Here is a 124,407-nt window from a genome sequence, read left to right on the forward strand (position 1 = left end):
AGGGTAGTAACTATTGGTAAATGAAATATGAAGTATAATGACAAATAGATTAGTAGCAGGCTAGTAGTCACTTTGGGAACAAATAGCCTACTAGTATCTGATGAATTTACAAATATCTATAGATACTAGAGGAATTGAAAAATACAGTTAACAATTATCACCAGCTATTACAATTTTTCCAGCAATTAAAACAATACTAGCAACATAAACATATACTAGTAAGAACAGCTTAACATTGGCAATGTCCAAATAATAATTTAATTAAGTAAAAATTATGTTTTAAATTGAATCTAAATTATAAGTGATATTCAGAGGTAATCTTTTACAGCGATCAGTGAGAAGTGATAAACCCCCTTGCTGCACTATGACGCACTCTGTATTCTTACCTGGTGCAATTCATTGAAACCCTTGGTTTGTTTCCCAAACGACAGACGTTTGTTCTTCTATAGTTTGAACAAGTACAGGTTTTTCCTACGTGCTTTTAAACTTCATTTAAAAACGTGACGACCTCCATAACTAAAAACCCGCTGACGAACAGTCGCTTACTGCGGCACCGGCACGCCCCCTTCGCGATCCAGCTGTACTGCAAAAGTCAAGCGAGCGTTCAGCTGATACATCAAGCCTCTGAGCGCATTGGTTCACGGTAACCCATCCTGAGAGCCAATAGGAGAGCACGAGAGCGAAGTGCCCCAGCAATCAGCGCTCAAGAAAAAATCAGCCATGGCGCGCGTGCAAGGCACTGGCAGATCAGCCCAGCGGTGAGAGCTGTTATAGAGGCGGGAGAAGAGCGTCACCCAAATTTAGATCCGATGACGCGCGGTTTGTGGATCAGAGTAATTTCCTTTGCTTTATTATTTTGCATAGATGAGTGTCACTGTATGATTATAAATATTATAAATATATTTTGAAGTGCTGCGGTCTTCACACATTTAGATATAAGGTGGTTGTTAGTTTGTCACATTTTTGCAAGTCTAATAGGCTTGCTTAGCCAACTTGTGACACAACAAGGAAACTGCTGTTTGAGTTGTGGCACAGTCGGTAATTCATATGCTCGTAACATAATGGCTCATGGAGATGCAGGCTTGAATCTGGCCTGTCATTTCCCTTCCCCTTAGCTTGTCAAGTTTACACTTTTATAATCTACATGCAAATAGGTAAAAAAATATCAGGGAAATGGGGGGAAAATTCTGAATTTTCCAATTGTGCTAGAAATTTCTCTTTGTGAGTGTAATCACTTTGAAATATTTTTTAGAAACATTACCCCATAATCATGAATGTCTGTAAAACATGGAAAATCATTGGTCAAAATGAGTGGGAACCCTGTTCATAAAAGTGAGATCAAGGTATTGGTGTTAAAGATTATTCACAGAGCATTCATACCAATCTGTCATTTGTGGGTGTTAAACATTTATGAAGCTGTCATGCTTTATTGCTGTCACAGTGGATGGTCAATATACTGTAGGCCTATGTTGCAATGACAGCAGTCTATTGAGTAATGTGGCCTACATTAGCCAGATCCATATCGCAACAGTTTACGAAGTGTATAATGCATTATTATCACAAGATGACTATTATTTATGATAAGAATGAACAAAATACAGAGTACAGTATTTCATGATGTTGATAAGGTTAACTCACTAGTGTAGCCAGAAAACCGTCTCTGGATGTGCAGAAGAATAACTGGGTGTGCCACATTTAGTCAGATTAATGTGCAAAAAAAACCCCGGCCCGGCATATCACTAACTTTACAGAATAGACTGGGCTGATGTGTAAAACTATACTCAGGCTCGCCACATAACCATAATACTAGGCCCATATAAAATATAACTCAGGGATCAACATTAAGCCTTTTCATGTGCTTGTCCTTCAAACTAGTAAATTGGTCATTCACTTGTCCAAGTAAAAAAATTGCTTGTCCAGAAAAAAATAGGATTTGTTTTTTGTGTGTTGTACAAATAATTTATTCTGAAGCAATATTCTCATCAGTGTTCAGTCAGCTTTTACATATTTAAATCTGCATATTTATGATATTTTAACCTTTATAAAGAGCATTTTTCCCTAATCCTTTCATTTTAAATTCTTAAATTTGATCAATAAATTCAATTGACTCTATATGGCTGTTACCAATCAAATTAATTAATTTACACTGAAAAATTACAACTGCATTAAATAATGTTATGAGATTGTTTTAAATATTTTTTTAATATACAAATATTAAATATTGGAAAGAATGATAGCCTACTTTTAAACACGAAACTAAACCACCAGTAGGCCTAGAGGGCGGCAGGTGACCGTCTTAATGAGTGAGTTATTGAGTAATTTATTCAAATGATTTGTTCAAACAGCTGAATCGTTCAGGAATGAGGCAGTTGGTTAATGGGTCATTGAATCTTTGACTCAACCGATTCGTTCAAAGCGCTGATAATTCTCTATTCAGTAATGTGTTCCGGTGAGATGTGCTGTGGTTCTGCTGTGATCTTTGTTTGAAACTATTTTCGCTGCACAAATAGAACAAAAACAGTCAATATTGTGTCTAAAATGTATGTGACTTGATATTTATTACTTGTTTATTGAACTGTCATATGAAGTGTCACATTTTCAATCGTGATGGTATTCAGCACTCATGGTCGTGTGATGTTAACCGTATTATATCATTATGTTATAAATATAAAAACTCCACATGAATTTTTAGACCGCTGTATGTTCATTAAGTTTCTTGTGAACTGCGTTTCCATTTCTCCTCTGCGCGAGCCTCAACAGCACAACGTCAGCGGCTGTTTGCGGATTGGTTGGCAGTCCGAATGTTGGCAGATATTTTTTTTTACGCTATTAATTTAAAAATTAAATTACAGTTTCAATTTACAAATATTGTAAGTAAACAACAATAGTCCGAGTTTATATATATACATACATATATATATATATATATATATATATATATATATATATATTTTTTTTTTTTTAAGACTTAATTCTACATCTATTTTTAGGTGTGCCAGCTGCCACTGTGGGTGGCACCGGTACACCCTGGCAGGCTGGCAAACCCGTGGCTACACCTATGACTTGGGCTATAAACACTTATACAACTTATAATATTAAACAAGTAAAATAAAAGCTCTCTCTCTCTCTCTCTCTCTCTCTCTCTCTCTCTCTCTCTCTCTCTCTCTCTCTCTCACACACACTCTCTCTCTCACACACACACACACACACACACACACACACACACACACACACACATTGGGTTTCCATGTTTTATGGGGACATTCCATATACATAATGATGTTTATACTATAAAAACTGTATATTTTATCTGCTAACCTTAACCTAGCCATCACAGAAAACTTTTTATATTTTTATATTGTCATTTTTATATTTTCAAAAAACATCACTCAGTATGATGATTTATAAGGTATTTTCCAAAAAAATGTCCCCAAAAAGATAAGGATTTCGGATATTGCCATCTTCCGGGAAAACAGACACACAAATATGCGCACGCACAAACAAACACACACACGCGAATGAGCAAGCCTTTTTTTGTCAATTATGTTATTGTTTTGTATGATTTTTGAAGGCAATTAATATAAGAATTATTGCTTGGTCAATATTTTATTATAGTTAATGCTTTGGATAAGTGCAGGGGCCAGAAAAAGACAACTCATAATTAAAGTTTTTCAAAATCCATTGAAATGAGAGACACATAATCAACAAATATATTAATAATAATAATAATAATAAACGTTTTTGAGTCCACTGCAAGTATAATCATTCAAAAAACTGATGTCTGGACAAAACATAATATATTTTTTACCTTTTAAGAAGGTCCTCTACTCCTTTTGATACGTCTGAGACAGTTTTGCCAATACTTTAGTCTCTATCTCAAGAGTGGAAACTTCAAGCAACGATTGGTCCATTAAGCACACTTGCAAAACAGGAAGCGCACAGACAGCCTTCACAATCAATTTAGCTACAGCTGGCCATCAGCATAATGCTGAAATACACTAATCAAATCACATTCTCTTTACACTGTTAATGATGATGGTCAGTAAGAATTAATTTACCTCACATAAACAGGTCTATAACTATGTTTGGGGCTTTATTTAACATTTTGAGTATTGGGTTGACTTTCAGGCTTATTGTTTTCACAACGATTGGTGTTGGTTATAGATGATTTCCTGAGGTAGGTTGAACAATGCAGGGAGTGTGCTTGATATCAGCAGTCATGCAAACATGTATTCAGCCAAAGAGAGTCCAAAACAAGACAGAGCTTGCAAGGATTTAGTCATTTAGTCATTTCAGTCAGTCATTTATTTTTATTTTTTTACGTAGTCACTTCCTCAGTGACCTGAGGTAGACCAGCTGAAGTGTGGGTAGTTTTGCATAGTGTGGCAATATTTACAGAGCTATTGCAAGAATAGTAGTATTTAGAGAAGCAACCAGTGTAATCTAATCAGAATGTGTAAGAGTCCATTAGACTCCTATGAGCCCAAAATATTACACATAAATTCTAAATGGTATTTTAAGTGTTTATAAATGTTGTTTTCAAATGATATTTTTAATTCAGTTACAACAATAGCTCTTGAATTGACAGAAGATACTTTTGTATCTTTGAAAAATTGCAACTTCAAAAGTAAACAAAAAGAGGTATTTAAAATTATCCATTTTGTCTCATTATCATCTGCCTGTCTTGCTTTGAGGTTTACTTATAACTAACAAGTTCTCTAAAGCCTGTTACTACCATCTGCTGCTCGATGGCTGTATTAGCAGTCACTGAACTATAGAGGCTATATGAAGACCAGAGAGAAGAGCACACACACACACACACACACACACACACACACACACACACACACACACACACACACACACACACACACACACACACACACACACACTTCTTCTTCTTTCTTCTTCTTCGGTTGTCCATCGAAATCCGATGATGACGTCCACGCCTTTAACGGTGAGATCTTTGATGGCTGAACAGTCCTATCCTGGACCCACAAGCTCTATTGCAGGTGGGGCATATGTATGTGATGGTGGTGGTGGTCACAGTGGCAGCTATGGCTGCATTTCTCCTGGCTCGCTTCTGCTGTCTTCTGGTTGTCCTCTCCATCTCTAGTGTACGAACCCCATCTCCACATAGCTGTCGCCAGATGGTGCGGTCAGCAGCAACATCCTCCAGATCCTCAGGTCTGATCTTACACTTTCTCAAGGCGTTCTTCATCTGATCTTTATAGCGCTTCTTCGGACCCCCAGCTGAGCGTTGACCATGATGTAACTGACCATATAGCACTCTGCGGGGAAGCCGACATGGGGGCATCCTTATCACATGCCCCAACCACTGCAGTTGGCGCTGGGTAATAATGGCCTCAATACTTCTGCAGTTCGTCTTTTTAAGTATTTCAGTGTGAGGCACATGATCGCGCCAGGTAATTCCCAGAATGCGCTGAAGGCAGCTTATGTGCAAGTGCTCTAAAGACTTGATGTGACGAGAGTAGGTTACCCATGCTTCACAGCTATAGAGGAGGGTGGTGACACAGACCGCTTGGTACACGGCGACCTTTGTGGAGGGATGAAGGTTCTTATTATGAAAGACTCTACATCGAAGTCTCCCAAAGGCAGCTGATGCCTGTTTAATGCGGCTCTTGATTTCATTATCGATGCTGCTATCCTCAGAGAGAAAACTCCCCAGATATTTGAAAGATGGCACTACTGACAGCTGTTCATCTCCAACAGTGAAGGCAGTAGATGTGGGTGGGACATTGGAAGTCCATTGGCAGACCACTTCTGTCTTGGTGGTGTTGACAGTCAGCCCCATCCTGCTGTACGCCCTCACCACCACATCAAGCACAGTTTGAAGATCCTCCGGAGTATGGGCTACAAAAGCACAGTCGTCTGCATACTGTAGCTCCAGGACCTGCTCTCTACTGATTTTTGTTGTTGCATTTAGCCTCCTAATGTTAAAGAGGTTGCCATCTAATCTGAAGTCCACTGCCACACCACTGCTGTTTTCAATCTCATTGTGGAGAAGCTTGGTGACACACAGGAGGAAGATGTTAAAGAGCACTGGCGCTAACACACACCCCTGCCTCACCCCTGTGCGTACAGGGAAGGGCTCGGACTCTTGTCCGCCTATGGTCACCCGAGCAGTCATCCCATCATGGAATTGGCGGAGGATGTTAACAAATTTTTCTGGACATCCAAACCTGAGGAGGACAGCCCATAGGAGCTCCCTTTGCACAGTGTCAAATGCTTTCGAGAGATCGATAAAGGCCATAAACATGTCCTGATGTTGCTCCCGGCACTTTTCCTGAAGCTGCCGGGCTGTGAAGATCATATCGATCGTGCTCCTGTTCTTTCTAAACCCGCACTGTGATTCTGGCAGCATTGACTCAGTGATGTTGTTAATAAGTCTCTGATGCAGCACTTTGGCCATAACCTTACCACCAACAGAAAGGAGTGATATGCCCCTGCTATTGCCGCATACAGCCTTGTCACCCTTGTTCTTATAGATGACTACAATGTTTGCATCTCTCCATTGCTGTGGGATGTTCTCATCAGTCCAGGCCTGGGTGATGTACTGGTAGAGGGTGCGCATACATATGTACCCTCCTTCCTTCAGTAACTCAGCAGGGATGTTATCAGCGCCAGGGGACTTGTTGTTCTTAAGGGAACGGACAGATGATAGAACCTCCTGGAACGTTGGTGGTAGACTGAGATTGTGGATGGGAGGAAGTTCAGGCAGTTCGTCCAGGATGGTGGGGTCTGCATCAGAGTCCTGATTAAGCAGGGTGTCAAAATGGTCAGCCCACCTCAATAGGATACTATTCTGGTCCTTCAGAAGTGTTTGACCATCAGCTGTTTTCAGGGGAGTGACACAGCGATTTGTTGGACCGTAGATGGTTTTGACAGCATTATAAAAATTATGCATGTCATTTTTATCTGCAAAGGATTGGATTTCATGTGCCTTTTCAGTCCACCACTCATTCTGTATGGCCCGTATATCCTTTTGCACTTTCCTCCGAGCTGCCTGCCAATGCTGTCTAGTTTCAATGGATGAAGGGTTGTCTAAAGTTTCCCGGTGTGCTTTCCGCATATCCTTAAGCAGGTTGTGGATGATGTCTGAGTTATCGTCAAACCAGTCCTGGTGGTTCTTGCTCTTATAGCCGATGGATTTGGCTGCTGCATCATAGAGCACAGAGCTAATATAGTTCCACTGTTGTTCCATTGTGTTTTCTGAGCTCAGACAATTTTCTGACTCCCCAAACTTCTCAGCTAGGAGACGTCGAAACTCACTTCTTGCTTCTATGTTTCCAAAGCGGTTACAATTTAGCCTCTTTTTTTTGGACTTTTCCCGCCGCAAAGGGGAACGTACTTCCATATTGAGCTTGGCCACAATCATACGATGGTCAGTCCAGCACTCTGCACCTCTCATGGCACGAGTGATGAAAACATCCTTGATGTCATTACTCCTCACCATGATGAAGTCAATCATGTGCCAATGTTTAGAGCGAGGGTGCATCCACGAGGTCTTATATTTTGCCTTCTGCTGGAAGATGGTGTTGGTTATGGTAAGGTTATGCTCAGAGCAAAGAGTAAGTAACCTCATACCATTTGCATTCTCCCTGCCAATGCCATGCCTACCTAGTACTCCATTCCATACCCTGTAGTTCTGTCCCACCCTAGCATTAAAATCCCCGAGCAAGAGGATCTTATCACTCTTAGGGATCCGGCGAAGAGTTTCATCCAGTGCTTGATAAAAGCATTCCTTGGCTTCATTTTCAGATGGCAAAGTTGGTGCATAGGCACTGAGAAGTGTGGCATAACGCTTTTTTGACAGGGGGATACGGAGGGTCATTAGCCTTTCACTAATGCCTACAGGTGTTTCTGTGATACTTGGTAGAAGCGTGTTTTTGATGGCCAGTCCTACTCCATAAAGATGTTTCCCACCTGGGGGGAAACCTTTCCAGAAGAAGGTATAGCCCATCCCTTCCTCTGTTAGAGATCCTTCATCCAGAAGCCTAGTCTCACTCAGGGCAGCAATGTCGATGTTGTAGCGGCTCAGCTCAGCAGAGATCAGGGCTGTTCTCCTGTGAGGTCTGTCAGAGATGCCATGCGAGTCCAGGAGAGTCCTTACATTCCATGTTGCCAGTTTTAAATGGTATTGTTTCTTATTTTTCTTATTTCGACCGCAGTAGTGGAATAACCCGATAGGCGCGGTAACCTATCCAGGTAAATGGTTGAATGGGCAATTTTTAGGCCACCTTTTCTAGGCCCTTCCCCAATGGGGGTGAGCAGTGCGGTCCCTAAATAGGGCTGCTCAGTCGCACAGGGGTCTGCCGAAACACCTGCCACTCAGTCCCAGTTGATAGCGACCAAATACCCTGTGCCGCTGCCGTGCAGGGCTCTGACTAAGGGCTCCCAGTCTATTCAAACCTGCCCCCGTCGTCAGATTCCCCATCGCCGTCAGACTTTAACCATATGTAAGGTCCAGGTATTGTCACCGTGGTCAGAGGTGGAAACCTGCGCAAGGAAGGTTTTAAAGTGCCAAAGGAGGTGCGCCATCCCCAGTAGCACTATCTTCACCATGATGAGGTTAATCCCGATGGCAAGGGTGATCCCAGGACAACCGGTTCCCCATCTTGGCTGCAGGAGGCTGTCGGGTACTTCATCTGTTAAGGCCCGCCTATTGCGCACCTCCAGCGCATTGCTTTTCTGTCAGGGTATGCTCCCTTAGCCTTATCTCAACAGACTAACCACAAGGCAGTGGGGCTATTTTCCCATAGCTGGGACAGTGGTTGACGGGCGCCAGGGCATGTCCACACAGTGGTGGGCCTGCACACCGCGTCTCTGGGGCCCACTGCTGCTCCGAGATCCCCTGTAGTTTAGCCTGGGATCGTATGATACCCAGTTTCCGTGTGTGGCCCCGAGGCGGCACTACAGGAGTCTTGGTGGTGGAGAGGCTCTGTACTGGCAGAAGGAGGCTTACGCACTCGGCTCCTCTTTTCACCCTCTATCAAGAAGGCTAGCCAGCGGCAACAGCTGTAAGCAGAGTAACAAGCAGAGAGCACAGCATGTACTAACTACCAGCACCACTACACTACTGCACTAGACGCTTCACACACACCCTGTGTGGTCACACACACACACACACACACACACACACACACACACACACACACACACACACAATAATGTAGACAAAGAAAGGACACCCTTTATAATTTTATGGTTTTACGTATCAGAACATAATAAAAATCTTCTGTTCATTAGCAGGTCTTCAAATTAGGTAAATACAACCTCAGATGAACAACAACAAATTACATATTACACCGTGTCATAATTTAACAAAAAATAAAGCCAAAATGGAAAAGCATGGGTGACAAACTAAGTACACCCTATGATTCAATAACTTGTAGAGCCACTTTTAACAGCAATAATTTGAAGGAATTCTTTTCTGTGTGACAGTAACAGGAGGAATTTTGGCCTGCTCTTCTTTACAACTTTGCTTCAGTTCATTGAGTTTTGCTGGCATTTGTTTATGCACAGCTCTTTGAAAGTCCCGCTACAGCATTTTAATTGCGTTGGGGTCTGGACTTTGACTGGGCCAGTGTAACACCCACAGTGTTATTTTCCTTTTCAGCCATTCTGTTGTAGATTTGCTGGTGTGCTTGAGATAATTGTCCTATTGTATGACAATTTCAGACAGATGGCCTCACATTTGACTCTAGAATACTTTGGTATACAGAGGAGTTCATGGTCGACTCATTGGTGCACAGGTCTTGTCGCTGCAAAACAAGCCAAAAATAAATCAACCCTCCATTAGCGTGATAGACAGTTGATATGAGGTGTTTGTGCTGATATGCTGCGTTTAGTTTTAGCCTAACTTGGCGATGTGCATTATGGCCAAACATCTCCACGTTGGTCTTGTCTGTCCAAAGGAACAGGGAACACTTCCTATAACACATGATGTACTCGTTACATTATAAGAAGGATGGCATCTATGCTAATGTTACAGTAGTCTTTCTGTTTATTCCGAGGTTTACTGTTGTCAGCCGGACCTGAGCCGTATCCAGATTAGATGGTGGAACTGCGCTTAGACACGACCAGAGCGCATGATGTAGTCAGCTGGATCCAGGCTGTATCCAGATCAGATGGTGGACCTGCGCCTAGACATGACCACAACGCATGATGTAATCAGCTGGTTCCGGGCCGTATCCAGATCAGATGGAGGACCTGCACCTTAACACGATCACAATGCATCCCTGAAGTGTCAGCAGAGGTTGTGTCAACTAGACTCTCCCCTGTGATGGCCTCATCGACACGACAGCCATTGGCACTGATCCTCAACAAACCCGTCTCCATACCAGCATGATGACTCTGATCTTCTACCAGATAGAACTGGATAAATATTCTGAATGTTCCAATCCAATCTGACTTCTGACCTCTAATGCTGCCTTAATAATAGTCACACTGTTCGTTCGTTGGCCAGAGGCCAACTGTTTTTTTTTTCTTCTCTCCATTCTGTCACCTGATGGAGTCTTATTTCCTTACTACTGTCGCTGTCAATGGCTGTCATGTCGATACGTTGTCGTATGTCGTTGTCGTGTGGTTTGTTAGTTGGGGACACTTAATATTCAACAATATTTTTGATCTGCCTGCACTGACACCATTATATGAGAACTGAACTGAGCTGTACGATCACATCACTGTTTTCTCCAGAGCGGCTTCAGTATATATAAATGAACTAAACGAATAAAGTTTACAACAAAAATGTACCATCAATGAACTTAAGTTGAACCATGACGCTATTTTCTTCTAGATCTGCTGTACAGCAGAAACAAACTTTGTTGCATTATTTTTCTGTTATCACTGTAAAGCTGCTTTAAAAACAATTTGTATTAAAAGCACTTTATAAATAAAGGTGACTTGACATTGTTCCAGAAGTCCTAAGGTTTGTTCAGATGCAACTTTGCTAACCTACGCTGTTAGTCCATGTTCTTTTTAGAGAGTAAAAGCTTTTTCCTGGCAACCCTTCCAAAGAAGCCATACCTGTCTGTAACGTAGGGATCCACTGGAGGCAAGTTTGTAGAACCCAAGAGTAGTTTATTCAAAGATCCAAAACAAAACAAAATACAAACTACAATCTACAAAACAAAGACTTGACTTGGCATGGCACACAAGACTCACCAACAGCAGCTACTCAAACAAACAAAATACAAAACAAAGACACATGGCAAACGTGGGCTTAAATACACAGACTAAAGACAAGACAAGGGACACATGTGAACAATGATACAATAAACCAATGACAACATGACATATCAGACAAGGGAACACATGGTGGGAACACATGACTAACAGGGAATCACACGACAAGGACATGAAACATGACTGACATGAACCAAAACATTACACTGTCCTGTTTTTTTTTTCTAATTGTACTGCCATGAACTGAGGCCTGTAGAGTCTGAAGTGTAGTTTTTGGGTGTTGTGCGATTTCTCTGAGCACTGCAGTTTGACCTTTGGGAAAATTTGCTGGGACATCCACTCCTGAGAAGATTGGCAACTGTCTTGAATGTTTTCCACTTGTGAATAATCTTCCTAACTGTAGAATAATGGACTTCAAATTGTAGGAAAATGGCTGTACAACCCTTCTCAGATTGATGGCAGCCATAATTGCTTCTCTAAGATCATTGCTGATGTCTCTCCTCCTTGGAAATAATATATACTATTTAATAGATATTTTAATAATATAATTAAATATTATTTAATAATGTTTTTTTATGTTGTTCTCTCTGATAAAAAAGTTCAAAAAAGAGATGCAGTCTTTATTTTTATTATAACAATTCACATTCAAAAATGGTACACATTCATAACGGTACTGTATGGCCCTAAAAACATTGACATGCTCTGTGACTTTAATGTGTAATTGAACTACACAGACATCAACAGTCATCAGTTTTATACAAAAACATTGACAATTACATCCAAATTATGACAGGCTGTGACCAAATACGAAATTTTATTTTACACAGGTATAAACACTTTTGCAAATATACAGTATACTATTTTACATCATTCCCATTTACATTTGACTAAACATACACAGTCAGCATCAGATGAAGATAAAACAATAGACTTTCACACTAGACGGGTTTGCCTGGCAAACCATGCCTTTGACACAGTGAGTAAACCTGAGTCAGTGATGTCCTCTCATTCAAGTGGTCCTGTCCTCGTTTGATGTTTATTTGTGCAGCTCACTCGACAGAAATAAGGACAACCATTATTTTTCGACAGAACATTATTTCTTTCAGCTAATAGTTAAACATTTCTTGTCAATGCTACGGTACTTTCATGCAAAATCTTATCAACAGAAATCTTAGTAGCGCACTTTCAACAATTCAGACGGCACTTTTATTTTGCTTTATATTACTTATGTCAAACAGGATGAAACAGAAACTGGCAGACAGTAGACTCAGAAAGAGGCAGAGAGGTCTATGTTTTCAATACACCATATGCGAGTGTTTAAATTTAAGGAAGGGTGGAGGGAGGATCATGATCGGACCCAGCTGACAGGCACCCACTGCGGCTCCCTCTCAAGTCGTTCCAGAATATTCCTCAGCTCTACACAGGCGCTGGCAGAGTCCTCCTTTACTAGGACCCTGTCCACTAGATGGCCATATTGCTGGTCCATCTGCTCGGCTGACTGCCTCATTTCCTGCAGGTCTTCATCCTTTTCACAATGTGAGAGAGAAAGAGGTATATAAAAAAAAATTCCCTTTTAAAAGCTACTCTCAATGCTATGGGAAAACATCTTTGTTTGAATGCTTGTGAACATGTGGCAAACACACCAAGAATTTGGCTTAAATAACCTATGGTGATGACGTCATCAGAATGAGCACGTCAGAGGCTGTAAATAGACGTGTGACAGGTGCACTCATTGTTTTCCTTTGTCTTCAGAACCGCATTGTGTGCTGTGTGTGCTATTCAAAACTGTTCTCAAACTATTCCTTTTGCTAGGAGTTAGTTTTGTCAAGCAGGAAAAAGACTTTTCTCACTCTTTTCCTCTTTCTTTGAAAACAAAAAGAAAAGAGAATCATGTCGCGAGTTGATCTGGCTGAGGAGAGGGTGGCGGATCCTTCCCTTTCTCTCGTTCTCTCACAGGATTGTGACATGCTCTCGTCTGCTGCTGAGGACGTGGATTCTCTTGTCAATAAAGAATCTAGTGGCTCGGATCTCGCGTCTACCAAAGCAACGCACAGATAACCGGTCCACTATATATGTAAATAATATATGTAAATATATGTAAATAAAGGAATTGAGTAGACGGGAGATTCCCATTCTCTCTTGTTCCTATGATCGCATTCAAAGAAATTGTGTGTGTTTGCAAGCTATGATTTCATGATTCTTTGTTGAAACTGCTCTAATATGAAAATAACTATATTCAGCCTTACATCCAGACCGTTTTTACTTGTCTGGTTGATATTTGGCTGCATTTAATTATGAGAAATGATTTAATACTGATTTGAAAAGTTAGATGCTTGTATTAATATCTTTTCTGGCTGTTCGAAATAGCCATCTGGAAATGGACTTTGAGAACGCCACCTCTGAGCGCTACTCCCACAGTGATGAAGCACATGAGCAGTTACCTGAGGTGGTCACTCGTGCAGTGGCCAAATTACAGCTAGACTGGCCACAGGAGAAAGAGCAAGCACTCGAAGTTAGAGCAGATTTCTGTACGGTGGCCAGGGGGAAGGGCCTCAGCAACGCTCTCTCCCCTTCTTCAAGGACCTTCATGACAACTTACCCCAATTTCATGGGGGAAGCCTGATTGTTCACATCTTTGTGCACTCGACGTCGACTTATTCAACTATTGTGGATGCAAGGGCACGTGGTTATACGATGATGCCCCAGTTGGAAGAGACGCTTGTGGGTTATCTCTCCTGAGAGCTCATCGTCACTTAAAAAGTCAGCTCTCCCCACCAAGCCGTGCAGAACAATATTCACGGTGGTAGGGAAGTCATTGGGTCATGCTGGTGCCGCTCTGCACACCATGGCAGGCACACCAAGCTGACCTGCTAGGAAAAAAAAAGCCCTGCGAGATGGGGCACGTAAAAATATACTAAGTAGCTCTTTCCTGACACCCTCATTCCACCGCTGTTCCATCCCTGCCACCTCCTGTGTTTCGTGGGGCAGCAGTTTCCAGAGAAATGTTAAATATTTGGTTGCTTCCTGCCGTTTTCCAGGACACAGGATATTTAACATTCCCCCATCATTGCGTTACCAGACGTTGCATCAAAATTGGTGCTCCTTTCGCAGAAGGTGGCAGCGTGGAAACTACTGCCAAACATATCTGCTTGGGTATTGAGAACCGTAGGAAAACGAATACAGTTTGTGCACCATCCTCCACATTCCACGTCACCAATTCTAGACCTTCGCAGTCTGTTCAACATGTTCAAAATTTTGACAGTCAAAATTATATGCGTCTCAAATTCAACACAAAGATTGGTTTGTCACTATTGACCTCAATTTTCATTTAGAAATTCCACAACACAGGAAGTTCCTGAGGTTTGCTTTTGGGGGCGAAGCTTACCAATATTGGGTTCTTCTATTCGGCCTAGCCTTGTCACCCCGCACATACACAAAATGCATGGATGGAGGCTTTGGATCAGTTGCGACTCCAGGGCATACGTGTTTTAAATTACACAGACGACTGACTGATTTTGGCCCAGTCTCAAGAATTTGCGCTTCGTCATCGGATGTCATCCTCACTCATCTTGTATCTCTGAGGTCGAGACTCAATGCCAAGAAAAGCATTGTCTCTCCTGCCCAGAGGACAACGTATTTAATGGTTGTATGGGACTCGGCCACCATGAGGGCACAGCTCTCCCCCGCATGCGTCAAGTCCATCTTAACCGGAGCGATATTAGGCTAGGTCAGGAAATTACTTTCCAACACTTTCAAAGAGTTCTAGGTCTTATGGCAGCTTTGTCCACTGTGATGCCTTTGGGCCTTCTGCACATGAAACTGTTTCAGCTGTGGCTCAGAACCAGGGGATTTCGTCCAAGGGCTCCCCAGAGGCAAATAAGAGTAATGGCTTCGTGCCATTTCTAAAATCCATTTTTATGGTAAGGGTTACATGCTGCAGGCTTTGTCCCCTCTCTATGTGGCTCAGACCCCGGTTCCTCACCGTGAGTCCCACTCTAGGTGCATGTTGTTGTCGCAGTATGCTAACGACAAACGCTTCCCTGACTGTAAAAGTTCCCTCATGGGATTTAGACGTGGTCCTTGAGGGGCTAACGCTAAAGATGGTGTTCAGGCATCCAATAGCCACATAGAGGCTATGTAGCGGGATGGCTTGTGTCGTCATATCATTAACAAAACAAATGACTGGCGATCTTATCTGATTTTACTTTTATTTCAGCTTGACATATATTAAAACAAAGCAATACGGTCAACAGAAAGTTGGCTTCCGCCCCTTCCAAACACGGCCTCAAATAATCCGCCGAAGGAAATAATAAAGAAAATGGAAGTGATCACCTGTGCCCACGTGACAGTGAATAACCAATAATATATATCAAATAATTAATGCTCCTACAGTTTTCCTCCTGGTTTTCCTTATCGCTATCTTCTCACTAAAGAGCATTGGGGATTTGCAGGCTCTGTCGGTTTTGCCAGCCTGCTTAGATTTTGCCCCTGGATTGGTCGAGGCTATTTTGCACCTTCACCCCGACTATCTTCCAAAAGTTCCATCCTTGAAGCCTTCGGTCCTCTGCTGTTCACTTTGCTGGAGCAGGAGAGACTCCACTCACTGTGTCTAGTTCATGCTCTTCAGAATTACGTCCACCGCACTAGCCAGTGGTGAAAGTCAGAGCCGCTGTTCAGTTGTTATGGGCTCTAAAATACTTGTTGGGGGCTGTAACCGTGGGGGGGGGGGGGGGTATCACATTGGGTAAGGGATGCTATTGCCCTAGCCTATGATGCGCGGTCAAGCTTTGCCTCTAGGTGTTACGGCTCATTCTACCAGGGGGGTTGCATCTTCCAGGGCTTTAGCAAGAGACGCCCCCTTGCAGCAAGTATGTGATGCAGCAGGCTGGTACTCTCCGCACACATTTATTCGATTTTATAGCTTCGATGTTCATGTTACTCCGGGCTTACATGTCCATAAGTCGATATCCCAAGTTCATGTCCGAGGCCCTACACGTGTTTGTGCACACAAACTACACAACCTTGAGGGGTACAGTGCGGCGACATTGGTATTCCGTTATTATAATTATTCTAGTTCCCATAGTGCTTAAATCAAGTGCAGCATTGAGAGTAGCTTTTGAAAGGCAACGTCTCAGGTTACTTGACTGTAATCCTGTTCAATAAAAAAAGCAGGAAAAAGATGCTGCACTTTATTGCCGCACTGGGGGCCTGTCCAGAATGTTCTTCAGACAAATATACCTCTATTTATAGCCTCTGACGTGCGCATTCCGATGACGTCATCATCAGTGGCAAATTCTTGACATGTTTGCCACACGTGTTCACAACCGGTCAAACAAAGATGTTTTCCCATAGCGCTTAAATCAAGCACAGCTTCTCATTCCTACTTTTTCAGGGAACATGGTTATAGTCAAGTAACCCAAAATATTTTTGTCAACTGTGTACAATTTAAGAGTTGAATGACTGAGATTTACAAGCACCATTTGAGTAGTATGGTGATATAAATCAGTCTCACCGTGATCTGTCCATTGTCACCCCTTACTGGTGATGTGGGAGAGCTCCGTTGCAGACGAATCTCAGGGATGCGTGGCTTTACAAAGATCACATATGGCTTAAACTCTGCCGTACGGAGGATTTTCAGAGCCTGAGCATTACAGTAAAAGGAAATAAAAATCATAGCATGGGTTTTCAATCAACACCAGAGTCTCTGCTGATAACAGATTCATATCCAGATTCAAATCCAGATAAGGTTGAGCAGAAACCTTACCACTGTGGAAGAGATCACCATTTACACTTACATTTATTTATTAGCAAACAGTTTTATCCAAAGTGACTTACAAATCTGAATATTATACAATAATCTACCCCTAAACCACATGACTTTTTCCCATGGATCAGGGAGTTATTTTTCAAAATGTCAAATCTATTCTTTTCAATACAATACAAATGCATTATGCAATTTATGTGAGGATTTACGCATTCACGTGGGTCATACTTTTCAGGCACGTAAATCTATATAAATACAGAAAAATCACAACCCTTCTTAAAATCGCTAAAAAGCTAATTTGCATGTTCATGGTTTGGCGTATACTACATGAAGCAAGGGTGTAGAGTTAAATTCAAGCTATTTTAAGCCATGAAGAAATTATTTTCACAGAAAAAAATATGTTTAAATATGTCATTTTGATTAAATAGTCTATTTGATCAAATCTGATTTGATTAAATAGTCTAGACATCATTGTTTGGCACCAGGAAGGTGTCAGGTGCCACTGTCAGCCCAGATGAGTATAACCAATCAAATTTAAGAAACTGTTCGGCTCGTGCAAACCGTGTGTAACTTGGTTATTTTTTAATATAACCTGCAAGGTATAAATTTGTGTGTATTTTTCTGGTCTTAGAGTTGCTGTGTCTGAATTAACTCCCGGCCGCTAATAAACCTTATTACTGCAAAGAGTAACTTGGGAGAGGTGTCTTGATGCTGTACAGCTAAGGAAGGGAAGCACTAAAGAATCTAGTGGACACTTTGGAAGTGGTAAGATGGTGATAACCACCCCAGATGGTTAGAGCCCACCATAGGCAACTTGGTTGCTAAGCACCTTAAAGTGCCCCATTATGGTTTTTCAAATATTCCCTTTCATTCAGTGTGTAATATAGCTGTTTGTGAATGTAAACGTTCTGCAAAGTTGTAAAGTCAAAAGTGCAAGATAAATAAAGTTATTGTCTCCCAAAAGAAAGAATCGACTCTGAACTACCTTTACGAGTTGTTTGTGTTTCGAATCCAACTGCTTTACGGTTCTACGTCACTAGAAGATACATTTGCAAAATGTGTTGTACGTTGTCCATCCGTGTACAACTTGACCAGCCCTCAAATGTCATTTTACTGACGACTGCTTCTTAAAGGATTAGTTCATCTCAAAATGAAAATTTCCTGATAATGTACTCACCCCAATGCCATCCAAGATCATGTCTTTCTTTCTTCAGTGGAAAAGAAATTAATTTTTTTTAGGAAAACATTTCAGGATTTTTCTACACACGTTGAAGTCCAAATCAATGCAGTTTCAAAGGGCTTTGAAGTGCTTCAAAGGGCTCTGCACGATTCCAGTCGAGAAATAAGGGTCTTATCTAGGGAAACGATCGTCATTTTTAAAAATAAAATAAAAATGTATATAGTTTTTAACCACAATTGTTCATCTTGTTTTTATTTATTTATTTTTTATTAATGCTGAGAACGGAAACATACAAAATAGAAAGTATACATCACATAATATAAACCAAAACATCAATAAAGAAGACAACAGCAAATAGGACAAAAAAAAAAAAACATATATATAATATATATATATATATATATATATATATATATATATATATATATATATATATATATATATATATATATAAAAAAAAAGAGGTAAGGCCAGATTACATCACATAGAGATGTCCACATGAAGAGATCAAAGGCAGTGTAAATTCTAACAGTCCTTATAGCTTTCTTATTAGTAGATACTGAAATCACATTTAGATAATTTTCTATTTCTTTTAAGAAGACAGAGAAGACAGGTTTACAGTTAGAAAATTTGCATTTGTGAATTTAGAATTTGCTTAGGAAAATAATTAAATTAATAACAAAACAGATATTTTCGTTTGTGGGGTCTGAGTCAAAATACCCAAATATAATGTTTCTCATATGTATTGAGAAGCCTGGCCAAATCTTACACTTGACAAATACATCAATATCATTCCAAAGCTTCTGAGTGTAGTGACACGACCAAAATAAGTGAACCACTGTTTCATCAGAATTCAAACAAAAAGAGCATGTTAGCTCAATGTCAGACTTAAATCTTTGTATAAATTTCTTAACAGGATAAAACCTGTGTATGAGCTTAAATGAGATTTCTTTCACTTTATTTGTGAGAAAGAATTTCTGCTGTAAAGACCAGATTTTTTTTCCAATTAAGGTTAACAAACAGATTATTCCAAAAGGAAATAACAGGTGGAACAGAAATCAAATTCTTAAGAAATAAAGATCCAAATTTAATGTTTTTAGCTTTCAACTGAGAAAAACAAATTTGACCAACAGGAGTATCACAAGGTTTAGGAAAGGATGTAGTAGATACTGGGGTGGAGTAATTACAGATTTAAAAAGCATACATAAGCCAGAGGGAATAGCACCCATTACTGTAGCAAATTCTTTTGGGGTTATTGGTATTCGGAAAGAAATTCTGAATATCTGAACAAAAGACCTTGCTTATTAAACAACTGCTCCATCAAAAATAAACCATTACTGAACCAATTATCATAAAATAGAGACTAATTCTTGAATAAAATGTACTTATTGTTCCAAATAAAACATCTCTGTGGTGAAAAGTTGTTTATAAATTAGTGCCCATGCTGACGATGAAAGTTGGAGAGTCTGATAGGGAGTTTGGTTACATCATAATTACACATTAAGAGAAAATGAATGCCACCAAGTTGTGAAAAAACAAGTTGAGGAAAAACATTCCAGATAGAAGGTGGTTTGTCTAGGTACTGATTCAGCCAATTAATTTTAAATGTATTGTTGAGGGAATCAAAATCAATAAAATTCAAACCACCACTATTATAAGAGTTTAATATGACTGATTTTCTCATATAATGAGATTTATTTTTCCATAAGAATTTTATTAAAACCTCATTAATTAATTTAGAAGTGGTCTTGTCCACAAAAAAAGAGACTGGGCTGCATAGGCCAGCCGAGACAGACCCTCTGCCTTAGTGAGCAGTGTTCTACCTTTTAAGGACAGATCCCTTTGTAACAAGCAATTGCATTTTTTTTTTTGAGTTTGGGTAATAATAGGTTTGAAGTTTGCTGAACACGTACATTCATCTTTAGTAATTTGTATACCTAAATATGTTACCCTATTTTTAACAGTAAATAGTAAATAAATCTTTAATAGGTAGCAATTCACATTTATTAAAATTTAGATTTAATCCAGAGGCTTTAGAAAAGGACTGAAGAATACCCAAAGCCACTGGAATTTGTCAAGAATCATTCAAGAATAAAGCTGTATCGTCCGCTAACTGACTCATTTTTATTTTAGTGTTGCCAATTGTGATACCCTTTAAAGAACTCTCATTAATAAGTACGCTAAGGAATTGTGTTGCAATTAGGAATAGGTAAGGGGAAACTGGACATCCTTGTCTAACTCCTCGTTTTAAAAAGAATCTAGGTGAAGTACCATTACTTAGCTTAATTGAGCTGTTTCCGTTTATGTATAGCATTTGGACCATTCTGCAAAAAAAGTCGCCAAAGCCGATTTTTCGAAGAGCCTGAAATAAAAATTTGTGTTCCAATGTGTCGAAGGCTTTGTAATAATCTAAAAAAAAAAATGAAGCCATCATTGTCAATTAATTCTGAATAGTCTAACATATCTAACACTAGCCGTATATTATTAGAAATGTGTCTTTTCTGCATAAATCCTGACTGTGTTTTGTCAATTATAGAGTTCAAAACATTTAATCAAAAATATTTTAATCTTTTTGCTAGGACTGCAGCTATTATTTTATAATCATTATTTAATAGTGTAATTGGATGCCAATTGTCAATTAAGAGGGGATCTTTATTTAATTTTGGTATAAGAGTTATTAATCCTTGACTTAATGTGGCTGGAAGTAATACTTTGTCTATACTTTCCTCATATACCTTTAACAAGAATGGTGCTATACTGTGATTAAATAGCTTGTAAAACTCTGAGCTGAGTCCGTCTGTTCCGGGAGATTTGTTGGTTTTTAAACAGTTAATAGCTTCCTCTATCTCCTTCAATGTGCTAGAGGCGTCACAAAAGTGTTTATCTAAATCACTCAACTGGTTTATATTAGGTAAAGAATTAAAGAAATCATTCATATGTTGTTGGGAAAATGTAGAAGTATACAAATCACTATAAAATTCGGCACAGAACTTTGCTATACTTTAAGGGTCATCACTTATATTACTATATATTATTAGTTTTTGAATTTGGTTGTTTTTAGCTTGCTGTCTTTCCAATCTGAAAAAATATGCTGAGTTTTGTTCACCCTCTTCAATCCATTTTCTGCGCGATCTAATAAATGCCCCTTCAGCTTTATGTTTATATATGTTGTCTAATTTTCACTGTAAATCAACCAATTCTGCTTTTTCACAATCAAGTAAATCATCCACATTTTTAGATAAAAGATTGGTGATTTTGCATACAACAGAATTTATCAGTTTTTTTCTTTTTTGCCAAATCAGTACTAAATTTCCTAAGATATTTGCCAATTTCATATTTAGTAAATTCCCAGTTGCTGCTGTAACTATTCTCCTCTCTTGCTTTATTCCAAATTGTGTGAATTATCTTGTTAATTTCATCTTCTACTTCCCTGTAAGAGAGAATGGAGTTGTTAAGTTTCCAGTAAGAAGAGAATCCGTGCACATTGTCAGAGGCAGAAAAATGGATACGAATAAAGATACTCTTGTGGTCAGAAAATGGTGATGGCAAAATGTCAGTAGAGGCATTACATAATTCTTTAGAGATAAGCCACATGTCAGTTCGGGATTGTGAGGAAAGAGAGTTATTACTCCATGTGAACATCTTTTGAGAGGGATGTGACACTCTCCAACTATCGATCAAATCAAGTCAAGATCAATGAGAATCTTTGCATAAACATTTTCAAGTATAAACTAGTACTGTCAGGGAGTTTTGGAGGCCATCTGTCTATGCTGCCATCTAAAGCCACATTAAAATCTCCTCCAAAAATAAGGATGGAATTTGGGAATTTAGTTAATAATTTTAACACGTTTCTCTAAACGACTAATAAAGGCTTCATTTTCTTTCTGCTGGTTATAGCCATAAACACAAACAAGTATACACGTCAAATTTGAGATTTCAGTAACGAGACACATATAACGTCCATCTAAATCACTTACATTATGTAACACCTTACCTTTAAACTGATTTTTTAAGATGCATACACCAGCTGAATGTGTCGTACCATGAGACATCCATATGTCCAGTCCTCATTGTGACCTCCAGAAATTAAGATCCTCTACAGTTGAGTGGCATTCTTGGAGGAAACAAAAATCTGATTTGAATTGCTTGAGATATAAGAAAACAGCCTTTCGCTTAGTATGATTTCTTAGCCCTCTAGCATTTAAAGAAACAACAGATAAATACATGAAGTAAAAGAAAGGAAATTGAAAAGAAAGAAAAAACAAACAAAATTGAATAGACAAGCAAAACAAGTAACTTGTTGTAAAGAACTTTAACCGGTCAAGAGATGAGCATGACGAGAACCGCAACTCAAAAAATATGAATAAGATATTGAAATACAGTATGAAATTCCAATTAAGCAATACTTTCAATGAAATTTGATAACATAAGTATACCAGATTGATTAGGTCATTATGAGACTGTATTGTATTATACAAGCCAGACAACACAAATGTCTGAAACATACTAGAACGTCTCAATATAAAAAATAAAATAAAAACTGTAACACGTTCTAAAATAGAACTATTTAAACCACGTGAAAAGGCAGCATTTTAAATGTCTTACATAACCAAGAGTGTAGTAACGCCAGGTGAGTGTCTTCAGTGTCCTGGGAAGAACTGTAGACTGATGATAGGCAAGAATATCGAAGAGCGCCAACCAGCCAAGAGGATGGAAGCAATATTAACATCAAAAGACGATCAGAATAAACGAGAAACCCATTAGTCAGAAGGGAATACTTCAGATCCCTCTACAAAAGCTCTTCCACCCACAAAGTGAGCTCGCTTGTTCTCTTTTCTCGCCTTTTCCACTACGGGCCATAGCTTGTTTCTTCGTTCTCTATCCGCAGGAGACAGATCCTCGGAAATTTTCAGGTTGTTGTTTTTAAGAAAATTTGAATCTTTAGCAGCGCGCCAGACCGCGTCGCGTTGAAAACGGGTGGTAAACTGGACGATGATTCCTCTGGGCTTGCTGTCGTTCAGTCGTTTGCGACCCAGGCGATGAACGGTGTCCACAGCATCCGGGAGTTCGTCTTTCGCGTCTGGCAGAAGGTGCTGGCAAACGTCAATGATCTTATTTCGGGCATCTTCTTGTTCACTTTCCGGTACCCCATGAACTCTAAGACTCCACCGACGTGAGTAAGCCTCAAGGTGCAGAAGCCGTTTCTCCTGTTCATGCAAGTTAAAGTCGACTCTTTTGGCTAGTGACTCAGTCGCACCGATTTTGACTTTCAAATCTTTTACTTCGGCACTCATAAAGTCAATGACATCTTGTATTTTCACCTGGTATTTTCGTTAATCGCTTCTTTCATACTAGCGATCACACGTGAGTTTTCCCCTACCATCTTTCCCAAAGCATCCAAGCAATTATTAATCAGCCTCGAAAGCTCTCCGAGTTGTGAGAGGATGGCATTTGTGTCAGCACTCTCGGTCTTGCGTTGTTTGATGGCAGGGGGCTTAAATGGAGTTTCTGGAAGACAGGGGAATTCTTCCTCACACAGCATGAATTCTGCGTAGTCAATGTCGTGGTTCAAGTAGTCATGCATGTTGTCCATCTGAAGTTCTTGCCGGACTTGTCAGAGCCCATCTACGGAGTTCCACTGGGGGCGATCGCCCATGAGTGCAAAATGAATGGGAGTCTATGGGGCTAGACGGCTAAATTTGTCTCTTTCACCCGATTGCAGTTGAGAAATCTCAGATTTGATTGTAAGTTTTGCAAGTTCAACATGGGTTATAGGTTGAAAGTTGAATGAACAAGTACTTATGTCCTTTCGATTTCTTACAGGTTGAATTGTTGTTGCCCATAACAGGCTAGCATTCTGCTAATGAACGCTGATTGGTCAGTGAAGGACTGATTACGACCAGAGATACCGCTTGATGGCATCGTGGCATCCGAAGCGGGACCAGAAACAAACAAAACAAAAACTCTTCTAGCACGTGTATTTACCTGTGTTAGCTGTGTTGTCGATGCCTCAAGAGAAAAGAAAGTGCAGAGCGCAAAAGCACCAAAGTGACTGAAGGATTGCCGTAAAGCAGTATCTCACCGCCGTCGGTGTATGAATGAGTGAGTGAATGGGTGAATGTGAGGCAATATTGTAAAGCGCTTTGGTGGCCATTGGGTCTGTGAAAGCGCTATATAAATGCAGTCCATTTACCATTTACCATTTTAAAGCAAATAAGTGACTCTAAAAAATCTAACACCCAGCAATGTGTAATTTCTTTGCATCTCCTTTCGAATACAACATTCAAATTAGACAAAAAATTATATCCTGAGAAAAGTGGATTTTGAGAGGTATAGCACCATAGACCTCCATTCATTCTGCACTCGTCCTGTGAGCGCCCTCATATGGAACCAGAGTGGAACTGCAACCAGTTCAGAAGCCGGAAGTTTACTGAGAGTGAAACTTCTCCCCTTATTAGACACTCTCTGGTCTTGTGCTGGTCTGCGACGCGCCACGTATTACGTCATCACGTTGGAAAGGTTACAAAAAAAAAAGAAGAAAATAATAATAATAAATTAAAACAAAGATGTCGGACGATTTTGAAGTTGGAAAAGAAAATGAGATGGAATTTTTCGAGTACACAGACAAATAGCTTGATAGATGACGTGATGCGTGACCTTTACAACGTGATGGCGCAATGCGTGGCGCATCGCAGACCAGCACAAGACGAACAATTGTGGTTAAAAAGTATATAAATTGTAATTTTTTTTAAAGAAAATGACAGATCGTTTCACTAGATAAGACCCCATTTCCTCAGCTGGGATTGTGCAGAGCAGCACTTCAAAGCCCTTTGAAACTGCATTGATTTGAACTTCAATATTCTGGATGCCATTGAACTCCGTTGTGTGTAGAAAAATCCTGAAATGTTTTCCTCAAAAAACTTAATTTCTATTCCACTGAAGAAAGAAAGACATGGCCATCTTGGATGGCATTGGGGTGAGTAAATTTTCATTTTGAGGTGAACTAATCCTTTAAATCTCAGAGTTCAACGCGGGATTCGAAAAATGCTTGCTCTTGAAAGATGGGTCAGTACCCAGTTTATTTGGATCAGCTTGCTCAGAATATTTATTGATGTATTTTCTACTGGTGTTCAAAATAGATAGTGTGGCGAGCAGGACGAGGCCGAGGGCCGTGGGAGAGCGGCACGAGGCCAGTGGCGTGATTACTGATGAGCCACACCTGCGCGACGCACCGGTCTCGTATCTCTCACGGAGGAGTGGAAGCATAAAGGAGGAGCGACGACAGTGAAGAGCGAGAGAGGAACAGGCCTGAGTTTTATGTTATGTTTTGTTCGTGTTTTGTGTGGCCAGCAGTCGTCCGCGAGGGGCTGCTGGCTTATACTTTCATTTTTGTATTGGTTTATTTATTTATTAAAATATTTGAATGTTCGCCGGTTCCCACCTCCTTCTTCCCGTAACATCTGAACTGCATTACAGATAGTTTTGTATTTTATATTGTGTAGGTCTCCGGCTAACTGGGTAACTCACATTATCAGTCTTACTGATATACTTCTGCTAATCATCTGAGGGCCACTACTACCTAAAACTGTGTCTATTAATGCAGATGGTCTGTCGTTCTTACTACTTTGAGTAAAGATAAAGGATGGAGCAAGATTTGTTTTACAAACGTTTATGATACATTAGTCATTCACGTTAGTGCTCGGCTAATTTAATTTATGCGCTGTGTAATGGAAAAATTTGATTTCCATTGATCTTCAACATATATTGCAACATAATGTGTCACATGTCTATATTGTGGAATGTGAACAGGATATATGTATGCTTGTACACCTGATGTAAGCAAGACACACACAGTAAGACAAATGGTTAAGAACCTTTAACTCTTTAGGTATGGAAGATAATTTAGCCAAGGGGGGTTAGAGGGCTCATTCTATTCTAAATGTGATGTGGATGTGGCCATGCTGGGTGAGTGGAAAACTACAGAGAAAAGACCTTGAAGAAGGAGTATAAGAAGGGAATTTCCTGGGCTGGGAGTCAGGTCTTGCTCACGTCACGGGGTAGCTGCTGTGATTTTGTGACTAAGCCTCTTGCAAGAGAATAAATATCTTTTAAAATACAATTTGATTCTTGGTGTCTCTTTTGCAGTGATGATGATTGTTTAATTATTGTTTTTGCCACAACAGCTGTTATTGACACAGTTCCCGCATGTGCACCGCAATAAATTCACATCGGTTTGTTGATGGAAATACTCTTGTTAATGCTGAGGAATTATCTTATAAAAGTACCTCAAAATGAGTAGTTTCACTAAAAGACATCCTGCTCAAGTCCTCTTTGCAATGGAGGTTAAGGTTGAATAACTAGTTCTTCCAATGTTTCATCTTCGGACTCTCGAGTCTCGCGCTCGGATTGATATGGTAAAATCGACATCATCATTACTGTCTTTAGTTTACAATCGCTGAGCTGTAGTAAGCCTCAGGACAGAGCTGAAGTTATTATGGTAATGGTCGTTTTCCAACAGGCGCTGTATGCGGTAGACCAGTCACAACAGACTGTGCCATATGGCCAATCAGAGCAGAATAGCTCACGGAAAGGAGGGATTTAGAGAGAGTGATTCATCCATCGATTCGTTAGAGAATCATTGAACAATGTGGTGATGTGCAATGTATATTATGAGAAAAATGAAACTGTTTTTTGACCTTTGATGCTGTTGTAGGAAACCTCCAAAACAAAATTACGAGACTTTAAAATAGTATAATTGGCAAAATAGCAACATATCACAAGATCTGAGGATCAGAAATACAGAGAAAAGCAAATAAACTGACAATAGTAAAAATAAGAGAACGCTACATTTACCTCAGGTTGAACATCTACCAGACACACTTTATTTCTCGCCAGGACACTCCGGATTGACTCCAGACTCGTCCCATATTGGTTATTCTTATATTCACCATGTTCAATAAACCTGGACATACACAATATGCATTTGTCATCAATTAAAACGCCAGTAAAATAAAATTTTATAACACTTATCAAAGGGATAGTTCACCGAAAAATGACAATTCTCTCATTGTTTACTCACGCTCGCCGTTCCAAACCTGTATGACTTTCTTTCTCAAAACAAATAAGAAACGTTTCATGCAGTTACGATAGATGGTAGCCAAAGTATTCAAGTTTTTGGGTGAACTATGCCCTTAACAAAATGTCACACAGATGTTTTACAATACTGACCAAAAATGCATCCAACATATTAAAACTATTTCATATAACATACTTATTAGATTGTATGTCAGCCTCAAAGGCCTGCTTGGTGATGAAGTGGTATTCTACGCCCTCCTTCTCATGGCTCTTTCTGGGTCTTGTTGTGTCTGTTAGAAAATTATTATACAAAGTATACAATCATTTCAGTTAATGTCACATATTTGAATTTGCAATATATGACATATAGTTATTGAGATTAGAAGCTCTTCAACTTCAGGCCATCGAACTGAAGCAAGAACAAGTTCTACTTTGATTGAGCTTCTAATGTATAAGCCACAGTCTCTAATGTAGGTAAGATTTTAATTAAGATTTTAAGTAAGATTTCAATTTAATAACTAATCGAAAGAGTAAACTCACGTGGTACAGCGACACCATACCGATGAGGATTCTCAGCAATCACCTTCTGCTTCAGCTCATTGATCCGAGCACCAAGAGATCCTGGAGAGAGAGAGAGAGAGAGAGAGAGAGAGAGAGAGAGAGAGAGAGAGAACCCCCCAAAGGAAATTACATTCTGAAGACAAGCAAAGATTTGGTCATTTAGATTGCTCTGAAATCCCTCGAATCTTACCTATCAGCACCACAAGTCTTGGTTTATCTTGAGGTCTCATCTGATGTAGGGTCACCTCTTCATATATGAGGAACTCATTCTCTGCAGACTCCGGTGAATGAGACTCTTTGGTAGAACCCTGATGATCCTTGCGGCTTAGCCTGAAGCTTCTCCTTAGACCAGCTGTGAGAGCAGAAAGATTTTCCAATAGATCAAAATAGAAAAAGAACATCTAAAACCGAAGATCAGAAATAGACATGACAGAATTGATACATTAAAGATCAGACAAAAAGACAAGGGTGGAAAGAGGTGCATCCTCCAGACTAAAAATATCACGTCTCTCACACTGCAGCTGATTTTATGTCACAGCTGCATCTCAGGGTCAAATAGCAGCACGCTGTTCATCTGCTTTGTACAATTTAATATGCCCTGAATAAGTTAAAGCAGCAATGCATCCATTTACCTTACAAGTATGAAAGAAACGTGGTACCTGAATAAAACTCCCAGGAAAAGGCCTGGCCACAGGACGGTGCCACCGCCTTACACTTTGGAGAAACTACAACTAATGTTAGACCATCACACATCCAGTATAATTCTATAAAGACTATCATGAGCTATCAGCCATGCCAAAGCCTGCGTGAGCCATTAGCCCAAAGCAATAGTTCCCTGGCTATAGCAGTGCACCTGTGCTTTATACTTAAATGAATAGTTCATCCAAAAAGAAATGCTTCAAATTGTTTTTTTTCCCTATGGAAGCCCATTTCCATCACAAAAGAAAAAAATACATGCTTTGGTAAATCATAAATATGACATAAGTTGAAATTATTTTCAAAATGTTTGTCATAATTGTATTTTTATCTCATAACTTCAACTGCCATAATTATGACTTTTTTTCTTATGTGGCGGAAATGGAACAATAAAACAGAGTGCTAAAGAACGTACTGGCTGCTTTTTTCCATAAAAAGAAAAAAGTGGATAGGGACTGGGGCAATCAAAATCCAAAATGACAAAAAAGCACCATTGCGTGCAAATATGGTGCCTTTAGACGCAATGTGTCAGGTTTTATGTCAACGTGACATGACAAATCATTGAAATTTTATAATGTGAAAGTGCAATTGAGACATGAGATCTACAGCAAAGGGGTAGATTATAATAATTGCTGTATATTTATATTATATATATGTGTGTGAATCATGACTTAAATGTGTTCCTCACAGATACGTAACATATGACTTCAGAATCCTTGGGGGAAAAAACAGCAAGCATATTCTTCCACATTACTTCCACAGAAGTAAGAAAGGCATTCAGGCTCAACTGAACAACATGAAGATGACAGAATTTTCATTTTTGGGTAAACTGTCCCTTTAAGTAGTAAGCGCCACAAAGAGTAAGCATAGAAAAATCTTCCTCTTAGCAAAAAGCACACACTAAAAACCATTGAGACTAAAACTCAGAGGGAGTTGTCCAAAGCTAGCAGCGGAGCAGCAGGTTGTCAAGATGTGACCAATGGCTGGGGTCTTAGGATGTGCCAAGCGCTTGATTGCTGTGGTGAAGTGCACCGAAGAGCTCACAATGAACCCAGATGATATTTAAAGTGATTAACACCACACCACACAACAAAGCATCATCCATAGCCAAAGCCATATGGAGTGCATTTCAGTGTGTAGGGTACATCTCTCACCTACGTGCTGTCCACTGACACTGCCCTCACTGTCACAGTCCTCTGGAGGGTGGGTTGGGTCAGGAGAACACAACAGATGAAAGGGTACAGGAAGGAGAGGACAATCAGTGGGGTGACAGGATATATACATTTTACAAGGACATTTTGTAGGTCACAAACTCAAAGGTCAGAGTTATTGGAGAGGCAAAGAGAACCACAACAGCAAAATGAAGCAGCAAGCACTGCGCGCAGTGATTTCAGTATCTGTACTGGGTATTCAGATATTGATTCTTGTAGTTATTTTCATGGACTAGCCATGATTATAAGTTAGTAACTAATACCCGTCATACCATTTTACAGACTTAAGAATGAATTGGGGAAGTCAAAATCACCTACCTTTTTCACAAGATTGTTCACCTCGGGTAAGCAGAATTAGGAAACAAACACAATTGCTGTAACATGAACAAGTATGAAAAGCAAATGAATATGGAATATTGAAACTAGAATTGTCAATTCTGATAGGCCTGGTCAAAAGTATAAATTCTAACCCTTCATTTAACCTATGCCGATATATATTCTTAAAATCCTACAAACGTTTTCAGTGAATTGTACAGCACTTTTTGCAGATGGGGTGAGATGTAAATTGAGTACTGAATGTGATGAGATACTTGTGACTCTTATGAGTCTTATGATTTTTTGTGTGAATCAAAAACATAGAGCTCAACCAGCATAGTCCCATTCCAGAAACGAATGAACTATGCACTGTTTTTTTAAATGTACTGTTCACTAGTTCACACTTACAAATAAGTCAGATAGAATAAGTGCGTATTTGGCGTGCTGTCCGAGGAGAGGGCTCCGGGCTCGGTATTTGGCCCGAACCCAAAGTACTCCCCCCGTATTCCTGGCTGTAAAAGATTGAGCCAAGAGTGAGGAGTCGGGGTGGTGGAGGGATGCTGGAAAACTGTCAAGGAATATTAGGTGAGTTGACAGAGTGGATATATATATACTTCTTGTCATGCTGATTAGGGTAGACATAATTGTTTGATGACGAGTAGATTGGATTGATTATTTGAACGTGCTCCTCCCGAACTTTGTTTATAAAACATCATTTAAAAGGACTGGCCTGTATAAGTTACAGCATTAGCAGATAAAAAATATGTACGCAAAATGTACATTATAAAGCTTAAATGGATAAAATCAAAAATGGAATCGAATTGAGAGCTTGTGAACCTGAATCGATACAAACATTTTAAACATTTGAAAGCGTCTGAACATAAACCATTTTTTTTTCTTGCAAATAACACTATATTTCCTGGGTAATTTAACAGGAAGGGATTAAAAAACTAAAGAATTAATCTGAATATACCAGCGTTCTTCTCCATTTGGCTTTGACAGGTAAGCTTTCACATTTTCTCTGAGGGTTTAGTCAAGTCAAGTCAAGTCAACTTTATTTATATAGCGCTTTTCACAATACAGATTGTATCAAAGCAGCTTCACAGTATTAAATAAAATAGTACATCAGGTGTTTGTTTCTGGTGTAAAACATCCACGTTTGGTAATGCTGATCAATAGCACTGTTGAATCGATTAATCAAAACTCCATCAGGTGACCTAATGGAGAAAAAAAAAAAACCTTGGGAGAACCCAGGCTCAGTCGGGGGCCAGTTCTCCTCTGGCGTTTATGAAGTAGAGACCGGATTTAACTGTAAGATTAAAATATTATATGAATGCCTGGCTGAAGAGATGCGTCTTTAATCTAGTTTTAAACTGGGAGAGCGAGTCTGAGCAACGAACAGTATCAGGAAGACTATTCCAGAGTTTTGGAGCTAAATGTGAAAATGCTCTCCCTCCTTTGGTGGATCTGGATATCCTAGGTATGACCAAAAGCCTCGAATTTATTGATCTTAAAGAGCGCGATGGATTATAGGGCAATAGAAGATCCGTTAAATAAACTGGAGCTAAGCCGTTTAGGGCTTTATAAGTCAGTAGCAATACCTTGTAATTAATACGGAACTTTATAGGTAACAGTGCAATGCAGTGATGATAAAATTGGTGTTATATGGTCAAATTTTCTTGATCTAGTAAGAACTCTAGCGGCGGCATTTTGGACTAACTGTAGCTTGTTTATTGAGGATGCAGGACAACCAGCTAATAAAGCATTACAGTAATCTAGTCTCGAGGTCATGAATGCATGAACTAACTTTTCTGCATCAGAAACTGATAGCATATTACGTAACTTAGCAATATTTCTAAGGTGAAAAAAGGCTGTTTTTTTCACCAAAAGTCAGCACACCTCAAAAAAGAAGCAAGACTTCCACCTGGCTTCTGAATATCTGCCTCATTTTCAGAAATTTTGTTTTAAAGTTTACAAGCAATTCACATCTAGTTAATTAGTAGGTACCCTATTTCTCTAAGCTACCCAGTAGTAGTTTCTGAGAACTTACATGGTGTTGCTCTGGGTGATTTAGGGCTCTGGTGTGTTCCCATTTTCATCCTATACAATAGTCGTCTGCAAATTTAGGAAAGAGACAAGATATAATTACTATAAGAAAGTTTCTCTTAGAAGAATGTGTGTGTCCTCAAATATTTACTCAAAATAAATCAACTGTGGGTCTTAATGAATTTCTCTGAAGCATTTAATTAAAAAAAATTATATATATACACATATGAGGTAATATATATATATATATATATATATATATATATATATATATGTAAGGAATAATTGACGACAGGCCATTGAATTATTAGAAAAATAATGCACACCCGAGGTGGTAATGCGGTCACGACGCGAAGCGGAGTGGCCGTTCACCTCGGGTGTGCATTATTTTTCTAATAATTCAACGGCCTGAAGTCAATTATTCCGCTTATACTACAGTTACCACACCTCGAAACATTGTTCAGATTATGTATTTCAAGACGTTTGTAAAGTTTTTGTCATTAAAACGCTCTTGTATGTAGGACTAATTTCTTACACATCTAATCCAATGCCTCCATTGCTAATTCCAAAACGTCATTTTAGAGTTAGTAACGGAGGTTTGAGCCACTGATAGCAGACTAATGCTGGGGACACACGACTAGCTGACACATTCTCTGACTGTTTTCATCGACTGCAGCAGATTTTAAACACCGACTTTGAACACAGACTGAACACGCTGAACACGCGTTTGGCATGATCACTCATACGTATCAAATTACATTCATAACCGGCCTTAAAGTGTGTCCCCAGGTATTAATGCAGTTATTAGAGAGATGTTGCAATAATGAGACAGAAAAGCATGTGCGTCAATATTATTATAGAAAATTAAACTGAATATAGGTTAAATAAATGGATAATCCTGCAGCACGGATTATTATTGCAGATAATATAACAAATAAATAATTATTGATAGGCCTACTTGTTAAAAGGGCTTTGTGTTTCATTTATTTGGCTAGTCTGTCATCTGTCAATAATAGGCTAGAAAAAAAAAGAATGAATTCGAATTAATTAAAAGGAATTGAATTAATAAATAAATAATAATATTGACGCACATGCTTTTCTGTCTCATTATTGCAACATCTCTCTCTCTAATAACTGCATTAATAACTGGGGACACACTTTAAGGCCGGTTATGAATGTAATTTGATACGTATGACTGATCATGCCCAAACGCGTGTTCAGCGCGTTCAGTCTGTGTTCAAAGTCGGTGTTTAAAATCTGCTGCAGTCGATGAAAACAGTCAGAGAATGTGTCAGCTAGTCGTGTGTGCCCAGCATTAGTCTGCTATCAGTGGCTCAAACCTCCGTTACTAACTCTAAAATGACGTTTTGGAATTAGCAACGGAGGCATTGGTTTAGATGCGTAAGAAATTAGTCCTACATACAAGAGCATTTTAATGACAAAAACTTTACAAACGTCTTAAAATACATAATCTGAACAATGTTTCGAGGTGTGGTAACTGTAGTATAAGCGGAATAATTGACTTCAGGCCGTTGAATTATTAGAAAAATAATGCACACCCGAGGTGAACGGCCACTCCGCTTCGCGTCGTGACCGCATTACCACCTCGGGTGTGCATTATTTTTCTAATAATTCAACGGCCTGTCGTCAATTATTCCTTACATATATATATATACACACACACATGAGGTACCACATTAAACTTTGCAGGAGGAGGCTAATCTGATAATAAAATTGACCAACTGTTGACATGATTTTTGTTGTGTACCTCTCCTGGAACTGTCTTGAAGGAACAAGGCCGGCACGCAGGTTGCTGTCTCCCACTCTTTTGGCCTGCCACCACGTTGGGTCGTCCTGGCTCACCACCTGCAGGATGTCCCCACATGTGAAAGGCAGTCCTGCCTCCTGGCAGGGTGTGGCCTTGTCTTCATATGGCGTGTAATCAAACAGGGCTCTTAAATAAACCTTAAAGAGTCATAACATAACACTGCATACATTACCAGCAGCAACTGCTATTTATTCTGTCCTATGACTTTCAAATCAAGTGATTACATTTACCTTACTCTCACTGAATCTGTCCTCCTCCTTAATGGCAGGGATAATCTTCAAAGTGATCGAGCCCTGAGACTGAGACTGCAGCCCGACAAACAATAATCAAGGACAATAAATCACGCAAGTGCCTTTTCAGATAAAGAATCTTAAGGGAATGACTCAGCTTTTGTAAAACAACAGAGGAATAGTGAACACACCAGAATCTGGCTGATCTCCTCAGGACGTTTGTGTATAATGAGATTTCCATTGACCTCTCTCAACTCATCTCCAACATGCACCAGACCTGAAGGAGAATTCAGTCAAGAGTCATCATGGTGCATTTAAAATACAGTGGGATCCAAAGGTCTGATACTTAACACTTATTTCACGTTCTTTTCTCATTTAAAGTGTAACTTTAATTTAAAGTGTAACCGATTTTCAGCTGCTTTGTATTGTTACAATCTTTGTATTGTTACAATGTCGGTAGTATATGTAAATAAACAATGTTTACTCGTATTCCATGTTACCTGAACCGAAAAATTCTTGTTTATTTTTTTAGCAAAAGACTTTTGACAACTCCAGGGCTTTCGTTAAAACTACAGATTATACTTCTGCATTTTTATATCCCTGCCCACAGACAGTCGGATGGAAAACTTCAAGCAGTTTAAAATGAATTTATTAACAGGTTGGAATTTAATTCAATAGCATTTATCCTGAATTACAAATGAGAGAAATACCTGCATGCAAGGAAATGTTTCTTAAGGTCCAGATAACAAGACACACTATTAGAAGTTGAGAGAAAACTGCAAGAATTTATTAAAAGTTAGAACGTAAAACTCTCTAGCGTTTTGGAACTCTTTACTGCTTTGGAAGCTTTTTCTCAATTGTTGCATTTCAATAGTAAGTGTTGTGTTTTAGTTCTGTGAATAAAACATCTAAATGGTGGTTCATCTAGGAACCAGTAACAAGACACACCCATTAGGGTTTTAGATGTATTTTATATAGATTTATTAGCACATTTAAATATCAATAGCATTTTTTCTGCATCACTTATCAAAGTAAATCCAACTGAAAGTAGTTCTTTGTAGATCTAGTGGTAAGACACACCCTTTGGTTTTGTGATTTAATTGTACACAAATGTAATATTATGTGTTTAACCCAAAATGTAAGTTATTATTAATAACGCTCCAGTTACTCATGTAACATCGGTTCCCTGAGATATGGGAACACCACTGCATCAGAGAATCTTCTCTGATCGCTACGGGGAAACTCTGTCATCTCTGAAAACTGAAGTCTGATTGGTTCACGTCTGTGAATTTCACAGACAACTGGCCTTTCAGCTCACCAGAATGGGCGGGGCCGACTGCCTATATAGGTCGCACTGAATGGCCATAGGGTGGGTCAAGTAATACAAATAACATTCTGATTAATTGCGGATGGGTCGCGGGTGGATATGATATAATTAATAATGTAAATATTAACTACATTCTCTAAAATATGAGCATGTTTAAAATGTAATCCCCACAGCTGCTATGAGCATCCCAGTGCCTTGCTATAAGAATCTTGTGCATTCCTGCAACAAGCGCTGTGAGTGAACGCTCATTTAGTGCAGCAGGCCATGATATAAAGACGAGGTGGAATCGCCTCAATCCTGGCACAGTAGATGCAATTCTGTTTTTGCACAGTGCAAAGAAAAAGTCTAAGTAAGACTAGGCCATTAACAGTTTTTTAGGCTGAGTTGACACACGTTTTTGTTGTATATCGGTAGGCTTTAGAAGCAAAGACTTCGAACAGATAGTGCTGCTAATAAATTAGCCTACTGTATATCAAGCCATTAACTGGGCTGAACAGTGAACATGTTTGTGTGTGTGTGTGAGAGAAACAGTGACATTCCAGTTTAAGTTTCAAGGGAGTAAAGCCTGTGTTTATGCCATTAAGAAAATTAAATTGTCAAATAAATTTTGTTTTAAATAAATGTTCATTTAAATGCAGCATTCCTCAGTGTATTATGTTACAATTAGAGATGCGTGCATCAGCTCTCTAGTGTTGCATAGTCTGCTGTTGAAGGTGAGCATCCATTTATCATCACGCCTAACACATAAGAATAATTGTAATTTGACCATCGGGTGCGGATGTCTAAATCAGAGAAAATTATTGGTGGGAGTGGGTGGCGGGTGGATGAATTGTTTTTGGCTGCGGATTCGGGTGTTGTTGGAGCTGATCCGCGCATCTCTACTGACCGGAGTCTGAGGGTATGGCAAGTCTAGAAAAACCCTTGAGGGTGGAGCCTGGTCTAGGCCAACAGGACTTGTGCCTGAAGGGCCAGTACGTCTAGGCTGAAGAACCTGATAGATGTGGACTGCGATGATCAGCCAGCTGCTGCACAGATGTCAGCTATGGATATTCCACTAGACCATGCCCAAGAGGAGGCCAACCCTCTGGTGGAGTGGGCCCTCACTCCTATGGGGCACTGCAAGATCAGGGACTTGTAGGTTAGCTCTATCGCGTCCACTATCCAATGGGACAGTCTCTGCTTCGTAGCTGGCAGCCCCTTAGAACGGCCTCCGAAGCACACAAAAAGCTGCTCTGATTGCCTGAATTGGCTGGAGTGCTCAATGTACAATGTACCTGAAATGCAGGGCAGCACTGCATAAGCCACATTCATGGCGCTGCATCAGAGTCAGCAAGGAGATGAATCTTCGCGCTTCAGTCGAGAAAATCTGACTAGATAGCCGTTCAGTGCGAGCTGGGAAAGGCCATTTGTCTGTGAAATTCACAGGCATGAACCAATCAGGCTTCTGTATTTGGAAAAAACTGAGTTTTCCCATAAAGATCAGAGAAGATTCTCTGATGCAATGCGAAGTGAACTGTATACGAAAGGGAACACTATTATTTGTACCACTAAGAGTTGTGTGTATTTGTGTGCATGTTTCAAGTGTCTTTGTGCACTATTTGCTAGCTTTTTTCAAGAGTGAAACATTTGGATGGAATAATTGTGTGTTTATGCTCTTCGTTTTATACTTTAAAGATGGTCCCTATCCTGCAACATATCAGTTGCAAGTGCTCAAGGCCTAAAACAAAAAACGAACACGGCATGTTCGTCATTATGCTTAATCGTTAACAATCTATTGAAGATTTCCGAAGCTCAATCTCTGACAAATATCAAACGTCAAGCCAACTTTATCTCGGTTTCTTACCAGTACGCAACAGCATTTTGCTTGGGGGGTTGGGCGGAACTGACAGAACATTATCTCTGCGGCAGATTCTTCACTGGGAACAGAAAGTAACTCACTCGCACTAAACGTTTACTCTTTGAATTCTTGCACCCAGGAACAACACAAGTTCACACCATTATGACAAAAAAATTGCTAAGAGGTATGTCCTACTAAAGCATGGCTGTATTTGACTGTGGTGGTAAACATATCTTATTAGACTGATGGGAGTGGCCATGGTTGGCAACATGCCGGATATTGACCTTTTTCTACCGATTTGGCAAAAGGGAAGACAACAGCCTTTTTTCTCTATTTTCTCTAGTCAGGAAGCACCTTTTTCATTTTTTTCCCTCGCCTTTCTACTGTATTAGCAGCCAAGTTTGCCAGTGGCCAGTGGTGAAGTGCCCCTTTAATACTAAAGTTTACATAATAAATGATCTTCATAACATTATACTACACATTATTATGTACTTTATTATGTATAAACTATATATTATCTTTATAATTCATAATAATTCAAATAAATAGTACAAAATTACAATAGGTAGCCTATATATTTTGAAATTTATTTTATTTCTTTGTTTGAAACTTTTTTTTGGTAAATCCTAAAACTATTTATTTTCAGGATTAAATAAAAATCTCAGATTAGTCTCAGATTTTTGGACCCCACTGTATAGAAAAACATTATCTACAAATATTTCTCAATCTTGTTTTTTTGTTTTCCATTGAATGCTATAACATTGCATGCATTCTAACAGATTTATTCAATAGGACAACTTTGCACACATCATATTTCAGCAGAATTTCCATGGCAACCATGAAATCTGTTCTGTATATTTTCAGTATAATCTGTAATCCCAAAGCAAATCATAATCTCAAGGATTTTAGTCAATATTTTGCTTGTGATCAGAAAAATCCGCTATGAATGCTATTAATATCAAGAAAATAATGATTCTGCTGTGATTACAGTCTCCTTGGTTGCTGACATCTAATTTTCATTTCATTCAATGTGTATTTTTTTAAATCATTTTTTATTTCTAATAGGAGAGATTCTCAGTAAATTCTTTGCATAACAATTGAATAAATGGTTATTCAATTCCCTCACTTTATCTCTCCATTGAAAATTGAGTTGTCTGTCATGGTTTAACAGATTGAACAGTTTTTGACTTAGATGGTCCCTGATTGCGTCATTACAGATTATGTTACATCAAATCTGCTGAGATCGTTTTCTGGCCACAGTGTAAAAATACACAGTTGGCAAGGGTAAAAAAATGTTATTCTGAGAAGGGGAGGGACCAGGCTGTCACTCACCACTGCGGTCTGCAGCCCCGCCCCTCATGATCCTAGCAACCACCACCGCTCCAGTTACCTCGTCCCTGCGGATGGTCGCACCCTAAGAGACACAATCGATTGCAAAAGTTATATAAGACTATATTTCGTATGTCTTGATGATGGTGGACAGAATAGCCATTTTATAAACAAAACAGCTCCACCATTGTAAAATACATTTTATGTAACCTGTTCTGATGCATAAAGTACTACTTTTTTTTTCTTTTCTGTAACTCACAAGAGGCTCCTTGTTCTTCACCAAACGCACAATCTTCACTGATTCTTCCTCCAGTTCATCGTATAGATCATCTGGTAGAGGGGGGAGCACAGGCTCAAAATTCTTCTGTGCAACCGTGTCATGTACTGTTAGCACTGCCTGATGGGTCATGGAGAGAATAATCATAACAAAAGTTGACAGGATGATCCACTAGTGCTGAGGAAAAAAATGTGCATGTGTGTAAAAGGGAGAGATAATTAATATGCAGACAGAGATGGACTGACTTAGAGTAGTAATAAAAAAAGAGAGAATAGAGAAAACCGATGCCTGGGACACATGGAGGAAATGATAGAGTCCAATTAGAACATCGTAAATGCAAATCTGATTCTATTTTGTCATGCTGCACAAAATAAAATTACAATGAATTAAGCTTAATTAGGCCAAGATTATTTTAAATACCGATTTAACAGGACTTATTGTGTCAGCCTCATATATGTAACAGAATCTGCATACCAATGTTGAGGCTTTCAAATGGATTTAAAGGTGCAACTGTTTATATACATCTGACCTTATTTCTAAAAATATCATAAATTGTATTTAGAGATGAGATGATTCACCAAAAAGACACATATACACACAGTTAGGGAAATCTCTACAGAAGGCACAAGTGACTTTCACACCTTCACATGTGGAGTGGTAAGAAGTGTTAATAGCTCTCTCTCATCGTCTTCCAGTGGCCCGTTCTGTAGCTCCTCTGCGACCTGTCAGTGCAAACCACAAGACTAGTGTAATCAAAAATGCCAAAACCTGACAACAATTCAGGGAGGGATCTACCGGGTTGCCACACTAAAAAAAGCATTGCCACCCCATCTGCCATCCCAGATTTATCCCAGTATAAAAATAAAAGCAACCAGTTTTTTCTGTGCCTCATTTTAGCAGCTGCGCTTTAATATAAGATGACATAAAAACATGCAGCCTACCGCGAAAAAAAAAAGGCAAGAAAACACGGCTGCTGCACGGCTGCTCGTGCTGTGTATGCTAGTCGACTTCATAAACAGGTGATACATAGCCCAGTTAAATTGTTTTTCCATTTGTGTTTGTGAATCGGAAAATTTGACTTCTCATTTATTTTTAACTGCATTGTAACTATTTGTGGCGTGCAGATTCTCCGACTGCCATGGATATAGGCACATTGCCTTCCTTTTATTCATTATGTGAATTAAAGCTTAAATTAAATCTGTTCATCATATAAAGCGATCGTGTCTCTTCAGAAATTTTTGACTAAACCGCTCAATTCATTTGGATTAGTTTTACGATCTCTTTGACCTGGTTTCACAGACAGGTCTTAGATTAAACCAGGATTAAGCCTTAGTTAAAACACATAACTGGTGTGCATCATGAGACAAAACAATAGCAGTGACATATTTTAAGATAATTATGTCAGTGCAAGTTGCTTTCAGTTAAAACAGCTGAAACATGCATTTTAGGGTGAGTTCACACTTGTAGTTCGGTTTACCTGGTTCGTTTCTACGGTGACCAGGAGGGGACATGTTCAGTTCACTTAGTTTTGTCGTGGCCACAACATATAAACTAGTGGGAACGTGATAATATGTTGTTGCCATGAGACATTAATTCGTGGGAAGGTCATATTAAGTCTTAGGAACGCGATAACAAATTGTTGAGGTAACAACATCATTATATCGTGGCCACGCGATGTAAAGTCGTGGCCTCGAGATCATATGTTGATCATATATTTTTCTCGTGGTCACGACTTCATATTTTGAGAGAACGACATCCATTTCTCGTGGCCATGAGTTATGTTGAGGGTACCACACCAGTCAAAACTGTAACCATATACAGCTGTCGGAGATGGAGATGACTGATGATAACATTTTACTTTGAATTAGAAATGTCATATAAAGATATAGTGCAGTCTCTGGCATTAAGACATGGGTATGTAAGTGAAAGACACCTGCGCATTCCCCTCCCGGTCACATGTTCGGTTCATTTAATTTTGTTGTGGCCACAACATATAAACTCGTGGGAATGTGATATTAAGTCATGGGCAGGAGATCGTATGTTGAGCGAACTTTTCCGTTTCTCATGGCCACGACTTTATATGTTGAGGGAACGGCATCCGTTTCTTGTGGCCACGGCTTAATATGTTGAGGGAACGACATCCGTTTCTCGTAGCTATCAGTTTTATAACATGATGTGGGAACCGAATCTACTTCTCCTTTTACCCCGGTCATAATTTACTTTATTTGTAAGTTTCTCATAATTTGTTTTTGTTTATTGCCTTAAAGGGGACTTTATTTCTGTCCCGAGTATTTCATTCAAGCCAGCAAATTTCCGACAAAAAAGCCCATTCAACTTAAGAATGCGCATCAGTCTTTTACTTACGTATGTCATATGACATGTAGGCCTACCCATGTCTTAATGCCAGAGACCGCACTAAATCTTTATATGACATTTCTAATTCAAAGTAATGTTATCATCAGTCATCTCCGTCTCAGACTGCTGCGGTTACACTATTGGCCGGTGTGGTACCCTCAACATAACTCGTGGCCACGAGAAATAGACATCGCTCTCTCAAAATATGAAGTCATGGCCACGAGAAAAATATATCGTTCCCTCAACATATGCGTGGCCACGACATAATGATGTGTTACCTCAACAAAATGATCTCGTGACCACGATTTATTATCACGTTCCCACGACTTAATATGACATTCCCACGAATTAATATCTTGTGGCCACGAAAAAACTAAGTGAACCCGAACATGTCCCCTCACGGTCACCATACTGCTGTGCTGCGAGGAGACGAGGTTCTGACACCTGTACTGAACTCTGATGGCAACATCACGATTATGACGAGAAAAGAAGGTAGGCCTATGCGTGAGCATTCCATCCTTTTTAGGGTCTCGTCTTCCTGTTTTTGGTTCGTTTACGTCTTTGATCCGTACCAAAGTTGGTTTGGAAGCAGACCAAGGACGTTTTTACACTGGGCACGTTTGCTGCGGTTGTTTGCAGCAAACTTCCTGCCTTGAGTTTGGTCCTAACAGGCAGCTTTCACATTACCAACTAGATGTACCGCATGGCGGTACAAAATATGACCGCCGCTCAGGCCTGCACTGGCTTTCCACAAAAATAAATGACGTGGAGCAATTTGGCTGTATTTCGTGTTTATGTATATAAGTTGTATATTTTAAAAGACTGTCTGGAGTATTCCTGTGGATCATGGATAATTTAGAGTTTTGTAATTATTTGCCATTACTATTTAAGTTTTATATCAAAAGTCATTAGTTTAGACACTTAACATCCATAATGTGAAAACGTCACATCCATAACAGTGGTTTTCCCTACAAAATGTATTACAAAAAAGAGTTTCAAAAACACACTTATTGTGTTCAAGCAAGTCTTTTTCATGCTACATCGGCAGTTTGTTTAATAATTCACAGAGTTTGTAGGACACTTGTATAGTGTGTGTATTTCATGTTATGTCCATAACGCTGATAAAATGTATTCATAGTGTGTGTCTGTGTGTGTGTGTGTCTGTGCGTGTATGTATGCGTGCGTACATGTGTGTGCATGTACATTTTGTGTGTGTGTGTCTGTGCATGTGGATTTGTATGTGTGTGTATGGGTGTGTGTCTGTGCGTGTGGATGTCAGTGTGTGTGCATGCTTGCGTTTGTTTGTATTCCTGCATGTGTGTGTGTGACAGTATCATCCTAAACCTATATGGGGAGGCAGCAGACCTGGAGCCGGTAGATCTACGCCCCAGGCAGGTTTACGCCCCAGCAGTTTTACGCCCCTGCTGTTCCTGATGCGTCCAGTAGGGGGATATACTGCGAAATAACACCATTAAATCGACGCTCAAAACTTGCACATTAATAACCTTCCCGTTCATAGACTTTGCCCAATTGTGTGTTTTTTGGTAATTTAAATATAAACGTTACAGTGTAGATCTGCACTATGTATTAAAATATCTGTAGATATTCATTTGGGCTTCACTCTCTTCACTCTCTTTAATTAAAAAATTAAAGGTCCCGTTCTGCGTGATCCCATGTTTCAAACTTTAGTTAGTGTGTAATGTTGCTGTTAGAGCATAAATAATATCTGTAAAATTATAAAGCTCAAAGTTCAATGCCAAGCGAGATATTTTATTTAACAGAAGTTGACTACAAAAAACGGCTCGATTGGACTACATCCCTCTACTTCCTTCTTTAGTGACATCACCAGAACCGTTTCTTGACTAACCTCCGCCCACAGGAATGCTCCCTCAACTCTACTGGCTACTTGCGCATTTCTTATAACTTAGGCTACTGTGTTTACTCAGCTCTTACGGTGATTTTCTGAAGTAAAACTGACGCTTCATCTTTTGTGTGATGTACAATAAACTTTATTATACTCATCAGTACATGTTTGATCATCATTCAGACAGCAGACTTGTAGGCTATTAATAAATAATGGATACATAGCCTACAAGCAGATGACAAATACGTTATAATAACCGTAATTAAACTACTAAACCATACCTGTTTCATCTCTATACAGCACTCTGACTCTGTAGGCATTATTGTCCGACTCGAAATGAACGCCGTTACTGAGAGTTTCTGATATTATCATCATTCCGTGAGATGAATTTGTCCTGACAGACTGAGCGCGAGCTCATGAAGCTCCGCCCCCTGTGCCGTCCAGCAGCAGCTCATTTGCATTTAAAGGGCACATACTGAAACAGGTCGTTTTTCTGAGCCCCAAAAAATGTCAATTTAAACATGCTGTAAAAAATGATCTGTCGGGTATTTTGAGCTCAAACTTCACATACACACTCTGGGGACATCAGAGACTTATTTTACATCTTGTGAAAAGGGGCATATAACGGGACCTTTAATAATACACATAGTTGAATCAGATGACAAGTAATGATATATGACCTACTGTAGAATAGTTCATTGAATATTGAATATATAATATATTTTTATAATATAGAATATTTTTATATACAGGAGACAGAGTGAAATATGTTGTTGTGAATTTATATAAAGTTACATTTAGATATTAACCATATTTAGCCTATTAGACATACAGCACCGTGTAATCATATGGATCCTCGATGAAATATCTACTGTACTATTCACTATTGGTCATCATACAGCTACAAAACAGTGTCCTACATAGCATTTTATGAAGACAAACACAATGTATCCCTTTTCTAAAATTCCAAGGGCCATTTTGAAGAAATAGACAATATTGTTGTTCACAAAAACATTATTTATCAACACCATTTATGAATTATGATGACTCGTGTAGATTACTTCCCTATGGCTTGCCACTCTTAACTGTTTTTCTATCCTCCTGTCAAAGTGTTTCTGCTCACTGATTTAAAAAAAATAAATAAACATAAAAAAAAGGACATCCATGGTGAATTTGATTTGGTCAAATTCACACGCAGCAGGACTCACTGTTAAATTTTGTATAAAATTCCTGAATACTTAATTTTTTATCACAGTTGCTTTGGTACATTTCTCCGATCACTACTGAAATTCTCATAACTACTTTTGAACAAATTGCCAATGTTTTGGTAAATTCATGCAACTGATTATGAATTGCCTTGCTGCTTCCTAATTTATCAATTCATTATTTCCTTCATTAGTGAAATTCTAAATCCACTCTGCAATTCATCAATTCAGGACACATTTACAAAATAAAGTCTAATAGAAATGTATTGAAAACATGCTTGACAGTTTATAGTCAACCATTTTGCATTTAATGACTTATGCAAGGAACTAATGCCTAGATGTTTTGAGGAGTATGACAATTCAACAGAGAAATAGTATAATAGGCCTATATTTTGATCAACATGACATAAAGAGTTGATAATGTAGGGAACAGCAGACAGTTGTACATTATCAATTGCATGAATGTACTGAAGCATTTGAGTTTCATATCTGTGGGTATTTCATTTAAAAAATAAAAATAAATAAATAAACATTAAAAAATGTAAAAAGGACATCCATGGTGAATTTGATCTTGTCACAGTGTGTGTGGGTGTGCTGCCCAGAATTTATGTCAGGTGAGTGTGGATTGCATCAATTTGCTCCTGATTTTCAAAGTACAACGGCACAGGCACTTGTTGGTGGAACACTTTTGGAAAAAGTGTCAAGACACTTTGATTTCTTTTGGCCACTGATGATGAACTGTGCAAAGAAAATTGAAAATGACATTAAAAACATGTCCATGTATGTAATGTAAGTCCTCTGTAAGTCATTTATTTACTAGAGAAGCTATTGGTTTGGAATGCAGTTAAAAAAAGAGATGGGTGTTTATTATAGTTTATACAAGTTGAGAGAGAAAGAGAGAGAGAGAGAGAGAGAGAGAGAGAGAGAGAGAGAGAGAGAGAGAGAGAGAGATCAGTAGTCCAGATCAGTAAGCTATTTTAAGAAAAATATATATTTAGATATAAATTAGATAGTTAGATCATCTCATTTATAAGAAACAACTCAAACCAGAAAGGACTAAACATAGAGGAAGAAGAGGCCATCTCACGCAAGATAAAGACAAGCAACAAAAGAAAATGCAAAAGAAAATTAATTTTGAAAGTGACTAGGGCAGCTAAACTTACACGTAGTTTAAGCAAGACAGAACATCAACCTGACCGTCCAGAACTTTTTGCTCTATCAAGCTAATCGTTTATAAATAATAAATGTTGCTTCATGGCTAAACAACAATAACTTTAGCAGATTATTTAATATACCTCAATTCGTGTCGCTGTACAGCCTCCCCCTACTGGACGCATCAGGAACAGCAGGGGCGTAAAACTGCTGGGGCGTAAAACTGCCTGGGGCGTAGATCTACCGGCTCCAGGTCTGCAGCCTCCCCCTACTCTCCTAAACCAGCAACCCTTCGCTCAACACCACCATCTACAGGCCGATGAGTGTACAGTCACTAAATGTGCACATAAATGAATTTATTTTATACCCCCCCATGGATGAAATTCTACAAAACTTAGCATACCCCCAGAGGATGTCAAGTTAATCATACACATGAAATATGGTGCAGTTCTGAACATCTCAACTGAAGATAGGGGCGATTAAAGCAGAATAATATTGCATTTTCATTTTTTATGGGAGGGGCGCAAATCACAAATGAGTGATTATGGGCTAGGTTGATGTGGGCCCTTAAGAGCAACATACCATAAAAATTTCTTCATCCTCGGTGCCACAGTTCAGGTAGTTATTTAGGAAAAACTGCATTTTTTTGGGTTTGGGGGGGCCCAGCGCGGGGGGGGGGGGGGGAGTGGCCCCCGGGGACCAAACGAAATTTTTCCGTAAAAGTCTAGTGGGGCTACATGCCCACCAAATTTCATGTTCCCCGGTGTTTCGGTGTCCCTGGTATCGTTGACGAAAAAATTCAGTAGATGACAAAAAAAAAAAAAAAAAAAAACTTTGACAATCGCTACATAATTATTCATGCGAACTGTGCATGGGCCTAACTAAACTGAACTGTCAGTGTGACAATGCCCAGCTTCAAACCCATCTTTTCAGCGGTCTTTGTCCGCTTGTTTGGTGCGCACCAGTGTTCAGATGGCAGCGTTCGCACTTAACGTTACTAAAAGGAATCACACTAAAGGCAAGCTCACAGTACACAACTATGAGTACTACATGAACTACATGAGTTGCCATGGTGCTCACACTACACAAATTTTCGTGTCAACTTCTTGTCTTAGCAGCTCATACTACACAACACCGATAAAGTGCACACACTACAAGATCTTTAGCAAAGCTGCAACCCTAGACCAAATAAATAAATAAATAAATAAATAAATAATTTCTCATATGAATTCATGCAAGACTTTAGAGAGCCGCTCATGTTTGCTTCTCAAGTCATAGGCCTATATACGCAGAAAAAGATGAGAAAATTGGGCAGAGCTGGGTATACCTGTCAACACTACCGTTTTACCCGGGAATCTCCCCGTATTTCACACCCATCTTGTTGAACGAATACTAACACACACAATTATGCTTAAATGTCCGTTTTGTCGAGTATCCTCTTAAGAGTAGACTGAGCAGTCTTAAATTCTTATTATTATTCTTCTTCTTTTACTATGGCGGTTGGCAACCAGCTTTTTGGTGCATTACTGCCACCATCTGGACTGGAGTGTGGATCAAGAGGTCATCCTACACTCACTTAAGTTATTTTTAATAACCCAGTTATCTTCAAAAAAGAAAACAAAAAATGAAAAAAAAATTCACCAGATCCTCTTTGCAGTATATCATGTAAATTTAATGTCATCTGGTTCTCACCAAGTTGTGAAATCAATCTTTGCTCAATTGTCTCTTGACTATTGCAATATTCACATATTCCATCAAAATGCTTTTTCATTATAAATAAAGTTCTATTTAATCCTGTATGTCCTAGCCTCATTCTGGACAGCAGTCTTAAAGGAATAGTCCCCTATTATGGATTTTTGAAAATGACCTTTCATGTATTGTGTAACATAGCTGTAAGTGAATGAAAACATTCTGCAAAGTTTTAAATCTGAAAGTGCACAGTATATAAAGTTATTGTCTTTCAAAAGTAAGAGTCGACTCTGAGTCAATTAAATGAATTGTTTGCAAATGAGTCATTAGCTGTTTCGTTGTGACGTCAAGACGAAACATTAGAATATTGCCCATGCAGACACCAGGGAAAACTTGAACCTCAAACCGGCAGCTGATTCCTGTGGATGCTGGTGGATAGCATCATGTCGAGAAGACGGCGCTGTGCTCTATAATGTGAAGATAAAGCCAGTTTTTTTTTCACTGCCCAAGGACGAGCATGTGAAGAATCAGTGGTTAAAGTTAATCTTTACCACAATATCACAGCAGTATAATCCTAAACTTTTGCTGTGTTCCCTTTATTTCACTGACGACTGCTTCTCAAATCTCAGAGTTCAATGCAGGATTCGCAAACCAGTGGCTCTTGAAAGATGGTGTTCAAAATACTTAGTTTTGAGTTTTATATTGTGTAGGTCTCCTGCTAACTGGCTAAGTTATCACTGTCTTACTGAAATACTTCTGCTTGTCTGTTTGTGGGCCACTATTACCTAAAACTGTCTATTAATGCAGATTGTCTGTCGTTCTTACTACTTTGAGGAAATATAACGTTTATGTTACATCAGATCATTCATGCTAGAGCTCAGCTTATGTATACATGCACTGTTATTGATACAGTTTTATTAGAAAAATACTCTGTAAATAAATTAGTACAAGTAAAATAATCGGTTTGTTGATGGACATTCACTTGTTATTAACAATAACAAGTGAATGATGGTGAGGAGTTAAGTTGCAACATCTCATAGTGTACCTCAGTAGTGTATCACTGAGTAGCATCCTGCTCGAGTCGTCCTTGCGATGGAGGTTCGGGTTGAATAACTAGTTCTTCCAATGTTTCATTATCGGACTCGCGCTCGCATTAATATGGTAAAATCTACGTCATTGTTCATTACTGTGTTTAGTCAGAGCCCGTCTACGGAGAGCCTTGGCACTTCCTATTAGCCCCATTGTATTGATCTTGGTTGCAGTTCCATTAGAATTCCACTGGAGGTGATCGCGGGCGAGTGCAGACTGAATGGGAGTCTATGGGGCTAGACGGCTAAATTTGTCTCTTTCACCCGATTGACGTTGAGAAATCTCAGATTTTATTGTAGGTTTTGCAAGTTCAACATGGGTTATAGGTCGAAAATTTAATGAACGAGTATTATGTCCTTTCGATTTCTTACAAGTTGAGTTGTTGTTGCCCATAACACGCTAGCATTCTGCTAATGAACGCTGATTGTTCAGTGAAGGACTGATTACGACTAGAGATACCGCTTGATGGCATCGTGGCATCCGAAGCGGGACCAGAAACAAACAAAACAAAAACTCTTCTAGCACTTGTATTTACCTGTGTCAGCTGTGTTGTCGATGCCTCGAGAGAAAAGAAAGTGCAGAGCGCGAAAGCACCAAAGTGACTGAAGGATTGCCGTAAAGCAGTATCTCTGGTCGTACGATGTGTATGACGTCATTGACACTTTAAAATACTTTTTAAAGCAAATAAGTGACTCTAAAAAATCTAACACCCAGCAATGTGTAATTTCTTTGCATCTCCTTTCGAATACAACATTCAAATTAAAGCTGCAAGCAGCCTTTCCGGGGCCAAGCCCTTCTGGTTGTTTGGCTTGTTTGGATACATTATTTTTTACTAGGAATCTTTTGAACATTGCACAATTCACATGGTTTAACATTTGCTACACATTGGAAATGATTTAACAATCTTCAAAGTTAAAGCCTTTTGCTTTACTTAGTATTTGGTTTACACTCATAAACTGTGGTTTGCTTAATAATTTTACAGAGACTTAAGATGTTGAAGGTAGAATCGCTGTAGCACAATGCGGAGCCAGAAGAGCAAAACATCAGAAATGTAATGTACATCAAGCACAGCAAGTACTGTAAGCACATCAATTACAGCAGCACAGCTAGCATTTAAGCACCAACAGCAGTGCAGAGCCGGAAGGAATTTAAATGACTATTTTATACACAATTTCTAAGTCGCCCCACACTGGTCTCGAACCCACGACCACAATGGTTCGGGATTCATGACGCATGGTGGAACCACTTGCGCCACCCAGAGGACATGTTTTACAAAGCTGCAGAGGTGAGGCTTCAGTGTGTGAATGAGCACACAAAATCATGTTAACGAGATTAGCATGCTAAGCTAGCTTAATGCTAATGTAGCTTACGGTTATCCTGATAGCTGAAGAGCCACATTAGAAAGAATGGCATCTGGTTAGCATGCTAACCAATGATTATGCTAAGCTAACAAGCATAAGGCAACAAACACAGGCTAGGTCAAATTTGGAAACGAATATCTTGAGAACGGTAGCGAATATCAAAAATCTGTTCACTCACTTCTGTGCGGCTTACTCCAAAGAACATCTGATCAAAATTTGGGCAAAATTGAGCAAGATTTGAAAGAGGAGTAGCGAAAAAACTGTTTTTCATTTGTTCCAATATGGCGGACAGTCACATTGTTGGAAAATGACAAATGAGATGTCGTCGGAATCGGCATAAGCCAAAGAACGTAGTGACATAAATAAATCAAAATTTGAACAATGTTTTCAAGAGTTATAAGCGTTTTTGCAAAAGACCTTATATCTCTAGAACACTAGGTGGCGCTGTGCTCAATCTTCTCATGGACCTTCAGGACATTGTGTCGATGCTCCATACTAAATTTTGTGAAGATATGTCAAATAGTTTAAAAGTTATTGCAAATTATGACAAAATTCAAAATGGCGGACACGTGGTTCATCCGATCTTGGATAATTCGGTATCCACGGATTCGGCATGATGCAAGGAATCCATAGATACCACATTTATGATTTTCTGACAAACTGTTCAAAAGTTATTGGCCAAAATAGCCATTTTTCATATCTCATGACCCGTAGGCGGCGCTGTTCCCAACTTTGGCAAGGAACCTCAGATCGTGCTTACGATGAAGTGTACCAATTTTCGTTTCGATTGATCAAACTTTGGCCGAGATACAGCCTCTTAGCTGATTTTTGGTGGACCTTGTTAAGTTTGCGACATCATAACTTTTGAACAGAGATTAATAAAAAAAATCTGTTCACTCACTTCTGTGCGGCTCAGTCCAAAGATCATTTGAGCATATGTTTGGACAAAATTAGACCAATTTTGAAGGAGTAGCAGCGAAAAAACTGAATACTGTACTTTTCAAAATGGCTACTACTGTAATGGGTGGAGTCTTAATGTAAGGTATTGGTTGTGATTATTGTGATGAGAGAAATCATATGTACTAAGTTTCATTTTTCTAGATCAAAGGGTTCAAAAGTTATAACCATTTAAATGTTGAAATTTTGAACTGGTGGTGGCGCTATAGAGTTGGTGCTAGAGGCTCAAAAATTGGTCCAATTACTATTCATTAGCATCACTAGAAGTGTACCAAATTTCATCATTTTCCTATGTATGGTTCATAGGGCTGCCATAGACTTCCATTTACGGAATAATAATAATAAATATAGCTGCAAGCAGCAATACAGGGGCCAAGCCGCTGTAGCACAGTAGGGCTGTAGCGCAATGCGGAGCCAGAAGAGCAAAAACAGCAGAAATAGAATGTACATGAAGAACAGATGGATTCAGAGGTACAGATAGGATGAAATCAAAATGAACAAAAGTTCTGATGAGAACAAACACAGAATGTAGAAAAAAAAACACATTTCTAATCCCAGTGTTAGAAACATTAGTACAGCTTTTACCCAGATGATAAAGGAGTTCAAATGACAATTTTATACACAATGTCAAAATCGCCCCACACTGGTCTCGAACCCACGACCGGAATGGTTCGGGATTCATGACGCATGGTTGAACAGATTGCGCCACCCAGAGGACTTGATTTACAAAGCTTCAGAGCAGAGGCTTCAGAGTAAGAATAAGCACACAAAATCATGTTAACGAGATTAGCATGCTAAGCTAGCTTAATGCTAATGTAGCTTATGGTTATCCTGATAGCTGAAGAGCCACATTAGAAAGAATGGCATCTGGTTAGCATGCTAACCAATTATTATGCTAAGTTAACTAGCATAAGGCAAAAAACACAGGCTAGGTCAACTTTGAAGATGAATATCTCGGGAACGGTAGCGAATATCAGAAATCTGTTCAGTCATTTCTGTGCGGCTCAGTCCAAAGATCATCTGATCAAATTTTGGACAAAATTGAGCAAGATTTGAAGGAGGAGTAGCAAAAAAACAGTTTTTCATTTGTTCCAATATGGCGGACAGTCACATTGTTGGAAAATGACAAATGAGATATCAACGGAATCGGCATAAGCCAAGGAACATAATGACGTAAGGAAATCAAAATTTGAACAATGTTTTCAAAAGTTATAAGCGTTTTTGCAAAAGACCTTATATATATGGAACACTAGGTGGCGCTGTGTTCAATCTTCTCATGTACCTTCAGGACATTGTGTCGATGATCAATGCTATTTTTTGTGAAGATATGTCAAATAGTTTAAAAGTTATTGCAAATTATGACAAAATTCAAAATGGCGGACACGTGGTAGATCCCATCCTGGTAAAATTGGTATCCACGGATTTGGCATGATGCAAGGAATCCATAGATACCACATTTATGATTTTCTGACAAACTGTCCAAAAGTTATTGGCCAAAATAGCAATTTTTCATATCTCATGACCCGTAGGTGGCGCTGTTCCCAACTTTGGCATGGAACCTCAGACCAAGCTTATGATGAAGTGTACCAATTTTTGTTTCGATTGATCAAACTTTGGCCGAGATACAGCCTCTTAGCCAATTTTGGGTGGACCTCGTCAAGTTTGTGACACCATAACTTTTGAACAAAGATGAATAAAAAAAAATCTGTTCAGTCATTTCTGTGCGGCTCAGTCCAAAGATCATTTGAGCAATTTTTGGACAAAATTGGAGAAATTTTGAAGGAGGAGTAGCGAAAAAACTGAATACTGTACTTTTCAAAATGGCCACTACTGTAATGGGCGGAGTCTTAATGGACTATATTGGTTTTGATCAGCTTGATGAGAGGAATCAGGTGTACTAAGTTTTATTTTTCTAGATCAAATGGTTCAAAAGTTATAATCATTTCAATGTTGAATTTTTTAACTGGTGGTGGCGCTATAGAGTTGGCCCTAGAGACACCAAATTTGGTCCAATTACTATTCATGGCCATCTCTACAACTGTGCCAAATTTCATCATTTTCCTACGTACGGTTCATAGGGCTGCCATAGACTTCCACTGGGAAGAAGAAGAATAATAATAATTAAAGCTGCAAGCAGCCTTTCCGGGGCCAAGCCCTTCTGGTTGTTTGGCTTGTTTGGATACATTATTTTTTACTAGGAATCTTTTCAACATTGCACAATTCACATGGTTTAACATTTGCTACACATTGGAAATGATTTAACAATCTTCAAAGTTAAAGCCTTTTGCTTTACTTAGTATTTGGTTTACACTCATACACTGTGGTTTGCCTAATAATTTTACAGAGACTTAAGATGTTGAAGGTAGAATCGCTGTAGCACAATGCGGAGCCAGAAGAGCAAAACATCAGAAATGTAATGTACATCAAGCACAGCAATTACAGCAGCACAGCTAGCATTTAAGCACCAACAGCAGTGCAGAGCCGGAAGGAATTTAAATGATTATTTTATACACAATTTCAAAGTCGCCCCACACTGGTCTCGAACCCACGACCACAATGGTTCGGGATTCATGACGCATGGTTGAACCACTTGCGCCACCCAGAGGACATGTTTTACAAAGCTGTAGAGGAGAGACTTCAGTGTATGAATGAGCACACAAAATCATGTTAACGAGATTAGCATGCTAAGCTAGCTTAATGCTAATGTAGCTTATGGTTATCCTGATAGCTGAAGAGCCACATTAGAAAGAATGGCATCTGGTTAGCATGCTAACCAATGATTATGCTAAGCTAACAAGCATAAGGCAACAAACACAGGCTAGGTCAACTTTGGAGACAAATATCTTGAGAACGGTAGCGAATATCAAAAATCTGTTCACTCACTTCTGTGCGGCTTACTCCAAAGAACATCTGATCAAAATATGGGCAAAATTGAGCAAGATTTGAAAGAGGAGTAGCGAAAAAACTGTTTTTCATTTGTTCCAATATGGCGGACAGTCACATTGTTGGAAAATGACAAATGAGATGTCGTCGGAATTGGCATAAGCCAAAGAACGTAGTGACATAAAGAAATCAAAATTTGAACAATGTTTTCAAGAGTTATAAGCGTTTTTGCAAAAGACCTTATATCTCTAGAACACTAGGTGGCGCTGTGCTCAATCTTCTCATGGACCTTCAGGACATTGTGTCGATGCTCCATACTAAATTTTGTGAAGATATGTAAAATAGTTTAAAAGTTATTGCAAATTATGACAAAATTCAAAATGGCGGACACGTGGTTCATCCGATCTTGAATAATTCGGTATCCACGGATTCGGCATGATGCAAGGAATCCATAGATACCACATTTATGATTTTCTGACAAACTGTTCAAAAGTTATTGGACAAAATAGCAATTTTTCATATCTCATGACCCGTAGGTGGCGCTGTTCCCAACTTTGGCAAGGAACCTCAGATCGTGCTTCCGATGAAGTGTACCAATTTTCGTTTGGATTGATCAAACTTTGGCCGAGATACAGCCTCTTAGCCGATTTTGGGTGGACCTTGTTAAGTTTGCGACATCATAACTTTTGAACAGAGATTAATAAAAAAAATCTGTTCACTCATTTCTGTGCGGCTCAGTCCAAAGATCATTTGAGCATATGTTTGGACAAAATTAGACCAATTTTGAAGGAGGAGTAGCGAAAAAACTGAATACTGTACTTTTCAAAATGGCTACTACTGTAATGGGTGGAGTCTTAATGTAAGATATTGGTTCTGATCAGCATGATGAATCAGGTGTACTAAGTTTCATGTCTCTAGATCAAAGGGTTCAAAAGTTATAACCATTTCAATGTTGAATTTTTGAACTGGTGGTGGCGCTATAGAGTTGGTCCTAGAGGCTCAAAAATTGGTCCAATTACTATTCATTAGCATCACTAGAAGTGTACCAAATTTCATCATTTTCCTATGTACGGTTCATAGGGCTGCCATAGACTTCCATTGGCGGAAGAAGAAGAATAATAATAATTAAAGCTGCAAGCAGCCTTTCCGGGGCCAAGCCCTTCTGGTTGTTTGGCTTGTTTGGATACATTATTTTTTTACTAGGAATCTTTTGAACATTGCACAATTCACATGGTTTAACATTTGCTACACATTGGAAATGATTTAACAATCTTCAAAGTTAAAGCCTTTTGCTTTACTTAGTATTTGGTTTACACTCATACACTGTGGTTTGCTTAATAATTTTACAGAGACTTAAGATGTTGAAGGTAGAATCGCTGTAGCACAATGCGGAGCCAGAAGAGCAAAAGATTAGTAGAATGCTTGAATACAAGAATCGACTCGACATAATACACAATTTTATGTAGTCATCCTACGCAGGATTCGAACCCCCAACCAGAATGGTTTGGGACTCATAGCACATGGATTAACAGCTTGCGCCACTTAGAGGACATAGAGTTACAAGCTGCAGAGGAGAGCATTCAGTGTAAGAATGAGCACACAAAATCATGTTAACGAGATTAGCATGCTAAGCTAGCTTAATGCTAACGTAGCTTATGGTTATCCTGATAGCTGAAGAGCCACATTAGAAAGAATGGCATTTGGTTAGCATGCTAACCAATAATTATGCTAAGCTAACTAGCATAAGACAACAAACAGGGTCAACTTCAGAGAGGAATATCATGGGAATGTAGACAACTATCAAAAATCTGTTCAGTCATTTCTGTGCGGTTCGGTCTAAAGAACATCTGATAAAATTTTGGACAAAATTGAGCAAGATTTGAAGGAGTAGTGAAAAAACAGTTTTTCATTTGTTCCAACATGGCGGACAGTCACATTGTTGGAAAATGACAAATGAGACATTGTCGGAATTGGCATAAACCAAGGAACGTAATGACATAAAGCAATCAAAATTTGAACAATGTTTTCAAAAGTTAAGCATTTTTGCAAAAAACATAACTCTGGAACACTAGGTGGCGCTGTGTTCAAACTTCTCAGGTACCTTCAGGACATGGTGTTGATCATCCCTACCAACTTTTGTGATATGTCAAATAGTTTAAAAGATATGTCAATTTATGACAAAATTCAAAATGGCGGACACATGGTTCATTCGGAATGTGTAAGAAAACACATTTCTAATTAAATGGGAAGAAAGATTAATGTAAGTATTATCTGGGTAAAAATAATTCAAGTGACAATTCACAGCTTTATAAATGTTCAGAGAAAGAGCAAAATATATATTTATCTGGGTTATAGGTAATTCAGAATGTATCAGTACTGAAGGGTGATAGTTCAGCCCTTATAGTAGTATTTATTTTCATTGTAACAATTCAAAGTTCATTGCAGTGCTGAAACAATTGAATAAACAAGACAATGTATCTGGAATGTGGAAACCACAGTCTTTTGGTCAACTGCATGTCATTTACAACAGTAACATGTGGTTGGCCAACACATTGCAGTTTCTGAGTTCTTGGTTGGGAACAATTTAAGAAAAAAAAATCTGGTTTAACCATTTTTGTGCAGCTCATTTATAATTTGACTGAAATTACACACTAGACATTTAGACCAATAATGGAAATTTTATAGGGGACTAAAATTAAAGTACAGTTCGTATGAAAAGAGGATTAGTTGGAGTTTAAAAACAAACCAAAATTTAAAGCAATATAAATGGAAGTACAGGTACAAAGATAAAGAGGACAAAAGTTAGTGACGTATTGCATTTATTTAGAAGGAAATCAATTTGGGTGAAAAAAAAAAGTAACCATCAAAAGTAAAACATTGATAAAGAAAGCAAAACATTGATAAAGAAAGCATCCTCTATAGTTGCAAAACTTAAACATTTAATCAAGTAGGAAAAAAGCATCATAATTAAATCATTTTATAGTAATGTATATTTCCATTACAAATTTTAGCAACTAGAAATGGGGGAAAAAACAAACAAACATTTTAACTATTGAAAAGTAAACCCCTATAGATACACATCTACACATTTTTTACAACAAAATACAAGTTATACAGGCTATATAGACTTATCACAAGTTTTGTTTTTTTTACAAAATTGTTTGTTTTTTGTTATAGGTCTTTATGCGGGATGAAAACTGCAGCAGGTTCTTGTGATGATTCAGTTTCTCCAATTTGAAGAAATTGTTCGTCGCTTGAATGTTTGGTTTCTGTTGCAGGTGTTTTTTGCGGGATGAAAACTGCAGCAGGTTCTTGTGATAATTGAGTTTCTTCAATTTGAACAAATTGTTTGTCGCTTGAATGTTTGGTTTCTGTTACAGGTGTTTTTTGCGGGATGAAAACTCTGGCAGGTTCTTGTGATAATTCAGTTTCTTCAATGTGAAGAAGTTCCTCATCAGTATCGTGGTTGGGTGTTGTTTGCATTTGTAGAACCTGCATGTTGTGTGTAAATGTTACGGTTAAACTGTTCATGGCCAGGAACAGCTGTTCGATGTCCTGGGCATCGGTGTGGTTCAGGTCAAGTAGTGGTGCTAAAAATGTCTTCAAAATGGAATTTGACACTGTTAAAGAGAGCTCCGTTTTGTTTTCTTTAAACTCAAAAATGCCACCGAGTTTTGTGACGTAAGCGGTGCCACTCCTTAACATTTTGCACTTTGTGCAGCGGTGGAAAGCAAATTGCGGAGAAAAATCTTGCTGAAGAGTGGCACACTTTGGGCAGTGTTTACTAATGTTTATTTGGACACCTTGCAAAGCAGAGGTGATGGTTTTGTGAGAAGTAATTTCGTCTTCAGACATTTGGTGAAGTGGTCCAGTAGAAATTTGAACTTTTGAAGGTGTAATTGTCGAGTGTCTGGTTGATTGTAAAAAGGTTTTTTGTTGGTACCTTTTTGTCATTAAGTTCGTAAAGTCATACGAATTCCCTTGATGGACGTCATTAATAAAGTTGTCCCACAAGGCAATTTGAATTCCTCCGGTTTCATCATTTATCCAACAGTTCATTACCTCTCCTTCAGTCTTGTTAAAAAATACATTTTTAACAGACTGTATCTTTGTTACTTTGGCTTTTAGTGTGGGTATCTGTACACAAAGAGAGTGCGAGAGAGAAATCAGTCATGCCATTTGTTTTCAATGTACTTCAACTTTTAATTTGTATGGAAAAATGTTGTGCAACTTACATGATGCTGTGCATCTAGGGTTTTCATTTCGGCAATGGTGGAGGGGTATAGTTGCTTTGGGGGTTTATGGGGGAATGGTACTTGAGTCACTTCGAGTGTTGTAGAGCTGGTACTCTGGATATCATATTTTTTGTCATTGCTGTCTGGAAAATGAAAGAAACATTTTTAAAAAAATTAGATGACAAGGAGGCACATGTGCAATCACTTACATTTTACTTAAAATACCATGTCATTTTTTTTAAATACTAATAATAACAACAAACAAAGCATTGTGAGTTTGTAATAAATGTTGACCACGTCACAAAAGTAAACCGAAACCATGTATACAACTATATACGTGCCTCACAGACATGAGAAATATATTAATGGAAAGTTTGAAATGTCTACTTTAAAAAACATGAACTGATTCAAATCTTAAACACTTTCAGATTATGTAATCTGCATGAAACAGTTTCTTGTTTTTTCAAGACACATTAATTATTGTTTGCAGGTGCACCACAGCAAGCTTTATGCGTTTGAGCACTGATTAGTTGATTATGTACATAGGGGATTAAAGGCTTATGATTTATTCATATAAATGTGCTATCCGTTGACTAATTGCTTAAGTGAACAATTGCTAGTTGACTAGAAAAATCTTGGGCAACCAAAGGAAAAAAAAAAAGTAAAGTAACTTATGGGATCACAATTAAAAATGACTACAAATAAAAAGTGGAGTAAAATATACAAGGCATACTTACTTGGAACTTTCTTTGCATTCATGAGTTTGATTGCAGAGCAGTTTCTTGCAGCATTGTTCCATGAGGTTTGTTGATTACACTGAAAGATGACGGTGTGGTGGTATGTGTCCCTGTCGGTTTGTAGTGAAGCGGTGAAGTATTTGCTATTAATTTTAGATAGTTTTATGGGTGATACAGAATGCACGTATCCTGAAATTGAGTCTGGAAGTTGGTTCATTTTTCTCTCAATTTTGTTTTTCAATATTTCTGTTCTTACAGTGGAAAAGTTCTAATGGAATTCTTTGCAGGATACTCTGGTATTTAACATAATTCACAATTGATTGGGAATGTACCATTACTAATTAAAACAGATTGAGTTGGTTCATAGTTAATTAATTGGAGTGTGTCATTCGTTGATGTTGATTTTAAAATAAACTTAAAATCAACATCAACGAATGACACACTCCAGTTAATTAAGGTCTTTAGTGGTAAGTTGTGGATAGATTAATACCTGTAAGTTAATTGGCTTGTTTGTCATTACACTACATTTGATTTTTGCCTGTTATGTATTTGTGGTATAGGCAGGTAAAAATAATACACCGATTTATGTATAGTTTTTTATAGATATTTACAAGTATTGTGCAATAAAGAAAAATGACAATGATATTTTATGGAATTATTTCTTTATTCATTTTAGTAAATATAATTTTTGTGTGGTAAACTTTGAAAAGTTGAGTGACATGTACAGCAATGATACTGGTATGATGAAACTGTCTGTTAAGTCTATGTTACTGCTGTTGTTGATATTATCACTGGTCCAGACAAAGTAATTAATATGAATCAAAGCAGTCAATGTTTTGCATACAATGCATCAAATAGAGATTGTGGTAAGTCTATTCAATATTAAGTATCAGTTATATCCATTGAACAACAAAATTCCCTTAGCGGTTTTAGTTAGTGTGTACATTTGGAGTATTAAAGTATTGATGGGTTATTATGTTTACTTCATTTCTATATAGATGAGTACTGTTTATTTAATTTTAACCCAAAATGAGGTGATATGAGAATTATGCAGCATGTGTCATGTAATGTCTGTTTCATTCATACATGAAGTTAGAGGGCGCCCTTGCCTAGAAAGTGTTCAAAACATTTCAGAAAATCCTTTATATAGCATTTAACGATCGGTGCAGCTGAATAACATGCAGGTAAAGACATTCTGAGGGATGAATGTTCAAGATAATAAACAAACTTTTATGAAGATATATGTTTTGTGTTATTACAGCCACATCCTAAATATGTGTTTTAAATTACTTCACCGTACATTTAAGCTCTTTATAAGTGCGTTTCTTGTGACAATAATTAATTCTGTCTTGGCAACAAATTGCGAAGTGTCTGCTTTCAAATGAGGCTGAAAAGAGGTGGAGTCATTCGTCTGTGTTCCTAGAGCAGGTGAGGTTGATTCTAAGATAGATCTAAGATAGGTCAGAGCAAAAGATTAGAACAATGCTTGAATCAACACAATTTTTATACTAATCCAACACGGGGTTCGAACCCACAACCGGAACGGCTCGGGATTAGTAACACATGGTTCAGCAGACTGCGCTACTCAGAGGACGTACAATCACAAACTGCAGAGGAGAGGCTTCAGTGTAAGAATGAGCACACAAAAGCAAGTTAACCAGATTAGCATGCTAAGCTATCTTAATGTTGATGTAGCTTATGGCTTATGACGTGGTACATCCAATCCTGGCAAAATAGATATCCTCGGATTCGACATGACGCAAGGAATCGATAGACACCAATTTTATGATTTTGTGACAAACGGTTCACAAATTACAGCCTCTGAACCAATTTTGGGTCAACCTTGTTAAATTTGATCTCATCTAATCCCACTGTAAGAAACATTAGTACAGCTCTTACCCAGATAATAAAGGAGCTCAAATTTAAATTTATACACAATTTCAAAGTTGCCCCACACTGGTCTCAAACCCACGACCACAATGGTTCGGGATTCATGACGCATGGTTGAACCGATTGCACCACCCAGAGGACTTGTTTTACAATGCTGCAGAGGAGAGGCTTCAGTGTATGAATGAGCACACAAAATCATGTTAACGAGATTAGCATGCTAAGCTAGCTTAATGCTAATGTAGCTTATGGTTATCCTGATAGCTGAAGAGCCACATTAGAAAGAATGGCATCTGGTTAGCATGCTAACCAATTATTATGCTAAGTTAACTAGCATAAGGCAAAAAATGCAGGCTAGGTCAACTTCGGAGATGAATATCTCGGGAACGGTAGCAAATATAAAAAATCTGTTCAGTCATTTCTGTGCGGCTCAGTCCAAAGAACATCTGATCAAATTTTGGACAAAATTGAACAAGATTTGAAGGAGGAGTAGCGAAAAAACTGTTTTTCATTTGTTCCAATATGGCGGACAGTCACATTGTTGGAAAATGACAAATGAGATATCGACGGAATTGGTATAAGCCAAGGAACATAATGACGTAAAGAAATCAAAATTTGAACAATGTTTTCAAAAGTTATAAGCGTTTTTGCAAAATACCTTATATCTCTGGAACACTAGGTGGCGCTGTGTTCAATCTTCTCATGTACCTTCAAAGCCTTGTGTTGATCATCCATACAAAATTTTGTGAAGATATGTCAAATAGTTTAAAAGTTATTGCAAATTATGACAAAATTCAAAATGGCGGACACGTGGTACATCCTATCCTGGCAAAATTGATATCCACGGATTCGGCATGACCCAAGGAATCCATAGATACCACATTTGTGATTTTCTGACAAACTGTTCAAAAGTTATTGACCAAAATAGCAATTTTTCATATCTCATGACCCGTAGGTGGCGCTGTTCCCAACTTTGGCATGGAACCTCAGATCATGCTTCCGGTGAAGTGTACCAATTTTCGTTTCGATTGATCCAATTTTGGCCGAGATACAGCCTCTTAGCCAATTTTGGGTGGACCTCGTTAAGTTTGCGACACCATAACTTTTGAACAAAGATGAATAAAAAAATCTGTTCAGTCATTTCTGTGCGGCTTAGTCCAAAGATTATTTGAGCAAATGTTGGACAAAATTGGAGAAATTTTGAAGGAGGAGTAGCGAGATACTGTACTTTTCAAAATGGCCACTACTGTAATGGGCGGAGTCTTAATGTAATGTATTGGTTGTGATCAGAATGATGAGAGGAATCAGGTGTACTAAGTTTCATTTCTCTAGATCAAAGGGTTCAAAAGTTATAACCATTTCAATGTTGAATTTTTGAACTGCTGGTGGCGCTATAGAGTTGGACCTAGAGACTCAAAAATTGCTACAATTACTTTTCATTACCATCACTACAAGTGTGCCAAATTTCATCATTTTCCTATGTACGGTTCATAGGGCTGCCATAGACTTCCATTGGCGGAAGAAGAAGAAGAATAATTAAAGCTGCAAGCAGCGATGAAAGGGCCCTCGCACCCGTGCCATCAACACTCGGTGGCTTTAGGAAGACAGAGCATGGTTGGGAAATGTACATTTAAGGAGGTATATATAGTAAGAGTATGTCAAAGTCAGTTACAAAATGTTTTGTATAATGGTGATAATAGCATGCTTCATGACTCAGCTAAGTGTTGCTAGCATGTTTAGTCTGTTTCTAGCATGCTTAGTACACAATAATTATGTGGTTAGTACTGCATTACGGTGTTAACCATGTCAGTTTCTGTTGCCAGTAGGTGGCGTTATGGCTATAACTGAATATGAGCATGGATGTGTGTTCAGGACAGAACTCTTATCAAACGTGTGAAGTTTGGTGCAAATTGGACATTGCCTTCTTGAGTAACAACAAAGTCATGTTTCATTGAATTAACATTCTTTAGCACTTAGCTAAGCATTGTTAGCATGTTTTAACATGTTTCTAGCATGTTTAGAACTCAATGGCATTTTTAACATGTTGCTAGAACGGCATAAAAGTGTTAAACATGTCACTTCCTGTTGCCAGTAGGTGGCGCTATTACTATAACTGAATTTGAGCATAGACATGTGTTCAGGCCATGATTCTTATCAAATGTGTGAAGTTTGGGGCAGATTGGACATTCCATGCCTGAATTACAGCAAATTCCTATTTAATTGCAATAATAGCATGCTTTAGCACTTAGCTAAGAGTTTGCTAGCATGTTTTAGCATGTTTCTAGTATGTTGTTAGCATGTTTAGCACTTGCTGGCACTTTTTTATATGTTATTAGGAGTCCATAACAGTGTTAAACATGTCACTTCCTGCTGCCAGCAGGTGGCGCTATGACTGTAAGCATGATCATGTGTTCAGGACAGAACGCTTATCAAAAGTGTGAAGTTTGGGGCAGATTGGACATTCCTTGCCTGAGTTACAGCAAATTCATATTTAATTGCAGTAATATCATTCTTTAGCACTTAGCTAAGTGTTTGCTAGTATGTTTTAGCAAGTCTCTAGTATGTTGGTAGGATGTTTAGCACCTACTTGCATTTTTTTTATATGTTATTAGGAGTCAAGAACAGTGTTAAACGTCACTTCCTGTTGCCAGCAGGTGGCGCTATGACTATAACTAAATATGAGCATGGACATGTGTTCAAGAGATAACTCTTATCAAACGTGTGAAGTTTGGGGTAGATTGTACATTGCCTTCTTGAGTAACAACAAAGTCCTGTTTCATTGAATTAGCATGGTTTAGCACTTAGCTAAGTACTGCTAGCATGTTTTAACATGTTTCTAGCATGTATAGAACTCAATGGCATTTTTAACATGTTGCTAGAACGGCATCAAAGTGTTAAACATGTCACTTCCTGTTGCCAGTAGGTGGTGCTATTACTATAACTGAATTTGAGCATAGACATGTGTTCAGGCCATGATTCTTATCAAATGTGTGAAGTTTGGGGCAGATTGGACATTACATGCCTGAGTTACAGCAAATTCCTATTTAATTGCAGTAATAGCATGCTTTAGCACTTAGCTAAGTGTTTGCTAGCATGTTTCTAGTATGTTGCTAACCTGTTTAACACTTGTTGGCTCTTTTTTATATGTTATTAGGAGACCACAAGAGTGTTAAACATGTCACTTCCTGTTACCAGTAGGTGGCGCTATTACTATAACTGAATTTTCTCATGTAGATGTGTTCAGGACAGAACGCTTATCAAAAGTGTGAAGTTTGGGGCAGATTGGACATTCCATGCCTGAGTTACAGCAAATTCCTATTTAATTGCAATAATAGCATGCTTTAGCACTTAGCTAAGAGTTTGCTAGCATGTTTTAGCATGCTTCTATTATGTTGTTAGCATGTTTAGCACTTGCTGGCACTTTTTTATATGTTATTAGGAGTCCATATCAGTGTTAAACATGTCACTTCCTGTTGCCAGCAGGTGGCGCTATGACTGTAACTGAATATGAGCATGGTCATGTGTTCAGGACAGAACGCTTATCAAAAGTGTGAAGTTTGGGGCAGATTGGACATTCCATGCCTGAGTTACAGCAACTTCCTGTTTCATGGCGAAACATCGAAATTTGTCAGGCCGCCGAGGACCCGCCCTTTGACGAAAACTCAAGATCTTCGCAATTTAACGTCGCAAAGGCCTTAAGATTACACTCACCAAATTTGAAGATGATCAGATTAAAACTGTAGGAGGAGTTCGTTAAAGTACGAGGCCTGAAAATGTCAAAAACTGCACAAAAATCTGAGAGGAAGTTCAAAATGGCTGACTTCCTGTTGTGTTTAGGGCTATGCTCCAAGAGACTTTTTTGTAGGTATTAGGTCATTACATGTATGTACCGAATTTCGTGCACGTACGTGGAACGTTGCGGGAGGCGCACTCCGTTGAACTTTTATAGGTGGCGCTATCGAGCCATTTTGCCCCGTCCAATTCTGAAACCTATATCAGATGTAAATTTTCGCCAGTTCTGACGCGTGTGCAAAGTTTCGTGAGTTTTCGAGCATGTTTAGGCCCTCAAAAATGCAATTAAATGCGGAGAAGAAGAAGAAGAATAATAATAATAATAATTGACCTTTCGCCGGCCCCTCCCCCAAAACGGCCATTGTCCAATCACACATCATAGCAACCGTTACTATGTGAGCAGGTCCGACAAACATTAGCAAGATGGTGAAGCGTGCGCCCATGGCGTTTGTAAATCGGACACTACAAACCCCGAGAGATTGTCTGGAGGAGTTGTGTTCTTTCACTGCTACTGCTACAATGGATAAAACAGTGTGGACGGCCCAAATCCCAGTTAAATGTGTCGAACATTAAGAGGCATAAATACGCCTGCTGGCTGTGGTATCGATGGCTAAGTTACTTAAAGTTTTTTTTTGTTTTGTTTTTCTGATCTGAAAAACTCCTATCTGTAACTCAAAAAACATAATATTGTCTGAACCACGAGTTTTATGATCCGTTGCACCACTAATAAATATTATGGTCTCAACCGCGATTTTTGTGATCTGTTGTCCCCCTAATAAATATTATGGTAAGTGCATTAAGAAAGACAATCAATGAAAGTTATTTAAATGCAAATTAAGGCTATGTCTGGTTAAACAGTTATTGTGTGATTTCGTTTATTGTGCTTTGTCAACTTGAAGCATGAATTTGAGAAAGAAAATCATTTTTGGAAGAAAATCCACCACATACTTTTGTCAGTGATATAAGTTATAGCTAAAAGATTGTAAAAGCTTTCAGTTCACCCTGCCTAATTGTAGTTGAAAAGTCAAATTAAGCTTGATTAATGATATACTGTGACTGATCAAATAAACTACAGCATCGGGAATATAACTCCCATGTGTTTTGCAGCATTTAAAATTTTAGTCGTGTTATGCGAAAAAACACACATAAGAAATTATTGCTGACAGCACTTTTATTTTCAGAGACAGTTTTTTCTTTCACACAAAAACACAACAGTAAGTGTCTTACAATGCTTTTAAACACTTGTTTCCTTGTTCTTTGTCATAATCACAAATGATGTGTATGAACACCGGTAACGTTAAGCATTAGCCTCGATAGAGACGTAGATAGTAGTCGTGTCTCCTTCATTGCGTATTTTTATATTATAATATATCCCTCCACTGCATACTGTAACACTTTTTGCCTCGATCTGGAGGATATCGCGGAGGTATTGCTCCAAAAAAGGTCACTGACACGCACGGGTATACCTCTTTCCGTCATGGCAATCTGTCGCGCTGGTCGTGTTTGACCATTTGTTTGTCGGACGTAGCAACAGTAACTAAGGGGGGCGGGGCTCGGCGAAAGGTCAATTAAAGCTGCAAGCAGCGATGAAAGGGCCCTCGCACCCGTGCCATCAACACTCGGTGGCTTTAGGAAGACAGAGCATGGTTGGGAAATGTACATTTAAGGAGGTATATATAGTAAGAGTATGTCAAAGTCAGTTACAAAATGTTTTGTATAATGGTGATAATAGCATGCTTCATGACTCAGCTAAGTGTTGCTAGCATGTTTAGTGTGTTTCTAGCATGCTTAGTACACAATAATTATGTGGTTAGTACTGCATTACTGTGTTAACCATGTCAGTTTCTGTTGCCAGTAGGTGGCGTTATGACTATAACTGAATATGAGCTTGGATGTGTGTTCAGGACAGAACTCTTATCAAACGTGTGAAGTTTGGTGCAAATTGGACATTGCCTTCTTGAGTAACAACAAAGTCATGTTTCATTGAATTAGCATGCTTTAGCACTTAGCTAAGCATTGTTAGCATGTTTTAACATGTTTCTAGCATGTTTAGAACTCAATGGCATTTTTAACATGTTGCTAGAACGGCATCAACGTGTTAAACATGTCACTTCCTGTTGCCAGTTGGTGGCGCTATTACTATAATTGAACATTCTCATGTAGATGTGTTCAGGCCATGACTCTTATCAAAAGTGTGAAGTTTGGGGCAGATTGGACATTCCATGCCTGAGTTACAGCAAATTCCTATTTAATTGCAATAATAGCATGCTTTAGCACTTGGCTAAGAGTTTGCTAGCATGTTTTAGCATGTTTCTAGTATGTTGTTAGCATGTTTAACACTTGCTGGCACTTTTTTATATGTTATTAGGAGTCCATAACAGTGTTAAACATGTCACTTCCTGTTGCCAGCAGGTGGCGCTATGACTGTAACTGAATATAAGCATGGTCATGTGTTCAGGACAGAACGCTTATCAAAAGTGTGAAGTTTGGGGCAGATTGGACATTCCATGCCTGAGTTACAGCAAATTCATATTTAATTGCAGTAATATCATTCTTTAGCACTTAGCTAAGTGTTTGCTAGTATGTTTTAGCATGTCTATAGTATGTTGGTAGGATGTTTAGCACCTACTGGCATTTTTTTATATGTTATTAGGAGTCAAGAACAGTGTTAAACGTCACTTCCTGTTGCCAGCAGGTGGCGCTATGACTATAACTAAATATGAGCATGGACATGTGTTCAAGAGATAACTCTTATCAAACGTGTGACGTTTGGGGTAGATTGTACATTGCCTTCTTGAGTAACAACAAAGTCCTGTTTCATTGAATTAGCATGCTTTAGCACTTAGCTAAGTATTGCTAGTATGTTTTAACATGTTTCTAGCATGTTTAGAAGTCAATGGCATTTTTAACATGTTGCTAGAATGGCATCAACGTGTTAAACATGACACTTCCTGTTACCAGTAGGTGGCGCTATTACTATAACTGAATATTCTCATGTAGATATGTTCAGGACAGAACGCTTATCAAAAGTGTGAAGTTTGGGGCAGATTGGACATTCCATGCCTGAGTTACAGCAAATTCCTATTTAATTGCAATAATAGCATGCTTTAGCACTTAGCTAAGAGTTTGCTAGCATGTTTTAGCATGCTTCTAGTATGTTGTTAGCATGTTTAGCACTTGCTGGCACTTTTTTATATGTTATTAGGAGTCCATAACAGTGTTAAACATGTCACTTCCTGTTGCCAGCAGGTGGCGCTATGACTATAACTGAATATGAGCATGGTCATGTGTTCAGGACAGAACGTTTATTAAAAGTGTGAAGTTTGGCGCAGATTGGACATTGCCTTCTTGAGTAACAACAACATCCTGTTTCATTGAATTAGCATGCTTTAGCACTTAGCTAAGTATTGCTAGTATGTTTTAACATGTTTCTAGCATGTTTAGAAGTCAATGGCATTTTTAACATGTTGCTAGAATGGCATCAACGTGTTAAACATGACACTTCCTGTTACCAGTAGGTGGCGCTATTACTATAACTGAATATTCTCATGTAGATATGTTCAGGACAGAACGCTTATCAAAAGTGTGAAGTTTGGGGCAGATTGGACATTCCATGCCTGAGTTACAGCAAATTCCTATTTAATTGCAATAATAGCATGCTTTAGCACTTAGCTAAGAGTTTGCTAGCATGTTTTAGCATGCTTCTAGTATGTTGTTAGCATGTTTAGCACTTGCTGGCACTTTTTTATATGTTATTAGGAGTCCATAACAGTGTTAAACATGTCACTTCCTGTTGCCAGCAGGTGGCGCTATGACTATAACTGAATATGAGCATGGTCATGTGTTCAGGACAGAACTCTTATCAAACGTATGAAGTTTGGGGCAGATTGGACATTCCATGCCTGAGTTACAGCAACTTCCTGTTTCATGGCGAAACATCAAAATTTGTCAGGCCGCCGAGGACCCGCCCTTCGACGAAAACTCAAGATCTTCGCAATTTAACGTCGCAAAGGCCTTAAGATTACACTCACCAAATTTGAAGATGATCAGATTAAAACTGTAGGAGGAGTTCGTTAAAGTATGAGGCCTGAAAATGTCAAAAACTGCACAAAAATCTGGGAGGAAGTTCAAAATGGCTGACTTCCTGTTGGGTTTAGGGCTATGCTCCAAGAGACTTTTTTTGTAGGTATTAGGTCATTACATGTATGTACCGAATTTCGTGCACGTACGTGGAACGTTGCGGGAGGCGCACTCTGTTGAACTTTTATAGGTGGCGCTATCGAGCCGTTTTGCCCCGTCCAATTCTGAAACCTATATCAGATGTAAATTTTCGCCAGTTCTGACGCGTGTGCAAAGTTTCGTGAGTTTTCGCGCATGTTTAGGCCCTCAAAAATGCAATTCAATGCGGAGAAGAAGAATAATAATAATAATTAAAGCTGCAAGCAGCGATGAAAGGGCCCTCGCACCCGTGCCGCCGCCACCCGGTGGCTTTAGGAAGACAGAGCATGGTTGGACAATGTGCATTTAAGGAGGTATATATAGTAGTTGCTAGCATGTTTAGTATGTTTTTAGCATGCTTAGTACACAATAGTTATGTGGTTAGTACTGCATTACTGTGTTAACCATGTCAGTTTCTGTTGCCAGTAGGTGGGGCTATGTCTATATCTGAATATCGCTATGTAGATGTGTTCAGTGCAGGACTTTTATCAAACATGTGGAGTTTGGGGCAGATTGGGCATTGTATGCTTGAGTTACAACAACTTCCTTTAGCATTTCTAGCATGTTTTATGATGTTTCTAGCATATTACATATTAATTTTGGGGTAGATTGGACATTGAATGCCTGAGTTACAGCAAATTCATATTTAATTGCAGTAATAGGATGCTTTAACACTTAGCTAAGTATTTGATTGCATGTTTCTAGTATGTTGCTAACATGTTTAGCAGTTGGTGACACTTTTTTATATGTTATTAGGAGTCCAGAATAGTGTTAAACGTCACTTCCTGTTGCCAGCAGGCGGCGCTATGACTATATCTGAATATGAGCATGGACTTGTGTTCAGGAGATAACTATTATCAAACGTGTGAAGTTTGGGGTAGATTGGACATTGTATGCCTAAGTTACAACAACTTCCTTTAGCATTTCTAGCATGCTTTAGAACTTAGCTATGTGTTGCTAGCATGTTTCTTGCATGTTACATATTAAGTTTGGGGCAGATTGGACATTCCATGCCTGTGTTACAGCAAATTCATATTTAATTGCAGCAATAGCATGCTTTAGCACTTAGCTAAGTGTTTGCTAATATGTTTCTAGTATGTTGTTAGCATGTTTAGCACTTGCTGGCACTTTTTTATATGTTATCAGGAGTCCACAACAGTGTTTAACATGTCACTTCCTGTTGCCAGCAGGCGGTGCTATGACTGTAACTGAATGAGCATGGTCATGTGTTCAGGACAGAACGCTTATCAAAAGTGTGAAGTTTGGCGCAGATTGGACATTGCCTTCTTGAGTAACAACAACATCCTGTTTCATTGAATTAGCTAAGTATTGCTAGCATGTTTTAACATGTTTCTAGCATTTTTAGAAGTCAATGGCATTTTTAAAGGTCCCGTTGCATGCGATTCCATGTTTCAAACTTTAGTTAGTGTGTAATGTTGCTGTTAGAGCATAAATAATATCTGTAAAATTATAAAGCTCAAAGTTCAATGCCAAGCGAGATATTTTATTTAACAGAAGTTGACTACAAAAAACGGCTCGATTGGACTACACCCCTCTACATCCTGCATTAGTGACATCACCAGAACCGTTTCTTGACTAACCTCTGCCCACAGGAATGCTCCCTCAACTCTACTGGTTACTTGCGCACTTCTTATAACTTAGCCTACTGTGTTTACTCAGCTCTTACGGTGATTTTCTGAAGTAAAACTGACGCTTCATCTTTTGTGTGATGTACAATAAACTTTATTAAACTCATCAGTACATGTTTGATCATCATTCAGACAGCAGACTTGTAGGTTATTAATAAATAATGGATACATAGCCTACAAGCAGATGACAAATACGTTATAATAACCGTAATTAAACTACTAAACCATACCTGTTTCATCTCTATACAGCAATCTGACTCTGTAGGCATTATTGTCCGACTCGAAATGAACGCCGTTACTGAGAGTTTCTGATATTATCATCATTCCGTGAGATGAATTTTTCCTGACAGACTGAGCACGAGCTCATGAAGCTCCGCCCCCTGTGCCGTCCAGCAGCAGCTCATTTGCATTTAAAGGGGACACACTGAAACAGGTCGTTTTTCTGAGCCCCAAAAAATGTCAATTTAAACATGCTGTAAAAAATGATCTGTTGGGTATTTTGAGCTCAAACTTCACATACACACTCTGGGGACATCAGAGACTTATTTTACATCTTGTGAAAAGGGGCATAGAACGGGACCTTTAACATGTTGCTAGAACGGCATCAACGTGTTAAACATTACACTTCCTGTTACCAGTAGGTGGCGCTATTACTATAACTGAATATTCTCATGTAGATGTGTTCAGGCCATGACTCTTATCAAACGTGTGAAGTCTGGGGCAGATTGGACATTCTGTGCCTGAGTTACAACAAATTTCTATTTAATTGCAGTAATAGCATGCTTTAGCACTTAGCTAAGTGTTTGCTAGCATGTTTTAGCATGTTTCTAGTATGTTGTTAGCATGTTTAGCACTTGCTGGCACTTTTTTATATGTTATCAGGAGTCCACAAGAGTGTTAAACATGTCACTTCCTGTTGCCAGCAGGTGGCGCTATGACTATAACTGAATATGAGCATGGTCATGTGTTCAGGACAGAACGCTTATCAAAAGTGTGAAGTTTGGGGCAGATTGGACATTCCATGCCTTAGTTACAGCAACTTCCTATTTATTTGCAGCAATAGCATGCTTTAGCACTTAGCTAAGTGTTTGCTAACATGTTTCTAGTATGTTGTTAGCATGTTTAGCACTTGCTGGCACTTTTTTATATGTTATCAGGAGTCCACAACAGTGTTTAACATGTCACTTCCTGTTGCCAGCAGGTGGCGCTATGACTGTAACTGAATATGAGCATGGTCATGTGTTCAGGACAGAACGCTTATCAAAAGTGTGAAGTTTGGCGCAGATTGGACATTGCCTTCTTGAGTGACAACAACATCCTGTTTCATTGAATTAGCATGCTTTAGCACTTAGCTAAGTATTGCTAGCATGTTTTAACATGTTTCTAGCATTTTTAGAAGTCAATGGCATTTTTAACATGTTGCTAGAACGGCATCAACGTGTTAAACATGACACTTCCTGTTACCAGTAGGTGGCGCTATTACTATAACTGAATATTCTCATGTAGATGTGTTCAGGCCATGACTCTTATCAAACGTGTGAAGTTTGGGGCAGATTGGACATTCCGTGCCTGAGTTACAGCAAATTCCTATTTAATTGCAGTAATAGCATGCTTTAGCACTTAGCTAAGTGTTTGCTAGCATGTTTTAGCATGTTTCTAGTAAGTTGTTAGCATGTTTAGCACTTGCTGGCACTTTTTTATATGTTATCAGGAGTCCACAAGAGTGTTAAACATGTCACTTCCTGTTGCCAGCAGATGGCGCTATGACTGTAACTGAATATGAGCATGGTCATGTGTTCAGGACAGAACGCTTATCAAAAGTGTGAAGTTTGGGGCAGATTGGACATTCCATGCCTGAGTTACAGCAACTTCCTGTTTCATGGCGAAACATCAAAATTTGTCAGGCCGCCGAGGGCCCGCCCTTCGACGAAAACTCAAGATCTTCGCAATTTAACGTCGCAAAGGCCTTAAGATTACACTCACCAAATTTGAAGATGATCAGATTAAAACTGTAGGAGGAGTTCGTTAAAGTACGAGGCCTGAAAATGGCAAAAAGTGCACAAAAATCAGAGAGGAAGTTGAAAATGGCTGACTTCCTGTTGTGTTTAGAGCTACGCTCCAAGAGACTTTTTTGTAGGTATTAGGTCCTTACACATATGTACCGAATTTCGTACACGTACGTGGAACACAGCGGGAGGCGCACTCCGTTGAACTTTTATAGGTGGCGCTATCGAGCCATTTTGCCCCGCCCAATTCTGAAACCTATATCAGATGTAAATTTTCGCCAGTTCTGACGCGTGTGCAAAGTTTCGTGAGTTTTCGAGCATGTTTAGGCCCTCAAAAATGCAATTAAATGCGGAGAAGAATAATAATAATAATAATTAAAGCTGCAAGCAGCGATGAAAGGGCCCTCGCACCCATGCCAACAACACTCGGTGGCTTTAGGAAGACAGAGCATGGTTGGGAAATGTACATTTAAGGAGGTATATATAGTAAGAGTATGTCAAAGTCAGTTACAAAATGTTTTGTATAATGGTGATAATAGCATGCTTCATGACTCAGCTAAGTGTTGCTAGCATGTTTAGTCTGTTTCTATCATGCTTAGTACACAATTATTATGTGGTTAGTACTGCATTACTGTGTTAACCATGTCAGTTTCTGTTGCCAGTAGGTTGCGTTATGACTATAACTGAATATGAGCATGGATGTGTGTTCAGGACAGAACTCTTATCAAACGTGTGAAGTTTGGTGCAAATTGGACATTGCCTTCTTGAGTAACAACAAAGTCATGTTTCATTGAATTAGCATTCTTTAGCACGTACCTAAGCATTGTTAGCATGTTTTAACATGTTTCTAGCATGTTTAGAACTCAATGGCATTTTTAACATGTTGCTAGAACGGCATCAACGTGTTAAACATGTCACTTCCTGTTGCCAGTAGGTGGCGCTATTACTATAACTGAACATTCTCATGTAGATGTGTTCAGGCCATGACTCTTATCAAAAGTGTGAAGTTTGGGGCAGATTGGACATTCCATGCCTGAGTTACAGCAAATTCCTATTTAATTGCAATAATAGCATGCGTTAGCACTTAGCTAAGAGTTTGCTAGCATGTTTTAGCATGTTTCTAGTATGTTGTTAGCATGTTTAACACTTGCTGGCACTTTTTTATATGTTATTAGGAGTCCATAACAGTGTTAAACATGTCACTTCCTGTTGCCAGCAGGTGGCGCTATGACTGTAACTGAATATAAGCATGGTCATGTGTTCAGGACAGAACGCTTATCAAAAGTGTGAAGTTTGGGGCAGATTGGACATTCCATGCCTGAGTTACAGCAAATTCATATTTAATTGCAGTAATATCATTCTTTAGCACTTAGCTAAGTGTTTGCTAGTATGTTTCAGCATGTCTCTAGTATGTTGGTAGGATGTTTAGCACCTACTGGCATTTTTTTATATGTTATTAGGAGTCAAGAACAGTGTTAAACGTCACTTCCTGTTGCCAGCAGGTGGCGCTATGACTATAACTAAATATGAGCATGGACATGTGTTCAAGAGATAACTCTTATCAAACGTGTGAAGTTTGGGGTAGATTGTACATTGCCTTCTTGAGTAACAACAAAGTCCTGTTTCATTGAATTAGCATGCTTTAGCATTTAGCTAAGTATTGCTAGCATGTTTTAACATGTTTCTAGCATGTTTAGAACTCAATGGCATTTTTAACATGTTGCTAGAACGGCATCAACGTGTTAAACATGTCACTTCCTGGTGCCAGTAGGTGGCGCTATTACTATAACTAAATTTGAGCATAGACATGTGTTCAGGCCATGATTCTTATCAAACGTGTGAAGTTTGGTGCAGATTGGACATTGCCTTCTTGAGTAACAACAACATCCTGTTTCATTGAATTAGCATGCTTTAGCACTTAGCTAAGTATTGCTAGCATGTTTTAACATGTTTCTAGCATGTTTAGAAGTCAATGGCATTTTTAACATGTTGCTAGAATGGCATCAACGTGTTAAACATGACACTTCCTGTTACCAGTAGGTGGCGCTATTACTATAACTGAATATTCTCATGTAGATGTGTTCAGGACAGAACGCTTATCAAAAGTGTGAAGTTTGGGGCAGATTGGACATTCCATGCCTGAGTTACAGCAAATTCCTATTTAATTGCAATAATAGCATGCTTTAGCACTTAGCTAAGAGTTTGCTAGCATGTTTTAGCATGCTTCTAGTATGTTGTTAGCATGTTTAGCACTTGCTGGCACTTTTTTATATGTTATTAGGAGTCCATAACAGTGTTAAACATGTCACTTCCTGTTGCCAGCAGGTGGCGCTATGACTATAACTGAATATGAGCATGGTCATGTGTTCAGGACAGAACTCTTATCAAAAGTGTGAAGTTTGGGGCAGATTGGACATTCCATGCCTGAGTTACAGCAACTTCCTGTTTCATGGCGAAACATCGAAATTTGTCAGGCCGCCGAGGACCCGCACTTCGACGAAAACTCAAGATCTTCGCAATTTAACGTCGCAAAGGCCTGAAGTTTACACTCACCAAATTTGAAGATGATCAGATTAAAACTGTAGGAGGAGTTCGTTAAAGTATGAGGCCTGAAAATGGCAAAAACTGCACAAAAATCTGAGAGGAAGTTCAAAATGGCTGACTTCCTGTTGTGTTTAGGGCTACGCTCCAAGAGACTTTTTTGTAGGTATTAGGTAATTACATATATGTACCGAATTTCGTGCACGTACGTGGAACGATGCGGGAGGCGCACTCCGTTGAACTTTTATAGGTGGCGCTATCGAGCCATTTTGCCCCGTCCAATTCTGAAACCTATATCAGATGTAAATTTTCGCCAGTTCTGACGCGTGTGCAAAGTTTCGTGAGTTTTCGAGCATGTTTAGGCCCTCAAAAATGCAATTCAATGCGGAGAAGAAGAATAATAATAATAATAATAATAATAATAATAAACAGAGCAATTCCAAGAGGGTCCTCACACCATCGGTGCTCGGGCCCTAATAAACAGAGCAATTCCAAGAGGGTCCTCACACCATCGGTGCTCGGGCCCTAAATATAGCTGCGAGCAGCGATTACGGGCCCAAGCCGGTGGCACCGCAACCCCGGTGCCTTGGCGGTGCCGCCGGCTTTGGCCCTCCATCGATGAAGAGTTCAGATGCAAAAGCCTCTAAGTGCCATCTGAAATTTTTTTCTTGAATTATCATTTTTATCAAGCTCGTATATTTAAGTTCAGTAATTTCACTTAAATGGTAATGCAAATTACCTATTAATTGTCATTTAAGTGAAATTACTGAACTTAAATATACGAGCTTGATAAAAATGATCATTCAAGAAGAAAATTTCAGATGGCACTTAGAGGCTTTTGCATCTGAATTCTTCATATATATACATATAAGTAAATATAAATATATATATAGAAAAGACAGAAAATATTACTTGTCTTACCTTATTCTGATTTTATGATACACTCAAAATATTTCACAACATATCCTTTAAATTTAATGTAAAAATAAAAACGAAAGTAAGCCGTGTTGGTCTCACGTAACCCTCTCATTAGAATCAAAAATGTTTCAACATTTGCGATGTATTTGGATGCTAAACTATTCTTTATTATATGCTTTGTACTTCACTCGTGTTCCAATATCGATGGAGAAAATTATCCTCTTCACACGCGCAAAAATGTGCTTGGAAACATCACAGTGGAGCAGTGCTTACTGTGAATGGTACAAATTGTACTACTGACTATTTAAACAGAGCAGTGTAATTTGTATATGTCAGGTTGACTATATGTCAGGTTGACTATTTTATTATTATATTTTATTAGGGCTATAATGAACAGGCTGCGATGTCAAGATTGCAATTCTGGAATGTGTGTGTGTGTGTGTGTGTGTGTGACGCGGTTGCGATTGAACAGTGGACACATAAAAACATAAATAAAATGTTTTAGTTCATTCGTACTTCCATAGGAATACATTGAAAATGCTCGTTCTACTCCGCACCATTATCAATGTCTGTGCGGACGTCTGTATTTTACTTTCGCTTTTAAGTTAGCGATTTAAAAGCCTTCAGTGGTGTCACACATCGATTAACCGGTGGGAAAATTTTGTCACAGTCAGATCCCTAATATATTTATATATAAATACAATAGGCCTACCTGAAAGAGAATTTTACTTGCCCGACCAGAGTATAGCCTGGTTAGAACGTCAATAACAAAAAAATAACTTGGGAATCACTAAAAAGAGAGATTATTCTAATTGCATTACATTCATTTTAAGTTGCAATCAACAGTTAATAATAAATGTACTGATCAATGTTAACAAGGTTGCACTGCTGAGGCTCGTGCAGCTTCTCCAGGAGAATTGTAAACAAATGAGCGCAGCACACAAAAAAGGAACCCAGTTAACAACATAATGACTATAAAAATTACAAATATGGAGTTTTTATATATTTTATAACATATGATAGAGTTAAGCAACCTCACTTGACGAGTAGGCTACTATTTCCTGAATGCAATCACGATTGAAACTGTGACATTGATTTCATACAACAGGTTAATAAACAGTTACAATTAAGTCGCTTACATTTTAGATGCAATATTGACTGTTTTTGTTCTGTTTCAGCAGCAAAAATAGTTAAACAAAGATCACAGCAGAACCATCGCGCATCTCACAGCAACTTGTTTTCTCATTACTGAATGATTCAGCATTTTGAAACGAATCGGTTGACTCAAAGATTCAATGGTCAATCCATAAACATCTGTCTCAATCATGAATGACTCAGTCATTGGAACGAATCGTTTGAACGAATGAATCAATGACTTGCTCATTAAGATGGTCGCCTGGCGACACCTAATGGCGGTTTAGTGTTATGTTTAGAAGTATCATTCTTTCCAATGTGCAACATTATCAATGTCCGTGCGGACGTCCGTTTTTTACTTTCACTTTTATATTCACTTTTATACTTTTGCTAGTTGCTTTCAAGATGTGATTCCTACTAAATTTTTTAAGCACGTTGTATGTACTATTGGTTCTGACTTGTTGTCTATTATCAACAAATGTCTCTACACCGGGGTTGTTCCTAACAGCCTGAAACATGCCTCGGTCTTGCCGAAACTTAAAAGAGCTAGCTTGGATTCATCAATTCTAAGCAACTACCGCCCCATTTCAAATTTACCTTTTATTTCTAAAATTTTAGAAAAAGCGGTTCTATGCCAACTCCAGTCTTTTTTAACTGATAGTCAGATCTACGAGAAATTTCAGTCTGGTTTTAAATTACGTCATAGTACAGAATCTGCACTTCTACGAGTCATGAATGATGTTCTGCTCAGTACTGACACAGGGCAATCTGTAGCTCCCGTCCTTTTAGACCTTAGCTCTGCTTTTGACCTTGTCGACCATGATATTTTAATCTCTCGTCTTGAGGCATGTACAGGTTTTAAGGGCATGGTGTTGAAATGGTTCCGCTCATATTTGTCTAACAGAAGCTATTCTGTTCGTATCGGGAAACAGTGCTCATCTAGAATGAAACTTGGGTGTGGTGTTCCGCAGGGTTCTATTCTTGGGCCAGAACTGTTTAATCTGTATATGTTACCTTTAGGTTCTATTTTAACTAAACATGGGATTTCTTTTCACCTGTATGCCGACGATACCCAAATTTACCTGCCTCTAAAGCGTGACGACAGGTCTGCTTTACAGCCACTACTGGACTGTATAGATGACCTGAAATCATGGCTTACAGGTAACTTTTTGAGTCTGAATGAAAACAAGACGGAAATTATCGTGTTTGGCCCCAGTGATCGTAGTACACATGTTTGTGACCTCCAAACGTTGTCACCTTACAGTACCACCTGTATTCGGAATCTGGGGGTCTGGATTGATAACAACATTACCCTTGAAAAGCATATAAGTGCGGTGGTAAAGTCTTGCTTCTTTCACCTCCGTCTCTTAGCAAAGGTTAAACCATTTTTGTCTAGTAAGCACTTTGAGATAGCTATGCATGCTTTTGTAACATCCAGATTGGACTATTGTAATTCTTTATATATTGGGATCTCTCAGAAACACATCACCCGTCTACAAATAGTCCAAAATGCAGCTGCACGCCTTCTCAAAGGAAAACGAAAATTTGAACATATTACACCGGTTCTGATTTCGCTTCATTGGCTACCGATTAAATTTCGAATAGATTTTAAAGTTTTGCTTTTTGTTTTTAAATCTATACAGAACTTAGCTCCCCAGTACTTATCTGAAATGCTTTATCCAGAAATTAAGTCAAGATCACTAAGATCGGGGGACTCGAACCTACTTTCTGTCCCTAGGACCAGACTAAAAAATAGGGGTGATCGTGCTTTCGCAGCTTATGGGCCTAAGCTATGGAATAGTCTACCCCACAATATCAGATCTGCCCAAACTCTGACACTTTTTAAAATCTCTCTGAAAACGCATCTCTTTTCACTAGCTTTTAATATACCCTGACTTGAGCGACTTCTTCTCTTTGATGTGTATCTTTGCTGGTTTTTGTGCTTACTGTCTACCCTTATTGGCCTTGTTAAGCACTTTGGTCAACATCAGTTTTTTTTAAATGTGCTATATAAATAAAATTGTTGTTGTTGTTGTTAGCGAATTAAAAGCACCCGCTCGTGTCACACGTCGATTAACCAATGGAAAAATACCCTCACAGTCATATACCTAATAAATTTATATTTAAATACAATAGGCTTACCTAGTAAAACGTTTTATATACTATTTTGATATCCTTTTGGACACAAGAGGGCAGTATAGCCCTATGTTTGCTTTTTGTTGAACCAAATAGCACTAAATAGCCTGTTTTTAACTTTTTCATACTTCTTGAATTGCAAAAACGGAATAAAATAGGTTTAGTTCTAATATTTGTATAATTTTGTATAAAAATAAATGGTGTATAATAAAATTTTTAGAAGTTATGAGATGTTTCCTGCTTCCTTTTTGACATTAATTTAATCCCTCGCCATAGCAAAACCGTTTGAGATATTCAATATCAGTTTACAATTTAGCATCATTAATATATTTTTATCATGTTGAAAAAGTTTGGTGGGAATAAAATAAATAGTTTAAGAGGAGTGGCTAAAAATTCAGAGGCTGATTTAGCAAAAAATCCATATTCAGACCAAAATATCTGACTTCCTGATGGCCGGAGCTGATGAATGTAAATTAGAAAGTTGTCCGGTTTGATGAGAACAATATACAAACTATTTTTTTTTCACTGTATTTAAAACTAACCCCCCCACTTTTGTCAAAAGCATGTTGAAAGTGACACACTTCCTGCTGCCAGTTGGTGGCGCTATAACTTTGACTCATAATAGTTACATCCATCTGATCGGCCTCTTCCCACGAACACACTGCTGAAGTTTCATCAAGATCAGTTAATTTATGCAGAAGTTATTCCACTTCTTGATTCTCTTTTCTCGCCATAAATTCGATTCCTCGCCACGTCCTTACCGTTCGAGATATCAAAAATCCGTCCGCAATTTAGCATCCTCAATGTCTTGACTACATGCACACCGAGTTTGGAGGGGACACAGTGAATTTTCTAGGAGTAGTACTTCACATTCCACAGCAAGCGTTTTCCAAACAACCCATAATAGCCGACTTCCTGTTGGGCTGGCGTGAAACTTGACAGAGGGAAAGTTGTTCGGCCCGATGAGATCTATATGTGTACCGAGTTTCATATTATTTCATGCAAGCGTGTTTGATATATGGACCAAGTTTTCAAACTCCGTTCAAGGGGGTGCTGTTGATCCCCCCTGCCACGCCCCTTTCTGAAACTTTTCACATGTCTACTGGCTAATAAGTGTTATTTGTCTGTCGAGTTTCATCCAATTTCAAGCATGCTAAGAGTCTCAAAAGCATCAAAAAAGAATATTAAAGTTTGAAGCATTGCCACGGCAACAGTATCTAAGATATCAATCATCCTTTCGCAGGTCTACATCTGCAGTGTGTCTACATTATACACATAAAGTTTGAAGCAAATCAGGTAAAAAGAAGAGGGTGATTTCAAAGCATTTTGAAAGTGACACACTTCCTGCTGCCAGTTGGTGGCGCTATAACTTAGACTCACAATAGTCACATCAGTGTGATCGGCCTCTTACAACGAACACACTGCTGAAGTTTCATCAAGATCAGTTAATGTATGCAGAAGTTATAACACACTTCCTGTGTCCCATTATTCGCCATAAATTCGTTTCCTCGCCACGGCCAAACCGTTCGAGATATCAAAAATCCTTTCGCAATTTAGCATCCTCAATGTCTTGACTTCATGCACACAGAGTTTCGAGGGGATTGGATGAATTCTCTAGGAGGAGTATTTCAAATTCCAGAGCGTACGTTTTTCAAACAACCCATAATAGCTAACTTCCTGTTGGGCGGAGCTAATAACATAGAGTGCGGAAGTTGTTCGGCCTGATGAGATCTATATGTGTACCGAGTTTCATACTAATACGTTCTTGTATGTGTCCAAGATTTCAGATTGCATTCTAGGTGGCGCTGTTGAGCACCCCTGCCACGCCCGGGTACCAGCTTCACCTCGGCCCTAATGGCCGCGGGTTCTGACCAGTGTGCAAAGTTTCATGAGTTTTTGAGCATGTTAAAGGCCCCAAAAGCCCCCGAACCCTTGAAGAACAATAATAATAATAATAATAATAATCCTAACGAAAACAATAGGGCCTTCGCCCTTTCAGGGCTTGGGCCCTAATTAAAGCTGCAAGCAGCGATGAAAGGGCCCTCGCACCCGTGCCATCAACACTCGGTGGCTTTAGGAAGGCAGAGCATGGTTGGGAAATGTACATTTAAGGAGGTATATATAGTAAGAGTATGTCAAAGTCAGTTACAAAATGTTTTGTATAATGGTGATAATAGCATGCTTCATGACTCAGCTAAGTGTTGCTAGCATGTTCAGTCTGTTTCTAGCATGCTTAGTACACAATAATTATGTGGTTAGTACTGCACGGTGTTAACCATGTCAGTTTCTGTTGCCAGTAGGTGGCGTTATGACTATAACTGAATATGAGCATGGATGTGTGTTCAGGACAGAACTCTTATCAAACATGTGAAGTTTGGTGCAAATTGGACATTGCCTTCTTGAGTAACAACAAAGTCATGTTTCATTGAATTAGCATTCTTTAGAACTTAGCTAAGCATTGTTAGCATGTTTTAACATGTTGCTAGAACGGCATCAACGTGTTAAACATGTCACTTCCTGTTGCCAGTTGGTGGCGCTATTACTATAACTGAACATTCTCATGTAGATGTGTTCAGGCCATGACTCTTATCAAAAGTGTGAAATTTGGGGCAGATTGGACATTCCATGCCTGAGTTACAGCAAATTCCTATTTAATTGCAATAATAGCATGCTTTAGCACTTGGCTAAGAGTTTGCTAGCATGTTTTAGCATGTTTCTAGTATGTTGTTAGCATGTTTAACACTTGCTGGCACTTTTTTATATGTTATTAGGAGTCCACAACAGTGTTAAACATGTCACTTCCTGTTGCCAGCAGGTGGCGCTATGACTATAACTGAATATAAGCATGGTCATGTGTTCAGGACAGAACGCTTATCAAAAGTGTGAAGTTTGGGGCAGATTGGACATTCCATGCCTGAGTTACAGCAAATTCATATTTAATTGCAGTAATATCATTCTTTAGCACTTAGCTAAGTGTTTGCTATTATGTTTTAGCATGTCTCTAGTATGTTGGTAGGATGTTTAGCACCTACTGGCATTTTTTTATATGTTATTAGGAGTCAAGAACAGTGTTAAACGTCACTTCCTGTTGCCAGCAGGTGGCGCTATGACTATAACTAAATATGAGCATGGACATGTGTTCAAGAGATAACTCTTATCAAACGTGTGACGTTTGGGGTAGATTGTACATTGCCTTCTTGAGTAACAACAAAGTCCTGTTTCATTGAATTAGCATGCTTTAGCACTTAGCTAAGTATTGCTAGCATGTTTTAATATGTTTCTAGCATGTTTAGAACTCAATGGCATTTTTAACATGTTGCTAGAACGGCATCAACGTGTTAAACATGTCACTTCCTGTTGCCAGTAGGTGGCGCTATTACTATAACTGAATTTGAGCATAGGCATGCGTTCAGGCCATGATTCTTATCAAACATGTGAAGTTTGGGGCAGATTGGACGTTCCATGCCTGAGTTACAGCAAATTCCTATTTAATTGCAGTAATAGCATGCTTTATCACTTAGCTAAGTGTTTGCTAGCATGTTTCTAGTATGTTGCTAACCTGTTTAGCACTTGCTGGCTCTTTTATATATGTTATTAGGAGACCACAACAGTGTTAAACATGTCACTTCCTGTTGACAGCAGGTGGCGCTATTACTATAACTGAATATTCTCATGTAGATGTGTTCAGGCCATGACTCTTATCAAACGTGTGAAGTTTGGGGCAGATTGGACATTCCATGCCTGTGTTACAGCAAATTCCTATTTAATTGCAGCAATAGCATGCTTTAGCACTTAGCTAAGTGTTTGCTAGCATGTTTTAGCATGTTTCTACTATGTTGTTAGCATGTTTAGCACTTGCTGGCACTTTTTTATATGTTTTTATATGTCCACAACAGTGTTTAACATGTCACTTCCTGTTGCCAGCAGGTGGCACTATGACTGTAACTGAATATGAGCATGGTCATGTGTTCAGGACAGAACGTTTATTAAAAGTGTGAAGTTTGGCGCATATTGGACATTGCCTTCTTGCGTAACAACAACATCCTGTTTCATTGAATTAGCATGCTTTACCACTTAGCTAAGTATTGCTAGCATGTTTTAACATTAGCTAGCATGTTTTAACATGTTTCTAGCATGTTTAGACCTCAATGGCATTTTTAACATGTTGCTAGAATGGCATCAACGTGTTAAACATGACACTTCCTGTTGCCAGTAGGTGGCGCTATTACTATAACTGAATATTCTCATGTAGATGTGTTCAGGACAGAACGCTTATCAAAAGTGTGAAGTTTGGGGCAGATTGGACATTCCATGCCTGAGTTACAGCAAATTCCTATTTAATTGCAATAATAGCATGCTTTAGCACTTAGCTAAGAGTTTGCTAGCATGTTTTAGCATGCTTCTAGTATGTTGTTAGCATGTTTAGCACTTGCTGGCACTTTTTTATATGTTATTAGGAGTCCATAACAGTGTTAAACATGTCACTTCCTGTTGCCAGCAGGTGGCGCTATGACTATAACTGAATAAGAGCATGGCCATGTGTTCAGGACAGAACTCTTATCAAACGTGTGAAGTTTGGGGCAGATTGGACATTCCATGCCTGAGTTACAGCAACTTCCTGTTTCATGGCGAAACATCGAAATTTGTAAGGCCGCCGAGGACCCGCCCTTCGACGAAAACTCAAGATCTTCGCAATTTAACGTCGCAAAGGCCTTAAGATTACACTCACCAAATTTGAAGATGATCAGATTAAAACTGTAGGAGGAGTTCGTTAAAGTTTGAGGCCTGAAAATGGCAAAAACTGCACAAAAATCTGAGAGGAAGTTCAAAATGGCTGACTTCCTGTTGTGTTTAGGGCTATGCTCCAAGAGACTTTTTTGTAGGTATTAGGTCATTACACGTATGTACCGAATTTCGTGCACGTACGTTGAACGTTGCGGGAGGCGCACTCCGTTGAACTTTTATAGGTGGCGCTATCGAGCCATTTTGCCCCGTCCAATTCTGAAACCTATATCAGATGTAAATTTTCGCCAGTTCTGACGCGTGTGCAAAGTTTCGTGAGTTTTCGCGCATGTTTAGGCCCTCAAAAATGCAATTCAATGCGGAGAAGAATAATAATAATAATAATAAACAGAGCAATTCCAAGAGGGTCCTCACACCATCGGTGCTCGGGCCCTAATAATAATAATAATAATAATTAAAGCTGCAAGCAGCGATGAAAGGGCCCTCGCACCCGTGCCATCAACACTCGGTGGCTTTAGGAAGACAGAGCATGGTTGGGAAATGTACATTTAAGGAGGTATATATAGTAAGAGTATGTCAAAGTTAGTAACAAAATGTTTTGTATAATGGTGATAATAGCATGCTTCATGACTCAGCTAAGTGTTGCTAGCATGTTTAGTCTGTTTCTAGCATGCTTAGTACACAATAATTATGTGGTTAGTACTGCATTACTGTGTTAACCATGTCAGTTTCTGTTGCCAGTAGGTGGCGTTATGACTATAGCTGAATATGAGCATGGATGTGTGTTCAGGACAGAACTCTTATCAAACATGTGAAGTTTGGTGCAAATTGGAAATTGCCTTCTTGAGTAACAAAAAAGTCATGTTTCATTGAATTAGCATTCTTTAGCACTTAGCTAAGCATTGTTAGCATGTTTTAACATGTTTCTAGCATGTTTAGAACTCAATGGCATTTTTAACATGTTGCTAGAACGGCATCAACGTGTTAAACATGTCACTTCCTGTTGCCAGTAGGTGGCGCTATTACTAAAAATGAACATTCTCATGTAGATGTATTCAGGCCATGACTCTTATCAAAAGTGTGAAGTTTGGGGCAGATTGGACATTCCATGCCTGAGTTACAGCAAATTCCTATTTAATTGCAATAATAGCATGCTTTAGCACTTAGCTAAGAGTTTGCTAGCATGTTTTAGCATGTTTCTAGTATGTTGTTAGCATGTTTAACACTTGCTGGCACTTTTTTATATGTTATTAGGAGTCCATAACAGTGTTAAACATGTCACTTCCTGTTGCCAGCAGGTGGCGCTATGACTGTAACTGAATATAAGCATGGTCATGTGTTCAAGACAGAACGCTTATCAAAAATGTGAAGTTTGGGGCAGATTGGACATTCCATGCCTGAGTTACAGCAAATTCATATTTAATTGCAGTAATATCATTCTTTAGCACTTAGCTAAGTCTTTGCTAGTATGTTTTAGCATGTCTCTAGTATGTTGGTAGGATGTTTAGCACCTACTGGCATTTTTTTTATATGTTATTAGGAGTCAAGAACAGTGTTAAACGTCACTTCCTGTTGCCAGCAGGTGGCGCTATGACTATAACTAAATATGAGCATGGACATATGTTCAAGAGATAACTCTTATCAAACGTGTGAAGTTTGGGGCAGATTGGACATTCCATGCCTGAGTTACAGCAACTTCCTGTTTCATGGCGAAACATCGAAATTTGTAAGGCCGCCGAGGACCCGCCCTTCGACGAAAACTCAAGATCTTCGCAATTTAACGTCGCAAAGGCCTTAAGATTACACTCACCAAATTTGAAGATGATCAGATTAAAACTGTAGGAGGAGTTCGTTAAAGTACGAGGCCTGAAAATGGCAAAAACTGCACAAAAATCTGAGAGGAAGTTCAAAATGGCTGACTTCCTGTTGTGTTTAGGGCTATGCTCCAAGAGACTTTTTTGTAGGTATTAGGTCATTACACGTATGTACCGAATTTCGTGCACGTACGTTGAACGTTGCGGGAGGCGCACTCCGTTGAACTTTTATAGGTGGCGCTATCGAGCCATTTTGCCCCGTCCAATTCTGAAACCTATATCAGATGTAAATTTTCGCCAGTTCTGACGCGTGTGCAAAGTTTCGTGAGTTTTCGCGCATGTTTAGGCCCTCAAAAATGCAATTCAATGCGGAGAAGAATAATAATAATAATAATAAACAGAGCAATTCCAAGAGGGTCCTCACACCATCGGTGCTCGGGCCCTAATAATAATAATAATAATAATTAAAGCTGCAAGCAGCGATGAAAGGGCCCTCGCACCCGTGCCATCAACACTCGGTGGCTTTAGGAAGACAGAGCATGGTTGGGAAATGTACATTTAAGGAGGTATATATAGTAAGAGTATGTCAAAGTTAGTAACAAAATGTTTTGTATAATGGTGATAATAGCATGCTTCATGACTCAGCTAAGTGTTGCTAGCATGTTTAGTCTGTTTCTAGCATGCTTAGTACACAATAATTATGTGGTTAGTACTGCATTACTGTGTTAACCATGTCAGTTTCTCTTGCCAGTAGGTGGCGTTATGACTATAGCTGAATATGAGCATGGATGTGTGTTCAGGACAGAACTCTTATCAAACATGTGAAGTTTGGTGCAAATTGGAAATTGCCTTCTTGAGTAACAAAAAAGTCATGTTTCATTGAATTAGCATTCTTTAGCACTTAGCTAAGCATTGTTAGCATGTTTTAACATGTTTCTAGCATGTTTAGAACTCAATGGCATTTTTAACATGTTGCTAGAACGGCATCAACGTGTTAAACATGTCACTTCCTGTTGCCAGTAGGTGGCGCTATTACTAAAAATGAACATTCTCATGTAGATGTATTCAGGCCATGACTCTTATCAAAAGTGTGAAGTTTGGGGCAGATTGGACATTCCATGCCTGAGTTACAGCAAATTCCTATTTAATTGCAATAATAGCATGCTTTAGCACTTAGCTAAGAGTTTGCTAGCATGTTTTAGCATGTTTCTAGTATGTTGTTAGCATGTTTAACACTTGCTGGCACTTTTTTATATGTTATTAGGAGTCCATAACAGTGTTAAACATGTCACTTCCTGTTGCCAGCAGGTGGCGCTATGACTGTAACTGAATATAAGCATGGTCATGTGTTCAAGACAGAACGCTTATCAAAAATGTGAAGTTTGGGGCAGATTGGACATTCCATGCCTGAGTTACAGCAAATTCATATTTAATTGCAGTAATATCATTCTTTAGCACTTAGCTAAGTCTTTGCTAGTATGTTTTAGCATGTCTCTAGTATGTTGGTAGGATGTTTAGCACCTACTGGCATTTTTTTTATATGTTATTAGGAGTCAAGAACAGTGTTAAACGTCACTTCCTGTTGCCAGCAGGTGGCGCTATGACTATAACTAAATATGAGCATGGACATGTGTTCAAGAGATAACTCTTATCAAACGTGTGAAGTTTGGGGTAGATTGTACATTGCCTTCTTGAGTAACAACAAAGTCCTGTTTCATTGAATTATCATGCTTTAGCACTTAGCTAAGTATTGCTAGCATGTTTTAATATGTTTCTAGCATGTTTAGAACTCAATGGCATTTTTAACATGTTGCTAGAACGGCATCAACGTGTTAAACATGTCACTTCCTGTTGCCAGTAGGTGGCGCTATTACTATAACTGAATTTGAGCATAGACATGTGTTCAGGCCATGATTCTTATCAAACGTGTGATGTTTGGGGCAGATTGGACATTCCATGCCTGGGTTACAGCAAATTCCTATTTAATTGCAGTGATAGCATGCTTTAGCACTTAGCTAAGTGTTTGCTAGCATGTTTCTAGTATGTTACTAACCTGTTTAGCACTTGCTGGCTCTTTTTTATATGTTATTAGGAGACCACAACAGTGTTAAACATGTCACTTCCTGTTGACAGCAGGTGGCGCTATTACTATAACTGAATATTCTCATGTAGATGTGTTCAGGCCATGACTCTTATCAAAAGTGTGAAGTTTGAGGCAGATTGGACATTCCTTGCCTGTGTTACAGCAAATTCCTATTTAATTGCAGCAATAGCATGCTTTAGCACTTAGCTAAGTGTTTGCTAGCATGTTTTAGCATTTTTCTAGTATGTTGTTAGCATGTTTAGCACTTGCTGGCACTTTTTTTATGTTTTTATGTCCACAACAGTGTTTAACATGTCACTTCCTGTTGCCAGCAGGTGGCACTATGACTGTAACTGAATATGAGCATGGTCATGTGTTCAGGACAGAACGTTTATTAAAAGTGTGAAGTTTGGCGCAGATTGGACATTGCCTTCTTGAGTAACAACAACATCCTGTTTCATTGAATTAGCATGCTTTAGCACTTAGCTAAGTATTGCTAGCATGTTTTAAAATGTTTCTAGCATGTTTAGAAGTCAATGGCATTTTTAACATGTTGCTAGAATGGCATCAACGTGTTAAACATGACACTTCCTGTTACCAGTAGGTGGCGCTATTACTATAACTGAATGTTCTCATGTAGATGTGTTCAGGACAGAACGCTTATCAAAAGTGTGAAGTTTGGGGCAGATTGGACATTCCATGCCTGAGTTACAGCAAATTCCTATTTAATTGCAATAATAGCATGCTTTAGCACTTAGCTAAGAGTTTGCTAGCATGTTTTAGCATGCTTCTAGTATGTTGTTAGCATGTTTAGCACTTGCTGGCACTTTTTTATATGTTATTAGGAGTCCATAACAGTGTTAAACATGTCACTTCCTGTTGCCAGCAGGTGGCGCTATGACTGTAACTGAATATGAGCATGGTCATGTGTTCAGGACAGAACGCTTATCAAAAGTGTGAAGTTTGGGGCAGATTGGACATTCCATGCCTGAGTTACAGCAACTTCCTGTTTCATGGCGAAACATCGAAATTTGTCAGGCCGCCGAGGACCCGCCCTTTGACGAAAACTCAAGATCTTCGCAATTTAACGTCGCAAAGGCCTTAAGATTACACTCACCAAATTTGAAGATGATCAGATTAAAACTGTAGGAGGAGTTCGTTAAAGTACGAGGCCTGAAAATGTCAAAAACTGCACAAAAATCTGAGAGGAAGTTCAAAATGGCTGACTTCCTGTTGTGTTTAGGGCTATGCTCCAAGAGACTTTTTTGTAGGTATTAGTTCATTACATGTATGTACCGAATTTCGTGCACGTACGTGGAACGTTGCGGGAGGCGCACTCCGTTGAACTTTTATAGGTGGCGCTATCGAGCCGTTTTGCCCCGTCCAATTCTGAAACCTATATCAGATGTAAATTTTCGCCAGTTCTGACGCGTGTGCAAAGTTTCGTAAGTTTTCGAGCATGTTTAGGCCCTCAAAAATGCAATTCAATGCGGAGAATAATAATAATAATAATAATAATAAACAGAGCAATTCCAAGAGGGTCCTCACACCATCGGTGCTCGGGCCCTAATAAACAGAGCAATTCCAAGAGGGTCCTCACACCATCGGTGCTCGGGCCCTAATAAACAGAGCAATTCCAAGAGGGTCCTCACACCATCGGTGCTCGGGCCCTAATAATAATAAACAGAGCAATTCCAAGAGGGTCCTCACACCATCGGTGCTCGGGCCCTAATAATAATAATAAACAGAGCAATTCCAAGAGGGTCCTCACACCATCGGTGCTCGGGCCCTAATAATAAGAAAACTAACAGATACAATAGGTGCCTTGCCCCTTCGGGGCTTGGCCCCTAAAAACTAACAGATACAATAGGTGCCTTGCCCCTTCGGGGCTTGGCCCCTAATAAGAAAACTAACAGATACAATAGGTGCCTCAGCCCCTTCGGGGCTTGGCCCCTAATAAGAAAACTAACAGATACAATAGGGGCTATCCCCTTCGGGGCTTGGCCCCTAATAAGAAAACTAACAGATACAATAGGTGCCTCAGCCCCTTCGGGGCTTGGCCCCTAATAACAATAAGAAAACTAACAGATACAATAGGTGCCTTGCCCCTTCGGGGCTTGGCCCCTAATAACAATAAGAAAACTAACAGATACAATAGGTGCCTTGCCCCTTCGGGGCTTGGCCCCTAATTACTAGACAAAAAAAAATATATCCTGAGAAAAGTGGATTTTGATGGGTATAGCGCCATTCATTCTGCACTCGCCTGCGAGCGCCCCCGCATGGACAGAGGCGTGTTACTGCAGCCAGTCCAGAAACCGGAAGTAAGCAGAGAGTGCCAATTCTCTTCCTATTAGACATTCTCTGGTTTAGTTTACAGTGTAGGAAGCCTCAGGACAAGCAAAGCTGACGTTGTTATGGCAGTGGGCGTTTTTATTTTAAACGCGCTGTACACGGCAGGCCAATCACAACAGACTGAGCTGTCTGGCCAATCAGAGCAGAGTATATCGCTTGATTCATTTGACGAGTCGTTTGAGAGTCATTGAAAATGTGATGATGGGAAAATGTATATTATGAGGAAATTAAACAGTTTTTTTTACCTTTGATGCATGCAAACATGTTGTAGGAGACTCCACAACAACATTAGGAAACTTTAAAATAGCATAATAGGGGCCCTTTAAAACCAGCTGCTGCTGACAGAGACACTGATTTCACACGCATCTCATTCTCTCATAACTCTTTGCCTTAAGACTTCATTTAACTAATTTAAAGGACCCATATTATGCTATTTTAAAGTTTCCTAATGTTGTTGTGGAGTCTTCTACAACATGTTATGCATGCATAAAGGAATTTGTATGGCCTTGTAAACTTGAGGCACTAAAACTTCTTATTTTTATGTCATCCATGTAGCCCACATAATATTAATAAACTCTCCTTTATGTAGTAGTGATAGACCTATAATGAACTTTAGAATGTGCTGAAGTGATTTATAGACAGTGTCTTGGTGCCCTGGATATTGATATTTTGTTATTAGGGGTACAAGCAACAAAGGTGAATTGGACCCCTAATGAATTTATGATGCTAACTGCAAATTCTAAACTTTCAGCCATTTAAACTGAAATATGAAGGCTGTGATATTAATGTTGTCGATTATAGGGAGTCACAGGATAGGGAATATTTTAAGCCTAATGTTTTTATATCAGTTTCCGTCCATAGTTTGAATGGAAATAAATGGAATCGTGATCCGTTTTCCCAGCATTCATTAACAACCTTGCAACAGCATAGGTTTGGCAGAATCAACAACCAGGCTTTTCCTCATTACAGGCCTTCATTGACGAGATGAAGAGGGTGTTTGACTGAGCGCTTCACAGCCCAGGTGCTGGTGGATTTACATCAAAGCAACCGCTCGGTTACAGACCATGCCATCGATTTGCACTGGATTTACCCACTGATCAGGATGGACTTATCAAGCTGGCTATTCGAGTTGATGCCCATCTATGACGGCATGATCAGCGTGTGCATCAGTATTTTGTTCCAGAGGGTAAGTGTTCCAGTATTACGGTCAGTCTAGATCCGGAACCCATGCAGGTGGTTCCGAGGTTACTGACGGGTGGTGTGACTTTTGAAAAATCCTCTTTAGCCACTCTCCTCCTAGTCAGACTGCAATGGGCCACCACTCCCAATACCAGGCAAGCATTGTTGGACTCTAGAGACATTGGTAATTTCATATATGTCACTCTCGCTCAGCAGCTTAAGATTCCTGTGGTTACAATTTCTCATCCCATATCTGTCAACTCTCTCATTGGTCAAGCTCTGCCGTCCATCACCCGTGCTACAGGTCAGATGAAGCTCATCACATCTGGTAATCATACTGAATACGGTTCCTGTTAATAAATTCTCCTCTCATTCCAGTAGTCCTAGGTCACCCCTGGCTTTCCCTCCATAACCCTCACATCAATTGGCAACAGATCGCTGTTTGTTGAGTACCTGGACCTGAAGGAAGTGTTCAGTAAGTCTTGGGCTGCTTCTCTTTCTCCACATCGTCCATATGACTGGGCTATAGATTTATTGCCAGGTATGTCTCCGCCTAAAGGCAGGTTATATTCGCTTTGTGTTCCAGAATGGGAGGCCATGGAGAAATATATTTCTGATTCTCTTGCAGCCAAACTCATCCGCACTTCCCCTGCAGGTGCAGGATTCTTCCTTGTGGAAAAGGATGCTTCCCTGCGCCTTTGTATTGACTATCGGGGTTTGAACAGCATTACGGCAAAGAATACATATCCTTTAATGACTTCAGCCTTCGAGCGGTTGCATGGGGCTTCCATTTTCACGAAGTTGGATCTCCGCAACATGTATCATTTGGCCCGCATCAGGGAGGGGAATGAGTGGAAGACCGCTTTTAATACCTGCATTTGACACCAGTATCTGGTCATGTTGTTCGGGCTGTCTAACTCCCCCGCGGTCTTCCAAGCAATCATTGGGAGAGAGACATGAGAGACATGGTTGATCAGTTCATATCTGTTTACCTGGATGACATATAGATATTTTCTGCATCTCTCCAGGAACACGTTAAGCACATCAGGTGGGTGCTTTAGAGGCTGCTTGAGAAAGGGCTTTTTGTCAAGGCGGAGAAATGCATTTTTCATGCACAGTCAGTCCTTTTCTTGGGGTTTCGTCTTGTCCGAGGGGGTGCACATGGATCCCGACAAGATTCAGGCTTTGTTGGTTTGGCCAACCTCAGATTCCCGATAAGACTCACAGAGATTTCTGTGCTTTGCCCATTTCTACTGGCATTTTATTCTTAATTACAGCAAACTGGTCGCCTCTCTGACTCTCTCTGTGCATTTTTTGTCACCTGCTGAGCGTAACTACGACATTGGTAACTTAGTTGTTGGCATTCAAGCTGGCGTTGGAGGAGTGGCTTCAGTGGTTGGAAGGCTCGGGGGTGCCTTACATCGTCTGGACTGATCATACGAACCTAGAGTACATTAGATCTGCTAAACGCTTAAACTCTAGGCAGGCTTAGTGGATGTTTCTATTCTGTGGTCGTTTTGATTTTTCCATTTCGTACCGTCCGGGCTCTAAATACATCAAGTCTGATGCTTTGTCTCGCATTTTTGATCATTACGAACGTCCGTCCTCTCCCGATTCTATTGTGCCAGAGAAACTGATCGTTTCTGCGGTCACCTGCGAGATTGAGTCGAAGGTTCGCAATGCCTTAAAAGGGGTAAAGCCTCTGTCTGGTTTCCCACCGGGCCGTTTGTTTGTGCCTGAGAGTTTGCAGTCTGATGTCATCTGGTGGGGTCATTGTTCCATCCAGGGGTGAATCGTACGATTTTTCTGGTTAAGCAGTGGTTCTAGTGGCAATCTATGGCTCGTGACATTCGTAGTTCATTCAGCCTCCGGTGGGACTCCTTCAGCCGTTGTCTGTCCCTTTGAGACCTTGGTCCCATATTGCGCTAGATTTCGTCACAGCTGTGAGTTCATCCTGTCAGGTTTTGTGTGTGTGTCCGTTACCTGCGTTGCTGGAAAACTCATGATCGCTGATGAGCTATCGGCGTCAGCTGTGGTTCGTCAGCTCCTCTATGTATAGTTGCTGTGTTTACTCTGTCTTTGTCGGATCATTGTGGTGCTCACGTCCTGTTTTTCTTGTGCAGTTCTTTTCTCCTGTTTCCTGTGTTCCAGTTCCTGCCTGTTCTTGGAATACTTTCCTCGCCAGTTGTGGATTTATTCACTGGACTTTTTGCCTGGGTTCTATTCCATCTCATCCATTGCAGTCTCAGGTGCTGCTGAGGATTTGACATCTGCACCCATGACATCCTGACTCTCTTGTGTTGTTTTTGCTGTCTTAAACTGTTTAACTGTTTAGTTATTCCCCCTGACAATAGATTTAGTGTAGATAATTAAATGCTTGCTTGCTTTGGTGTTGCCACTGCTCACAGTCCTCATGCCACCCCCTTGTCACTTAATAAATTATTTTCTAGATCCGCCCCTGTACAAAAAGTGTCTTAATCACTTGCTGAATTTGAAAATGCATACTAGCATACTATTACTATTTCTGCCATAGAAATAGTTCTGAATTAAGCAACTGTTTTTGTTTTATACATATTGTGTTATCCAGTAAAAAATAAATCCTCAATTTTATAAATGTATTGCTTAAAATGTGTTGCTGTTTTACATAGGCTACACAACCATTAAAAAGTTTGGGTTCAGTAAGATTGTTACCAACTAATAATAATAAGAATAAATGTTTCATGTGCACCAAATGAGCATACTACGATGATTTCTGGAGGATCACTGACACTGATGACTGGAGTAATGACTGATCAAAAATCAGCTTTGCAATCACTGGAATAAGTTACATTTTAAAATGTTTTAAAACGTTTTAAAATAGAAAACAGTAAAAAATGTATATTACTGTTTTGCTGTTTTTTTTTTTTTTTTTAATTAATATCTTGTCAAGTTACCTTTATTTATATAGTGTTTTATATAATACAGATTGTTTCAAATCAGCTTTACAGCGAAAATGACAGGAAAATGATTCAATGATGCAAACAGAATTCCTTTCGGCTGTACAGCAGCTTTAAAAGAAAATAGTGTCATTGTTCAGCTGAAGTTCAGTGTTGATTCAGTTCCACTGTAAAGATCATCAATTATTAAATAAGTTAATTTCATCGTTTAAGCAGTTCTGCAGTAAACAGTGTCATCATCCAGCTCAGTTCTCATCCAATAGTGTAAGTGCAGTTAAATCAATAATACTTTTGACTATTGAGTCAAGTATCTGTTTGAACGGGTGTATATTGTATAAAATCTTATGAAGAGATATGTATATTAGTTATAATGAGGATTTGATTGTTTGCAGCATGAGGGTAGAGATGACACACACTTACGTCTTCGGCCAGGCAGGATGCGCTATGGAACACTGGGGTCGGACTCTGGAGCTGGAACTGCCTCAGTCGCACATGAATCTACAAGACAGGTCAGTACAGATTGATAATCATTCACATAAACACTATTAAGATATTAGACATTTTCTCCAGCATTACGCACTTTCATAAGATAGCTGAGGCTCCTCTCACTGAAGACCTCCCTGAGGAAGACCAGGTCCTCCTTATGATTAGCTTCTGGATGCAGCTGGGAGGTGAGGAGGGCTAGCATCTCATGTAAACCTGCAGCATGCAAGAGTTTGAATAATGAAAAATATAATAGCTGTTGCGTTGACTGATACATCAGGATTACTGACTCCTATTAGTGTTTGTACGGTAACATCACACAAAAACAAATATTTTAAGCCACCAATACCATTGAAAAAATACCCTAGCCATGTTTCAGAATATGTTTTATAATATTAAAGTATACAGTTGCTTCCACGTAAAATAAAACGTGAATTACATGAATAATAAAAAAAAATCTTTCACTATTAATTTCTTTATGTATAAATATTTTTTGTGTGTTTTTTTAATATGATGATCAAGTGAGTTTATTTAATGAGAGCATCACAGTTGCTGTATGAAGTACCTGTGGTAGGTGAGAGAACAGGCATGGCTGCTCATGAGATGGACAGAGAGAGACACAGGAAAAGGGGTTCTCCTCTTCTCTTTGATCATTCAAAATGCAGGCTCATCTGAAAAGCCTGTTATCCACAAAACCTTGAGAGAGAAAAAAATTGGCAAGTTAACATTTTAATTGTTCCTTTCGTGGATTTCATGGTAAATAGCTGTTATATGGCACATCAATAATTATGTGGCACATCAAATCAATGAGGCAAATCCAAAATAATGACAATTAGGGGGTAATAATATTTTATCCTCACTAAATCATTTCATTTTGGCTTTAAATGCCGTTGCTGTTTGCATGGTGAGGTTTTCTATGTTATGAAGTAGGCCTATAACAAACCACCATTAGGTGAAATTTTGCTTTTAAAAAAAGATGAGACAAAATAGAAAGGTTACACAAACAAGGAGAAAAAAAGAGAGGAAAGGGGGAGAATGAAAGATGTGACAATAGTTATTAGGCATGGCATTAAATTCAATTACACTTAGTCATCTCAGTTTAATCCGGATAGAATTTTGCTGTGATGAGTCAATTGAAGAAAGCATCTCTCTTCAGAGGGGATATAGATTCTGGTGGTCTACACAGATCCCTGTAAATGAGTGAAGTAAGTAGAAATATGATCACTTCTCTTGAAAACGATTCCCCGGTGGAAATAATCCCCATGGCAACAACAATCAATACTTTATCACTGCTTTTCATCCAGAGATACATCACAGGAAACAGTGTACGCTGCACTACTTTAAAGTCTCGTTAACAGAGTCTGAAACTGATGCTTTTCGGTTTTACTGCAAGCATGGTTAAATCATTTAGCCCATTTACAAATCAAATAAAACAGCCCTAAACATTTCTGTGAATGTAGTGCTCAAAAACAGGATTTCTTGAGAATGCAATGCAGATTCCATATGAGAACATTTCTCATAAAATATACTTTTATGTACCCATGATCACATTGGAGAACCCTTTTTAAGTTAAAATGTGTGACAGTGGTGACAGGTATTAGGTATTATGCAAAGGCAATGTCACAGGGCTAGTTGTATAAACACACAATTAAGATCCAAGACAGGCTTTAATAGTATCCACAGGCAAATCCAAACATAGGCACGCAAACAGAAGCATAACTGATGACACCGGACACCAAACTGAAACAGAACATATGTGACTCTGGACCACAAAACCAGTCACATGGGTGCATTTTTTGAAATTGAGATTTATACATCATCTGGAAGCTGAATAAATAAGCTTTCCATTGATAGGACAATATTTTGCCAATATACAACTATTTGTAAATCTGGAATTTGAGGGTGCAAAAAAAAAAAAAAAAAAAACATTGAGAAAATCGCCTTTAAAGTTGTCCATTTATGTTCGTGATTGTGCTGCATTCACTCACAAAAATATATGTTTTATATATTTTTGGAAGGAAATTTACAAAATATCTTCATGGAACATGATCTTTACTTAATATCCTAATGATTTTTGGCATAAAAGAAAAAATTATAATTTTGACCCATACAATGTATTTTTGGCTATTGCCACAAATATACCCGTGCGACTTGTGACTGGTTTTGTAATCTAGGGTCACATACAGTGGGGAGAACAACTATTTCGACGATTTTGCAGGTTTTCTCACTTACAAAGCATGTAGAAGTCTGTCATTTTTATCATAGTACTCTTCAACTGTGAGTGACGGAATCTAAAACAAAAATCCAGAAAATCACATTGTATGATTTTTAAGTAATTAATTTGCATTTTATTGCATGACATAAGTATTTGATACATCAGAAAAGCAGAACTTAATATTTGTTACAGAAACCTTTGTTTGCAATTACAGAGATCACGTTTTACAGAGAGACGTTTCCTGTAGTTCTTGACCAGGTTTGCACACACTGCAGCAGGGAGTTTGGCCCACTCCTCCATACAGACCTTCTCCAGATCCTTCAGGTTTTGGGGCTGTCGCTGGGCAATACGGACTTTCAGCTCCCTCCAAAGATTTTCTATTGTGTTCAGGTCTGGAGACTGGCTAGGCCACTCCAGGACCTTGAGATGCTTCTTACGGAGCCACTCCTTAGTTGCCCTGGCTGTGTGTTTTGGGTCGTTGTCATGCTGGAAGACCCAGCCACGACCCATCTTCAATGCTCTTACTGAGGGAAGGAGGTTGTTGGCCAAGATCTCGCGATACATGGCCCCATCCATCCTCCCCTCAATACGGTGCAGTCGTCCTGTCCCCTTTGCAGAAAAGCATCCCCAAAGAATGATGTTTCCACCTCCATGCTTCACGGTTGGGATGGTGTTCTTGGGGTTGTACTCATCCTTCTTCTTCCTCCAAACATGGCGAGTGGAGTTTAGATCAAAAAGCTCTATTTTTGTCTCATCAGACCACATGACCTTCTCCCATTCCTCCTCTGGATCATCCAGATGGTCATTGGCAAACTTCAGACGGGCCTGGACATGTGCTGGCTTGAGCAGGGGGACCTTGCGTGCGCTGCAGGATTTTAATCCATGACGGCGTAGTATGTTACTAATGGTTTTCTTTGAGACTGTGGTCCCAGCTCTCTTCAGGTCATTGACCAGGTCCTGCCATGTAGTTCTGGGCTGATCCCTCACGATCATTGATGCCCCACGAGGTGAGATCTTGCATGGTGCCCCAGACCGAGGGAGATTGACCGTCATCTTGAACTTCTTCCATTTTCTAATAATTGCGCCGACAGTTGCCTTCTCACCAAGCTGCTTGCCTATTGTCCTGTAGCCCATCCCAGCCTTGTGCAGGTCTACAATTTTATCCCTGATGTCCTTACACAGCTCTCTGGTCTTGGCCATTGTGGAGAGGTTGGAGTCTGTTTGATTGAGTGTGTGGACATGTGTGTTTTATACAGGTAACGAGTTCAAACAGGTACAGTTAATACAGGTAATGAGTGGAGAACAGGAGGGCTTCTTAAAGAAAAACTAACAGGTATGTGAGAGCTGGAATTCTTACTGGTTGGTAGGTGGTCAAATACTTATGCCATGCAATAAAATGCAAATTAATTATTTAAAGATCATACAATGTGATTTTCTGGATTTTTGTTTTAGATTCCGTCACTCACAGTTGAAGTGTACCTCTGATACAAATTACAGACCTCTACATGCTTTGTAAGTAGGAAAACCTGCAAAATCGGCAGTGTATCAAATACTTATTCTCCCCACTGTATATATACAGATGATAATGATGGTGATTGATGAGTGCACATCTGAACATAATTAGTGTCCGTGACAGCAAATGAGGGACGAAGGCAGACTATGACAAAACATAACGATTTCAAACGAATGTGATTGTGAGAACACCCCCTCCTGGGTCGACGCGACCTCGCGCCATGGAGAAGAGGCGGCAAAGAGGATGAGGGGATGGTTAAGGGGCCTGGCGAAGGGATGGTGAAGAGGGCTGGCGAAGGGATGGCACAGACAGGCAGGAGGAGGCTGTGGAGGTGGACAGACGACCGTGAGGAGGACGAACCACCAAGTCCAGGGTGGTGGTGATGGAGTGAGCCAGGGGATGACCTTGAGCAGGGTATGATGGTTCTTCATCTAGGCCACAGCCAGGGGAGTGCCCCATAGTGGCGTTGATGGAGGGAGAAGCCATGGAGGAACACTGATGAGGGTCACCATGGGGGATGACCGAAGGCAATGGCGGCGAAGATGGAGCCCACCGCGCAGCCGATGAGCCGAGATGGTGGAGAGATGGCGAAGATCTTGGTGGCCACGACGGAGCTGCAGCGACGATCTTTCGAGATAAAGGGGGGGATCCAGAGGTCTGAGGGTTAGTTGGAGCGACCGAGGATGGAGGCGGAACCTAAGGTGGGGTGGGGCAAACCACAGCCGAAGGGGTGGCGGACCAGAGAGCAGCGGAAACAGAGTGATGTCTGACCCAGGTGGAGCCAACATGTCGAGGGAAAGGGGAAGGCCGAATGGCCGATGATCTACGCTAAGGTCGAGGGCGGAAGGAGCGCAGGAGCCAGGGTGACGGGTCGAGACATAGCGTTGCACACCGAGGCTAGAGGTGGAGCCTCAGGCTCCTCATGCCAAGGAAGAGATAGCTCCCGACAGGTCCGAGGTGGTGGCACGCTACTGAGAGGAGGCAGAGGTGATACCAAGGGACTTAAGGGAAACGGTGATAACTGGGTGGCACAGATGGCTGAAGACTGGGGAAGAGACTGAAATCCAATGCAAAAATAATAATAATAATAATAATAATTAATAGAGCGTTCAAAATAGTCTGGAGAGGTGGTGGAAGAGGGGGGCTGGGAGGGGCTAGCAGGTCTGAAAATGAAGATGAAGATTCTGATTCAGGCGGGATCAAAGGGGACGGGGAATCCTCCTCTCCAAATGCAAAACAAGTGTCCTTTAAAGTCAACAGAAACTCACTCTCAATAGCGGACGGGGTGGGCAGGGCTTACTCCTCACCAACACTCCCTCTGCGATGGGCCCTGCTTGTACGTCGCGTTGGTCACCTTCGTGCTATCTGCCGTGGGCTCAGGCCTTCGATCCTTATTGTCTGGGTGGTTTTGGATGGGAAGTAGGGCTGGCAGCATCCTCGACGGTGAACGGCTGATCCGCAGGACGCCAGCACCCACTCCATATATGTTGCGAAGCTTCCTCAAAATACCTCCCCGGACAACCGTGCACGCGTGGCAGTGTTGAGACCGACACGCAGGAACATGCACAGGCAGTCTTCCAGGAATGTGGTTTGATGGGCGAGATCCAAAAACTCTTTTTCTCAAGGGAGCGTTCACCCTGCTCAAAGCACAAAAGTTTCAATGCTGGAAAGTCCATGGTGCAAGAAGGGGTTACAATGGAAAAAAACACTGAACACAAAAAAAGAAAAGAAAACTTTCAAACACGTCACTATTTACTTTGTTTGGTCCGGTGTTCTGTCACAAGGTTGGTTGTTTAAGCACACAACGAAGAAGATGAAGATCCAAGACAGGCTTAAGTAGTATCCACAGGTAAATCCAAACATAGACAGCCACGCAAACACAACCATAACACTGACGACACCGGCGGACACTGAACTGAAACAGTACTGAACATATACAGGTGATAATGATGGTGATTGATGAGTGCACAGCTGAACATAGTGTCTGTGACAACAAATGAAGGACGAAGGCAGACGATGACGAAACATAACGAGTCCAAACTAACGTTTGTTTTGTGACAGGCATATTGTTGCCTGTATATTGTACAATTTAAAACCATATATTTAATATATATAATAAAAACCATATACAGACCCTTTCCAAAAAATTTGAATATCATGGCAAAGTTTATTTATTTCCATAATTCCATTCAAAACGTTAAACTTCCATAGATTATAGATTCAGGGCCCACAACTTAAACGATTTCAAGTATTTAGTTGTTTATTTGTACATAATTTGGGCTTCCAGCTCATAAATCCCACAAAAACAGGATTTCAAAACATTAGAATATTACATGAAATCACACAGTAATTACACAGTGATACCATGGTCATTGAACCAGGTTTTGGTTCTTTTGGCAGTGTGGGCAGGTGCAAATCCTCCAGTTAAATAATGTCAATATACCAATAGTACTTAAAATAACAAAATCTGCTTTGTACCTTAAAATGTACTGATAACCACCATCATAATACAGGTGGAACAATAGAAAACGTGACACTAAAATAATGCAATCAACATTAACTAAATAACAGGAAATGTAACACTAAAGACCATAATGTACATTACTGATAGCAAAAATCTGATTTTTTTTTATTTATTTAAATTAATAAGTAATAAATCAATAACGCTATTAAATAAATACATTTATTTAAATAAACAAAATATAAATTCCTGGAATTTAGGCCTACTGGTTTTCACCATAAATGATATGATAATTCATAGATTTTACTTTCAAATACCATTACTTTAACAGTATTTTACAGTAAAATGACCATGGTTGACAATATAAAATGACAATGTAAGGACGCAATGTAAGGATAAAATGTAAGGACGAACTAAGACCTGCAGGATTTCTGCAGGTCTTAGTTCGTCCTTACACAAATTAAGCCCTTAAAAAGTTCTTAAATCAGAGCAGGAAGTCTTAAAATCAAAAAGTGATTGCATTAAATGGCTTAAATTACAAACAGAGGCCTATGGTTTCAGAAATCACAACCTTGTTGTGCTGATGAAAGATTAGATCTGAGAGACATTCTGAATTTTGAATATTTCAAAAAAGGAGCTGAAACCCTACAGTGGATGAAATATTGAGGGGTGTCATGATTTAAAATTTTGGTACAGCTTGTTCCAGACCAGCTGAAACCTTACTACAGACTTTTTTTTTTTTTTAAAGCCCTCTAATCCGTGCTGATTCTCTCAAAAGACTTTCTCTTTCCCATTCGCTCTGATTATGATGTGCGTGATGGAAAGATTACGCTGCTCTGTGTGTCTCTCCATCTTCCTCACATGCTGCAGCTGCATTATGGGGATTCTCACCAGACATATGGTCAGATCAGGGTCATCTCGCTAGTACTTTGCAGCCCAGCTTACCATTTGAAAATACCATCGGTGAAAGTGTCATATGCAAAACGCCACCCTTACACCACCAAACACAAAACCTAATTGTTATGGATGCCAAATTGCAAATTATTCTCCCCAGTGAAACCACCTTTTGTTTTGCAGTCTGAAGACCTTGGGCATGTTCTGTCTGAACTTTTATCATCCTCTCTTTCTCCAGAAGAACAGGGGGTCTTTTGCCCAGTTCTCACCCTTACAGAATGATTCATGAAAGTCTGAAAACGTGTCCTGCTGGAGGACAAGGTCAATCAGCCACTCTTCTGCACCATCTGTCCCTTTCACTATCACGTACTGCTAAAGGCCACCATTAGTGTTCGCAGTTCTGGCTCTCTCTTGGTGTGTGTGTGTGTATTGTGCACATGAACGCTTGTATGGACACAAGCATGGGCAGCAAATACTTCAAATTAAATCTCTTTGGAGAAGATTATCACAATTGACATCAGCAGGAGTCACTGAGGCCTATAGAGCTAAATTCATTCAAATTCAGCAAATGATCAGAAAACCAATCAAATCAAAACATGTCACAATACTGTATATGCACCTGCAAATGTGTTACAAGCAAATTAGTTGACAGGTTGCATGATCATGCATGCCAGTGCACACACACAACTTTAACTAACTGCATTCGAATTTAAATATGTTTATTTAAACATTGTTCTGGTTAATACCCACAATATTGGTAAAACCTGATCCACACACACACACACACACACACACACACACACACACAGTCATGACAACAAATCACAGGTGCAAGGGAATACCTTCAAGATGGCTCAAGACAGTATAAAAGCAGAAGCTCAGGAGGAACAAATAGAAAACACACAAAATGCAACATTTACATCACTATTTTTTCAATTCACTCAATTCAGTAATGCTTTATAAATGCATTTACTGTGACAACCTAAAGAGAATCTGAGAAAAATTAAGAGACACCCCGCATCCCTCTACCTCATTCCAGCAGACGTGCATCCCAAAGTCTCTCCAAAACTGTCTGTCATGGAATGTGGCCAGTGAAAAATGCATCACTGGATGCTGAGATCCTTTTAAGTGCAGGATCCTTCCAACCTGCTGTTCACTCTGTCTGCAGAGCGGATTATACAGCCAGCATGCAAAAGGGAGAACGCCTCCGTATCTCTTACCTTTTACCGCCCGTGCGTGTGTGAGAGCGTTTCCGCTTTCATGGAAAGACCCTCACTCTGTGGCGATTCCTTCTACACTGGCTTAGTGTGTCTCGGTTCTTCGTTACCTCCCCCCCCTTTCTCGCTCTCTCTCTCTCTCTCTCTCTCTCACATACAATCTTCAGCCCTCCCTCTTCAATCTCTTGCTCTATCACCATCCCCCCACTGGTCCTCTTCCTCTCTCTCCTCTAATGATGCTCGCTGTGATATGGCAGGAGCTGATCAGCAGCGCCTGATTCTGGACAATGTCGTGTACTTACAGTACAAAAACCTGGTGTTCCTAACCAGAGGTGTAAAGAGAAACTGAAAATCATACTTGAGGAAAAGTACAGATACCTTAAATGAGAAAATGACAATTACAGTATGACTTGAGTAAAAGTCTTAGAGAATCTGATTTTAACAGTACTTAAGTATTTTACTTGTAAAAAAAAAAAAACAAGTGAAAAACAAGAAACAGTTGAATTTCTGAGAGCAATCAAGTTTATTTTCTAAAATCGAAATAAAATGTAACACCTCTAAATTGCAATAAATGAAGGTAGACGCAACAACCTCTTAAACGTCTCAGTTGAGCTCAAGTGCTCAAAAAGTGAACAATTATCGTTCAATATAACGGATAGATAAAATATAGTTAAGTAAAATTAAATAGTCAAAGCCTACTTGCAATGGACATGCACGTTTCGGCCTCATCACCAGCTGCATGTCCTCATCTCATATATGAAACGCATGTAATTCAGCAACTACCTGCTAATGCACTCACATTCAAAGTAGTAAGTTGTTGACAAATTTGGGTGGGTGAGGGCAAAACACACAAGATATAGAACCTTCAATGCCCTGTAGATGGCGATGTCACTTGTTTAGTTGCAGAAATGTAGAAAGAAGCAGTAAGCAACAGGAGGTGACAGTAACTGTAAGTGTTTGATTTTAGCGCAGTTGTAGTTACTAGGAGACATTGTTTACTGTGCTCACGTGCTAGAATTGCGTTGGTGAAGTCTTGTTTATTCACGTTTGTTCACGTTGGTAAACAGTTTCGCTAGTGAGGCATGTCCAGCTGTTTTATTCTTAGATTATTATTATTACTGTAACCCTTTTCGTCTGTGTGCTCCCCAAATGTCTCTGCGTTGTGTTTGAATGATGGTTGAATGAGGAGGACACCAAGTTCGTTGTCGTCACAGCAGTAATGTTTTATTTATTTGCATCAGCCACTCTGCAGCACACGGCGACATCTTTTCACAAGGAAAATAGAACTCTTAGTTACATACAAAAATTATAAAACAAAATAACAGTTTTAGCTGCAGTTGTCAAATGTCAGATGTCAGATGCATCCAAAACACAAAGAATCAAACCCAAAAATACTCAGACAAGCGTCAAACACAATACAATACACAAAAATAAATATACCCCACCACATGGAACTTTAACACATTAAATAATTTCAGTAATACAAAACCATCCATTGAAAATAGCTGCACATATTTGTTAGCAAACATCTTCAACAGCAACATATCTCCTCAAACAACATGGATGGCCAATATAATTAGATAAATTAAATAGATATAACAGAGAACAGTGAAAACCCTCCTACCTTTTCACAAGGAAAAATAGAACTAAAGTAAACAGCTCCACCCATGCGAGGAAGGGCCCACTGACACAGTGAAACACTCCTAGAACACAGCTCCCCCCAAAGGCCAGGAGAAACATCTTACATCTTCCCCACATCCACCCCCTCTTTAAATGATGCCGTCCCAGTCATCACTTAAAAACAAAACAAAATTAAGTCAGTTTAAATCTTAAGATTCTCTTTGAAGTGTCTGTGTGGGGTGTGTGTGTGTGTGTATATGTATTACTACAGTAGAGCTGCTGCTTCTTCTTTGCTTTAGCCTTTTCCCACACTTTCCTCCCTCTCTCTACCTTCTCCTTGTCAATCTCGCTTTGGAGAACACGTATCTCCAAGGAGAGCCTATTTGGTGGCCGCCTTTTCTGCTCAGGATATCTCCTCTCTGGCCGCTCAGGATTGGAGACTTCCAACGGCGTCTGCTCCCCATGCTTCTCCTTTTCACTCACAGTCTCTTCCAATTGACTTCCATCCTGTTCATGCTCTTCGTCCACCACATCTGACCATTCCACACTTGTACACTGTGTAATAGTGCAATTTTTTCCACTGTCAATTGTCTCCACTACTTCCTCTTCTTCCTCAGAAACACTTGAGTACATTCCAGACACTTCCGCTCTTTAAGATCACTAAATTCGAGGCTTCTGGTCATACCTAGGATATCCAGATCCACCAAAGGAGGGAGAGCATTTTCACATTTAGCACCAAAACTCTGGAATAGCCTTCCTGATACTGTTCGTTGCTCAGATTCGCTCTCCCAGTTTAAAACTAGATTAAAGACGCATCTCTTCAGCCAGGCATTCATATAATATTTTAATCTTACAGTTAAATCCGGTCTCTACTTCATAAACGCCAGAGGAGAACTGGCCCCCGACTGAGCCTGGGTTCTCCCAAGGTTTTTTTTTTCTCCATTAGGTCACCTGATGGAGTTTTTCGGTTCCTTGCCACTGTTGCCTTTGGCTTGCTCAGTTGGGGATACTTAAATTGATTAATCGATTCACCAGTGCTATTGATCTGCATTACCAAACGTGGATGTTTTACACCAGAAACAAACACTGATGTACTATTTTATTTAATACTGTGAAGCTGCTTTGATACAATCTGTATTGTGAAAAGCGCTATATAAATAAAGTTGACTTGACTTGACTTCCTCCATGTCAAGCTCCTCTCGGGCAAGGTCCTTGGAACTCACTGGGAAAAACATGCACTGGGACAGAAGATTTCGGTGGATGACTCTTTCCCTGTCACCATCTTCTGGACGAACCACATACACTGGAATTCCTGGCTGTTTCTTCACCACAAAATATGGACGTGGTTCCCACCTATCAGCCAGCTTCTGTTTCCCCTCAACATAACACACTTTCACCATCACTCTGTCACCAGGTTGGAACATGTGGCTTTTGGCTTTCTTGTCATAGTTCTTTTTCTGAAGATCCTTAGCATGCCTCGACATTCGGTCTGCCTCATCATAAGCATAAGTCAAGCACTCATGCAGAGTCCGAACATATTCACTGTACTCACATGGCTCTTTTGCTGTTGAATGGCCAAAAAGAAGATCAACAGGCAGTCGTGGATGTCTGCCATACATCAAGAAGTATGGGGAGAAACCAGTCGAATCGTGTTGAGTGCAGTTGTAAGCATGTGTCAGTGCGTCAATGTATTCATGCCACTTGGGTTTTTTATCAGGAGCAAGAGTGCACAACATATTCATCAGTGTTCTGTTAAATCTCTCTGTGGTCCCATTTCCCTGCGGATGGTAGGGGCTAGTATGAGTCCTTGTAATTCCCGGCAGCTTACACAACTCCACACTACTGTACTCTCAAAATTCCTGCCTTGATCTGCATGGAGTCTAGCTGGGAAACCAAATCGGCAGAAGAAATTCTTCCACAGTACCCTTGCCACAGTGACAGCCTTCTGGTCTTTTGTGGGGTAAGCCTGGGCGAATCTTGAGAAATAATCGGTGACCACCAGGACATTCTCTATTCCTCCCTTAGACTTCTCCAGGACAAGGAAATCCATGCAAATGAGTTCCATAGGGGCATTAGTGTGAATGCTCACCAGCGGAGCCCTATTTCCAGTGGGAGTTTTCCTCAGACAACATCTTTCACACTGCTCACACCATGACTTTATTTCACACTGCATTCTCGGCCAAAAGAATCGTTCCCGGAAAAGATTCAAAGTACGCTCAAAACCCAAATGACCAGAGTCGTCATGAAGACTTGTTTTGGCCAAAAGTCACATTTTCTCTGGCAAGACCAGCTGAGCAATGGACCGTCCCTGAACATCCTTAACTTGCCTGTAAAGAATAACATCTTTGACAACCAGCCTCCTCCACTCTTTTAAGAGAAGCCATGCATCTTTTCCAACTGTTCTCCACGTCTTGGTTTTTTGTTTAGTGTCTTGTAATGTAGGACTGGCCCAATGACAGGGTATCAGTACCTGCTTCATCAAATGGACTGGCTAGCTCGTCAACCTGGCCCAGAAACTCTCCCTCCTTGCATACAACAGTTCTCTCCGATTGCTCACTCACGTCTTCCTTCCTTCCTGACTCATTTCCACCGGACTGGTCTTGCTGTGTGGAGGAAATGCACTGTGGGCAGGACTGAAGAGTTTTTATGACCTCTTGATTAGGCATCCTTGAGAGTGCATCGGCATTAGAGTTGGACTTTCCTTGCCTGTACTCAATGCAAAAGTCAAACATGGCAAGCTGTGACACCCAACACTGACCTGTGGCGTCCAACTTCGCTGTACTCATCACATATTTGAGTGGGTTGTTGTCAGTCAGCACAGAAAACTTACAGCGGGGGAAATAAGTATTGAACACGTCATCATTTTTCTCAGTAAATATATTTCCAAATGTGCTATTGACATGAAATTTTCACCAGATGTTGGTAACAACCCAAGTAAGCCATACATACAAAGAAACAAACAAAAATAAGTTCAGAAATTAAGTTATGTGTAATAATGTGAAATGACACAGGGAAAAAGTAGTGAACACATGAAGAAAGGGAGGCGCAAAAAGGCATGGAAAGCCAAGACAACTGCTGAAAACTTACAGTAATTAAAAAGCAATCCAGTCCCCAGTCAGTGGAAATTAATAACAGCTGGTTCAGTCCCAAATGATGGCCTACAAAACGGTCTCATTGCCAAGGTGTCACACAAGACACATCTCATGATGGGTAAAAGCAAAGAGCTGTCTCAAGACCTTCGCAACCTAATTGTTGCAAAACATAATGATGGCATTGGTTATAGGCGCCATTCTAAGCTTCGGTGCTTGAAAACAAGCTGAGCCATATCGCATTAATTATCGCAGGCGATATGTCCGCGATATTAATGCGATATGGCTCAGCTTGTCAGTTAACTACGGCTCTTTGTAGTGAATGCCGCTCCATCTGAAAGCCTGTGATGGCGATTTACTACTAATCAAGGAACCGGCTTTACTGACGAGATGCGCCTAACATTGTCATGCGATATATCGCCCAGCCCCATCTCTGACTCTGCTTGTCTTCTCAGGATCTGTGCAAATACCCTCCGCAGACACCACATGACCCAGGTACTGAACTTCTTTCCTCAGTAGACTACACTTTTGAGGCTTCAGCTTCAAACCATGTCTGCGGAGCCGGCTGAACACTTCTTCCAACCGCTCAAGATGCTCTTCAAATGTCCTAGAGAAGATAATTATGTCATCGAGGTAGATAAGAAGGCTCTCAAAGTTCAGATCACCAAAGCAGCAGGTTATCAATCTTTGGAAGGTTGATGGGGCATTCTGCAGACCGAATGGCATCCTGTTGGCCTCATATAACCCCATGGGGGTGCTGAAAGCAGTTTTGAGCTTGTCGTGTTCAGCCACCTCAACTTGCCAGTAACCAGATGTAAGATCAAGAGTCGAGAAGAACCTTGCCTGTTCCAATGCCTCCTCTATTCTTGGTAGCGGAAAAGCGTCTCTTGTACTGCAGGAATTCAGTTTCCTGTAGTCCACGCAGATCCTCAGGGAGACATCTTTTTTAGAAACAACAGCGATGGGGGATGCATAGGGGCTTTTGCTGGGCCGAATGACTCCAGCTTCTTCCATCTCTGATATGGCCTTCCGCACTTCCTGGTACTAAGACGGGGATATTTTGCGGTAAGGGAGGCGGAAAGGTTTCGAGTCTACCAGTGGTATCTCATGTCGCACAGTGGTGGTATGTCCATAGTCCATAGAGTGTTTGGAGAAGACATCAGCATTTCTCCTCAGCAAATCCTAAAGCAACGCCAACTGCTCCTCACCCTCTACTGTTGCAGCACTAAGATCAACTCCAGATGTTATACCAATAACAGACTCAACACTGGTAGTCTGCTGTTGACTTTGACAAGACGCTGTCACTGAATCCTCACACTGACTCTGACACATGAACTGGCTCTGGCACAGCAGTTGGCACTTTTCTTCCTCTTCAACGACATTCTGAACCAGGAAAGCATCTGCAAGAAGGGTCCCTGGGTTGACAATAACATCCTTTTCAGACAGATTAAAGAGCCGGATGGGGACACAACCTTTTTCAACATTAGCAAGCAGCCTGGCAACCATAAGGCCTTCTGAAACCCTTTTTGAGGACTGGCCCTCCAATAGAACGGTATATTGTGTTCTTTTCGGTCCACCCATAACTCTGCCAATAACATCCTGCTCCTTAGCAGCTGGTATCCTTATTCTGTGACCAGCATACTGTACTTGACCAACTTTACCTGTAGCTCCACCAGGTTCACTTTTACTCACCGCAACCATTGCAGAGTGCCACTCAGGATTGGTCAACTTCACTTTGGCCAGATATTTTCTGCCATATGACGCTTGGAGGTAATTTCTGGAAACCCTTATTACATTAGTCCCAATGAGCAATGGAACACTGGATCGGTACTCTGTTACAGGGACAACAAAAGCAGGAACATTTGAGTAGACCCTTCCCAAAAACTTGAGGTTAATACAAAGCACACCAACATAAGATACGGGTTGACCAGCGGCACCTTCAATGGGGATGTCTGATGGCTGCAATTCCTGAAAACATAGGACAGGATGTCGGTGCCAGAACTCATCAGTAATTGTGGTTACTTGAGAGCCAGAGTCAATGAGAGCTTTACACATTTCTCCATTCACTCCAACCATCCCTTCATTACAGGGACCTACCAGCGGGGTATCAGCTGGTTTTGACCTGCCCGTTTCAGGTTGCTGGGGACACTGTTGCATGCCTGTGGCTGCCCCTTGGGGTCTCTGGGTGTGAGGAAACCCAGTCCGTGGTGAGGCTCCAACTCTAGCCTCCAGCTGCGTCAACCTGTTGATCTGATCCTCTTGACTGCTCACCAGTTTCTTCACCATGGCTGTGAGTTCAGTAAGATCTGTGTTCTGCCTATTTCCTTTCTCTGTTCTCGGCTTTTCGCCACTCTGGTTACCACTCACTGACGTAAACTGAGCCTGGGCATACGTCTTTTTGGAACTGTCTGAAACTTCCTTGTCTCCCGAGCAAGGTTACGAAGTTCTACTTGAAGTTCACGAAAACGTAGAAGTCTAGGCTTCATCGGCGCTATCCTGTGAAAAATCTCTCCGTCACTCAATCCTCTCATGAACTGACGAGTCAGTTTGCCGTCCCGGTCTGGAAAAGGCTGACCTCCATACTGAGCATCTTCCACTGAACGTAAAGTGGCCTCCAGAGCAATGGCGTATGAACACGCTGATTCGCCAGAGCGCTGGTATCTCTCATAAAAATCAGCTAATGGGTCCAGGGATGTCTGCATATCACTATACTCAACTCGTAGTTCTTCAAAAGCTCTGCCGGCAGTCTGCTCATTAGGAGGGAGATTCAGAACTAGCCTCCTGCCTTCACCACTCAAATGTTGCACTACAGTAGCAAAGGACAGGTTTGTGGGCATTCCTCCAGCATCAAGGAGGAACTGCATATCTCTTATCCAGTCTTCAATAAGTATCCTGCAATCAGGACCACCGCTGAACACTTGCACATTTTGAACTTGATGTGTCTGTGTAAAGCTGGGCTGTGGCGTGGTCATTCCAGAGGCATGGATGTATGCTTGCTGATGAGCCATGTGCGGAGGTGCAGTCTGAGGTCTTTGCACTGAAATGGGTTGTTGTGCATACATGTGTGAACCATGAGACACTGGCACTGTCATAGGAGCATACATAGGAGGTGAGGAGGACGACACAACGGCACAGTGCGAATGTAAGGTGCGATCATTGGAATTTCGGTGTGTTTGAACAGAGTCTGTTTTCTGCAAAAATTTGGTTCCAGTCAAGAAGACATGCGCATGGTGGTTGGAAGATCATAGAATTTTTTTTCTGGGGCTTGGGTATGAGCTGAGGGCTGATGATGCACAAAAGCGCTGGGGCAGATGCCCAACTGGTGCCAGCTCACTGCAGAGGGGGGCACATTCTCTGTATGTACCGCTAGCTGCCTTGTCTTTGGCCTGACAGACTGTTGGGAGTTATCATTTGGCTGAGATACAGTTTCATTACCTCCACCGACGGGCATGCTTATTTCATACTGTTGGATTTTGTCCTGGTTTACTGGTAACCATGGGGTGGCCTGGAGCTATCATCATATAGAGACTGTGTCTGTTCCCCGAACTTGGAAATCCAAAAAACGTTTAAACCCATCTAAGGTTACAAATTTAATTGATGTTCAACAAATAAAAAACAGCTATAATACAGATGAGCAAATGCTAAAGCTTGAGTTGCTGAATATTCGATCGCTTACTTCAAAAGCACTTGTTGTTAATGATATGATTTCAGATAATAACCTAGATGTGCTGTGTTTGACAGAAACCTGGCTAAAACCAAATGATTACATTACTTTAAATGAATCAACCCCGCAAGATTACTGTTATAAACATGAGCCTCATCTGAAACGCAAAGGGGGTGGTGTTGCTGTAATTTATAGTAATAGTTTCAAAACCACTAAGAAATCAAGTTTTAAATATAATTCTTTTGAAGCATTGGTGCTTAATGTAAAAATATATAGTGTAAACGATAAATCACGTTTGAGATTTGTGCTGGCTACTGTATACAGGCCACCAGGGCACCATACAGACTTTATCAAAGAATTTGCGGACTTTCTATCAGAATTAATATTGACTGCAGATAAAGTACTAATTGTTGGTGATTTTAATATACACATCGATAATGAAAAAGATGCATTAGGATTGGCATTTAAAGACATTGTAAATTCAATTGGAGTTAGACAACACGTGTCAGGACCTACTCATCGTCGTAATCATACTCTAGATCTAATATTATCACACGGAATAGATGTTGATGCCGTTGAAATTCTGCAGCAGAGCGATGACATCTCAGATCATTACCTAGTCTCGTGTAATTTGCATTTAGCCAAGGCTGCAAAGCCGACTCCGTGTTTCAAATATGTGAGACCTATCACTTCTGCTACTAAAGATTGCTTTATTAATAATCTTCCTGATCAGTTTCATCATCTCAGCATCCCAGATAGCTTAGAAGAACTAGATATTACAACAGAAACGTTTAACTCTCTCTTTTCCAGCACTTTAGACACAGTTCCTCCGTTGCGCTTAAAGAAGATTAAAGAAAATAGTCCAACGCCGTGGTACAACGAGCACACTCGGGCCCTTAAGAGAGCAGCCAGAAAAATGGAGCGCAAATGGAAGAAAACAAAACTAGAGGTATTTCGCATTTCATGGAAGGAGAGCTCAATTACTTACAGAGAGGCTTTAAAAGCTGCTAGATCTGCTTATTTTTCAACCCTATTAGAAGAAAATAAACATAATCCTAGGTATTTATTTGAAACGGTGGCTAAACTAACGAAAAATAAAGCTTCAAGCCCAGAAGTTTCCAAGCAACACAGCAGTAATGATTTTATGAACTTCTTCACTTATAAGATTGATAATATCAGGGAGAAGATTATAACTATGCAACCGCCCACTACAGTATCGCATCAGGCAGTGCATTGTAGTCTCCCTGAGGAAAAATTTGATTCATTCGTTGCTATAGGAGAGGAAGAATTTACTAAACTCGTTAAATCATCTAAATCGACAACATGTATGTTAGACCCTATACCGACTAAGCTACTGAAAGAGATGCTTCCAGAGGTCCTAGATCCTCTTCTTAATATCATTAATTCATCCTTGTCTCTAGGATACGTACCAAAAAACTTTAAGCTGGCTATGATTAAACCACTTGTAAAAAAAAGCAACTTGATCCTACAGAATTAGTCAATTACAGGCCGATCTCGAATCTACCTTTTCTGTCAAAGATATTAGAAAAGGCAGTATCCTCACAACTGTGTTGCTTTCTTGAAAGAAATGATATCTGCGAGGATTTACAGTCCGGATTTAGACCGTACCATAGTACCGAGACAGCTCTCGTTAGAGTCACAAATTATTTGCTCTTATCATCCGATCGTGGTTGTATCTCTCTATTAGTGTTACTCGATCTTAGTGCTGCATTTGACACCATTGACCACAACGTTCTTTTAAATAGATTAGAACATTATGTTGGCATTACGGGAAATGCACTAGCATGGTTTAAATCATACTTATCTGACCTTTATCAGTTTGTAGCAGTAAATGATGAGATGTCTCATCGATCACAAGTTCAGTATGGCGTACCACAAGGCTCAGTACTAGGACCGCTGCTGTTCACTCTGTACATGCTACCATTAGGAGATATCATTAGGAAACATGGAATTAGCTTTCACTGTTATGCTGACGATACTCAGCTGTATATTTCTTCAAAACCTAACGAAACTTACCAATTCACAAAATTAACGGAATGCATATCTGATATAAAAAATTGGATGACTCGTAATTTCCTACTTCTAAATTCTGAAAAAACAGAGTTTCTAATTATTGGACAAAAAACTTCCTCACGTAATAACCTAGAATACTGTCTAACACTCGATGGCTGCTCTGTTAAGTCTTCGTCGTCGGTTAGGAACCTGGGTGTGCTCTTTGATACCAATCTTTCATTTGAAAGTCACGTGTCTAGTATCTGTAAAACTGCACGCTTAATAAACAAACTACAGCTGGTACAAAACGCAGCAGCTCGAGTTCTTACTAGAACCAGGAAGTATGACCATATTAGCCCAGTTCTGTCAAAACTGCATTGGCTCCCTATTAAACATCGCATAAATTTTAAAATATTGCTGATCACGTACAAAGCACTAAATGGTTTAGCTCCGCAGTACTTGAGCGAGCTCTTAACACATTATAGTCCGTCACGTCTATTGCAATCTCAAAATTCCGGCCAGTTACTAATACCTAGAATATCAAAATCGACTGCTGGCGGTAGATCCTTTTCCTATTTAGCACCAAAACTCTGGAACAGTCTTCCTACCATTGTCCGGGAAGCAGACACACTCTGTCAGTTCAAAGCCAGATTAAAGACACATCTCTTTGACCTAGCATTCACATAATACATTATAGACTTCTATAATTTAATGTTAGGCTGCATAGATTAGGTCAGCCGGAACCGGGAACACTTCCCATAAATCCTGATGTACTCGTTACATCATGAGAAGAATGGCATCTACGCTAATTTTAGTGTCTGTGTTTATCCCGAGGTTTTCCTGCAGCCTGCCGGATCCAGGCCGTATCCAGATCTGATGAAGGACCTTTGCCTGGACTGATGACAAAGCAGTGCTGAAGTGCCAACTAGTCTCTCCCTATGGAGGATCCCTCTACCACTATACAGATAAGGCGTTGTCGGGAAAATTCGTTTCACGTTCCTACCCCAAAGCAACAAAATAAAATAAAATTCTTTATCAAAATTTATAAGGAAAGACAAGTACTTTGTTTAGGCTTGGCTTGTAGGGAATTCCAAACCTGCGTATTTTCAAACGCACATAACTATAGAACCCATTCTAAATGCGCATGTGAACGCCATCAGCGTTTCTCACAGGTTCGCGTTTAAAGTCTGTGTAGAATGTTTAAAATGGTGTCGTCTTAGCGGCCTCTAATTTAATAACAAATGATCGTTGCGACGGAAGCAAATCAATCAAAACTAACTTGGAAAATAACTTAACTCTGCTATAAAGCCAAAACAATCTCTGTTACCTTAAATTATACGCTTATCTCTGTAAAGCTGCTTTGAAACAATCTACATTGTTAAAAGCGCTATATAAATGAAGATGACTTGACTTGACTTGACCTGGAAGGGCTGCCTTAGTGGTACTTGGGGACATGGAGGTGGTCGATGAGGGGTGTTTTCATGGAGCCCCTCCATTTCTCTTCCACTTATTTGTGGAATAACAATGTGTATGTAATGTGTAATACACTGTGTGTAGTATTTGAAAATGTCAAAATATGAAAAGTGTAGTAAAGTGCAAATTAATGCTGTAAGTGTTGTATATAGCTTATGTTTCCTGTAATCACAAAGCAAATAATCATAAACGAAGGTAAAACGGAAAAAATAAAATAAAAAATAACCCACTTCAAGAGATTTAAATACACACGAATGCACAAAAAAACAAAGATATTGTTTCAAAAAGTACAGCAATTCACAAATTTTTTAGTCAAGTCAAGTCATCTTCATTTATATAGCGCTTTTAACAACGTAGATTGTTTCAAAGCAGCTTCACAGAGATAAGCGTATAATTTAAAGGTGCCGTAGAATGGATTATTTTATTATTTTATAATGTTTCCTGGGGTGCCCTTATAATGTTAGTATGTTTATTAGATCAAAATTTGTTATAATTTAGAAATAAAAGGCATATTTCCTAGCCTGATTTCATACCCTGATCTGGACACTCTGTTTGAAGGGGCGTGTCTGCTGTGAGACTTCAGTGTAAACGCCCACTGCTGTGATTGGCTGACATGCTTGCATATGAAATATCTGGCATTACATGTAGAGCTATCTGGAAAACATTTACTATTACAGCGATTATACGTTTTTACTATTACAGCTATCGGGATTAACGAATCATGATAAGTTTTTTAAGTATTTAGATCTATTACAGCATTGAGCAGATGACAGCCTGTCGATCGCGTGAATGAAGATCTTATCACTGCAACGCGATTTACTGATGCATAAACAGTGTTGAACGACTTTGAGAGAAAGATTATCTGTCTGGACTTGAACAATTACACATCAGAAATTCACATAACCCACTGGTTCTCCAGAGGCTCGGATGAAGGAGCTAAAAAAATATTTTTGTGTTCATTTGTAGTTACATCCAAACACTGAGCAACTGCCATGCTTCGTTCGCTCGTCTGCAAGCCACGATGTCTCTCGAGGAAAAAACAATATCGCGCTGGATCTAGATCACACAGTGTAAATTATCGTTAATAAAATCACTACTTACCGCTTGCGGGAATATAACGTTAGTTGAAATTGCCCCCTTCGTCCGTTTGAGACGCCGAGAGATATTGATATTGTTCCAGGTTAGAAAAACAGTCCGCGGTGAAATGGGCAGAGCAACTAACAACTTCCAATTAAACTGTAGCGGTATCCGATTATAGATAGATTATAGATAGATCTGCCATTTTCTCTATGATCCTCGCTTGTTTCTTCACCTGCAGAACTTCCGATGATTCGGCTGTGCAGTTTCGCCTGGCACTGAGCATGGGCTGGCTTATGCAAATTTTTAGAGGCGTACATATTAATGATCCCAACTGTTGCGTCACAGTTGGTGTTATGTGGAGATTCGCATGTTTTTCACGGGTGTTTTTCAAAAACGAGATTTAAATAAGAAAGAGAAAACTATGGTGTTTGAGACTCACTGTATGTCATGCCCATGTACTGAACTCTTGTTATTTAACTATGCCAAGATAAATTCAATTTCACATTCTAGGGCACCTTTAAGGTAACAGATATTGTTTTGGCTTTATAGCAGAGTTAAGTTATTTTCCATCTAAAGTTAGTTTTGATTGATTTGCTTCCGTCGCAATGATAATTTGTTATTAAATTAGGGGCCGCTAAGACGACACCATTCCCTCTACACAGACTTTAAACGCGAACCTGTGAGAAACGCTGATGGCGTTCACATGCGCATTTAGAATGGGTTCTATAGTTATGTGCATTTGAAAATACGCAGGTTTGGAATTCCCTACAAGCCAAGCCTAAACAAGTACTTGTCTTTCCTTATAAATTTTGATAAAGAATTTTATTTTATTTTGTTGATTTGGGGTAGGAATGCGAAACGAAATTTTCCCGACAGCGCCTTATCTGTATAGTGGTAGTGGGATCCTCCATAGGGAGAGACTAGTTGGCACTTCAGCACTGCGTTGTCATCGGTCCAGGCGAAGGTCCTTCGTCAGATCTGGATACGGCCTGGATCCGGCAGGCTGCAGGAAGACCTCGGGATAAACACAGACACTAAAATTAGCGTAGATGCCATTCTTCTCATGATGTAACGAGTACATCAGGATTTATGGGAAGTGTTCCTGGTTCTGGCTGACCTGATCTATGCAGCCTTACACTGAATTATAGAAGTCTATAATGTATTATGTGAATGCTAGGTCAAAGAGATGTGTCTTTAATCTGGCTTTGAACTGACAGAGTGTGTCTGCTTCCCGGACAATGGTAGGAAGACTGTTCCAGAGTTTTGGTGCTAGAGGGGAAAAGGATCTACCACCAGCAGTTGATTTTGATATTCTAGGTATTAGTAACTGGCCGGAATTTTGAGATCGCAATAGACGTGACGGACTATAATGCGTTAAGAGCTCGCTCAAGTACTGCGGAGCTAAACCATTTAGTGCTTTGTAAGTAATCAGCAATATTTTAAAATTTATGCGATGTTTAATAGGGAACCAGTGCAGTTTTGACAGAACTGGGCTAATATGGTCATACTTCCTGAGCTGCTGCGTTTTGGACCAGCTGTAGTTTGTTTATTAAGCGTGCAGGGCAACCACCCAGTAGAGCATTACAATAATCTAGCCTTGAGGTCATGAACGCATGAACTAATTGTTCCGCATTTGTCAATGAGAGCATATGGCGTAATTTAGATATATTTTTAAGATGGAAAAATGCAGTTTTACAGATACTAGACACGTGACTTTCAAATGAAAGATTGGTATCAAAGAGCACACCCAGGTTCCTAACCGACGACGAAGACTTAACAGAGCAGCCATCGAGTGTTAGACAGTATTCTAGGTTATTACGTGAGGAAGTTTTTTGTCCAATAATTAGAAACTCTGTTTTTTCAGAATTTAGAAGTAGGAAATTACGAGTCATCCAATTTTTTATATCCGCTATGCATTCCGTTAACCCTCCTGTTACCCTCAAATCTACCAACATCTTTTACCCACTGGGGTCAATTTGACCCCACCAATTTAAACCCCCACAATTTGATTTTTTCCCCAAAGGTTTAAGTCAGGTACTTTATGTTTCTTTGTTGACTACTTAAATAGCCCTTTAAATAAAACACCACCAACCCCCCACCCCCACCCCCACCCCTTATACATCCAGGATACCTATTGCACGACTATGGACAAATTAGCAAATCACTATAAAATGCCACTGATTTATCTAAAATTAAAAAAATATATATATTTTTGGTGTTTTAATAGCTATTTATTTATTATATTATACAATATATTTTATCAAAGATAGGTTTGGGGTCAATATGACACTCCCATTGATAGTCTCAGGATGCCTCACTGTTGGCACGACACAGGACTCATGGTAGCGTTCACCTTTTCTTCTCTGGACAGTCGATTTTCCAGATGTTCTAATCAGATACATTAACTTTGCACCAGTCTTCTGCTGTCCAATTCTTGTACTTCCTGCAGAATTTCAGCCAATATTTGATGTTTTTATTGGAGAGAAGTGGCTTCTTTGCTGCCCTTCTTGACACCAGGTCGTTGTCCAAAAGTCCTGGCCTCGCTGTGTGTGCAGATGCTCTCACACCCACCTGCTGCCAATATTGAGCAGTTCTGCACTGGTGGTGACACGATTCCCTAGCTGATTCCTCAGGAGGAGAAGTTCCTGTTACTTGCTGGACACTCTGGGACATCCTAAAGCCTTCTTCACTGCAGCCGAACCTCTATTCTTGAAGCTCTTGATGATCTGGTAAATGGAGGCCATTTTGATGCAAAGATGATCCTCCATCTTTCTTTGGAGGAAACCATTGCTAACAGAAGAACACAATGATTGGAAGCACTTCTTCCTTCCTTATAGCAATCATGTGCTGATGATATGATTAGTAAAATGATGTTAGCTGGTAATTTGGTGCCAAGGACAAAAACAGTGAAATTTGGGGTTTTGTGATAAAGTTTTTTGAAATTATGTAAAATGCCACTGATCACTCTGCACAATAATCTAGAAAAATGTGAATCAACATCATAACAACTGAAGCAGCACAAATTTCAAATTTGGCCACAGCTGTACCCTGTCATTCAAGTGGGAAGTGTCCGGTCAAACAAGGTGATGTTGGTGGCGCATCCGCTGTTCAGCTCCCGCAAAAGGTCCACGTACTCGTAGGAGATGCCCAGTTGTTGTAGGGCGAGCAGTACGGCATTGATCTCTATGCTGTCGAAGGCTTTCTCGTAGTCTATGAAGGCCAGTACCAAGGGCATCTTGTACTTCCGGCAGCATTCGAGCAGTTGGTTCAGCACGTGGATGTGGTCCATTGTGCTGTAGCCAGACCGGAAGCCGGCCTGTTCGGGTGGCTGTTGTTCGTCCAACTGCCTGGCTAGTCGGTTGTACAGCACCTTGGTGAAGACCTTGTACACGGTCGGCAGGAGCCAGATTGGCCGATAATTCCTCAGCTGTTCGCGGTCACCCTTCTTGTACAACAGCACTGTCTTGGCCGTCTTCCATTGATCTGGTGTTCTTCTCTGCGCCATGTAGCGGCTGAAACGGCTGGCCAATGCTGCCCAAAGCATCGGTCCACCCTCTTTGAGCAGCTCGGCCTCGATTCCGTCCAGCCCTGGCGCCGGTCTTTCTGGATGTTCTGGATCGCATGCCTGACCTCACTGGTCAACACTGACGGGATGGCTGGTATGGCGTCGTCCTGCATTGCGGGCGGGTCGACTGGTGTCTTGCTGGCGAACAGGTCCATATAGAACCCAAAAAAAAACCCCAAAAACTTTGCTAAGAGGTAATTTTCAATTGAGAAAGAGCATAAAGAGAGAGCTCACAAAGCACAAAGAGAAGTGGTTTATAAGGCTTCTGTGGAAGCTTTCATACATTTGCTCCTCCCCTATATTATGTTTTCCCCTCCCCCACGGAACAAAATATCAAAGTTCTTGCAAGAATTATGTTTTCCCTTCCCTGGAAATATATAATTGGCACTGGAAATATCTAATTTCTTGTGAGAATTATGATTCTCACACTCCACTATATCGTGTGAACTATCAGTGGTTCTCGCAATACTTCAAGTAGGCCTATATGGTAATGTCAGGTTAGGGCCCTAAAGCAGAGGGAAGGTTTTTGAAGATCATAAAATCTCAACTTATAATGACCTCAATATCATCCAGAATAAATGTGGGATTTGTGCCTAATCACCAATGTGTGAGCAACAAAAAAAATGATATTTCTTATATGTTTTATACAGCAAAATGAGCCTGGGGTCAAATTGACCCCAAAGAACACCGATGCTACAAAAGTACGTACAGAACATTGAAAACCTATCATCATGTTAATGTTATGTTTACCCAGTTGTCCCCATTAAATTAGGAAAAGTCTTTAAATATGAAGCAAAAAAAAAAATTTAAAGTATGTATTTTGAGACGTTAAACACTGAATGGGGTCAAATTGACCCCAAAGGTAATAGGAGGGTTAATTTAGTGAATTGATAAGTTTCGTTAGGTTTTGAAGAAATATAGAGCTGAGTATCGTCGGCATAACAGTGAAAGCTAATTCCATGTTTCCTAATGATATCTCCTAATGGTAGCATGTACTGAGTGAACAGCAGCGGTCCTAGTACTGAGCCTTGTGGTACGCCATACTGAACTTGTGATCGATGAGACATCTCATCATTTACAGCTACAAACTGATAACGGTCAGATAAGTATGATTTAAACCATGCTAGTGCATTTCCCGTAATGCCAACATAATGTTCTAATCTATTTAAAAGAACGTTGTGGTCAATGGTGTCAAATGCAGCACTAAGATCGAGTAACACTAATAGCGAGATACAACCACGATCGGATGATAAGAGCAAATAATTTGTGACTCTAACGAGAGCTGTCTCGGTACTATGGTACGGTCTAAATCCGGACTGGAAATCCTCGCAGATATCATTTCTTTCCAGAAAGGAACACAGTTGTGAAGATACTGCCTTTTCTAATATCTTTGACATAAAAGGTAGATTCGAAATCGGCCTGTAATTGACTAATTCTGAAGGATCAAGTTGCGTTTTTTTAACAAGCGGTTTAATCATAGCCAGCTTAAAGTTTTTTGGTACGTATCCTAGAGACAAAGACGAATTAATGATATTAAGAAGAGGATCTATGACCTCTGGAAGCATCTCTTTCAGTAGCTTAGTCGGTATAGGGTCTAACATACATGTTGTAGATTTAGATGATTTAACAAGTTTAGTAAATTCTTCCTCTCCTATAGCAACGAATGAATTAAATTTTTCCTCAGGGAGACTACAATGCACTGCCTGATGCGATACTGTAGTAGACGGTTGCATAGTTATAATTTTGTCCCTGATATTATCAATCTTATAAGTGAAGAAGGTCATGAAATCATTACTGCTGTGTTGCTTGGAAAATTCTGGGCTTGAAGCTTTATTTTTCGTTAGTTTAGCCACTGTTTCAAATAAATACCTAGGATTATGTTTATTTTCTTCTAATAGGGTTGAAAAATAAGCAGATCTAGCAGCTTTTAAAGCCTCTCTGTAAGTAATTGAGCTCTCCTTCCATGAAATGCGAAATACCTCTAGTTTTGTTTTCTTCCAGTTGCGCTCCATTTTTTTGTTACTCAAATCAACACTCTTATAGCACAATATCAAAAGTTTAGAGACAGAGAAAAAAAGAAAAAAAAAATCCTTAAGCAAAACTCAGTTAAGTCCAACAGTATATATTTAACACTTTCACTTTAAGACGAAAGAAAGTAGGTGGAATTTTTTTTTCACTCTACTCACACTACTTATTTGTCAGATAGCTTACTTCCGTTGACGTAGAAACCAACGATCCGGGTCACGGCACCAAAGATGTAACCCTTTTCGCCTGTGTGCTCCCCCAAATGTCTCTGCGTTGTGTTTGAATGATGGTTGAATGAGGAGGACACCAAGTTCGTTGTCGTCACAGCAGTAATGTTTTATTTATTTGCATCAGCCACTCTGCAACACACGGCGACATCTTTTCACAAGGAAAATAGAACTCTTTGTTACATACAAAATTATAAAACAAAATAACAGTTTTAGCTGCAGTTGTCAAATGTCAGATGTCAGATGCATCCAAAACACAAAGAATCAAACCCAAAAATACTCAGACAAGCGTCAAACACAATACAATACACAAAACATATACCCCACCACATGGAACCAAAACACATTAAATAATTTCAGTAATACAAAGCCATCCATTGAAAATAGCTGCACATATTTGTTAGCAAACATCTTCAACAGCAACATATCTCCTCAACCAACATGGATGGCCAATATAATTAGATAAATTAAATAGATGTAACAGAGAACAGTGAACACCCTCCTACCTTTTCACAAGGAAAAATAGAACTAAAGTAAACAGCTCCACCCATGCGAGGAAGGGCCCACTGACACAGTGAAACACTCCTAGAACACAGCTATGGGATGATTATAGTCTCAATATGATTAATAAATGCACACACAATTATCCATGTACTAGATACATTTTGTGAATGTATTTTACTAACCACAAACAAATGCCATTTAATTTGAATCTGTGGAATTCGGGATTGAATGAGTGTGCAGCAATTTGTACAAATACAGCCACGTTTGCGAATAAAAATGTTCTGTTATCCATTAATAAATCAAAAATCGCTCATTCAAAAATGAATCCGTGCATTTGTGGATCAGAAGACACGCGTGCATTAATTGACATCTTGTTCGAATCGATCGTGTTCGGTTCATTTGGATTTTGAGACTTCCTTTTCAGTTTACAGCATTCCACCCACCCACACACACACACACAACTAACGAACATGCAGTGCTATTCATTAACGTGAACACGATTCGTAAATGCGTGTCACTATACAATGAAACAAATGCTTTTCGACCGGTGTATGTAGAATTAAGAATTACATACATGGGCATCAATTTGTACAAATAAAGTCATGTTTGTGAGTATAAAACACTTCCCATAAATCCTGATGTACTCGTTACATCATAAGAAGAATGGCATCTACGCTAATTTTAGTGTCTTTGTTTATCCCAAGGTTTTCTCGCAGCCTCCCGGATCCAGGCCGTATCCAGATCTGATGAAGGACCTTCGCCTGGACCCGATGACAACGCCGTGCTGAAGTGCCAACTAGTCTCTCCCTATGGAGGATCCCTTTACCACTCTACAGATAAAGCGTTGTGGGGAAAATTCGTTTCGCGTACCTACCCCAAAGTGATAAAATAAAATAAAATTCTTAGCGGTGTCGTCTTAGCGGCCCCTAATTTAATAACAAATGATCGTTGCGACGGAAGCGAATCAATCAAACCTAACTTTAGCTGGAAAATAACTTTATTAAAGAACCGCTATAAAGCCAAAACAATGTCTGTTACCCTAAATTATACTTTTGTCTCTGTAAAGCTGCTTTGAAACAATCTAGATTGTTAAAAGCGCTATATAAATGAGGATGACTTGACTTGACTTAAACCTCAGCAGCCCTCGTATGAAGACCGAAGAGTGTAAAGACCAGCGACTCTACCTGCGCGACTCAACGGAGCAAAGGCACTTGAGTATTATTTTCTTATTTCCTTCCTCTTCTACAAAACTTGTTCTCTTCTTTCTGTTTGTGACCTCTCTTCACTATGTGCTTCCAAATCCCTACTAATACTAACACACGTAAATCAAATGTCACACGTAGGAGCAACCTGACAACCTGCTCACTTTTTCTGTGTCTTCTAGTACATTACTCTCTTTTCCTATTGGTCTCTGGAATTGCCAGCCTGCTGTGAACAAAGCTGATTTCATTACATCTAATTCTAGTCATTCAGGTCTCAGCCTATTGGCCCTGACTGAGACTTGGATCACACCAGAGGATACTGCCAAGTCAAGTCAAGTCAAGTCACATTTATTTATATAGCACTTTTTACAATACAGATTGTTTCAAAGCAGCTTTACAGAGATAACAGGAAAATAATGCAACAAAGTTTGTTTCCAGAAGAAAATGGCATCACAGTCCAGCTTAAGTAAGTTCAGTGATGTTTCATTTTTGTTGTAAAAAAAGTTATTAATTTAGTTAATTTATTTATATATAAATTATAAGTTCATATATATATATATATATATACATACATACATACATACATTATGGGTGGTTGCCCTGCACGCTTAATAAACAAACACATTATGGGTGGTTGCCCTGCACGCTTAATAAACAAACTACAACTGGTCCAAAAATCAGCAGCAGCTCGAGTTCTTATCAGAACCAGAAAGTATGACCATATTAGCCCAGCTCTCTCAACACTGCATTGGCTCCCTATTAAACATTGTATACATTTTTAAATATTGCTGATTACAAAGCACTAAATGGTTTAGCTCCGCAGTACTTGAGCGAGCTCTTAACGCATTATAGTCCTTCACATCTATTTGACCTAGCATACACATAACACATACCCCCCCCCCCCCCCCCCCCCCACCACCCCCCCCCCCCACCACCCTTCAGATAAAGCGTTGTCGGGATAATTCCGGTTCGCGGCTACGCGGAAGCGATAAAAATTCTGTATTATAAATTGTAAGGCCAGACAGGTGGTTTGTTGATGGTTGATATGTAGGGAAGGACTACATGCCTGCGCACATACATTCAAACGCGCATACTTATGGACTGAACTCATGTTGTGCATGTGCACACCATCTGCGTTCTCGCAGGTTCACGGTTTTGAAGTTTGCGCAAGAAAGAACTTAAGAGTTTTCTGTTAAAACGGTGTCAAGTTAGTGTCCCCCAAGTTAATAACTAATGATCATTGCGACGGAAGTGAATCAATCAAAACTAACTTTAGCTGGACAATAACTTTATTCTAGAGCTGCTATAAAGCCAAAACAATCTCTGTTACTTTAATTTCCTATTATCAATGTAAAGCTGCTTT

The 124,407-nt window shown here is 39.6% G+C and overlaps 2 protein-coding genes across 2 annotated transcripts in view; both read right to left on the reverse strand.

The window, feature by feature from the left end:
- ppp1r3cb (protein phosphatase 1, regulatory subunit 3Cb) overlaps positions 1–587 on the reverse strand; it is a 4,789-nt gene extending 4,202 nt beyond the window's left edge. Inside the window, exon 1 of the mRNA XM_081393072.1 lies at positions 387–587. Within this exon, the coding sequence (XP_081249198.1) occupies positions 387–400 (14 nt within the window). The 5' untranslated portion in view covers positions 401–587. The remainder of the gene's footprint in view (positions 1–386) is intronic.
- An 11,966-nt stretch (positions 588–12,553) lies between these two features.
- Positions 12,554–94,971, reverse strand: mpp3b (MAGUK p55 scaffold protein 3b; the record flags this gene model as incomplete). Its single annotated transcript, XM_081392911.1, has 19 exons — positions 94,848–94,971; positions 94,380–94,498; positions 94,220–94,297; positions 39,526–39,606; positions 38,867–39,004; positions 38,611–38,692; positions 34,306–34,391; positions 34,115–34,189; positions 33,825–34,021; positions 32,061–32,125; positions 30,014–30,034; positions 29,639–29,680; positions 28,448–28,513; positions 27,979–28,140; positions 27,768–27,848; positions 27,424–27,517; positions 27,006–27,114; positions 16,721–16,849; positions 12,554–12,733 (listed from the first exon to the last, which is right to left on the reverse strand). The coding sequence occupies exons 1-19, from the start codon at positions 94,870–94,872 to the stop codon at positions 12,554–12,556; spliced, it is 1,830 nt and encodes a 609-aa protein (XP_081249037.1). The 5' UTR covers positions 94,873–94,971.
- Between the last annotated feature and the right edge of the window lie 29,436 nt (positions 94,972–124,407).

The sequence above is a fragment of the Scardinius erythrophthalmus genome (assembly GCF_964197995.2).
Source record: "Scardinius erythrophthalmus genome assembly, chromosome: 18".
NCBI classification, from domain to species: Eukaryota; Metazoa; Chordata; class Actinopteri; order Cypriniformes; family Leuciscidae; genus Scardinius; species Scardinius erythrophthalmus.